General features: G+C 55.0%; 11 protein-coding genes and 1 long non-coding RNA gene across 12 annotated transcripts; 1 reads left to right on the forward strand and 11 right to left on the reverse strand.

The window, feature by feature from the left end:
* Window positions 1-9041: 9041 nt before the first annotated feature.
* On the reverse strand, window positions 9042-14161 carry LOC145533843 (uncharacterized). Its single transcript, XM_081561184.1, has 3 exons — window positions 12491-14161; window positions 11779-12091; window positions 9042-11526 (listed from the first exon to the last, which is right to left on the reverse strand). Exons 1-3 carry the CDS (start codon window positions 12725-12727, stop codon window positions 10895-10897), a joined length of 1182 nt encoding a protein of 393 aa, XP_081417310.1. The 5' UTR covers window positions 12728-14161; the 3' UTR covers window positions 9042-10894.
* Window positions 14162-16374: 2213 nt separating this feature from the next.
* LOC145533851 (uncharacterized) lies at window positions 16375-21808 on the reverse strand. The gene is made up of 3 exons (XM_081561194.1): window positions 20118-21808; window positions 19406-19718; window positions 16375-19153 (listed from the first exon to the last, which is right to left on the reverse strand). The coding sequence occupies exons 1-3, from the start codon at window positions 20352-20354 to the stop codon at window positions 18522-18524; spliced, it is 1182 nt and encodes a 393-aa protein (XP_081417320.1). The 5' UTR covers window positions 20355-21808; the 3' UTR covers window positions 16375-18521.
* A 2168-nt stretch (window positions 21809-23976) lies between these two features.
* Window positions 23977-29438, reverse strand: LOC145533867 (uncharacterized). Its single transcript, XM_081561212.1, has 3 exons — window positions 27746-29438; window positions 27034-27346; window positions 23977-26781 (listed from the first exon to the last, which is right to left on the reverse strand). Exons 1-3 carry the CDS (start codon window positions 27980-27982, stop codon window positions 26150-26152), a joined length of 1182 nt encoding a protein of 393 aa, XP_081417338.1. The 5' UTR covers window positions 27983-29438; the 3' UTR covers window positions 23977-26149.
* Window positions 29439-31568: 2130 nt separating this feature from the next.
* LOC145534155 (uncharacterized) lies at window positions 31569-71972 on the forward strand. Its single transcript, XR_014074283.1, has 6 exons — window positions 31569-31737; window positions 39255-39366; window positions 46882-46993; window positions 54511-54622; window positions 62139-62250; window positions 69766-71972. It is a non-coding gene; the product is annotated as an uncharacterized LOC145534155 (long non-coding RNA).
* On the reverse strand, window positions 39261-44690 carry LOC145533874 (uncharacterized). The gene is made up of 3 exons (XM_081561218.1): window positions 43004-44690; window positions 42292-42604; window positions 39261-42039 (listed from the first exon to the last, which is right to left on the reverse strand). The coding sequence occupies exons 1-3, from the start codon at window positions 43238-43240 to the stop codon at window positions 41408-41410; spliced, it is 1182 nt and encodes a 393-aa protein (XP_081417344.1). The 5' UTR covers window positions 43241-44690; the 3' UTR covers window positions 39261-41407.
* Window positions 46888-51064, reverse strand: LOC145533852 (uncharacterized). The gene is made up of 3 exons (XM_081561195.1): window positions 50631-51064; window positions 49919-50231; window positions 46888-49666 (listed from the first exon to the last, which is right to left on the reverse strand). The coding sequence occupies exons 1-3, from the start codon at window positions 50865-50867 to the stop codon at window positions 49035-49037; spliced, it is 1182 nt and encodes a 393-aa protein (XP_081417321.1). The 5' UTR covers window positions 50868-51064; the 3' UTR covers window positions 46888-49034.
* Window positions 54517-59954, reverse strand: LOC145533854 (uncharacterized). Its single transcript, XM_081561198.1, has 3 exons — window positions 58260-59954; window positions 57548-57860; window positions 54517-57295 (listed from the first exon to the last, which is right to left on the reverse strand). Exons 1-3 carry the CDS (start codon window positions 58494-58496, stop codon window positions 56664-56666), a joined length of 1182 nt encoding a protein of 393 aa, XP_081417324.1. The 5' UTR covers window positions 58497-59954; the 3' UTR covers window positions 54517-56663.
* Window positions 62153-68753, reverse strand: LOC145533861 (uncharacterized). Its single transcript, XM_081561206.1, has 3 exons — window positions 65888-68753; window positions 65176-65488; window positions 62153-64923 (listed from the first exon to the last, which is right to left on the reverse strand). The coding sequence occupies exons 1-3, from the start codon at window positions 66122-66124 to the stop codon at window positions 64292-64294; spliced, it is 1182 nt and encodes a 393-aa protein (XP_081417332.1). The 5' UTR covers window positions 66125-68753; the 3' UTR covers window positions 62153-64291.
* On the reverse strand, window positions 70069-76965 carry LOC145533862 (uncharacterized). The gene is made up of 3 exons (XM_081561207.1): window positions 73515-76965; window positions 72803-73115; window positions 70069-72550 (listed from the first exon to the last, which is right to left on the reverse strand). The coding sequence occupies exons 1-3, from the start codon at window positions 73749-73751 to the stop codon at window positions 71919-71921; spliced, it is 1182 nt and encodes a 393-aa protein (XP_081417333.1). The 5' UTR covers window positions 73752-76965; the 3' UTR covers window positions 70069-71918.
* A 64-nt stretch (window positions 76966-77029) lies between these two features.
* On the reverse strand, window positions 77030-81311 carry LOC145534039 (uncharacterized). Its single transcript, XM_081561405.1, has 3 exons — window positions 81142-81311; window positions 80430-80742; window positions 77030-80177 (listed from the first exon to the last, which is right to left on the reverse strand). Exons 1-3 carry the CDS (start codon window positions 81274-81276, stop codon window positions 79546-79548), a joined length of 1080 nt encoding a protein of 359 aa, XP_081417531.1. The 5' UTR covers window positions 81277-81311; the 3' UTR covers window positions 77030-79545.
* Window positions 81312-85318: 4007 nt separating this feature from the next.
* Window positions 85319-88937, reverse strand: LOC145534042 (uncharacterized). The gene is made up of 3 exons (XM_081561408.1): window positions 88768-88937; window positions 88056-88368; window positions 85319-87803 (listed from the first exon to the last, which is right to left on the reverse strand). Exons 1-3 carry the CDS (start codon window positions 88900-88902, stop codon window positions 87172-87174), a joined length of 1080 nt encoding a protein of 359 aa, XP_081417534.1. The 5' UTR covers window positions 88903-88937; the 3' UTR covers window positions 85319-87171.
* Window positions 88938-92946: 4009 nt separating this feature from the next.
* Window positions 92947-98088, reverse strand: LOC145533875 (uncharacterized). Its single transcript, XM_081561219.1, has 3 exons — window positions 96395-98088; window positions 95683-95995; window positions 92947-95430 (listed from the first exon to the last, which is right to left on the reverse strand). Exons 1-3 carry the CDS (start codon window positions 96629-96631, stop codon window positions 94799-94801), a joined length of 1182 nt encoding a protein of 393 aa, XP_081417345.1. The 5' UTR covers window positions 96632-98088; the 3' UTR covers window positions 92947-94798.
* Between the last annotated feature and the right edge of the window lie 3590 nt (window positions 98089-101678).

Consider the following 101678-nt stretch of genomic DNA (forward strand, 5'->3'; position numbering starts at 1 on the left):
CGGTTTCTGCTCATTGTTCTTCTAGATTGGTGACAAGTTTTCACGGAAAGTTTGTCTAGGGATAAGTGGAAGTGAACTCGGTGTAAGGTGTCAAGTCTCCATCTCCATTCATGTCATCCCCTGCAGTTTCCAATTCCCTGTTCCTGAGTGGTTTTGGAGACCTTGTGGGGAGTTTGGTTGCATTGGAGTTTGCATTACCACCTTGATTCGATTCACACTGTTCTGCCGTCAGGGACACTGTCAAGGGGGAGTGAGGAGCAGCCTGCACTTCCAGCAGTGACCACACGGTGGGGCGAGTGCTGCTCTCCCCTCTGGGAGCCCCAGGCCACAGGCATCCCAGTGAGGAGCCAGCTCTGTGCTCAGCTGAAAGGAGTTAGTCTCTCAGGGGCCTCTGAGCCCTTGCCTTTGGATCACCCAGGGTGGGCATTGACTGGGACAGAAAAAATTGCCCTGAATTCCATGGACGGAAGAGCCTGGCTGTGTAGAGTTCGTGGGTTGCCGTGAATCAGACACAACTGAGGACAGAAAAATTCAATACATTAAAACACTTTTGGGGGGTGGGGGTGAGTGAAAGGGGGTGATGTGGGTTTTTTTGTCTTATATAATAGCCAAGGGAAATCTAGTTTAAACCTAAATTCACATAGACGGGAAAGGTATAGCTCTCCGTCACCCTATTAAAAAAAAAAAAAAAACTACTAAACTTTTCTGAAAGTTTATTTACTAGCTTCCTTGAGCAGTTCATGGTGAAGCATTTTTTTTTTTTTTCTGTGACATTGGCCTCATTAAAAAGTACGGTTTGCCTTTACTGGATAATTTTGTTCATTGGTTTCTTAGGGAACCTTGGTAATATTTGAGTTTCCTGGGGAGTATGGTCACATGACCTGGCCCTGGCCAATCGGTGCGTTCCACCTCCCTGGCCACTGTGATTGGCTCCGGGCTGGGGCAGTGCCCAATCGGGGCCCAGGGCCGGGCCTGACGTTGGAAGCCAGGGGAAGACGAGCTGTCGTCCTGCTGGGGTAGGGGAAGGGGTGGGGCCGGGGGAGGTCAGGCTCCAGCAGTGGGAGGGGCGTGAGGTCCGCCTGCGGCAGTTGGTGACCTTCCCGCTCCCCTCAGGGCAGAGCCGCCGGCCTGAGAATGAGGGCACTGCTGAGCCCAGGGGCTGGGATGGCCCGTTGCTGCTGTGGTCCCAGAGCTCCCCCCGAGACCTGAGGGAAACCTTCTGCCCGTGAGTCCTCTCCCGCTTGTCTGTCAGCTTGTTTGAAGCATGCTGGGTTTTCTGCCCAGCTGGCTAAGGGGAGTCCCTGGAAATGCAAGGGTGTGGGTTTTGGCAGACTTCAGGGAAGACATGCCAGATGAGCCTGGGAGACTCCAGCTTAATCTGGATTCAGGAGATATCTCTTCGGGCCAGCTAGTAATTGTAGGATAAGCCTAATGAGTCTTCACAGGATGAAGAGAGTAACGTGCCAAGGTAGCATTCGATGTCCTCATTCGAGAGGATGAAGCTGGTGCTCAGAGAAGGGGGGAACTTGGCCACAGCAAGGAGGTGTGCACCCAGACAGAACCCCCAGATCCGGCCATTGGAGCTCAGGGAGGCCACTGGTGTGGCTTGTCCCTGTGGCAGGGGCCGAGGCACGCAGCCCACCCTGATTCCTGTGGGGGCCTGACTTGGGAAGTGCCATCTGGTAGCTTTGAGACTCACCAAACCAAATTGCACTGGAGAGAGGAGGGACACCTTCCTTCATCCACCCCCCACCCCCGCCGGCTTCCCACATACCCTGACCCCTTTCTCTCGATTTCGGAGCCATTTCCAGAGTCCCGCTCATATGACCTCATTCGAAGTGCACTGTGGACGAGCTGCCATCTGCAGCTGCTACCACAGCAGCCAAGGGCTTTAGCTCCCGAGTACCTCCCTTCCTTTGGAACTTGGGGGCCCTCTACTCCCCACTTGCACACCACAGACCTTTGCTGAGGATTGTGGGGACCCTCACTCAGTTTGCAGCACGTTGTAGCCATCCCTGTCCTCCCTTGAAACTCAGCTTGTGAGCTCCTTTGGAGCAGCGTGGCCCACCTGGCTGCAACGGAAGAGACACAGCTGACAGTGAAACAACAGCTTAGATCTGAGAGCCGGAAAGCTCTGTCAAAAGGGACCTCCCTCTTCACGCCGTAGAGGCTGTAGGAGCCGCCAGGGTTTCGGAACCAGTGCTGGGGCCAAAATGACTCCACAGCTGTTTTCCTTCCTGGGGAGGGTTCTGGCTTGAGTGGGAATGGCTCAAGTCTAAGGTTCTGAAAGCCCACTGTGTGCAGATGCACGGTACACAGAGAGGAGAAGGTGGAGTCCTGCCCTGGAGGTGGTCACAGCTCACGGATGAGCCAGGCAGGCAGGCAGGCAGGGCATGAGAACACCTGAGCTGCCTTCATGAGTGAATGGTGTGGGGGCAGAGGAAGAGAAGCCGGTCTGCTCCCTCATGTGGTGCCCAGGGCAGGTTGTCCCCAGAGGAAACCCTTACGACGGTGAGGAGAATCCCTGCTGTTTCCCAAGGGGTTCCGTCGGTGCGTGTCTTCCCCGGAGCGCTCAGGCCGTCTCTAAAGTACACTGGCCATGGGCATTGCCTCTCCTTGGAACTTCCCATGTGTTTCTCTTTTTTATGGAACAGTGATTTTCTAGAGGGGTTCTGGGCCACAAGGATGTTGGGTCATTTTCTAGCCTTCTGTCATGAAGAACGCTTTCCTGGGCGTTGGGGTGGTTTGTTGTTCCAGCTCCCTTTCTTGGCTTCTTTTGGGAGCTGGTGCAACAAGACGAGCTCAGCCTCTGCCTTCTGGCTGAGATGTCACCCTTGAAACAGCAATGCCTGCCTGGAGATAATGATGGCAGTGGCCAAAAGGGCTTCGTTTGGCACATGGTATCTTGAAAGGACGTACACCGTCCTTTCAGATATCAAAGGCTAGTTCAAATGACATAAAAATGAGAACTCTCCAATGGAGTCTTACAGTAGGTGGAGAGTCCGAAAAACACTGCTTCAGTCATTTCACGGAGAGTCATTGATTGGGGACACCAAGAATATAGGAAGGAATGCACAAAGAAAAGATGAAATTGTGTTCAGGATCGGGGGAAGGGATGAACAGGGCGTGCTTGCCTTGAATCCAGGCTTTGTTGGGGGGTGGGGCATAAAGATCAAACGGGTCTGAAACTACCAAGTGGTGATGGTAACACAGTATCACCAGAGTTACACAACAGTGTTCCCAAATTGCAACAATGATGAGAAAGTTTACGAATCCCAACTTAACCAACAAAAATACAGGAAACCATACAAAAAAGAAAACATCACCAGAAAGGTGGAAACAAACCAAATGCAAAGCAGTTCAGGGGAAAGGAACTCCATGTCCCCTGGGGGCAGACCGAGTTGCCGGCGTCCACGGTGAGCAGACAGGGATGGAGGCTGCAGAGCCGACCGCTCCCCTGGACGTGGTGTTTCCGGCAAGGGCTCTGGGTGTCTGTCCAGAGCGGGGGCTCGTTCTCCCTGCAGGGGTGGGTGAGTCATCGTGGGCGTCTGGGTGTTGCGCGGGAGCCAGGGCAGGCTCTCCCTGCCGAGGCGGTGACTCCTCCTCTGCCTCGGGTTCTCCTGCCAGAGCCCGAGCAGGTACAGGTGCACGTGGAGGTGGAGGTTCTGGCTGAGGGGGTGGGACATCAGTGCCTGGGGCTGGGGGTCCTGCAGGCACGGAGATCCGATCTGCCCAGTGTGCTGGCCAGTACCCAGCTGGCCTGGTGTCTCTGCGAGGGCAAGTCTCGGTTCTCCATCTGCCCTCGGTGGATCCCTGGGTCCTGCACCTGGAGCCACCACCTCTGTAGGGACAGGTCTGGGAAGTGGAGCCTGGTTCCAGTTGGAGGTCAGTGCTAGAGCTGGGGGAGAAGCAAAGTTTGCCCACAGGCCAGCCTTGGCATGTGCGTATCCCGGGACAGAAAGCTTCCAAGAGATTCCCAAAGAATACCCAGCGTCGGATGTCTTTTGGGACTGAAGTGTGCAAGACGGGGGGCGGGGGGTGTGAGGCCAGTGCTTGCTGCAGGCCCAGCAGCAGCTTTCGGGGACTCGTCCCTGTGTAGCTCAGCACCCCGTCCCCACACACTCCCGTGCAGCAGCCCCAGCGTCCTCACCTCTGTGCTCTGGCGTGCTGGGCTCCAGGTCCTCCTGCTGCCTCAGAGGCCGGGGTTCTCGGGACTCTGGGTCGGAGCCGGGTGTGCTGAGCTCCGTGGCAGCCTCAGACTGGGCCGGCGGGTGTATCCTAGGCGGTGTCTCTGCAGCAGGCCTTCCCCGCCTCCTCTTCTCCCCCGGTGGGGCTGATGCCTCCGTGGGCACGCTCACCTGGAGCCTGCACTGGGCCTCACGGGCGGGGGGGTGGTGCTCCGACCCCTCCCTCCGGGAGGTGGATGGGGTGTCCCCGTCCTCGGCCTCATCACGTGGGAAGCTCTGCAACGACAGTGACCGTCAGCCAGCCATGCTGGGAGTTTTCCAAGCTGGGCCTGGCCAGTGGAACCGCTGCTTCTGCCTGCTCGAACTTCTCTTCCCAGAAGGGTCAGAGACGTGTGTCTGCTCAGATCCCCACCCGGGAGGAAAGAGACCCACCTGTGGGTGTGAGGTCAGCCTGGGCGGCCGCCGCTGCCCGCACACTCCCCATCGGGCCCAGCCTGCTCTCCCCTGGGGTGTGGACACAACTTGTCCGCAGGCTTCTGACCCCACATCCGCCTGGGCTTCCTTGAGGGAGACACACCCCGAGAAACCCGCATCCACACACACAGGCAAAGGACCCGGTGTTTCCGGGTGGCATGGGCGAGGTGGCCTGGCCCGGCCTGGGGCTCCCCGTGTTACCTTTCTGTTTCTCCGGGCAAACGGCCAGAGGCCTCTCGGGGGTGTCCTGAGCCAACGTCGACAGGGTGCCCACGCACACTGCCTGTGAGCTCTCCTGAGGCCCCGGCCTCTGGGCATGGGCAAACAGCAGAACATCCTGGCAGCAAGTGATCTGGCTGGGGGCTCCTCTCCGCTCTGGAGGCCTGGATACCCGGGTTGCGGGTTCTGTTGGGTTCTGTTGCCGGCAGGTGACATCATCGCCTGGGGTTCGTGCTGAGGTCCCTTCCCCAAAACTTCCCAAGGGAATCTCTGGGTTTCTGACTGCTCGACCACCCCCCTTAGGCCATGTGCAGGCACAGAGACGCCCACACAGCCCAGCCCACAGCCCTGGGGAGGCCTGGGTGCAGCCAGGGCCTGAGCTCCGAGGGCCCTGCTGCTCTCAGACCAGGCTCCTTCTTCTCATAAGTGGTGTGGCCCTGGACAAGCATATGCCCCTCAGGGTTTCCCCAGTCTCTCCATCTGCAGAGTGGGGGTCATTCTCCCATCTGCTTCCTAGGTCTGTCGGCCTACGAGCAGCTCCATGCCTTTCCACCTGGGGCCGATATCACGTGGAGCTCGTGCGCTGAGACTTCAGAAAGAAAGATTCCATCCAGGGCTGACATAGCACAGAATGGGGCAGAACGAGGCCTGGATGTGCCGTGGTACCCAGGAAAAGGCACTCCCCCTCCTGACTGTTTTGAGACCCCGCATCCAAGTTGGAGGACCGAAAGGAAGACTCGAAGGTCTCCCTCTCTTGTAGAAAAGAGTAGCCAACTTTCTGGTCCTGTTTCCATTGAGATTCTGTTCAAGTGTCCCAGCTCGGCTTCTGCGGGTGGCTGAGCTTCTAATGGCTCCCTGCGTTCTTGTCTTTTCCTCTGCAAACCTTCCGTCCTTTTCCCCCTTCTGGGGTGGATGGGCGCTGTCATTGCTTCTACCTTCGAGACAGATTGAGGAAAAGTCTGGACCATCGACTCCTTTCCTCTCTTTGGTTCCGTGTCTCTCTCTGGCTGTGTCCCTCTCTTTTCCTTTCTCAATTCCCTCTGTGTCTTCCTCTTTCTCTCTCGTGTGTGAATGGATGGATGCTAGGAATTCCACATGTATATGATTAGATGAGGGTTATGTTTTAGGGATAGGTTAGAGGGAGAGAAAGGCTTCAGGTCGGAGTTGGTCATAGGGGAAGGGTCAAGGGTGGTGGTGGTGTTTCTTGGAATCTGAGTGCTGTGCATTCTTCGTCTCTTTCCATATGAACCCCTTCTCAGATACACCACTTGGAAGGAGTCTCTCGTGTTCCGTTTCCTATCTTTTGCATTTGTGAATGCTTAGCTTCTCTGTTGTGAAGAGGTTCCATTGGATGGAAACCCATTGGTGTACTTCGTGTACCTCTTTCCCTTAATTGAAGAGACCCATTTCTACCTCCGCCCAGCAAATGGCAAGGAGACTCTGATGTTAAGGAGCCTTTGACCTACGCTTCTTTCTAGCTATCTCATGACATCAGTCTTTAGGGTGAGGTTTTTCCCCAATATTGAGGTGGTCTGAGATCCAAACCAATAGCGTTCTTCAGATGTAGCTGTCTGGGTTTCCCATGGACATTGATTGAAGAGGCTTTCTTGTTCCCATTTGGATAATCTCCCCTTCTGTGTCAGAGATGAGTTGACGATGGATGCTGGGGTTTGTTTCTGGACCCTCAACTTTATTCCATCGATCTGGATCTGTGTGTGTTGTTGTATTCCCAATAGCATACTGTCCTGCCGCTGCTGCTGCTGCTGCTAAGTCACTTCAGTCGTGTCAGACTCTGCGCGACCCCATGGCCTGAAGCCTACCAGGCTCCTCCGTCCAGGGCATTTTCCAGGCAAGAGTACTGGAGTGGGTCGCCATTGCCTTCTCCGATACTCTCCTGAGGATCCTAGTTTGGTCGTCTAATTTCCTTTCACACAACCTTGGATGTCCGTATCGGGGCCTTTTCGTCGGATTGTATTGACAATTTAGGCTCTTTTCTGTTTCCGTAACCCCTTTTGCAATTCTTTGTTCGGTGCGAAAATGCATTGGCATTTTGGGAGGAATAGCATCGAAGCTGTGGATTGCCTTGTGGGGCTGTGACATCATTTTACCAATAGGAATTTTTCAAGCCCTGAGCACAGCTTCTCTCTCCAGTGATTGGTGTGGGCTTGATCTTCCTTCTTCCATCTCTCGCCGTTTTGTGAGAACAGGTGCATCCTTCCCTTCTGGGTTAGATGGACTCGTGGATATCACTTCAGTGCATGGCATTGTCAGTGGGGGTGATAATTCCCTTCTCGTTGGAAGACTTTGCTGTGAGTATTAGAAATGCAAGTGACTTCTCTTCCCCTTCCTCCCTGTCCATCTCTCAGAGCCACCGGGAAACAGAGGCCTCATCCACGGTCACACAGGCCTGAGGGGGTGCAACTAGACTGTTGTTTCTTCAGGCCCTCAGTGCTGGACATCATCCGGGATCCTCTGTGTGTGTCTTCCTCAGTCTGGTGTCCCTTCAGACCTTTCCCTAGTTTTCACAGGCTTGTTGTGTTGGTGTTCTTTGTCTGTTTGGAGACACATCCTTGATAAGCTTTGTGTTTCCACTCATTCGTCTGGCGATGTATGACCTGTCTTTTGCTTTTGTCATGAGGTCTTTCCCACAGTAGATATCTTTGATTTTGCCAAGTCCACTGTATTCTCTGGTTTTTTTTGTGGACTGCCTTTTAGTTTTGTGTGTGAAGACTCAAAGCACGTGTCCGGTTTCTGCTCATTGTTCTTCTAGATTGGTGACAAGTTTTCACGGAAAGTTTGTCTAGGGATAAGTGGAAGTGAACTCGGTGTAAGGTGTCAAGTCTCCATCTCCATTCATGTCATCCCCTGCAGTTTCCAATTCCCTGTTCCTGAGTGGTTTTGGAGACCTTGTGGGGAGTTTGGTTGCATTGGAGTTTGCATTACCACCTTGATTCGATTCACACTGTTCTGCCGTCAGGGACACTGTCAAGGGGGAGTGAGGAGCAGCCTGCACTTCCAGCAGTGACCACACGGTGGGGCGAGTGCTGCTCTCCCCTCTGGGAGCCCCAGGCCACAGGCATCCCAGTGAGGAGCCAGCTCTGTGCTCAGCTGAAAGGAGTTAGTCTCTCAGGGGCCTCTGAGCCCTTGCCTTTGGATCACCCAGGGTGGGCATTGACTGGGACAGAAAAAATTGCCCTGAATTCCATGGACGGAAGAGCCTGGCTGTGTAGAGTTCGTGGGTTGCCGTGAATCAGACACAACTGAGGACAGAAAAATTCAATACATTAAAACACTTTTGGGGGGTGGGGGTGAGTGAAAGGGGGTGATGTGGGTTTTTTTGTCTTATATAACAGCCAAGGGAAATCTAGTTTAAACCTAAATTCACATAGACGGGAAAGGTATAGCTCTCCGTCACCCTATTAAAAAAAAAAAAAAAACTACTAAACTTTTCTGAAAGTTTATTTACTAGCTTCCTTGAGCAGTTCATGGTGAAGCTTTTTTTTTTTTTTTTTTCTGTGACATTGGCCTCATTAAAAAGTACGGTTTGCCTTTACTGGATAATTTTGTTCATTGGTTTCTTAGGGAACCTTGGTAATATTTGAGTTTCCTGGGGAGTATGGTCACATGACCTGGCCCTGGCCAATCGGTGCGTTCCACCTCCCTGGCCACTGTGATTGGCTCCGGGCTGGGGCAGTGCCCAATCGGGGCCCAGGGCCGGGCCTGACGTTGGAAGCCAGGGGAAGACGAGCTGTCGTCCTGCTGGGGTAGGGGAAGGGGTGGGGCCGGGGGAGGTCAGGCTCCAGCAGTGGGAGGGGCGTGAGGTCCGCCTGCGGCAGTTGGTGACCTTCCCGCTCCCCTCAGGGCAGAGCCGCCGGCCTGAGAATGAGGGCGCTGCTGAGCCCAGGGGCTGGGATGGCCCGTTGCTGCTGTGGTCCCAGAGCTCCACCCGAGACCTGAGGGAAACCTTCTGCCCGTGAGTCCTCTCCCGCTTGTCTGTCAGCTTGTTTGAAGCATGCTGGGTTTTCTGCCCAGCTGGCTAAGGGGAGTCCCTGGAAATGCAATGGTGTGGGTTTTGGCAGACTTCAGGGAAGACATGCCAGATGAGCCTGGGAGACTCCAGCTTAATCTGGATTCAGGAGATATCTCTTCGGGCCAGCTAGTAATTGTAGGATAAGCCTAATGAGTCTTCACAGGATGAAGAGAGTAACGTGCCAAGGTAGCATTCGATGTCCTCATTCGAGAGGATGAAGCTGGTGCTCAGAGAAGGGGGGAACTTGGCCACAGCAAGGAGGTGTGCACCCAGACAGAACCCCCAGATCCGGCCATTGGAGCTCAGGGAGGCCACTGGTGTGGCTTGTCCCTGTGGCAGGGGCCGAGGCACGCAGCCCACCCTGATTCCTGTGGGGGCCTGACTTGGGAAGTGCCATCTGGTAGCTTTGAGACTCACCAAACCAAATTGCACTGGAGAGAGGAGGGACACCTTCCTTCATCCACCCCCCACCCCCGCCGGCTTCCCACATACCCTGACCCCTTTCTCTCGATTTCGGAGCCATTTCCAGAGTCCCGCTCATATGACCTCATTTGAAGTGCACTGTGGACGAGCTGCCATCTGCAGCTGCTACCACAGCAGCCAAGGGCTTTAGCTCCCGAGTACCTCCCTTCCTTTGGAACTTGGGGGCCCTCTACTCCCCACTTGCACACCACAGACCTTTGCTGAGGATTGTGGGGACCCTCACTCAGTTTGCAGCACGTTGTAGCCATCCCTGTCCTCCCTTGAAACTCAGCTTGTGAGCTCCTTTGGAGCAGCGTGGCCCACCTGGCTGCAACGGAAGAGACACAGCTGACAGTGAAACAACAGCTTAGATCTGAGAGCCGGAAAGCTCTGTCAAAAGGGACCTCCCTCTTCACGCCGTAGAGGCTGTAGGAGCCGCCAGGGTTTCGGAACCAGTGCTGGGGCCAAAATGACTCCACAGCTGTTTTCCTTCCTGGGGAGGGTTCTGGCTTGAGTGGGAATGGCTCAAGTCTAAGGTTCTGAAAGCCCACTGTGTGCAGATGCACGGTACACAGAGAGGAGAAGGTGGAGTCCTGCTCTGGAGGTGGTCACAGCTCACGGATGAGCCAGGCAGGCAGGCAGGCAGGGCATGAGAACACCTGAGCTGCCTTCATGAGTGAATGGTGTGGGGGCAGAGGAAGAGAAGCCGGTCTGCTCCCTCATGTGGTGCCCAGGGCAGGTTGTCCCCAGAGGAAACCCTTACGACGGTGAGGAGAATCCCTGCTGTTTCCCAAGGGGTTCCGTCGGTGCGTGTCTTCCCCGGAGCGCTCAGGCCGTCTCTAAAGTACACTGGCCATGGGCATTGCCTCTCCTTGGAACTTCCCATGTGTTTCTCTTTTTTATGGAACAGTGATTTTCTAGAGGGGTTCTGGGCCACAAGGATGTTGGGTCATTTTCTAGCCTTCTGTCATGAAGAACGCTTTCCTGGGCGTTGGGGTGGTTTGTTGTTCCAGCTCCCTTTCTTGGCTTCTTTTGGGAGCTGGTGCAACAAGACGAGCTCAGCCTCTGCCTTCTGGCTGAGATGTCACCCTTGAAACAGCAATGCCTGCCTGGAGATAATGATGGCAGTGGCCAAAAGGGCTTCGTTTGGCACATGGTATCTTGAAAGGACGTACACCGTCCTTTCAGATATCAAAGGCTAGTTCAAATGACATAAAAATGAGAACTCTCCAATGGAGTCTTACAGTAGGTGGAGAGTCCGAAAAACACTGCTTCAGTCATTTCACGGAGAGTCATTGATTGGGGACACCAAGAATATAGGAAGGAATGCACAAAGAAAAGATGAAATTGTGTTCAGGATCGGGGGAAGGGATGAACAGGGCGTGCTTGCCTTGAATCCAGGCTTTGTTGGGGGGTGGGGCATAAAGATCAAACGGGTCTGAAACTACCAAGTGGTGATGGTAACACAGTATCACCAGAGTTACACAACAGTGTTCCCAAATTGCAACAATGATGAGAAAGTTTACGAATCCCAACTTAACCAACAAAAATACAGGAAACCATACAAAAAAGAAAACATCACCAGAAAGGTGGAAACAAACCAAATGCAAAGCAGTTCAGGGGAAAGGAACTCCATGTCCCCTGGGGGCAGACCGAGTTGCCGGCGTCCACGGTGAGCAGACAGGGATGGAGGCTGCAGAGCCGACCGCTCCCCTGGACGTGGTGTTTCCGGCAAGGGCTCTGGGTGTCTGTCCAGAGCGGGGGCTCGTTCTCCCTGCAGGGGTGGGTGAGTCATCGTGGGCGTCTGGGTGTTGCGCGGGAGCCAGGGCAGGCTCTCCCTGCCGAGGCGGTGACTCCTCCTCTGCCTCGGGTTGTCCTGCCAGAGCCCGAGCAGGTACAGGTGCACGTGGAGGTGGAGGTTCTGGCTGAGGGGGTGGGACATCAGTGCCTGGGGCTGGGGGTCCTGCAGGCACGGAGATCCGATCTGCCCAGTGTGCTGGCCAGTACCCAGCTGGCCTGGTGTCTCTGCGAGGGCAAGTCTCGGTTCTCCATCTGCCCTCGGTGGATCCCTGGGTCCTGCACCTGGAGCCACCACCTCTGTAGGGACAGGTCTGGGAAGTGGAGCCTGGTTCCAGTTGGAGGTCAGTGCTAGAGCTGGGGGAGAAGCAAAGTTTGCCCACAGGCCAGCCTTGGCATGTGCGTATCCCGGGACAGAAAGCTTCCAAGAGATTCCCAAAGAATACCCAGCGTCGGATGTCTTTTGGGACTGAAGTGTGCAAGACGGGGGGCGGGGGGTGTGAGGCCAGTGCTTGCTGCAGGCCCAGCAGCAGCTTTCGGGGACTCGTCCCTGTGTAGCTCAGCACCCCGTCCCCACACACTCCCGTGCAGCAGCCCCAGCGTCCTCACCTCTGTGCTCTGGCGTGCTGGGCTCCAGGTCCTCCTGCTGCCTCAGAGGCCGGGGTTCTCGGGACTCTGGGTCGGAGCCGGGTGTGCTGAGCTCCGTGGCAGCCTCAGACTGGGCCGGCGGGTGTATCCTAGGCGGTGTCTCTGCAGCAGGCCTTCCCCGCCTCCTCTTCTCCCCCGGTGGGGCTGATGCCTCCGTGGGCACGCTCACCTGGAGCCTGCACTGGGCCTCACGGGCGGGGGGGTGGTGCTCCGACCCCTCCCTCCGGGAGGTGGATGGGGTGTCCCCGTCCTCGGCCTCATCACGTGGGAAGCTCTGCAACGACAGTGACCGTCAGCCAGCCATGCTGGGAGTTTTCCAAGCTGGGCCTGGCCAGTGGAACCGCTGCTTCTGCCTGCTCGAACTTCTCTTCCCAGAAGGGTCAGAGACGTGTGTCTGCTCAGATCCCCACCCGGGAGGAAAGAGACCCACCTGTGGGTGTGAGGTCAGCCTGGGCGGCCGCCGCTGCCCGCACACTCCCCATCGGGCCCAGCCTGCTCTCCCCTGGGGTGTGGACACAACTTGTCCGCAGGCTTCTGACCCCACATCCGCCTGGGCTTCCTTGAGGGAGACACACCCCGAGAAACCCGCATCCACACACACAGGCAAAGGACCCGGTGTTTCCGGGTGGCATGGGCGAGGTGGCCTGGCCCGGCCTGGGGCTCCCCGTGTTACCTTTCTGTTTCTCCGGGCAAACGGCCAGAGGCCTCTCGGGGGTGTCCTGAGCCAACGTCGACAGGGTGCCCACGCACACTGCCTGTGAGCTCTCCTGAGGCCCCGGCCTCTGGGCATGGGCAAACAGCAGAACATCCTGGCAGCAAGTGATCTGGCTGGGGGCTCCTCTCCGCTCTGGAGGCCTGGATACCCGGGTTGCGGGTTCTGTTGGGTTCTGTTGCCGGCAGGTGACATCATCGCCTGGGGTTCGTGCTGAGGTCCCTTCCCCAAAACTTCCCAAGGGAATCTCTGGGTTTCTGACTGCTCGACCACCCCCCTTAGGCCATGTGCAGGCACAGAGACGCCCACACAGCCCAGCCCACAGCCCTGGGGAGGCCTGGGTGCAGCCAGGGCCTGAGCTCCGAGGGCCCTGCTGCTCTCAGACCAGGCTCCTTCTTCTCATAAGTGGTGTGGCCCTGGACAAGCATATGCCCCTCAGGGTTTCCCCAGTCTCTCCATCTGCAGAGTGGGGGTCATTCTCCCATCTGCTTCCTAGGTCTGTCGGCCTACGAGCAGCTCCATGCCTTTCCACCTGGGGCCGATATCACGTGGAGCTCGTGCGCTGAGACTTCAGAAAGAAAGATTCCATCCAGGGCTGACATAGCACAGAATGGGGCAGAACGAGGCCTGGATGTGCCGTGGTACCCAGGAAAAGGCACTCCCCCTCCTGACTGTTTTGAGACCCCGCATCCAAGTTGGAGGACCGAAAGGAAGACTCGAAGGTCTCCCTCTCTTGTAGAAAAGAGTAGCCAACTTTCTGGTCCTGTTTCCATTGAGATTCTGTTCAAGTGTCCCAGCTCGGCTTCTGCGGGTGGCTGAGCTTCTAATGGCTCCCTGCGTTCTTGTCTTTTCCTCTGCAAACCTTCCGTCCTTTTCCCCCTTCTGGGGTGGATGGGCGCTGTCATTGCTTCTACCTTCGAGACAGATTGAGGAAAAGTCTGGACCATCGACTCCTTTCCTCTCTTTGGTTCCGTGTCTCTCTCTGGCTGTGTCCCTCTCTTTTCCGTTCTCAATTCCCTCTGTGTCTTCCTCTTTCTCTCTCGTGTGTGAATGGATGGATGCTAGGAATTCCACATGTATATGATTAGATGAGGGTTATGTTTTAGGGATAGGTTAGAGGGAGAGAAAGGCTTCAGGTCGGAGTTGGTCATAGGGGAAGGGTCAAGGGTGGTGGTGGTGTTTCTTGGAATCTGAGTGCTGTGCATTCTTCGTCTCTTTCCATATGAACCCCTTCTCAGATACACCACTTGGAAGGAGTCTCTCGTGTTCCGTTTCCTATCTTTTGCATTTGTGAATGCTTAGCTTCTCTGTTGTGAAGAGGTTCCATTGGATGGAAACCCATTGGTGTACTTCGTGTACCTCTTTCCCTTAATTGAAGAGACCCATTTCTACCTCCGCCCAGCAAATGGCAAGGAGACTCTTATGTTAAGGAGCCTTTGACCTACGCTTCTTTCTAGCTATCTCATGACATCAGTCTTTAGGGTGAGGTTTTTCCCCAATATTGAGGTGGTCTGAGATCCAAACCAATAGCGTTCTTCAGATGTAGCTGTCTGGGTTTCCCATGGACATTGATTGAAGAGGCTTTCTTGTTCCCATTTGGATAATCTCCCCTTCTGTGTCAGAGATGAGTTGACGATGGATGCTGGGGTTTGTTTCTGGACCCTCAACTTTATTCCATCGATCTGGATCTGTGTGTGTTGTTGTATTCCCAATAGCATACTGTCCTGCCGCTGCTGCTGCTGCTGCTAAGTCACTTCAGTCGTGTCAGCCTCTGCGCGACCCCATGGCCTGCAGCCTACCAGGCTCCTCCGTCCAGGGCATTTTCCAGGCAAGAGTACTGGAGTGGGTCGCCATTGCCTTCTCCGATACTCTCCTGAGGATCCTAGTTTGGTCGTCTAATTTCCTTTCACACAACCTTGGATGTCCGTATCGGGGCCTTTTCGTCGGATTGTATTGACAATTTAGGCTCTTTTCTGTTTCCGTAACCCCTTTTGCAATTCTTTGTTCGGTGCGAAAATGCATTGGCATTTTGGGAGGAATAGCATCGAAGCTGTGGATTGCCTTGTGGGGCTGTGACATCATTTTACCAATAGGAATTTTTCAAGCCCTGAGCACAGCTTCTCTCTCCAGTGATTGGTGTGGGCTTGATCTTCCTTCTTCCATCTCTCGCCGTTTTGTGAGAACAGGTGCATCCTTCCCTTCTGGGTTAGATGGACTCGTGGATATCACTTCAGTGCATGGCATTGTCAGTGGGGGTGATAATTCCCTTCTCATTGGAAGACTTTGCTGTGAGTATTAGAAATGCAAGTGACTTCTCTTCCCCTTCCTCCCTGTCCATCTCTCAGAGCCACCGGGAAACAGAGGCCTCATCCACGGTCACACAGGCCTGAGGGGGTGCAACTAGACTGTTGTTTCTTCAGGCCCTCAGTGCTGGACATCATCCGGGATCCTCTGTGTGTGTCTTCCTCAGTCTGGTGTCCCTTCAGACCTTTCCCTAGTTTTCACAGGCTTGTTGTGTTGGTGTTCTTTGTCTGTTTGGAGACACATCCTTGATAAGCTTTGTGTTTCCACTCATTCGTCTGGCGATGTATGACCTGTCTTTTGCTTTTGTCATGAGGTCTTTCCCACAGTAGATATCTTTGATTTTGCCAAGTCCACTGTATTCTCTGGGTTTTTTTGTGGACTGCCTTTTAGTTTTGTGTGTGAAGACTCAAAGCACGTGTCCGGTTTCTGCTCATTGTTCTTCTAGATTGGTGACAAGTTTTCACGGAAAGTTTGTCTAGGGATAAGTGGAAGTGAACTCGGTGTAAGGTGTCAAGTCTCCATCTCCATTCATGTCATCCCCTGCAGTTTCCAATTCCCTGTTCCTGAGTGGTTTTGGAGACCTTGTGGGGAGTTTGGTTGCATTGGAGTTTGCATTACCACCTTGATTCGATTCACACTGTTCTGCCGTCAGGGACACTGTCAAGGGGGAGTGAGGAGCAGCCTGCACTTCCAGCAGTGACCACACGGTGGGGCGAGTGCTGCTCTCCCCTCTGGGAGCCCCAGGCCACAGGCATCCCAGTGAGGAGCCAGCTCTGTGCTCAGCTGAAAGGAGTTAGTCTCTCAGGGGCCTCTGAGCCCTTGCCTTTGGATCACCCAGGGTGGGCATTGACTGGGACAGAAAAAATTGCCCTGAATTCCATGGACGGAAGAGCCTGGCTGTGTAGAGTTCGTGGGTTGCCGTGAATCAGACACAACTGAGGACAGAAAAATTCAATACATTAAAACACTTTTGGGGGGTGGGGGTGAGTGAAATGGGGTGATGTGGGTTTTTTTGTCTTATATAACAGCCAAGGGAAATCTAGTTTAAACCTAAATTCACATAGACGGGAAAGGTATAGCTCTCCGTCACCCTATTAAAAAAAAAAAAAACTACTAAACTTTTCTGAAAAGTTTTTTACTAGCTTCCTTGAGCAGTTCATGGTGAAGCTTTTTTTTTTTTTTTTTTTCTGTGACATTGGCCTCATTAAAAAGTACGGTTTGCCTTTACTGGATAATTTTGTTCATTGGTTTCTTAGGGAACCTTGGTAATATTTGAGTTTCCTGGGGAGTATGGTCACATGACCTGGCCCTGGCCAATCGGTGCGTTCCACCTCCCTGGCCACTGTGATTGGCTCCGGGCTGGGGCAGTGCCCAATCGGGGCCCAGGGCCGGGCCTGACGTTGGAAGCCAGGGGAAGACGAGCTGTCGTCCTGCTGGGGTAGGGGAAGGGGTGGGGCCGGGGGAGGTCAGGCTCCAGCAGTGGGAGGGGCGTGAGGTCCGCCTGCGGCAGTTGGTGACCTTCCCGCTCCCCTCAGGGCAGAGCCGCCGGCCTGAGAATGAGGGCGCTGCTGAGCCCAGGGGCTGGGATGGCCCGTTGCTGCTGTGGTCCCAGAGCTCCACCCGAGACCTGAGGGAAACCTTCTGCCCGTGAGTCCTCTCCCGCTTGTCTGTCAGCTTGTTTGAAGCATGCTGGGTTTTCTGCCCAGCTGGCTAAGGGGAGTCCCTGGAAATGCAATGGTGTGGGTTTTGGCAGACTTCAGGGAAGACATGCCAGATGAGCCTGGGAGACTCCAGCTTAATCTGGATTCAGGAGATATCTCTTCGGGCCAGCTAGTAATTGTAGGATAAGCCTAATGAGTCTTCACAGGATGAAGAGAGTAACGTGCCAAGGTAGCATTCGATGTCCTCATTCGAGAGGATGAAGCTGGTGCTCAGAGAAGGGGGGAACTTGGCCACAGCAAGGAGGTGTGCACCCAGACAGAACCCCCAGATCCGGCCATTGGAGCTCAGGGAGGCCACTGGTGTGGCTTGTCCCTGTGGCAGGGGCCGAGGCACGCAGCCCACCCTGATTCCTGTGGGGGCCTGACTTGGGAAGTGCCATCTGGTAGCTTTGAGACTCACCAAACCAAATTGCACTGGAGAGAGGAGGGACACCTTCCTTCATCCACCCCCCACCCCCGCCGGCTTCCCACATACCCTGACCCCTTTCTCTCGATTTTGGAGCCATTTCCAGAGTCCCGCTCATATGACCTCATTCGAAGTGCACTGTGGACGAGCTGCCATCTGCAGCTGCTACCACAGCAGCCAAGGGCTTTAGCTCCCGAGTACCTCCCTTCCTTTGGAACTTGGGGGCCCTCTACTCCCCACTTGCACACCACAGACCTTTGCTGAGGATTGTGGGGACCGTCACTCAGTTTGCAGCACGTTGTAGCCATCCCTGTCCTCCCTTGAAACTCAGCTTGTGAGCTCCTTTGGAGCAGCGTGGCCCACCTGGCTGCAACGGAAGAGACACAGCTGACAGTGAAACAACAGCTTAGATCTGAGAGCCGGAAAGCTCTGTCAAAAGGGACCTCCCTCTTCACGCCGTAGAGGCTGTAGGAGCCGCCAGGGTTTCGGAACCAGTGCTGGGGCCAAAATGACTCCACAGCTGTTTTCCTTCCTGGGGAGGGTTCTGGCTTGAGTGGGAATGGCTCAAGTCTAAGGTTCTGAAAGCCCACTGTGTGCAGATGCACGGTACACAGAGAGGAGAAGGTGGAGTCCTGCCCTGGAGGTGGTCACAGCTCACGGATGAGCCAGGCAGGCAGGCAGGCAGGGCATGAGAACACCTGAGCTGCCTTCATGAGTGAATGGTGTGGGGGCAGAGGAAGAGAAGCCGGTCTGCTCCCTCATGTGGTGCCCAGGGCAGGTTGTCCCCAGAGGAAACCCTTACGACGGTGAGGAGAATCCCTGCTGTTTCCCAAGGGGTTCCGTCGGTGCGTGTCTTCCCCGGAGCGCTCAGGCCGTCTCTAAAGTACACTGGCCATGGGCATTGCCTCTCCTTGGAACTTCCCATGTGTTTCTCTTTTTTATGGAACAGTGATTTTCTAGAGGGGTTCTGGGCCACAAGGATGTTGGGTCATTTTCTAGCCTTCTGTCATGAAGAACGCTTTCCTGGGCGTTGGGGTGGTTTGTTGTTCCAGCTCCCTTTCTTGGCTTCTTTTGGGAGCTGGTGCAACAAGACGAGCTCAGCCTCTGCCTTCTGGCGGAGATGTCACCCTTGAAACAGCAATGCCTGCCTGGAGATAATGATGGCAGTGGCCAAAAGGGCTTCGTTTGGCACATGGTATCTTGAAAGGACGTACACCGTCCTTTCAGATATCAAAGGCTAGTTCAAATGACATAAAAATGAGAACTCTCCAATGGAGTCTTACAGTAGGTGGAGAGTCCGAAAAACACTGCTTCAGTCATTTCACGGAGAGTCATTGATTGGGGACACCAAGAATATAGGAAGGAATGCACAAAGAAAAGATGAAATTGTGTTCAGGATCGGGGGAAGGGATGAACAGGGCGTGCTTGCCTTGAATCCAGGCTTTGTTGGGGGGTGGGGCATAAAGATCAAACGGGTCTGAAACTACCAAGTGGTGATGGTAACACAGTATCACCAGAGTTACACAACAGTGTTCCCAAATTGCAACAATGATGAGAAAGTTTACGAATCCCAACTTAACCAACAAAAATACAGGAAACCATACAAAAAAGAAAACATCACCAGAAAGGTGGAAACAAACCAAATGCAAAGCAGTTCAGGGGAAAGGAACTCCATGTCCCCTGGGGGCAGACCGAGTTGCCGGCGTCCACGGTGAGCAGACAGGGATGGAGGCTGCAGAGCCGACCGCTCCCCTGGACGTGGTGTTTCCGGCAAGGGCTCTGGGTGTCTGTCCAGAGCGGGGGCTCGTTCTCCCTGCAGGGGTGGGTGAGTCATCGTGGGCGTCTGGGTGTTGCGCGGGAGCCAGGGCAGGCTCTCCCTGCCGAGGCGGTGACTCCTCCTCTGCCTCGGGTTGTCCTGCCAGAGCCCGAGCAGGTACAGGTGCACGTGGAGGTGGAGGTTCTGGCTGAGGGGGTGGGACATCAGTGCCTGGGGCTGGGGGTCCTGCAGGCACGGAGATCCGATCTGCCCAGTGTGCTGGCCAGTACCCAGCTGGCCTGGTGTCTCTGCGAGGGCAAGTCTCGGTTCTCCATCTGCCCTCGGTGGATCCCTGGGTCCTGCACCTGGAGCCACCACCTCTGTAGGGACAGGTCTGGGAAGTGGAGCCTGGTTCCAGTTGGAGGTCAGTGCTAGAGCTGGGGGAGAAGCAAAGTTTGCCCACAGGCCAGCCTTGGCATGTGCGTATCCCGGGACAGAAAGCTTCCAAGAGATTCCCAAAGAATACCCAGCGTCGGATGTCTTTTGGGACTGAAGTGTGCAAGACGGGGGGCGGGGGGTGTGAGGCCAGTGCTTGCTGCAGGCCCAGCAGCAGCTTTCGGGGACTCGTCCCTGTGTAGCTCAGCACCCCGTCCCCACACACTCCCGTGCAGCAGCCCCAGCGTCCTCACCTCTGTGCTCTGGCGTGCTGGGCTCCAGGTCCTCCTGCTGCCTCAGAGGCCGGGGTTCTCGGGACTCTGGGTCGGAGCCGGGTGTGCTGAGCTCCGTGGCAGCCTCAGACTGGGCCGGCGGGTGTATCCTAGGCGGTGTCTCTGCAGCAGGCCTTCCCCGCCTCCTCTTCTCCCCCGGTGGGGCTGATGCCTCCGTGGGCACGCTCACCTGGAGCCTGCACTGGGCCTCACGGGCGGGGGGGTGGTGCTCCGACCCCTCCCTCCGGGAGGTGGATGGGGTGTCCCCGTCCTCGGCCTCATCACGTGGGAAGCTCTGCAACGACAGTGACCGTCAGCCAGCCATGCTGGGAGTTTTCCAAGCTGGGCCTGGCCAGTGGAACCGCTGCTTCTGCCTGCTCGAACTTCTCTTCCCAGAAGGGTCAGAGACGTGTGTCTGCTCAGATCCCCACCCGGGAGGAAAGAGACCCACCTGTGGGTGTGAGGTCAGCCTGGGCGGCCGCCGCTGCCCGCACACTCCCCATCGGGCCCAGCCTGCTCTCCCCTGGGGTGTGGACACAACTTGTCCGCAGGCTTCTGACCCCACATCCGCCTGGGCTTCCTTGAGGGAGACACACCCCGAGAAACCCGCATCCACACACACAGGCAAAGGACCCGGTGTTTCCGGGTGGCATGGGCGAGGTGGCCTGGCCCGGCCTGGGGCTCCCCGTGTTACCTTTCTGTTTCTCCGGGCAAACGGCCAGAGGCCTCTCGGGGGTGTCCTGAGCCAACGTCGACAGGGTGCCCACGCACACTGCCTGTGAGCTCTCCTGAGGCCCCGGCCTCTGGGCATGGGCAAACAGCAGAACATCCTGGCAGCAAGTGATCTGGCTGGGGGCTCCTCTCCGCTCTGGAGGCCTGGATACCCGGGTTGCGGGTTCTGTTGGGTTCTGTTGCCGGCAGGTGACATCATCGCCTGGGGTTCGTGCTGAGGTCCCTTCCCCAAAACTTCCCAAGGGAATCTCTGGGTTTCTGACTGCTCGACCACCCCCCTTAGGCCATGTGCAGGCACAGAGACGCCCACACAGCCCAGCCCACAGCCCTGGGGAGGCCTGGGTGCAGCCAGGGCCTGAGCTCCGAGGGCCCTGCTGCTCTCAGACCAGGCTCCTTCTTCTCATAAGTGGTGTGGCCCTGGACAAGCATATGCCCCTCAGGGTTTCCCCAGTCTCTCCATCTGCAGAGTGGGGGTCATTCTCCCATCTGCTTCCTAGGTCTGTCGGCCTACGAGCAGCTCCATGCCTTTCCACCTGGGGCCGATATCACGTGGAGCTCGTGCGCTGAGACTTCAGAAAGAAAGATTCCATCCAGGGCTGACATAGCACAGAATGGGGCAGAACGAGGCCTGGATGTGCCGTGGTACCCAGGAAAAGGCACTCCCCCTCCTGACTGTTTTGAGACCCCGCATCCAAGTTGGAGGACCGAAAGGAAGACTCGAAGGTCTCCCTCTCTTGTAGAAAAGAGTAGCCAACTTTCTGGTCCTGTTTCCATTGAGATTCTGTTCAAGTGTCCCAGCTCGGCTTCTGCGGGTGGCTGAGCTTCTAATGGCTCCCTGCGTTCTTGTCTTTTCCTCTGCAAACCTTCCGTCCTTTTCCCCCTTCTGGGGTGGATGGGCGCTGTCATTGCTTCTACCTTCGAGACAGATTGAGGAAAAGTCTGGACCATCGACTCCTTTCCTCTCTTTGGTTCCGTGTCTCTCTCTGGCTGTGTCCCTCTCTTTTCCTTTCTCAATTCCCTCTGTGTCTTCCTCTTTCTCTCTCGTGTGTGAATGGATGGATGCTAGGAATTCCACATGTATATGATTAGATGAGGGTTATGTTTTAGGGATAGGTTAGAGGGAGAGAAAGGCTTCAGGTCGGAGTTGGTCATAGGGGAAGGGTCAAGGGTGGTGGTGGTGTTTCTTGGAATCTGAGTGCTGTGCATTCTTCGTCTCTTTCCATATGAACCCCTTCTCAGATACACCACTTGGAAGGAGTCTCTCGTGTTCCGTTTCCTATCTTTTGCATTTGTGAATGCTTAGCTTCTCTGTTGTGAAGAGGTTCCATTGGATGGAAACCCATTGGTGTACTTCGTGTACCTCTTTCCCTTAATTGAAGAGACCCATTTCTACCTCCGCCCAGCAAATGGCAAGGAGACTCTGATGTTAAGGAGCCTTTGACCTACGCTTCTTTCTAGCTATCTCATGACATCAGTCTTTAGGGTGAGGTTTTTCCCCAATATTGAGGTGGTCTGAGATCCAAACCAATAGCGTTCTTCAGATGTAGCTGTCTGGGTTTCCCATGGACATTGATTGAAGAGGCTTTCTTGTTCCCATTTGGATAATCTCCCCTTCTGTGTCAGAGATGAGTTGACGATGGATGCTGGGGTTTGTTTCTGGACCCTCAACTTTATTCCATCGATCTGGATCTGTGTGTGTTGTTGTATTCCCAATAGCATACTGTCCTGCCGCTGCTGCTGCTGCTGCTAAGTCACTTCAGTCGTGTCAGACTCTGCGCGACCCCATGGCCTGCAGCCTACCAGGCTCCTCCGTCCAGGGCATTTTCCAGGCAAGAGTACTGGAGTGGGTCGCCATTGCCTTCTCCGATACTCTCCTGAGGATCCTAGTTTGGTCGTCTAATTTCCTTTCGCACAACCTTGGATGTCCGTATCGGGGCCTTTTCGTCGGATTGTATTGACAATTTAGGCTCCTTTCTGTTTCCGTAACCCCTTTTGCAATTCTTTGTTCGGTGCGAAAATGCATTGGCATTTTGGGAGGAATAGCATCGAAGCTGTGGATTGCCTTGTGGGGCTGTGACATCATTTTACCAATAGGAATTCTTTCAAGCCCTGAGCACAGCTTCTCTCTCCAGTGATTGGTGTGGGCTTGATCTTCCTTCTTCCATCTCTCGCCGTTTTGTGAGAACAGGTGCATCCTTCCCTTCTGGGTTAGATGGACTCGTGGATATCACTTCAGTGCATGGCATTGTCAGTGGGGGTGATAATTCCCTTCTCATTGGAAGACTTTGCTGTGAGTATTAGAAATGCAAGTGACTTCTCTTCCCCTTCCTCCCTGTCCATCTCTCAGAGCCACCGGGAAACAGAGGCCTCATCCACGGTCACACAGGCCTGAGGGGGTGCAACTAGACTGTTGTTTCTTCAGGCCCTCAGTGCTGGACATCATCCGGGATCCTCTGTGTGTGTCTTCCTCAGTCTGGTGTCCCTTCAGACCTTTCCCTAGTTTTCACAGGCTTGTTGTGTTGGTGTTCTTTGTCTGTTTGGAGACACATCCTTGATAAGCTTTGTGTTTCCACTCATTCGTCTGGCGATGTATGACCTGTCTTTTGCTTTTGTCATGAGGTCTTTCCCACAGTAGATATCTTTGATTTTGCCAAGTCCACTGTATTCTCTGGGTTTTTTTGTGGACTGCCTTTTAGTTTTGTGTGTGAAGACTCAAAGCACGTGTCCGGTTTCTGCTCATTGTTCTTCTAGATTGGTGACAAGTTTTCACGGAAAGTTTGTCTAGGGATAAGTGGAAGTGAACTCGGTGTAAGGTGTCAAGTCTCCATCTCCATTCATGTCATCCCCTGCAGTTTCCAATTCCCTGTTCCTGAGTGGTTTTGGAGACCTTGTGGGGAGTTTGGTTGCATTGGAGTTTGCATTACCACCTTGATTCGATTCACACTGTTCTGCCGTCAGGGACACTGTCAAGGGGGAGTGAGGAGCAGCCTGCACTTCCAGCAGTGACCACACGGTGGGGCGAGTGCTGCTCTCCCCTCTGGGAGCCCCAGGCCACAGGCATCCCAGTGAGGAGCCAGCTCTGTGCTCAGCTGAAAGGAGTTAGTCTCTCAGGGGCCTCTGAGCCCTTGCCTTTGGATCACCCAGGGTGGGCATTGACTGGGACAGAAAAAATTGCCCTGAATTCCATGGACGGAAGAGCCTGGCTGTGTAGAGTTCGTGGGTTGCCGTGAATCAGACACAACTGAGGACAGAAAAATTCAATACATTAAAACACTTTTGGGGGGTGGGGGTGAGTGAAAGGGGGTGATGTGGGTTTTTTTGTCTTATATAACAGCCAAGGGAAATCTAGTTTAAACCTAAATTCACATAGACGGGAAAGGTATAGCTCTCCGTCACCCTATTAAAAAAAAAAAAAAACTACTAAACTTTTCTGAAAGTTTATTTACTAGCTTCCTTGAGCAGTTCATGGTGAAGCTTTTTTTTTTTTTTTTTTCTGTGACATTGGCCTCATTAAAAAGTACGGTTTGCCTTTACTGGATAATTTTGTTCATTGGTTTCTTAGGGAACCTTGGTAATATTTGAGTTTCCTGGGGAGTATGGTCACATGACCTGGCCCTGGCCAATCGGTGCGTTCCACCTCCCTGGCCACTGTGATTGGCTCCGGGCTGGGGCAGTGCCCAATCGGGGCCCAGGGCCGGGCCTGACGTTGGAAGCCAGGGGAAGACGAGCTGTCGTCCTGCTGGGGTAGGGGAAGGGGTGGGGCCGGGGGAGGTCAGGCTCCAGCAGTGGGAGGGGCGTGAGGTCCGCCTGCGGCAGTTGGTGACCTTCCCGCTCCCCTCAGGGCAGAGCCGCCGGCCTGAGAATGAGGGCGCTGCTGAGCCCAGGGGCTGGGATGGCCCGTTGCTGCTGTGGTCCCAGAGCTCCACCCGAGACCTGAGGGAAACCTTCTGCCCGTGAGTCCTCTCCCGCTTGTCTGTCAGCTTGTTTGAAGCATGCTGGGTTTTCTGCCCAGCTGGCTAAGGGGAGTCCCTGGAAATGCAATGGTGTGGGTTTTGGCAGACTTCAGGGAAGACATGCCAGATGAGCCTGGGAGACTCCAGCTTAATCTGGATTCAGGAGATATCTCTTCGGGCCAGCTAGTAATTGTAGGATAAGCCTAATGAGTCTTCACAGGATGAAGAGAGTAACGTGCCAAGGTAGCATTCGATGTCCTCATTCGAGAGGATGAAGCTGGTGCTCAGAGAAGGGGGGGACTTGGCCACAGCAAGGAGGTGTGCACCCAGACAGAACCCCCAGATCCGGCCATTGGAGCTCAGGGAGGCCACTGGTGTGGCTTGTCCCTGTGGCAGGGGCCGAGGCACGCAGCCCACCCTGATTCCTGTGGGGGCCTGACTTGGGAAGTGCCATCTGGTAGCTTTGAGACTCACCAAACCAAATTGCACTGGAGAGAGGAGGGACACCTTCCTTCATCCACCCCCCACCCCCGCCGGCTTCCCACATACCCTGACCCCTTTCTCTCGATTTCGGAGCCATTTCCAGAGTCCCGCTCATATGACCTCATTCGAAGTGCACTGTGGACGAGCTGCCATCTGCAGCTGCTACCACAGCAGCCAAGGGCTTTAGCTCCCGAGTACCTCCCTTCCTTTGGAACTTGGGGGCCCTCTACTCCCCACTTGCACACCACAGACCTTTGCTGAGGATTGTGGGGACCCTCACTCAGTTTGCAGCACATTGTAGCCATCCCTGTCCTCCCTTGAAACTCAGCTTGTGAGCTCCTTTGGAGCAGCGTGGCCCACCTGGCTGCAACGGAAGAGACACAGCTGACAGTGAAACAACAGCTTAGATCTGAGAGCCGGAAAGCTCTGTCAAAAGGGACCTCCCTCTTCACGCCGTAGAGGCTGTAGGAGCCGCCAGGGTTTCGGAACCAGTGCTGGGGCCAAAATGACTCCACAGCTGTTTTCCTTCCTGGGGAGGGTTCTGGCTTGAGTGGGAATGGCTCAAGTCTAAGGTTCTGAAAGCCCACTGTGTGCAGATGCACGGTACACAGAGAGGAGAAGGTGGAGTCCTGCCCTGGAGGTGGTCACAGCTCACGGATGAGCCAGGCAGGCAGGCAGGCAGGGCATGAGAACACCTGAGCTGCCTTCATGAGTGAATGGTGTGGGGGCAGAGGAAGAGAAGCCGGTCTGCTCCCTCATGTGGTGCCCAGGGCAGGTTGTCCCCAGAGGAAACCCTTACGACGGTGAGGAGAATCCCTGCTGTTTCCCAAGGGGTTCCGTCGGTGCGTGTCTTCCCCGGAGCGCTCAGGCCGTCTCTAAAGTACACTGGCCATGGGCATTGCCTCTCCTTGGAACTTCCCATGTGTTTCTCTTTTTTATGGAACAGTGATTTTCTAGAGGGGTTCTGGGCCACAAGGATGTTGGGTCATTTTCTAGCCTTCTGTCATGAAGAACGCTTTCCTGGGCGTTGGGGTGGTTTGTTGTTCCAGCTCCCTTTCTTGGCTTCTTTTGGGAGCTGGTGCAACAAGACGAGCTCAGCCTCTGCCTTCTGGCTGAGATGTCACCCTTGAAACAGCAATGCCTGCCTGGAGATAATGATGGCAGTGGCCAAAAGGGCTTCGTTTGGCACATGGTATCTTGAAAGGACGTACACCGTCCTTTCAGATATCAAAGGCTAGTTCAAATGACATAAAAATGAGAACTCTCCAATGGAGTCTTACAGTAGGTGGAGAGTCCGAAAAACACTGCTTCAGTCATTTCACGGAGAGTCATTGATTGGGGACACCAAGAATATAGGAAGGAATGCACAAAGAAAAGATGAAATTGTGTTCAGGATCGGGGGAAGGGATGAACAGGGCGTGCTTGCCTTGAATCCAGGCTTTGTTGGGGGGTGGGGCATAAAGATCAAACGGGTCTGAAACTACCAAGTGGTGATGGTAACACAGTATCACCAGAGTTACACAACAGTGTTCCCAAATTGCAACAATGATGAGAAAGTTTACGAATCCCAACTTAACCAACAAAAATACAGGAAACCATACAAAAAAGAAAACATCACCAGAAAGGTGGAAACAAACCAAATGCAAAGCAGTTCAGGGGAAAGGAACTCCATGTCCCCTGGGGGCAGACCGAGTTGCCGGCGTCCACGGTGAGCAGACAGGGATGGAGGCTGCAGAGCCGACCGCTCCCCTGGACGTGGTGTTTCCGGCAAGGGCTCTGGGTGTCTGTCCAGAGCGGGGGCTCGTTCTCCCTGCAGGGGTGGGTGAGTCATCGTGGGCGTCTGGGTGTTGCGCGGGAGCCAGGGCAGGCTCTCCCTGCCGAGGCGGTGACTCCTCCTCTGCCTCGGGTTGTCCTGCCAGAGCCCGAGCAGGTACAGGTGCACGTGGAGGTGGAGGTTCTGGCTGAGGGGGTGGGACATCAGTGCCTGGGGCTGGGGGTCCTGCAGGCACGGAGATCCGATCTGCCCAGTGTGCTGGCCAGTACCCAGCTGGCCTGGTGTCTCTGCGAGGGCAAGTCTCGGTTCTCCATCTGCCCTCGGTGGATCCCTGGGTCCTGCACCTGGAGCCACCACCTCTGTAGGGACAGGTCTGGGAAGTGGAGCCTGGTTCCAGTTGGAGGTCAGTGCTAGAGCTGGGGGAGAAGCAAAGTTTGCCCACAGGCCAGCCTTGGCATGTGCGTATCCCGGGACAGAAAGCTTCCAAGAGATTCCCAAAGAATACCCAGCGTCGGATGTCTTTTGGGACTGAAGTGTGCAAGACGGGGGGCGGGGGGTGTGAGGCCAGTGCTTGCTGCAGGCCCAGCAGCAGCTTTCGGGGACTCGTCCCTGTGTAGCTCAGCACCCCGTCCCCACACACTCCCGTGCAGCAGCCCCAGCGTCCTCACCTCTGTGCTCTGGCGTGCTGGGCTCCAGGTCCTCCTGCTGCCTCAGAGGCCGGGGTTCTCGGGACTCTGGGTCGGAGCCGGGTGTGCTGAGCTCCGTGGCAGCCTCAGACTGGGCCGGCGGGTGTATCCTAGGCGGTGTCTCTGCAGCAGGCCTTCCCCGCCTCCTCTTCTCCCCCGGTGGGGCTGATGCCTCCGTGGGCACGCTCACCTGGAGCCTGCACTGGGCCTCACGGGCGGGGGGGTGGTGCTCCGACCCCTCCCTCCGGGAGGTGGATGGGGTGTCCCCGTCCTCGGCCTCATCACGTGGGAAGCTCTGCAACGACAGTGACCGTCAGCCAGCCATGCTGGGAGTTTTCCAAGCTGGGCCTGGCCAGTGGAACCGCTGCTTCTGCCTGCTCGAACTTCTCTTCCCAGAAGGGTCAGAGACGTGTGTCTGCTCAGATCCCCACCCGGGAGGAAAGAGACCCACCTGTGGGTGTGAGGTCAGCCTGGGCGGCCGCCGCTGCCCGCACACTCCCCATCGGGCCCAGCCTGCTCTCCCCTGGGGTGTGGACACAACTTGTCCGCAGGCTTCTGACCCCACATCCGCCTGGGCTTCCTTGAGGGAGACACACCCCGAGAAACCCGCATCCACACACACAGGCAAAGGACCCGGTGTTTCCGGGTGGCATGGGCGAGGTGGCCTGGCCCGGCCTGGGGCTCCCCGTGTTACCTTTCTGTTTCTCCGGGCAAACGGCCAGAGGCCTCTCGGGGGTGTCCTGAGCCAACGTCGACAGGGTGCCCACGCACACTGCCTGTGAGCTCTCCTGAGGCCCCGGCCTCTGGGCATGGGCAAACAGCAGAACATCCTGGCAGCAAGTGATCTGGCTGGGGGCTCCTCTCCGCTCTGGAGGCCTGGATACCCGGGTTGCGGGTTCTGTTGGGTTCTGTTGCCGGCAGGTGACATCATCGCCTGGGGTTCGTGCTGAGGTCCCTTCCCCAAAACTTCCCAAGGGAATCTCTGGGTTTCTGACTGCTCGACCACCCCCCTTAGGCCATGTGCAGGCACAGAGACGCCCACACAGCCCAGCCCACAGCCCTGGGGAGGCCTGGGTGCAGCCAGGGCCTGAGCTCCGAGGGCCCTGCTGCTCTCAGACCAGGCTCCTTCTTCTCATAAGTGGTGTGGCCCTGGACAAGCATATGCCCCTCAGGGTTTCCCCAGTCTCTCCATCTGCAGAGTGGGGGTCATTCTCCCATCTGCTTCCTAGGTCTGTCGGCCTACGAGCAGCTCCATGCCTTTCCACCTGGGGCCGATATCACGTGGAGCTCGTGCGCTGAGACTTCAGAAAGAAAGATTCCATCCAGGGCTGACATAGCACAGAATGGGGCAGAACGAGGCCTGGATGTGCCGTGGTACCCAGGAAAAGGCACTCCCCCTCCTGACTGTTTTGAGACCCCGCATCCAAGTTGGAGGACCGAAAGGAAGACTCGAAGGTCTCCCTCTCTTGTAGAAAAGAGTAGCCAACTTTCTGGTCCTGTTTCCATTGAGATTCTGTTCAAGTGTCCCAGCTCGGCTTCTGCGGGTGGCTGAGCTTCTAATGGCTCCCTGCGTTCTTGTCTTTTCCTCTGCAAACCTTCCGTCCTTTTCCCCCTTCTGGGGTGGATGGGCGCTGTCATTGCTTCTACCTTCGAGACAGATTGAGGAAAAGTCTGGACCATCGACTCCTTTCCTCTCTTTGGTTCCGTGTCTCTCTCTGGCTGTGTCCCTCTCTTTTCCTTTCTCAATTCCCTCTGTGTCTTCCTCTTTCTCTCTCGTGTGTGAATGGATGGATGCTAGGAATTCCACATGTATATGATTAGATGAGGGTTATGTTTTAGGGATAGGTTAGAGGGAGAGAAAGGCTTCAGGTCGGAGTTGGTCATAGGGGAAGGGTCAAGGGTGGTGGTGGTGTTTCTTGGAATCTGAGTGCTGTGCATTCTTCGTCTCTTTCCATATGAACCCCTTCTCAGATACACCACTTGGAAGGAGTCTCTCGTGTTCCGTTTCCTATCTTTTGCATTTGTGAATGCTTAGCTTCTCTGTTGTGAAGAGGTTCCATTGGATGGAAACCCATTGGTGTACTTCGTGTACCTCTTTCCCTTAATTGAAGAGACCCATTTCTACCTCCGCCCAGCAAATGGCAAGGAGACTCTGATGTTAAGGAGCCTTTGACCTACGCTTCTTTCTAGCTATCTCATGACATCAGTCTTTAGGGTGAGGTTTTTCCCCAATATTGAGGTGGTCTGAGATCCAAACCAATAGCGTTCTTCAGATGTAGCTGTCTGGGTTTCCCATGGACATTGATTGAAGAGGCTTTCTTGTTCCCATTTGGATAATCTCCCCTTCTGTGTCAGAGATGAGTTGACGATGGATGCTGGGGTTTGTTTCTGGACCCTCAACTTTATTCCATCGATCTGGATCTGTGTGTGTTGTTGTATTCCCAATAGCATACTGTCCTGCCGCTGCTGCTGCTGCTGCTAAGTCACTTCAGTCGTGTCAGACTCTGCGCGACCCCATGGCCTGCAGCCTACCAGGCTCCTCCGTCCAGGGCATTTTCCAGGCAAGAGTACTGGAGTGGGTCGCCATTGCCTTCTCCGATACTCTCCTGAGGATCCTAGTTTGGTCGTCTAATTTCCTTTCACACAACCTTGGATGTCCGTATCGGGGCCTTTTCGTCGGATTGTATTGACAATTTAGGCTCCTTTCTGTTTCCGTAACCCCTTTTGCAATTCTTTGTTCGGTGCGAAAATGCATTGGCATTTTGGGAGGAATAGCATCGAAGCTGTGGATTGCCTTGTGGGGCTGTGACATCATTTTACCAATAGGAATTCTTTCAAGCCCTGAGCACAGCTTCTCTCTCCAGTGATTGGTGTGGGCTTGATCTTCCTTCTTCCATCTCTCGCCGTTTTGTGAGAACAGGTGCATCCTTCCCTTCTGGGTTAGATGGACTCGTGGATATCACTTCAGTGCATGGCATTGTCAGTGGGGGTGATAATTCCCTTCTCATTGGAAGACTTTGCTGTGAGTATTAGAAATGCAAGTGACTTCTCTTCCCCTTCCTCCCTGTCCATCTCTCAGAGCCACCGGGAAACAGAGGCCTCATCCACGGTCACACAGGCCTGAGGGGGTGCAACTAGACTGTTGTTTCTTCAGGCCCTCAGTGCTGGACATCATCCGGGATCCTCTGTGTGTGTCTTCCTCAGTCTGGTGTCCCTTCAGACCTTTCCCTAGTTTTCACAGGCTTGTTGTGTTGGTGTTCTTTGTCTGTTTGGAGACACATCCTTGATAAGCTTTGTGTTTCCACTCATTCGTCTGGCGATGTATGACCTGTCTTTTGCTTTTGTCATGAGGTCTTTCCCACAGTAGATATCTTTGATTTTGCCAAGTCCACTGTATTCTCTGGGTTTTTTTGTGGACTGCCTTTTAGTTTTGTGTGTGAAGACTCAAAGCACGTGTCCGGTTTCTGCTCATTGTTCTTCTAGATTGGTGACAAGTTTTCACGGAAAGTTTGTCTAGGGATAAGTGGAAGTGAACTCGGTGTAAGGTGTCAAGTCTCCATCTCCATTCATGTCATCCCCTGCAGTTTCCAATTCCCTGTTCCTGAGTGGTTTTGGAGACCTTGTGGGGAGTTTGGTTGCATTGGAGTTTGCATTACCACCTTGATTCGATTCACACTGTTCTGCCGTCAGGGACACTGTCAAGGGGGAGTGAGGAGCAGCCTGCACTTCCAGCAGTGACCACACGGTGGGGCGAGTGCTGCTCTCCCCTCTGGGAGCCCCAGGCCACAGGCATCCCAGTGAGGAGCCAGCTCTGTGCTCAGCTGAAAGGAGTTAGTCTCTCAGGGGCCTCTGAGCCCTTGCCTTTGGATCACCCAGGGTGGGCATTGACTGGGACAGAAAAAATTGCCCTGAATTCCATGGACGGAAGAGCCTGGCTGTGTAGAGTTCGTGGGTTGCCGTGAATCAGACACAACTGAGGACAGAAAAATTCAATACATTAAAACACTTTTGGGGGGTGGGGGTGAGTGAAAGGGGGTGATGTGGGTTTTTTTGTCTTATATAACAGCCAAGGGAAATCTAGTTTAAACCTAAATTCACATAGACGGGAAAGGTATAGCTCTCCGTCACCCTATTAAAAAAAAAAAAAAACTACTAAACTTTTCTGAAAGTTTATTTACTAGCTTCCTTGAGCAGTTCATGGTGAAGCTTTTTTTTTTTTTTTTTTTCTGTGACATTGGCCTCATTAAAAAGTACGGTTTGCCTTTACTGGATAATTTTGTTCATTGGTTTCTTAGGGAACCTTGGTAATATTTGAGTTTCCTGGGGAGTATGGTCACATGACCTGGCCCTGGCCAATCGGTGCGTTCCACCTCCCTGGCCACTGTGATTGGCTCCGGGCTGGGGCAGTGCCCAATCGGGGCCCAGGGCCGGGCCTGACGTTGGAAGCCAGGGGAAGACGAGCTGTCGTCCTGCTGGGGTAGGGGAAGGGGTGGGGCCGGGGGAGGTCAGGCTCCAGCAGTGGGAGGGGCGTGAGGTCCGCCTGCGGCAGTTGGTGACCTTCCCGCTCCCCTCAGGGCAGAGCCGCCGGCCTGAGAATGAGGGCGCTGCTGAGCCCAGGGGCTGGGATGGCCCGTTGCTGCTGTGGTCCCAGAGCTCCACCCGAGACCTGAGGGAAACCTTCTGCCCGTGAGTCCTCTCCCGCTTGTCTGTCAGCTTGTTTGAAGCATGCTGGGTTTTCTGCCCAGCTGGCTAAGGGGAGTCCCTGGAAATGCAATGGTGTGGGTTTTGGCAGACTTCAGGGAAGACATGCCAGATGAGCCTGGGAGACTCCAGCTTAATCTGGATTCAGGAGATATCTCTTCGGGCCAGCTAGTAATTGTAGGATAAGCCTAATGAGTCTTCACAGGATGAAGAGAGTAACGTGCCAAGGTAGCATTCGATGTCCTCATTCGAGAGGATGAAGCTGGTGCTCAGAGAAGGGGGGGACTTGGCCACAGCAAGGAGGTGTGCACCCAGACAGAACCCCCAGATCCAGCCATTGGAGCTCAGGGAGGCCACTGGTGTGGCTTGTCCCTGTGGCAGGGGCCGAGGCACGCAGCCCACCCTGATTCCTGTGGGGGCCTGACTTGGGAAGTGCCATCTGGTAGCTTTGAGACTCACCAAACCAAATTGCACTGGAGAGAGGAGGGACACCTTCCTTCATCCACCCCCCACCCCCGCCGGCTTCCCACATACCCTGACCCCTTTCTCTCGATTTCGGAGCCATTTCCAGAGTCCCGCTCATATGACCTCATTCGAAGTGCACTGTGGACGAGCTGCCATCTGCAGCTGCTACCACAGCAGCCAAGGGCTTTAGCTCCCGAGTACCTCCCTTCCTTTGGAACTTGGGGGCCCTCTACTCCCCACTTGCACACCACAGACCTTTGCTGAGGATTGTGGGGACCCTCACTCAGTTTGCAGCACATTGTAGCCATCCCTGTCCTCCCTTGAAACTCAGCTTGTGAGCTCCTTTGGAGCAGCGTGGCCCACCTGGCTGCAACGGAAGAGACACAGCTGACAGTGAAACAACAGCTTAGATCTGAGAGCCGGAAAGCTCTGTCAAAAGGGACCTCCCTCTTCACGCCGTAGAGGCTGTAGGAGCCGCCAGGGTTTCGGAACCAGTGCTGGGGCCAAAATGACTCCACAGCTGTTTTCCTTCCTGGGGAGGGTTCTGGCTTGAGTGGGAATGGCTCAAGTCTAAGGTTCTGAAAGCCCACTGTGTGCAGATGCACGGTACACAGAGAGGAGAAGGTGGAGTCCTGCCCTGGAGGTGGTCACAGCTCACGGATGAGCCAGGCAGGCAGGCAGGCAGGGCATGAGAACACCTGAGCTGCCTTCATGAGTGAATGGTGTGGGGGCAGAGGAAGAGAAGCCGGTCTGCTCCCTCATGTGGTGCCCAGGGCAGGTTGTCCCCAGAGGAAACCCTTACGACGGTGAGGAGAATCCCTGCTGTTTCCCAAGGGGTTCCGTCGGTGCGTGTCTTCCCCGGAGCGCTCAGGCCGTCTCTAAAGTACACTGGCCATGGGCATTGCCTCTCCTTGGAACTTCCCATGTGTTTCTCTTTTTTATGGAACAGTGATTTTCTAGAGGGGTTCTGGGCCACAAGGATGTTGGGTCATTTTCTAGCCTTCTGTCATGAAGAACGCTTTCCTGGGCGTTGGGGTGGTTTGTTGTTCCAGCTCCCTTTCTTGGCTTCTTTTGGGAGCTGGTGCAACAAGACGAGCTCAGCCTCTGCCTTCTGGCTGAGATGTCACCCTTGAAACAGCAATGCCTGCCTGGAGATAATGATGGCAGTGGCCAAAAGGGCTTCGTTTGGCACATGGTATCTTGAAAGGACGTACACCGTCCTTTCAGATATCAAAGGCTAGTTCAAATGACATAAAAATGAGAACTCTCCAATGGAGTCTTACAGTAGGTGGAGAGTCCGAAAAACACTGCTTCAGTCATTTCACGGAGAGTCATTGATTGGGGACACCAAGAATATAGGAAGGAATGCACAAAGAAAAGATGAAATTGTGTTCAGGATCGGGGGAAGGGATGAACAGGGCGTGCTTGCCTTGAATCCAGGCTTTGTTGGGGGGTGGGGCATAAAGATCAAACGGGTCTGAAACTACCAAGTGGTGATGGTAACACAGTATCACCAGAGTTACACAACAGTGTTCCCAAATTGCAACAATGATGAGAAAGTTTACGAATCCCAACTTAACCAACAAAAATACAGGAAACCATACAAAAAAGAAAACATCACCAGAAAGGTGGAAACAAACCAAATGCAAAGCAGTTCAGGGGAAAGGAACTCCATGTCCCCTGGGGGCAGACCGAGTTGCCGGCGTCCACGGTGAGCAGACAGGGATGGAGGCTGCAGAGCCGACCGCTCCCCTGGACGTGGTGTTTCCGGCAAGGGCTCTGGGTGTCTGTCCAGAGCGGGGGCTCGTTCTCCCTGCAGGGGTGGGTGAGTCATCGTGGGCGTCTGGGTGTTGCGCGGGAGCCAGGGCAGGCTCTCCCTGCCGAGGCGGTGACTCCTCCTCTGCCTCGGGTTCTCCTGCCAGAGCCCGAGCAGGTACAGGTGCACGTGGAGGTGGAGGTTCTGGCTGAGGGGGTGGGACATCAGTGCCTGGGGCTGGGGGTCCTGCAGGCACGGAGATCCGATCTGCCCAGTGTGCTGGCCAGTACCCAGCTGGCCTGGTGTCTCTGCGAGGGCAAGTCTCGGTTCTCCATCTGCCCTCGGTGGATCCCTGGGTCCTGCACCTGGAGCCACCACCTCTGTAGGGACAGGTCTGGGAAGTGGAGCCTGGTTCCAGTTGGAGGTCAGTGCTAGAGCTGGGGGAGAAGCAAAGTTTGCCCACAGGCCAGCCTTGGCATGTGCGTATCCCGGGACAGAAAGCTTCCAAGAGATTCCCAAAGAATACCCAGCGTCGGATGTCTTTTGGGACTGAAGTGTGCAAGACGGGGGGCGGGGGGTGTGAGGCCAGTGCTTGCTGCAGGCCCAGCAGCAGCTTTCGGGGACTCGTCCCTGTGTAGCTCAGCACCCCGTCCCCACACACTCCCGTGCAGCAGCCCCAGCGTCCTCACCTCTGTGCTCTGGCGTGCTGGGCTCCAGGTCCTCCTGCTGCCTCAGAGGCCGGGGTTCTCGGGACTCTGGGTCGGAGCCGGGTGTGCTGAGCTCCGTGGCAGCCTCAGACTGGGCCGGCGGGTGTATCCTAGGCGGTGTCTCTGCAGCAGGCCTTCCCCGCCTCCTCTTCTCCCCCGGTGGGGCTGATGCCTCCGTGGGCACGCTCACCTGGAGCCTGCACTGGGCCTCACGGGCGGGGGGGTGGTGCTCCGACCCCTCCCTCCGGGAGGTGGATGGGGTGTCCCCGTCCTCGGCCTCATCACGTGGGAAGCTCTGCAACGACAGTGACCGTCAGCCAGCCATGCTGGGAGTTTTCCAAGCTGGGCCTGGCCAGTGGAACCGCTGCTTCTGCCTGCTCGAACTTCTCTTCCCAGAAGGGTCAGAGACGTGTGTCTGCTCAGATCCCCACCCGGGAGGAAAGAGACCCACCTGTGGGTGTGAGGTCAGCCTGGGCGGCCGCCGCTGCCCGCACACTCCCCATCGGGCCCAGCCTGCTCTCCCCTGGGGTGTGGACACAACTTGTCCGCAGGCTTCTGACCCCACATCCGCCTGGGCTTCCTTGAGGGAGACACACCCCGAGAAACCCGCATCCACACACACAGGCAAAGGACCCGGTGTTTCCGGGTGGCATGGGCGAGGTGGCCTGGCCCGGCCTGGGGCTCCCCGTGTTACCTTTCTGTTTCTCCGGGCAAACGGCCAGAGGCCTCTCGGGGGTGTCCTGAGCCAACGTCGACAGGGTGCCCACGCACACTGCCTGTGAGCTCTCCTGAGGCCCCGGCCTCTGGGCATGGGCAAACAGCAGAACATCCTGGCAGCAAGTGATCTGGCTGGGGGCTCCTCTCCGCTCTGGAGGCCTGGATACCCGGGTTGCGGGTTCTGTTGGGTTCTGTTGCCGGCAGGTGACATCATCGCCTGGGGTTCGTGCTGAGGTCCCTTCCCCAAAACTTCCCAAGGGAATCTCTGGGTTTCTGACTGCTCGACCACCCCCCTTAGGCCATGTGCAGGCACAGAGACGCCCACACAGCCCAGCCCACAGCCCTGGGGAGGCCTGGGTGCAGCCAGGGCCTGAGCTCCGAGGGCCCTGCTGCTCTCAGACCAGGCTCCTTCTTCTCATAAGTGGTGTGGCCCTGGACAAGCATATGCCCCTCAGGGTTTCCCCAGTCTCTCCATCTGCAGAGTGGGGGTCATTCTCCCATCTGCTTCCTAGGTCTGTCGGCCTACGAGCAGCTCCATGCCTTTCCACCTGGGGCCGATATCACGTGGAGCTCGTGCGCTGAGACTTCAGAAAGAAAGATTCCATCCAGGGCTGACATAGCACAGAATGGGGCAGAACGAGGCCTGGATGTGCCGTGGTACCCAGGAAAAGGCACTCCCCCTCCTGACTGTTTTGAGACCCCGCATCCAAGTTGGAGGACCGAAAGGAAGACTCGAAGGTCTCCCTCTCTTGTAGAAAAGAGTAGCCAACTTTCTGGTCCTGTTTCCATTGAGATTCTGTTCAAGTGTCCCAGCTCGGCTTCTGCGGGTGGCTGAGCTTCTAATGGCTCCCTGCGTTCTTGTCTTTTCCTCTGCAAACCTTCCGTCCTTTTCCCCCTTCTGGGGTGGATGGGCGCTGTCATTGCTTCTACCTTCGAGACAGATTGAGGAAAAGTCTGGACCATCGACTCCTTTCCTCTCTTTGGTTCCGTGTCTCTCTCTGGCTGTGTCCCTCTCTTTTCCTTTCTCAATTCCCTCTGTGTCTTCCTCTTTCTCTCTCGTGTGTGAATGGATGGATGCTAGGAATTCCACATGTATATGATTAGATGAGGGTTATGTTTTAGGGATAGGTTAGAGGGAGAGAAAGGCTTCAGGTCGGAGTTGGTCATAGGGGAAGGGTCAAGGGTGGTGGTGGTGTTTCTTGGAATCTGAGTGCTGTGCATTCTTCGTCTCTTTCCATATGAACCCCTTCTCAGATACACCACTTGGAAGGAGTCTCTCGTGTTCCGTTTCCTATCTTTTGCATTTGTGAATGCTTAGCTTCTCTGTTGTGAAGAGGTTCCATTGGATGGAAACCCATTGGTGTACTTCGTGTACCTCTTTCCCTTAATTGAAGAGACCCATTTCTACCTCCGCCCAGCAAATGGCAAGGAGACTCTGATGTTAAGGAGCCTTTGACCTACGCTTCTTTCTAGCTATCTCATGACATCAGTCTTTAGGGTGAGGTTTTTCCCCAATATTGAGGTGGTCTGAGATCCAAACCAATAGCGTTCTTCAGATGTAGCTGTCTGGGTTTCCCATGGACATTGATTGAAGAGGCTTTCTTGTTCCCATTTGGATAATCTCCCCTTCTGTGTCAGAGATGAGTTGACGATGGATGCTGGGGTTTGTTTCTGGACCCTCAACTTTATTCCATCGATCTGGATCTGTGTGTGTTGTTGTATTCCCAATAGCATACTGTCCTGCCGCTGCTGCTGCTGCTGCTAAGTCACTTCAGTCGTGTCAGACTCTGCGCGACCCCATGGCCTGCAGCCTACCAGGCTCCTCCGTCCAGGGCATTTTCCAGGCAAGAGTACTGGAGTGGGTCGCCATTGCCTTCTCCGATACTCTCCTGAGGATCCTAGTTTGGTCGTCTAATTTCCTTTCGCACAACCTTGGATGTCCGTATCGGGGCCTTTTCGTCGGATTGTATTGACAATTTAGGCTCCTTTCTGTTTCCGTAACCCCTTTTGCAATTCTTTGTTCGGTGCGAAAATGCATTGGCATTTTGGGAGGAATAGCATCGAAGCTGTGGATTGCCTTGTGGGGCTGTGACATCATTTTACCAATAGGAATTCTTTCAAGCCCTGAGCACAGCTTCTCTCTCCAGTGATTGGTGTGGGCTTGATCTTCCTTCTTCCATCTCTCGCCGTTTTGTGAGAACAGGTGCATCCTTCCCTTCTGGGTTAGATGGACTCGTGGATATCACTTCAGTGCATGGCATTGTCAGTGGGGGTGATAATTCCCTTCTCATTGGAAGACTTTGCTGTGAGTATTAGAAATGCAAGTGACTTCTCTTCCCCTTCCTCCCTGTCCATCTCTCAGAGCCACCGGGAAACAGAGGCCTCATCCACGGTCACACAGGCCTGAGGGGGTGCAACTAGACTGTTGTTTCTTCAGGCCCTCAGTGCTGGACATCATCCAGGATCCTCTGTGTGTGTCTTCCTCAGTCTGGTGTCCCTTCAGACCTTTCCCTAGTTTTCACAGGCTTGTTGTGTTGGTGTTCTTTGTCTGTTTGGAGACACATCCTTGATAAGCTTTGTGTTTCCACTCATTCGTCTGGCGATGTATGACCTGTCTTTTGCTTTTGTCATGAGGTCTTTCCCACAGTAGATATCTTTGATTTTGCCAAGTCCACTGTATTCTCTGGGTTTTTTTGTGGACTGCCTTTTAGTTTTGTGTGTGAAGACTCAAAGCACGTGTCCGGTTTCTGCTCATTGTTCTTCTAGATTGGTGACAAGTTTTCACGGAAAGTTTGTCTAGGGATAAGTGGAAGTGAACTCGGTGTAAGGTGTCAAGTCTCCATCTCCATTCATGTCATCCCCTGCAGTTTCCAATTCCCTGTTCCTGAGTGGTTTTGGAGACCTTGTGGGGAGTTTGGTTGCATTGGAGTTTGCATTACCACCTTGATTCGATTCACACTGTTCTGCCGTCAGGGACACTGTCAAGGGGGAGTGAGGAGCAGCCTGCACTTCCAGCAGTGACCACACGGTGGGGCGAGTGCTGCTCTCCCCTCTGGGAGCCCCAGGCCACAGGCATCCCAGTGAGGAGCCAGCTCTGTGCTCAGCTGAAAGGAGTTAGTCTCTCAGGGGCCTCTGAGCCCTTGCCTTTGGATCACCCAGGGTGGGCATTGACTGGGACAGAAAAAATTGCCCTGAATTCCATGGGCGGAAGAGCCTGGCTGTGTAGAGTTCGTGGGTTGCCGTGAATCAGACACAACTGAGGACAGAAAAATTCAATACATTAAAACACTTTTGGGGGGTGGGGGTGAGTGAAAGGGGGTGATGTGGGTTTTTTTGTCTTATATAACAGCCAAGGGAAATCTAGTTTAAACCTAAATTCACATAGACGGGAAAGGTATAGCTCTCCGTCACCCTATTAAAAAAAAAAAAAAACTACTAAACTTTTCTGAAAGTTTATTTACTAGCTTCCTTGAGCAGTTCATGGTGAAGCTTTTTTTTTTTTTTTTTTTCTGTGACATTGGCCTCATTAAAAAGTACGGTTTGCCTTTACTGGATAATTTTGTTCATTGGTTTCTTAGGGAACCTTGGTAATATTTGAGTTTCCTGGGGAGTATGGTCACATGACCTGGCCCTGGCCAATCGGTGCGTTCCACCTCCCTGGCCACTGTGATTGGCTCCGGGCTGGGGCAGTGCCCAATCGGGGCCCAGGGCCGGGCCTGACGTTGGAAGCCAGGGGAAGACGAGCTGTCGTCCTGCTGGGGTAGGGGAAGGGGTGGGGCCGGGGGAGGTCAGGCTCCAGCAGTGGGAGGGGCGTGAGGTCCGCCTGCGGCAGTTGGTGACCTTCCCGCTCCCCTCAGGGCAGAGCCGCCGGCCTGAGAATGAGGGCGCTGCTGAGCCCAGGGGCTGGGATGGCCCGTTGCTGCTGTGGTCCCAGAGCTCCACCCGAGACCTGAGGGAAACCTTCTGCCCGTGAGTCCTCTCCCGCTTGTCTGTCAGCTTGTTTGAAGCATGCTGGGTTTTCTGCCCAGCTGGCTAAGGGGAGTCCCTGGAAATGCAATGGTGTGGGTTTTGGCAGACTTCAGGGAAGACATGCCAGATGAGCCTGGGAGACTCCAGCTTAATCTGGATTCAGGAGATATCTCTTCGGGCCAGCTAGTAATTGTAGGATAAGCCTAATGAGTCTTCACAGGATGAAGAGAGTAACGTGCCAAGGTAGCATTCGATGTCCTCATTCGAGAGGATGAAGCTGGTGCTCAGAGAAGGGGGGAACTTGGCCACAGCAAGGAGGTGTGCACCCAGACAGAACCCCCAGATCCGGCCATTGGAGCTCAGGGAGGCCACTGGTGTGGCTTGTCCCTGTGGCAGGGGCCGAGGCACGCAGCCCACCCTGATTCCTGTGGGGGCCTGACTTGGGAAGTGCCATCTGGTAGCTTTGAGACTCACCAAACCAAATTGCACTGGAGAGAGGAGGGACACCTTCCTTCATCCACCCCCCACCCCCGCCGGCTTCCCACATACCCTGACCCCTTTCTCTCGATTTCGGAGCCATTTCCAGAGTCCCGCTCATATGACCTCATTCGAAGTGCACTGTGGACGAGCTGCCATCTGCAGCTGCTACCACAGCAGCCAAGGGCTTTAGCTCCCGAGTACCTCCCTTCCTTTGGAACTTGGGGGCCCTCTACTCCCCACTTGCACACCACAGACCTTTGCTGAGGATTGTGGGGACCCTCACTCAGTTTGCAGCACGTTGTAGCCATCCCTGTCCTCCCTTGAAACTCAGCTTGTGAGCTCCTTTGGAGCAGCGTGGCCCACCTGGCTGCAACGGAAGAGACACAGCTGACAGTGAAACAACAGCTTAGATCTGAGAGCCGGAAAGCTCTGTCAAAAGGGACCTCCCTCTTCACGCCGTAGAGGCTGTAGGAGCCGCCAGGGTTTCGGAACCAGTGCTGGGGCCAAAATGACTCCACAGCTGTTTTCCTTCCTGGGGAGGGTTCTGGCTTGAGTGGGAATGGCTCAAGTCTAAGGTTCTGAAAGCCCACTGTGTGCAGATGCACGGTACACAGAGAGGAGAAGGTGGAGTCCTGCCCTGGAGGTGGTCACAGCTCACGGATGAGCCAGGCAGGCAGGCAGGCAGGGCATGAGAACACCTGAGCTGCCTTCATGAGTGAATGGTGTGGGGGCAGAGGAAGAGAAGCCGGTCTGCTCCCTCATGTGGTGCCCAGGGCAGGTTGTCCCCAGAGGAAACCCTTACGACGGTGAGGAGAATCCCTGCTGTTTCCCAAGGGGTTCCGTCGGTGCGTGTCTTCCCCGGAGCGCTCAGGCCGTCTCTAAAGTACACTGGCCATGGGCATTGCCTCTCCTTGGAACTTCCCATGTGTTTCTCTTTTTTATGGAACAGTGATTTTCTAGAGGGGTTCTGGGCCACAAGGATGTTGGGTCATTTTCTAGCCTTCTGTCATGAAGAACGCTTTCCTGGGCGTTGGGGTGGTTTGTTGTTCCAGCTCCCTTTCTTGGCTTCTTTTGGGAGCTGGTGCAACAAGACGAGCTCAGCCTCTGCCTTCTGGCGGAGATGTCACCCTTGAAACAGCAATGCCTGCCTGGAGATAATGATGGCAGTGGCCAAAAGGGCTTCGTTTGGCACATGGTATCTTGAAAGGACGTACACCGTCCTTTCAGATATCAAAGGCTAGTTCAAATGACATAAAAATGAGAACTCTCCAATGGAGTCTTACAGTAGGTGGAGAGTCCGAAAAACACTGCTTCAGTCATTTCACGGAGAGTCATTGATTGGGGACACCAAGAATATAGGAAGGAATGCACAAAGAAAAGATGAAATTGTGTTCAGGATCGGGGGAAGGGATGAACAGGGCGTGCTTGCCTTGAATCCAGGCTTTGTTGGGGGGTGGGGCATAAAGATCAAACGGGTCTGAAACTACCAAGTGGTGATGGTAACACAGTATCACCAGAGTTACACAACAGTGTTCCCAAATTGCAACAATGATGAGAAAGTTTACGAATCCCAACTTAACCAACAAAAATACAGGAAACCATACAAAAAAGAAAACATCACCAGAAAGGTGGAAACAAACCAAATGCAAAGCAGTTCAGGGGAAAGGAACTCCATGTCCCCTGGGGGCAGACCGAGTTGCCGGCGTCCACGGTGAGCAGACAGGGATGGAGGCTGCAGAGCCGACCGCTCCCCTGGACGTGGTGTTTCCGGCAAGGGCTCTGGGTGTCTGTCCAGAGCGGGGGCTCGTTCTCCCTGCAGGGGTGGGTGAGTCATCGTGGGCGTCTGGGTGTTGCGCGGGAGCCAGGGCAGGCTCTCCCTGCCGAGGCGGTGACTCCTCCTCTGCCTCGGGTTGTCCTGCCAGAGCCCGAGCAGGTACAGGTGCACGTGGAGGTGGAGGTTCTGGCTGAGGGGGTGGGACATCAGTGCCTGGGGCTGGGGGTCCTGCAGGCACGGAGATCCGATCTGCCCAGTGTGCTGGCCAGTACCCAGCTGGCCTGGTGTCTCTGCGAGGGCAAGTCTCGGTTCTCCATCTGCCCTCGGTGGATCCCTGGGTCCTGCACCTGGAGCCACCACCTCTGTAGGGACAGGTCTGGGAAGTGGAGCCTGGTTCCAGTTGGAGGTCAGTGCTAGAGCTGGGGGAGAAGCAAAGTTTGCCCACAGGCCAGCCTTGGCATGTGCGTATCCCGGGACAGAAAGCTTCCAAGAGATTCCCAAAGAATACCCAGCGTCGGATGTCTTTTGGGACTGAAGTGTGCAAGACGGGGGGCGGGGGGTGTGAGGCCAGTGCTTGCTGCAGGCCCAGCAGCAGCTTTCGGGGACTCGTCCCTGTGTAGCTCAGCACCCCGTCCCCACACACTCCCGTGCAGCAGCCCCAGCGTCCTCACCTCTGTGCTCTGGCGTGCTGGGCTCCAGGTCCTCCTGCTGCCTCAGAGGCCGGGGTTCTCGGGACTCTGGGTCGGAGCCGGGTGTGCTGAGCTCCGTGGCAGCCTCAGACTGGGCCGGCGGGTGTATCCTAGGCGGTGTCTCTGCAGCAGGCCTTCCCCGCCTCCTCTTCTCCCCCGGTGGGGCTGATGCCTCCGTGGGCACGCTCACCTGGAGCCTGCACTGGGCCTCACGGGCGGGGGGGTGGTGCTCCGACCCCTCCCTCCGGGAGGTGGATGGGGTGTCCCCGTCCTCGGCCTCATCACGTGGGAAGCTCTGCAACGACAGTGACCGTCAGCCAGCCATGCTGGGAGTTTTCCAAGCTGGGCCTGGCCAGTGGAACCGCTGCTTCTGCCTGCTCGAACTTCTCTTCCCAGAAGGGTCAGAGACGTGTGTCTGCTCAGATCCCCACCCGGGAGGAAAGAGACCCACCTGTGGGTGTGAGGTCAGCCTGGGCGGCCGCCGCTGCCCGCACACTCCCCATCGGGCCCAGCCTGCTCTCCCCTGGGGTGTGGACACAACTTGTCCGCAGGCTTCTGACCCCACATCCGCCTGGGCTTCCTTGAGGGAGACACACCCCGAGAAACCCGCATCCACACACACAGGCAAAGGACCCGGTGTTTCCGGGTGGCATGGGCGAGGTGGCCTGGCCCGGCCTGGGGCTCCCCGTGTTACCTTTCTGTTTCTCCGGGCAAACGGCCAGAGGCCTCTCGGGGGTGTCCTGAGCCAACGTCGACAGGGTGCCCACGCACACTGCCTGTGAGCTCTCCTGAGGCCCCGGCCTCTGGGCATGGGCAAACAGCAGAACATCCTGGCAGCAAGTGATCTGGCTGGGGGCTCCTCTCCGCTCTGGAGGCCTGGATACCCGGGTTGCGGGTTCTGTTGGGTTCTGTTGCCGGCAGGTGACATCATCGCCTGGGGTTCGTGCTGAGGTCCCTTCCCCAAAACTTCCCAAGGGAATCTCTGGGTTTCTGACTGCTCGACCACCCCCCTTAGGCCATGTGCAGGCACAGAGACGCCCACACAGCCCAGCCCACAGCCCTGGGGAGGCCTGGGTGCAGCCAGGGCCTGAGCTCCGAGGGCCCTGCTGCTCTCAGACCAGGCTCCTTCTTCTCATAAGTGGTGTGGCCCTGGACAAGCATATGCCCCTCAGGGTTTCCCCAGTCTCTCCATCTGCAGAGTGGGGGTCATTCTCCCATCTGCTTCCTAGGTCTGTCGGCCTACGAGCAGCTCCATGCCTTTCCACCTGGGGCCGATATCACGTGGAGCTCGTGCGCTGAGACTTCAGAAAGAAAGATTCCATCCAGGGCTGACATAGCACAGAATGGGGCAGAACGAGGCCTGGATGTGCCGTGGTACCCAGGAAAAGGCACTCCCCCTCCTGACTGTTTTGAGACCCCGCATCCAAGTTGGAGGACCGAAAGGAAGACTCGAAGGTATCCCTCTCTTGTAGAAAAGAGTAGCCAACTTTCTGGTCCTGTTTCCATTGAGATTCTGTTCAAGTGTCCCAGCTCGGCTTCTGCGGGTGGCTGAGCTTCTAATGGCTCCCTGCGTTCTTGTCTTTTCCTCTGCAAACCTTCCGTCCTTTTCCCCCTTCTGGGGTGGATGGGCGCTGTCATTGCTTCTACCTTCGAGACAGATTGAGGAAAAGTCTGGACCATCGACTCCTTTCCTCTCTTTGGTTCCGTGTCTCTCTCTGGCTGTGTCCCTCTCTTTTCCTTTCTCAATTCCCTCTGTGTCTTCCTCTTTCTCTCTCGTGTGTGAATGGATGGATGCTAGGAATTCCACATGTATATGATTAGATGAGGGTTATGTTTTAGGGATAGGTTAGAGGGAGAGAAAGGCTTCAGGTCGGAGTTGGTCATAGGGGAAGGGTCAAGGGTGGTGGTGGTGTTTCTTGGAATCTGAGTGCTGTGCATTCTTCGTCTCTTTCCATATGAACCCCTTCTCAGATACACCACTTGGAAGGAGTCTCTCGTGTTCCGTTTCCTATCTTTTGCATTTGTGAATGCTTAGCTTCTCTGTTGTGAAGAGGTTCCATTGGATGGAAACCCATTGGTGTACTTCGTGTACCTCTTTCCCTTAATTGAAGAGACCCATTTCTACCTCCGCCCAGCAAATGGCAAGGAGACTCTGATGTTAAGGAGCCTTTGACCTACGCTTCTTTCTAGCTATCTCATGACATCAGTCTTTAGGGTGAGGTTTTTCCCCAATATTGAGGTGGTCTGAGATCCAAACCAATAGCGTTCTTCAGATGTAGCTGTCTGGGTTTCCCATGGACATTGATTGAAGAGGCTTTCTTGTTCCCATTTGGATAATCTCCCCTTCTGTGTCAGAGATGAGTTGACGATGGATGCTGGGGTTTGTTTCTGGACCCTCAACTTTATTCCATCGATCTGGATCTGTGTGTGTTGTTGTATTCCCAATAGCATACTGTCCTGCCGCTGCTGCTGCTGCTGCTAAGTCACTTCAGTCGTGTCAGACTCTGTGCGACCCCATGGCCTGAAGCCTACCAGGCTCCTCCGTCCAGGGCATTTTCCAGGCAAGAGTACTGGAGTGGGTCGCCATTGCCTTCTCCGATACTCTCCTGAGGATCCTAGTTTGGTCGTCTAATTTCCTTTCACACAACCTTGGATGTCCGTATCAGGGCCTTTTCGTCGGATTGTATTGACAATTTAGGCTCTTTTCTGTTTCCGTAACCCCTTTTGCAATTCTTTGTTCAGTGCGAAAATGCATTGGCATTTTGGGAGGAATAGCATCGAAGCTGTGGATTGCCTTGTGGGGCTGTGACATCATTTTACCAATAGGAATTTTTCAAGCCCTGAGCACAGCTTCTCTCTCCAGTGATTGGTGTGGGCTTGATCTTCCTTCTTCCATCTCTCGCCGTTTTGTGAGAACAGGTGCATCCTTCCCTTCTGGGTTAGATGGACTCGTGGATATCACTTCAGTGCATGGCATTGTCAGTGGGGGTGATAATTCCTTTCTCATTGGAAGACTTTGCTGTGAGTATTAGAAATGCAAGTGACTTCTCTTCCCCTTCCTCCCTGTCCATCTCTCAGAGCCACCGGGAAACAGAGGCCTCATCCACGGTCACACAGGCCTGAGGGGGTGCAACTAGACTGTTGTTTCTTCAGGCCCTCAGTGCTGGACATCATCCGGGATCCTCTGTGTGTGTCTTCCTCAGTCTGGTGTCCCTTCAGACCTTTCCCTAGTTTTCACAGGCTTGTTGTGTTGGTGTTCTTTGTCTGTTTGGAGACACATCCTTGATAAGCTTTGTATTTCCACTCATTCGTCTGGCGATGTATGACCTGTCTTTTGCTTTTGTCATGAGGTCTTTCCCACAGTAGATATCTTTGATTTTGCCAAGTCCACTGTATTCTCTGGGATTTTTTGTGGACTGCCTTTTAGTTTTGTGTGTGAAGACTCAAAGCACGTGTCCGGTTTCTGCTCATTGTTCTTCTAGATTGGTGACAAGTTTTCACGGAAAGTTTGTCTAGGGATAAGTGGAAGTGAACTCGGTGTAAGGTGTCAAGTCTCCATCTCCATTCATGTCATCCCCTGCAGTTTCCAATTCCCTGTTCCTGAGTGGTTTTGGAGACCTTGTGGGGAGTTTGGTTGCATTGGAGTTTGCATTACCACCTTGATTCGATTCACACTGTTCTGCCGTCAGGGACACTGTCAAGGGGGAGTGAGGAGCAGCCTGCACTTCCAGCAGTGACCACACGGTGGGGCGAGTGCTGCTCTCCCCTCTGGGAGCCCCAGGCCACAGGCATCCCAGTGAGGAGCCAGCTCTGTGCTCAGCTGAAAGGAGTTAGTCTCTCAGGGGCCTCTGAGCCCTTGCCTTTGGATCACCCAGGGTGGGCATTGACTGGGACAGAAAAAATTGCCCTGAATTCCATGGACGGAAGAGCCTGGCTGTGTAGAGTTCGTGGGTTGCCGTGAATCAGACACAACTGAGGACAGAAAAATTCAATACATTAAAACACTTTTGGGGGGTGGGGGTGAGTGAAAGGGGGTGATGTGGGTTTTTTTGTCTTATATAACAGCCAAGGGAAATCTAGTTTAAACCTAAATTCACATAGACGGGAAAGGTATAGCTCTCCGTCACCCTATTAAAAAAAAAAAAAAACTACTAAACTTTTCTGAAAGTTTATTTACTAGCTTCCTTGAGCAGTTCATGGTGAAGCTTTTTTTTTTTTTTTTTTCTGTGACATTGGCCTCATTAAAAAGTACGGTTTGCCTTTACTGGATAATTTTGTTCATTGGTTTCTTAGGGAACCTTGGTAATATTTGAGTTTCCTGGGGAGTATGGTCACATGACCTGGCCCTGGCCAATCGGTGCGTTCCACCTCCCTGGCCACTGTGATTGGCTCCGGGCTGGGGCAGTGCCCAATCGGGGCCCAGGGCCGGGCCTGACGTTGGAAGCCAGGGGAAGACGAGCTGTCGTCCTGCTGGGGTAGGGGAAGGGGTGGGGCCGGGGGAGGTCAGGCTCCAGCAGTGGGAGGGGCGTGAGGTCCGCCTGCGGCAGTTGGTGACCTTCCCGCTCCCCTCAGGGCAGAGCCGCCGGCCTGAGAATGAGGGCGCTGCTGAGCCCAGGGGCTGGGATGGCCCGTTGCTGCTGTGGTCCCAGAGCTCCACCCGAGACCTGAGGGAAACCTTCTGCCCGTGAGTCCTCTCCCGCTTGTCTGTCAGCTTGTTTGAAGCATGCTGGGTTTTCTGCCCAGCTGGCTAAGGGGAGTCCCTGGAAATGCAATGGTGTGGGTTTTGGCAGACTTCAGGGAAGACATGCCAGATGAGCCTGGGAGACTCCAGCTTAATCTGGATTCAGGAGATATCTCTTCGGGCCAGCTAGTAATTGTAGGATAAGCCTAATGAGTCTTCACAGGATGAAGAGAGTAACGTGCCAAGGTAGCATTCGATGTCCTCATTCGAGAGGATGAAGCTGGTGCTCAGAGAAGGGGGGAACTTGGCCACAGCAAGGAGGTGTGCACCCAGACAGAACCCCCAGATCCGGCCATTGGAGCTCAGGGAGGCCACTGGTGTGGCTTGTCCCTGTGGCAGGGGCCGAGGCACGCAGCCCACCCTGATTCCTGTGGGGGCCTGACTTGGGAAGTGCCATCTGGTAGCTTTGAGACTCACCAAACCAAATTGCACTGGAGAGAGGAGGGACACCTTCCTTCATCCACCCCCCACCCCCGCCGGCTTCCCACATACCCTGACCCCTTTCTCTCGATTTCGGAGCCATTTCCAGAGTCCCGCTCATATGACCTCATTCGAAGTGCACTGTGGACGAGCTGCCATCTGCAGCTGCTACCACAGCAGCCAAGGGCTTTAGCTCCCGAGTACCTCCCTTCCTTTGGAACTTGGGGGCCCTCTACTCCCCACTTGCACACCACAGACCTTTGCTGAGGATTGTGGGGACCCTCACTCAGTTTGCAGCACGTTGTAGCCATCCCTGTCCTCCCTTGAAACTCAGCTTGTGAGCTCCTTTGGAGCAGCGTGGCCCACCTGGCTGCAACGGAAGAGACACAGCTGACAGTGAAACAACAGCTTAGATCTGAGAGCCGGAAAGCTCTGTCAAAAGGGACCTCCCTCTTCACGCCGTAGAGGCTGTAGGAGCCGCCAGGGTTTCGGAACCAGTGCTGGGGCCAAAATGACTCCACAGCTGTTTTCCTTCCTGGGGAGGGTTCTGGCTTGAGTGGGAATGGCTCAAGTCTAAGGTTCTGAAAGCCCACTGTGTGCAGATGCACGGTACACAGAGAGGAGAAGGTGGAGTCCTGCCCTGGAGGTGGTCACAGCTCACGGATGAGCCAGGCAGGCAGGCAGGCAGGGCATGAGAACACCTGAGCTGCCTTCATGAGTGAATGGTGTGGGGGCAGAGGAAGAGAAGCCGGTCTGCTCCCTCATGTGGTGCCCAGGGCAGGTTGTCCCCAGAGGAAACCCTTACGACGGTGAGGAGAATCCCTGCTGTTTCCCAAGGGGTTCCGTCGGTGCGTGTCTTCCCCGGAGCGCTCAGGCCGTCTCTAAAGTACACTGGCCATGGGCATTGCCTCTCCTTGGAACTTCCCATGTGTTTCTCTTTTTTATGGAACAGTGATTTTCTAGAGGGGTTCTGGGCCACAAGGATGTTGGGTCATTTTCTAGCCTTCTGTCATGAAGAACGCTTTCCTGGGCGTTGGGGTGGTTTGTTGTTCCAGCTCCCTTTCTTGGCTTCTTTTGGGAGCTGGTGCAACAAGACGAGCTCAGCCTCTGCCTTCTGGCTGAGATGTCACCCTTGAAACAGCAATGCCTGCCTGGAGATAATGATGGCAGTTGCCAAAAGGGCTTCGTTTGGCACATGGTATCTTGAAAGGACGTACACCGTCCTTTCAGATATCAAAGGCTAGTTCAAATGACATAAAAATGAGAACTCTCCAATGGAGTCTTACAGTAGGTGGAGAGTCCGAAAAACACTGCTTCAGTCATTTCACGGAGAGTCATTGATTGGGGACACCAAGAATATAGGAAGGAATGCACAAAGAAAAGATGAAATTGTGTTCAGGATCGGGGGAAGGGATGAACAGGGCGTGCTTGCCTTGAATCCAGGCTTTGTTGGGGGGTGGGGCATAAAGATCAAACGGGTCTGAAACTACCAAGTGGTGATGGTAACACAGTATCACCAGAGTTACACAACAGTGTTCCCAAATTGCAACAATGATGAGAAAGTTTACGAATCCCAACTTAACCAACAAAAATACAGGAAACCATACAAAAAAGAAAACATCACCAGAAAGGTGGAAACAAACCAAATGCAAAGCAGTTCAGGGGAAAGGAACTCCATGTCCCCTGGGGGCAGACCGAGTTGCCGGCGTCCACGGTGAGCAGACAGGGATGGAGGCTGCAGAGCCGACCGCTCCCCTGGACGTGGTGTTTCCGGCAAGGGCTCTGGGTGTCTGTCCAGAGCGGGGGCTCGTTCTCCCTGCAGGGGTGGGTGAGTCATCGTGGGCGTCTGGGTGTTGCGCGGGAGCCAGGGCAGGCTCTCCCTGCCGAGGCGGTGACTCCTCCTCTGCCTCGGGTTGTCCTGCCAGAGCCCGAGCAGGTACAGGTGCACGTGGAGGTGGAGGTTCTGGCTGAGGGGGTGGGACATCAGTGCCTGGGGCTGGGGGTCCTGCAGGCACGGAGATCCGATCTGCCCAGTGTGCTGGCCAGTACCCAGCTGGCCTGGTGTCTCTGCGAGGGCAAGTCTCGGTTCTCCATCTGCCCTCGGTGGATCCCTGGGTCCTGCACCTGGAGCCACCACCTCTGTAGGGACAGGTCTGGGAAGTGGAGCCTGGTTCCAGTTGGAGGTCAGTGCTAGAGCTGGGGGAGAAGCAAAGTTTGCCCACAGGCCAGCCTTGGCATGTGCGTATCCCGGGACAGAAAGCTTCCAAGAGATTCCCAAAGAATACCCAGCGTCGGATGTCTTTTGGGACTGAAGTGTGCAAGACGGGGGGCGGGGGGTGTGAGGCCAGTGCTTGCTGCAGGCCCAGCAGCAGCTTTCGGGGACTCGTCCCTGTGTAGCTCAGCACCCCGTCCCCACACACTCCCGTGCAGCAGCCCCAGCGTCCTCACCTCTGTGCTCTGGCGTGCTGGGCTCCAGGTCCTCCTGCTGCCTCAGAGGCCGGGGTTCTCGGGACTCTGGGTCGGAGCCGGGTGTGCTGAGCTCCGTGGCAGCCTCAGACTGGGCCGGCGGGTGTATCCTAGGCGGTGTCTCTGCAGCAGGCCTTCCCCGCCTCCTCTTCTCCCCCGGTGGGGCTGATGCCTCCGTGGGCACGCTCACCTGGAGCCTGCACTGGGCCTCACGGGCGGGGGGGTGGTGCTCCGACCCCTCCCTCCGGGAGGTGGATGGGGTGTCCCCGTCCTCGGCCTCATCACGTGGGAAGCTCTGCAACGACAGTGACCGTCAGCCAGCCATGCTGGGAGTTTTCCAAGCTGGGCCTGGCCAGTGGAACCGCTGCTTCTGCCTGCTCGAACTTCTCTTCCCAGAAGGGTCAGAGACGTGTGTCTGCTCAGATCCCCACCCGGGAGGAAAGAGACCCACCTGTGGGTGTGAGGTCAGCCTGGGCGGCCGCCGCTGCCCGCACACTCCCCATCGGGCCCAGCCTGCTCTCCCCTGGGGTGTGGACACAACTTGTCCGCAGGCTTCTGACCCCACATCCGCCTGGGCTTCCTTGAGGGAGACACACCCCGAGAAACCCGCATCCACACACACAGGCAAAGGACCCGGTGTTTCCGGGTGGCATGGGCGAGGTGGCCTGGCCCGGCCTGGGGCTCCCCGTGTTACCTTTCTGTTTCTCCGGGCAAACGGCCAGAGGCCTCTCGGGGGTGTCCTGAGCCAACGTCGACAGGGTGCCCACGCACACTGCCTGTGAGCTCTCCTGAGGCCCCGGCCTCTGGGCATGGGCAAACAGCAGAACATCCTGGCAGCAAGTGATCTGGCTGGGGGCTCCTCTCCGCTCTGGAGGCCTGGATACCCGGGTTGCGGGTTCTGTTGGGTTCTGTTGCCGGCAGGTGACATCATCGCCTGGGGTTCGTGCTGAGGTCCCTTCCCCAAAACTTCCCAAGGGAATCTCTGGGTTTCTGACTGCTCGACCACCCCCCTTAGGCCATGTGCAGGCACAGAGACGCCCACACAGCCCAGCCCACAGCCCTGGGGAGGCCTGGGTGCAGCCAGGGCCTGAGCTCCGAGGGCCCTGCTGCTCTCAGACCAGGCTCCTTCTTCTCATAAGTGGTGTGGCCCTGGACAAGCATATGCCCCTCAGGGTTTCCCCAGTCTCTCCATCTGCAGAGTGGGGGTCATTCTCCCATCTGCTTCCTAGGTCTGTCGGCCTACGAGCAGCTCCATGCCTTTCCACCTGGGGCCGATATCACGTGGAGCTCGTGCGCTGAGACTTCAGAAAGAAAGATTCCATCCAGGGCTGACATAGCACAGAATGGGGCAGAACGAGGCCTGGATGTGCCGTGGTACCCAGGAAAAGGCACTCCCCCTCCTGACTGTTTTGAGACCCCGCATCCAAGTTGGAGGACCGAAAGGAAGACTCGAAGGTCTCCCTCTCTTGTAGAAAAGAGTAGCCAACTTTCTGGTCCTCTGTTTCCATTGAGATTCTGTTCAAGTGTCCCAGCTCGGCTTCTGCGGGTGGCTGAGCTTCTAATGGCTCCCTGCGTTCTTGTCTTTTCCTCTGCAAACCTTCCGTCCTTTTCCCCCTTCTGGGGTGGATGGGCGCTGTCATTGCTTCTACCTTCGAGACAGATTGAGGAAAAGTCTGGACCATCGACTCCTTTCCTCTCTTTGGTTCCGTGTCTCTCTCTGGCTGTGTCCCTCTCTTTTCCTTTCTCAATTCCCTCTGTGTCTTCCTCTTTCTCTCTCGTGTGTGGATGGATGGATGCTAGGAATTCCACATGTATATGATTAGATGAGGGTTATGTTTTAGGGATAGGTTAGAGGGAGAGAAAGGCTTCAGGTCGGAGTTGGTCATAGGGGAAGGGTCAAGGGTGGTGGTGGTGTTTCTTGGAATCTGAGTGCTGTGCATTCTTCGTCTCTTTCCATATGAACCCCTTCTCAGATACACCACTTGGAAGGAGTCTCTCGTGTTCCGTTTCCTATCTTTTGCATTTGTGAATGCTTAGCTTCTCTGTTGTGAAGAGGTTCCATTGGATGGAAACCCATTGGTGTACTTCGTGTACCTCTTTCCCTTAATTGAAGAGACCCATTTCTACCTCCGCCCAGCAAATGGCAAGGAGACTCTGATGTTAAGGAGCCTTTGACCTACGCTTCTTTCTAGCTATCTCATGACATCAGTCTTTAGGGTGAGGTTTTTCCCCAATATTGAGGTGGTCTGAGATCCAAACCAATAGCGTTCTTCAGATGTAGCTGTCTGGGTTTCCCATGGACATTGATTGAAGAGGCTTTCTTGTTCCCATTTGGATAATCTCCCCTTCTGTGTCAGAGATGAGTTGACGATGGATGCTGGGGTTTGTTTCTGGACCCTCAACTTTATTCCATCGATCTGGATCTGTGTGTGTTGTTGTATTCCCAATAGCATACTGTCCTGCCGCTGCTGCTGCTGCTGCTAAGTCACTTCAGTCGTGTCAGACTCTGCGCGACCCCATGGCCTGCAGCCTACCAGGCTCCTCCGTCCAGGGCATTTTCCAGGCAAGAGTACTGGAGTGGGTCGCCATTGCCTTCTCCGATACTCTCCTGAGGATCCTAGTTTGGTCGTCTAATTTCCTTTCACACAACCTTGGATGTCCGTATCGGGGCCTTTTCGTCGGATTGTATTGACAATTTAGGCTCTTTTCTGTTTCCGTAACCCCTTTTGCAATTCTTTGTTCGGTGCGAAAATGCATTGGCATTTTGGGAGGAATAGCATCGAAGCTGTGGATTGCCTTGTGGGGCTGTGACATCATTTTACCAATAGGAATTTTTCAAGCCCTGAGCACAGCTTCTCTCTCCAGTGATTGGTGTGGGCTTGATCTTCCTTCTTCCATCTCTCGCCGTTTTGTGAGAACAGGTGCATCCTTCCCTTCTGGGTTAGATGGACTCGTGGATATCACTTCAGTGCATGGCATTGTCAGTGGGGGTGATAATTCCCTTCTCATTGGAAGACTTTGCTGTGAGTATTAGAAATGCAAGTGACTTCTCTTCCCCTTCCTCCCTGTCCATCTCTCAGAGCCACCGGGAAACAGAGGCCTCATCCACGGTCACACAGGCCTGAGGGGGTGCAACTAGACTGTTGTTTCTTCAGGCCCTCAGTGCTGGACATCATCCGGGATCCTCTGTGTGTGTCTTCCTCAGTCTGGTGTCCCTTCAGACCTTTCCCTAGTTTTCACAGGCTTGTTGTGTTGGTGTTCTTTGTCTGTTTGGAGACACATCCTTGATAAGCTTTGTGTTTCCACTCATTCGTCTGGCGATGTATGACCTGTCTTTTGCTTTTGTCATGAGGTCTTTCCCACAGTAGATATCTTTGATTTTGCCAAGTCCACTGTATTCTCTGGGTTTTTTTGTGGACTGCCTTTTAGTTTTGTGTGTGAAGACTCAAAGCACGTGTCCGGTTTCTGCTCATTGTTCTTCTAGATTGGTGACAAGTTTTCACGGAAAGTTTGTCTAGGGATAAGTGGAAGTGAACTCGGTGTAAGGTGTCAAGTCTCCATCTCCATTCATGTCATCCCCTGCAGTTTCCAATTCCCTGTTCCTGAGTGGTTTTGGAGACCTTGTGGGGAGTTTGGTTGCATTGGAGTTTGCATTACCACCTTGATTCGATTCACACTGTTCTGCCGTCAGGGACACTGTCAAGGGGGAGTGAGGAGCAGCCTGCACTTCCAGCAGTGACCACACGGTGGGGCGAGTGCTGCTCTCCCCTCTGGGAGCCCCAGGCCACAGGCATCCCAGTGAGGAGCCAGCTCTGTGCTCAGCTGAAAGGAGTTAGTCTCTCAGGGGCCTCTGAGCCCTTGCCTTTGGATCACCCAGGGTGGGCATTGACTGGGACAGAAAAAATTGCCCTGAATTCCATGGACGGAAGAGCCTGGCTGTGTAGAGTTCGTGGGTTGCCGTGAATCAGACACAACTGAGGACAGAAAAATTCAATACATTAAAACACTTTTGGGGGGTGGGGGTGAGTGAAAGGGGGTGATGTGGGTTTTTTTGTCTTATATAACAGCCAAGGGAAATCTAGTTTAAACCTAAATTCACATAGACGGGAAAGGTATAGCTCTCCGTCACCCTATTAAAAAAAAAAAAAAACTACTAAACTTTTCTGAAAGTTTATTTACTAGCTTCCTTGAGCAGTTCATGGTGAAGCTTTTTTTTTTTTTTTTTTCTGTGACATTGGCCTCATTAAAAAGTACGGTTTGCCTTTACTGGATAATTTTGTTCATTGGTTTCTTAGGGAACCTTGGTAATATTTGAGTTTCCTGGGGAGTATGGTCACATGACCTGGCCCTGGCCAATCGGTGCGTTCCACCTCCCTGGCCACTGTGATTGGCTCCGGGCTGGGGCAGTGCCCAATCGGGGCCCAGGGCCGGGCCTGACGTTGGAAGCCAGGGGAAGACGAGCTGTCGTCCTGCTGGGGTAGGGGAAGGGGTGGGGCCGGGGGAGGTCAGGCTCCAGCAGTGGGAGGGGCGTGAGGTCCGCCTGCGGCAGTTGGTGACCTTCCCGCTCCCCTCAGGGCAGAGCCGCCGGCCTGAGAATGAGGGCGCTGCTGAGCCCAGGGGCTGGGATGGCCCGTTGCTGCTGTGGTCCCAGAGCTCCACCCGAGACCTGAGGGAAACCTTCTGCCCGTGAGTCCTCTCCCGCTTGTCTGTCAGCTTGTTTGAAGCATGCTGGGTTTTCTGCCCAGCTGGCTAAGGGGAGTCCCTGGAAATGCAATGGTGTGGGTTTTGGCAGACTTCAGGGAAGACATGCCAGATGAGCCTGGGAGACTCCAGCTTAATCTGGATTCAGGAGATATCTCTTCGGGCCAGCTAGTAATTGTAGGATAAGCCTAATGAGTCTTCACAGGATGAAGAGAGTAACGTGCCAAGGTAGCATTCGATGTCCTCATTCGAGAGGATGAAGCTGGTGCTCAGAGAAGGGGGGAACTTGGCCACAGCAAGGAGGTGTGCACCCAGACAGAACCCCCAGATCCGGCCATTGGAGCTCAGGGAGGCCACTGGTGTGGCTTGTCCCTGTGGCAGGGGCCGAGGCACGCAGCCCACCCTGATTCCTGTGGGGGCCTGACTTGGGAAGTGCCATCTGGTAGCTTTGAGACTCACCAAACCAAATTGCACTGGAGAGAGGAGGGACACCTTCCTTCATCCACCCCCCACCCCCGCCGGCTTCCCACATACCCTGACCCCTTTCTCTCGATTTCGGAGCCATTTCCAGAGTCCCGCTCATATGACCTCATTCGAAGTGCACTGTGGACGAGCTGCCATCTGCAGCTGCTACCACAGCAGCCAAGGGCTTTAGCTCCCGAGTACCTCCCTTCCTTTGGAACTTGGGGGCCCTCTACTCCCCACTTGCACACCACAGACCTTTGCTGAGGATTGTGGGGACCCTCACTCAGTTTGCAGCACGTTGTAGCCATCCCTGTCCTCCCTTGAAACTCAGCTTGTGAGCTCCTTTGGAGCAGCGTGGCCCACCTGGCTGCAACGGAAGAGACACAGCTGACAGTGAAACAACAGCTTAGATCTGAGAGCCGGAAAGCTCTGTCAAAAGGGACCTCCCTCTTCACGCCGTAGAGGCTGTAGGAGCCGCCAGGGTTTCGGAACCAGTGCTGGGGCCAAAATGACTCCACAGCTGTTTTCCTTCCTGGGGAGGGTTCTGGCTTGAGTGGGAATGGCTCAAGTCTAAGGTTCTGAAAGCCCACTGTGTGCAGATGCACGGTACACAGAGAGGAGAAGGTGGAGTCCTGCCCTGGAGGTGGTCACAGCTCACGGATGAGCCAGGCAGGCAGGCAGGCAGGGCATGAGAACACCTGAGCTGCCTTCATGAGTGAATGGTGTGGGGGCAGAGGAAGAGAAGCCGGTCTGCTCCCTCATGTGGTGCCCAGGGCAGGTTGTCCCCAGAGGAAACCCTTACGACGGTGAGGAGAATCCCTGCTGTTTCCCAAGGGGTTCCGTCGGTGCGTGTCTTCCCCGGAGCGCTCAGGCCGTCTCTAAAGTACACTGGCCATGGGCATTGCCTCTCCTTGGAACTTCCCATGTGTTTCTCTTTTTTATGGAACAGTGATTTTCTAGAGGGGTTCTGGGCCACAAGGATGTTGGGTCATTTTCTAGCCTTCTGTCATGAAGAACGCTTTCCTGGGCGTTGGGGTGGTTTGTTGTTCCAGCTCCCTTTCTTGGCTTCTTTTGGGAGCTGGTGCAACAAGACGAGCTCAGCCTCTGCCTTCTGGCTGAGATGTCACCCTTGAAACAGCAATGCCTGCCTGGAGATAATGATGGCAGTGGCCAAAAGGGCTTCGTTTGGCACATGGTATCTTGAAAGGACGTACACCGTCCTTTCAGATATCAAAGGCTAGTTCAAATGACATAAAAATGAGAACTCTCCAATGGAGTCTTACAGTAGGTGGAGAGTCCGAAAAACACTGCTTCAGTCATTTCACGGAGAGTCATTGATTGGGGACACCAAGAATATAGGAAGGAATGCACAAAGAAAAGATGAAATTGTGTTCAGGATCGGGGGAAGGGATGAACAGGGCGTGCTTGCCTTGAATCCAGGCTTTGTTGGGGGGTGGGGCATAAAGATCAAACGGGTCTGAAACTACCAAGTGGTGATGGTAACACAGTATCACCAGAGTTACACAACAGTGTTCCCAAATTGCAACAATGATGAGAAAGTTTACGAATCCCAACTTAACCAACAAAAATACAGGAAACCATACAAAAAAGAAAACATCACCAGAAAGGTGGAAACAAACCAAATGCAAAGCAGTTCAGGGGAAAGGAACTCCATGTCCCCTGGGGGCAGACCGAGTTGCCGGCGTCCACGGTGAGCAGACAGGGATGGAGGCTGCAGAGCCGACCGCTCCCCTGGACGTGGTGTTTCCGGCAAGGGCTCTGGGTGTCTGTCCAGAGCGGGGGCTCGTTCTCCCTGCAGGGGTGGGTGAGTCATCGTGGGCGTCTGGGTGTTGCGCGGGAGCCAGGGCAGGCTCTCCCTGCCGAGGCGGTGACTCCTCCTCTGCCTCGGGTTGTCCTGCCAGAGCCCGAGCAGGTACAGGTGCACGTGGAGGTGGAGGTTCTGGCTGAGGGGGTGGGACATCAGTGCCTGGGGCTGGGGGTCCTGCAGGCACGGAGATCCGATCTGCCCAGTGTGCTGGCCAGTACCCAGCTGGCCTGGTGTCTCTGCGAGGGCAAGTCTCGGTTCTCCATCTGCCCTCGGTGGATCCCTGGGTCCTGCACCTGGAGCCACCACCTCTGTAGGGACAGGTCTGGGAAGTGGAGCCTGGTTCCAGTTGGAGGTCAGTGCTAGAGCTGGGGGAGAAGCAAAGTTTGCCCACAGGCCAGCCTTGGCATGTGCGTATCCCGGGACAGAAAGCTTCCAAGAGATTCCCAAAGAATACCCAGCGTCGGATGTCTTTTGGGACTGAAGTGTGCAAGACGGGGGGCGGGGGGTGTGAGGCCAGTGCTTGCTGCAGGCCCAGCAGCAGCTTTCGGGGACTCGTCCCTGTGTAGCTCAGCACCCCGTCCCCACACACTCCCGTGCAGCAGCCCCAGCGTCCTCACCTCTGTGCTCTGGCGTGCTGGGCTCCAGGTCCTCCTGCTGCCTCAGAGGCCGGGGTTCTCGGGACTCTGGGTCGGAGCCGGGTGTGCTGAGCTCCGTGGCAGCCTCAGACTGGGCCGGCGGGTGTATCCTAGGCGGTGTCTCTGCAGCAGGCCTTCCCCGCCTCCTCTTCTCCCCCGGTGGGGCTGATGCCTCCGTGGGCACGCTCACCTGGAGCCTGCACTGGGCCTCACGGGCGGGGGGGTGGTGCTCCGACCCCTCCCTCCGGGAGGTGGATGGGGTGTCCCCGTCCTCGGCCTCATCACGTGGGAAGCTCTGCAACGACAGTGACCGTCAGCCAGCCATGCTGGGAGTTTTCCAAGCTGGGCCTGGCCAGTGGAACCGCTGCTTCTGCCTGCTCGAACTTCTCTTCCCAGAAGGGTCAGAGACGTGTGTCTGCTCAGATCCCCACCCGGGAGGAAAGAGACCCACCTGTGGGTGTGAGGTCAGCCTGGGCGGCCGCCGCTGCCCGCACACTCCCCATCGGGCCCAGCCTGCTCTCCCCTGGGGTGTGGACACAACTTGTCCGCAGGCTTCTGACCCCACATCCGCCTGGGCTTCCTTGAGGGAGACACACCCCGAGAAACCCGCATCCACACACACAGGCAAAGGACCCGGTGTTTCCGGGTGGCATGGGCGAGGTGGCCTGGCCCGGCCTGGGGCTCCCCGTGTTACCTTTCTGTTTCTCCGGGCAAACGGCCAGAGGCCTCTCGGGGGTGTCCTGAGCCAACGTCGACAGGGTGCCCACGCACACTGCCTGTGAGCTCTCCTGAGGCCCCGGCCTCTGGGCATGGGCAAACAGCAGAACATCCTGGCAGCAAGTGATCTGGCTGGGGGCTCCTCTCCGCTCTGGAGGCCTGGATACCCGGGTTGCGGGTTCTGTTGGGTTCTGTTGCCGGCAGGTGACATCATCGCCTGGGGTTCGTGCTGAGGTCCCTTCCCCAAAACTTCCCAAGGGAATCTCTGGGTTTCTGACTGCTCGACCACCCCCCTTAGGCCATGTGCAGGCACAGAGACGCCCACACAGCCCAGCCCACAGCCCTGGGGAGGCCTGGGTGCAGCCAGGGCCTGAGCTCCGAGGGCCCTGCTGCTCTCAGACCAGGCTCCTTCTTCTCATAAGTGGTGTGGCCCTGGACAAGCATATGCCCCTCAGGGTTTCCCCAGTCTCTCCATCTGCAGAGTGGGGGTCATTCTCCCATCTGCTTCCTAGGTCTGTCGGCCTACGAGCAGCTCCATGCCTTTCCACCTGGGGCCGATATCACGTGGAGCTCGTGCGCTGAGACTTCAGAAAGAAAGATTCCATCCAGGGCTGACATAGCACAGAATGGGGCAGAACGAGGCCTGGATGTGCCGTGGTACCCAGGAAAAGGCACTCCCCCTCCTGACTGTTTTGAGACCCCGCATCCAAGTTGGAGGACCGAAAGGAAGACTCGAAGGTCTCCCTCTCTTGTAGAAAAGAGTAGCCAACTTTCTGGTCCTGTTTCCATTGAGATTCTGTTCAAGTGTCCCAGCTCGGCTTCTGCGGGTGGCTGAGCTTCTAATGGCTCCCTGCGTTCTTGTCTTTTCCTCTGCAAACCTTCCGTCCTTTTCCCCCTTCTGGGGTGGATGGGCGCTGTCATTGCTTCTACCTTCGAGACAGATTGAGGAAAAGTCTGGACCATCGACTCCTTTCCTCTCTTTGGTTCCGTGTCTCTCTCTGGCTGTGTCCCTCTCTTTTCCTTTCTCAATTCCCTCTGTGTCTTCCTCTTTCTCTCTCGTGTGTGAATGGATGGATGCTAGGAATTCCACATGTATATGATTAGATGAGGGTTATGTTTTAGGGATAGGTTAGAGGGAGAGAAAGGCTTCAGGTCGGAGTTGGTCATAGGGGAAGGGTCAAGGGTGGTGGTGGTGTTTCTTGGAATCTGAGTGCTGTGCATTCTTCGTCTCTTTCCATATGAACCCCTTCTCAGATACACCACTTGGAAGGAGTCTCTCGTGTTCCGTTTCCTATCTTTTGCATTTGTGAATGCTTAGCTTCTCTGTTGTGAAGAGGTTCCATTGGATGGAAACCCATTGGTGTACTTCGTGTACCTCTTTCCCTTAATTGAAGAGACCCATTTCTACCTCCGCCCAGCAAATGGCAAGGAGACTCTGATGTTAAGGAGCCTTTGACCTACGCTTCTTTCTAGCTATCTCATGACATCAGTCTTTAGGGTGAGGTTTTTCCCCAATATTGAGGTGGTCTGAGATCCAAACCAATAGCGTTCTTCAGATGTAGCTGTCTGGGTTTCCCATGGACATTGATTGAAGAGGCTTTCTTGTTCCCATTTGGATAATCTCCCCTTCTGTGTCAGAGATGAGTTGACGATGGATGCTGGGGTTTGTTTCTGGACCCTCAACTTTATTCCATCGATCTGGATCTGTGTGTGTTGTTGTATTCCCAATAGCATACTGTCCTGCCGCTGCTGCTGCTGCTGCTAAGTCACTTCAGTCGTGTCAGACTCTGTGCGACCCCATGGCCTGAAGCCTACCAGGCTCCTCCGTCCAGGGCATTTTCCAGGCAAGAGTACTGGAGTGGGTCGCCATTGCCTTCTCCGATACTCTCCTGAGGATCCTAGTTTGGTCGTCTAATTTCCTTTCACACAACCTTGGATGTCCGTATCAGGGCCTTTTCGTCGGATTGTATTGACAATTTAGGCTCTTTTCTGTTTCCGTAACCCCTTTTGCAATTCTTTGTTCAGTGCGAAAATGCATTGGCATTTTGGGAGGAATAGCATCGAAGCTGTGGATTGCCTTGTGGGGCTGTGACATCATTTTACCAATAGGAATTTTTCAAGCCCTGAGCACAGCTTCTCTCTCCAGTGATTGGTGTGGGCTTGATCTTCCTTCTTCCATCTCTCGCCGTTTTGTGAGAACAGGTGCATCCTTCCCTTCTGGGTTAGATGGACTCGTGGATATCACTTCAGTGCATGGCATTGTCAGTGGGGGTGATAATTCCTTTCTCATTGGAAGACTTTGCTGTGAGTATTAGAAATGCAAGTGACTTCTCTTCCCCTTCCTCCCTGTCCATCTCTCAGAGCCACCGGGAAACAGAGGCCTCATCCACGGTCACACAGGCCTGAGGGGGTGCAACTAGACTGTTGTTTCTTCAGGCCCTCAGTGCTGGACATCATCCGGGATCCTCTGTGTGTGTCTTCCTCAGTCTGGTGTCCCTTCAGACCTTTCCCTAGTTTTCACAGGCTTGTTGTGTTGGTGTTCTTTGTCTGTTTGGAGACACATCCTTGATAAGCTTTGTATTTCCACTCATTCGTCTGGCGATGTATGACCTGTCTTTTGCTTTTGTCATGAGGTCTTTCCCACAGTAGATATCTTTGATTTTGCCAAGTCCACTGTATTCTCTGGGATTTTTTGTGGACTGCCTTTTAGTTTTGTGTGTGAAGACTCAAAGCACGTGTCCGGTTTCTGCTCATTGTTCTTCTAGATTGGTGACAAGTTTTCACGGAAAGTTTGTCTAGGGATAAGTGGAAGTGAACTCGGTGTAAGGTGTCAAGTCTCCATCTCCATTCATGTCATCCCCTGCAGTTTCCAATTCCCTGTTCCTGAGTGGTTTTGGAGACCTTGTGGGGAGTTTGGTTGCATTGGAGTTTGCATTACCACCTTGATTCGATTCACACTGTTCTGCCGTCAGGGACACTGTCAAGGGGGAGTGAGGAGCAGCCTGCACTTCCAGCAGTGACCACACGGTGGGGCGAGTGCTGCTCTCCCCTCTGGGAGCCCCAGGCCACAGGCATCCCAGTGAGGAGCCAGCTCTGTGCTCAGCTGAAAGGAGTTAGTCTCTCAGGGGCCTCTGAGCCCTTGCCTTTGGATCACCCAGGGTGGGCATTGACTGGGACAGAAAAAATTGCCCTGAATTCCATGGACGGAAGAGCCTGGCTGTGTAGAGTTCGTGGGTTGCCGTGAATCAGACACAACTGAGGACAGAAAAATTCAATACATTAAAACACTTTTGGGGGGTGGGGGTGAGTGAAAGGGGGTGATGTGGGTTTTTTTGTCTTATATAACAGCCAAGGGAAATCTAGTTTAAACCTAAATTCACATAGACGGGAAAGGTATAGCTCTCCGTCACCCTATTAAAAAAAAAAAAAAAACTACTAAACTTTTCTGAAAGTTTATTTACTAGCTTCCTTGAGCAGTTCATGGTGAAGCTTTTTTTTTTTTTTTTTTCTGTGACATTGGCCTCATTAAAAAGTACGGTTTGCCTTTACTGGATAATTTTGTTCATTGGTTTCTTAGGGAACCTTGGTAATATTTGAGTTTCCTGGGGAGTATGGTCACATGACCTGGCCCTGGCCAATCGGTGCGTTCCACCTCCCTGGCCACTGTGATTGGCTCCGGGCTGGGGCAGTGCCCAATCGGGGCCCAGGGCCGGGCCTGACGTTGGAAGCCAGGGGAAGACGAGCTGTCGTCCTGCTGGGGTAGGGGAAGGGGTGGGGCCGGGGGAGGTCAGGCTCCAGCAGTGGGAGGGGCGTGAGGTCCGCCTGCGGCAGTTGGTGACCTTCCCGCTCCCCTCAGGGCAGAGCCGCCGGCCTGAGAATGAGGGCGCTGCTGAGCCCAGGGGCTGGGATGGCCCGTTGCTGCTGTGGTTCCAGAGCTCCACCCGAGACCTGAGGGAAACCTTCTGCCCGTGAGTCCTCTCCCGCTTGTCTGTCAGCTTGTTTGAAGCATGCTGGGTTTTCTGCCCAGCTGGCTAAGGGGAGTCCCTGGAAATGCAATGGTGTGGGTTTTGGCAGACTTCAGGGAAGACATGCCAGATGAGCCTGGGAGACTCCAGCTTAATCTGGATTCAGGAGATATCTCTTCGGGCCAGCTAGTAATTGTAGGATAAGCCTAATGAGTCTTCACAGGATGAAGAGAGTAACGTGCCAAGGTAGCATTCGATGTCCTCATTCGAGAGGATGAAGCTGGTGCTCAGAGAAGGGGGGAACTTGGCCACAGCAAGGAGGTGTGCACCCAGACAGAACCCCCAGATCCGGCCATTGGAGCTCAGGGAGGCCACTGGTGTGGCTTGTCCCTGTGGCAGGGGCCGAGGCACGCAGCCCACCCTGATTCCTGTGGGGGCCTGACTTGGGAAGTGCCATCTGGTAGCTTTGAGACTCACCAAACCAAATTGCACTGGAGAGAGGAGGGACACCTTCCTTCATCCACCCCCCACCCCCGCCGGCTTCCCACATACCCTGACCCCTTTCTCTCGATTTCGGAGCCATTTCCAGAGTCCCGCTCATATGACCTCATTCGAAGTGCACTGTGGACGAGCTGCCATCTGCAGCTGCTACCACAGCAGCCAAGGGCTTTAGCTCCCGAGTACCTCCCTTCCTTTGGAACTTGGGGGCCCTCTACTCCCCACTTGCACACCACAGACCTTTGCTGAGGATTGTGGGGACCCTCACTCAGTTTGCAGCACGTTGTAGCCATCCCTGTCCTCCCTTGAAACTCAGCTTGTGAGCTCCTTTGGAGCAGCGTGGCCCACCTGGCTGCAACGGAAGAGACACAGCTGACAGTGAAACAACAGCTTAGATCTGAGAGCCGGAAAGCTCTGTCAAAAGGGACCTCCCTCTTCACGCCGTAGAGGCTGTAGGAGCCGCCAGGGTTTCGGAACCAGTGCTGGGGCCAAAATGACTCCACAGCTGTTTTCCTTCCTGGGGAGGGTTCTGGCTTGAGTGGGAATGGCTCAAGTCTAAGGTTCTGAAAGCCCACTGTGTGCAGATGCACGGTACACAGAGAGGAGAAGGTGGAGTCCTGCCCTGGAGGTGGTCACAGCTCACGGATGAGCCAGGCAGGCAGGCAGGCAGGGCATGAGAACACCTGAGCTGCCTTCATGAGTGAATGGTGTGGGGGCAGAGGAAGAGAAGCCGGTCTGCTCCCTCATGTGGTGCCCAGGGCAGGTTGTCCCCAGAGGAAACCCTTACGACGGTGAGGAGAATCCCTGCTGTTTCCCAAGGGGTTCCGTCGGTGCGTGTCTTCCCCGGAGCGCTCAGGCCGTCTCTAAAGTACACTGGCCATGGGCATTGCCTCTCCTTGGAACTTCCCATGTGTTTCTCTTTTTTATGGAACAGTGATTTTCTAGAGGGGTTCTGGGCCACAAGGATGTTGGGTCATTTTCTAGCCTTCTGTCATGAAGAACGCTTTCCTGGGCGTTGGGGTGGTTTGTTGTTCCAGCTCCCTTTCTTGGCTTCTTTTGGGAGCTGGTGCAACAAGACGAGCTCAGCCTCTGCCTTCTGGCTGAGATGTCACCCTTGAAACAGCAATGCCTGCCTGGAGATAATGATGGCAGTTGCCAAAAGGGCTTCGTTTGGCACATGGTATCTTGAAAGGACGTACACCGTCCTTTCAGATATCAAAGGCTAGTTCAAATGACATAAAAATGAGAACTCTCCAATGGAGTCTTACAGTAGGTGGAGAGTCCGAAAAACACTGCTTCAGTCATTTCACGGAGAGTCATTGATTGGGGACACCAAGAATATAGGAAGGAATGCACAAAGAAAAGATGAAATTGTGTTCAGGATCGGGGGAAGGGATGAACAGGGCGTGCTTGCCTTGAATCCAGGCTTTGTTGGGGGGTGGGGCATAAAGATCAAACGGGTCTGAAACTACCAAGTGGTGATGGTAACACAGTATCACCAGAGTTACACAACAGTGTTCCCAAATTGCAACAATGATGAGAAAGTTTACGAATCCCAACTTAACCAACAAAAATACAGGAAACCATACAAAAAAGAAAACATCACCAGAAAGGTGGAAACAAACCAAATGCAAAGCAGTTCAGGGGAAAGGAACTCCATGTCCCCTGGGGGCAGACCGAGTTGCCGGCGTCCACGGTGAGCAGACAGGGATGGAGGCTGCAGAGCCGACCGCTCCCCTGGACGTGGTGTTTCCGGCAAGGGCTCTGGGTGTCTGTCCAGAGCGGGGGCTCGTTCTCCCTGCAGGGGTGGGTGAGTCATCGTGGGCGTCTGGGTGTTGCGCGGGAGCCAGGGCAGGCTCTCCCTGCCGAGGCGGTGACTCCTCCTCTGCCTCGGGTTGTCCTGCCAGAGCCCGAGCAGGTACAGGTGCACGTGGAGGTGGAGGTTCTGGCTGAGGGGGTGGGACATCAGTGCCTGGGGCTGGGGGTCCTGCAGGCACGGAGATCCGATCTGCCCAGTGTGCTGGCCAGTACCCAGCTGGCCTGGTGTCTCTGCGAGGGCAAGTCTCGGTTCTCCATCTGCCCTCGGTGGATCCCTGGGTCCTGCACCTGGAGCCACCACCTCTGTAGGGACAGGTCTGGGAAGTGGAGCCTGGTTCCAGTTGGAGGTCAGTGCTAGAGCTGGGGGAGAAGCAAAGTTTGCCCACAGGCCAGCCTTGGCATGTGCGTATCCCGGGACAGAAAGCTTCCAAGAGATTCCCAAAGAATACCCAGCGTCGGATGTCTTTTGGGACTGAAGTGTGCAAGACGGGGGGCGGGGGGTGTGAGGCCAGTGCTTGCTGCAGGCCCAGCAGCAGCTTTCGGGGACTCGTCCCTGTGTAGCTCAGCACCCCGTCCCCACACACTCCCGTGCAGCAGCCCCAGCGTCCTCACCTCTGTGCTCTGGCGTGCTGGGCTCCAGGTCCTCCTGCTGCCTCAGAGGCCGGGGTTCTCGGGACTCTGGGTCGGAGCCGGGTGTGCTGAGCTCCGTGGCAGCCTCAGACTGGGCCGGCGGGTGTATCCTAGGCGGTGTCTCTGCAGCAGGCCTTCCCCGCCTCCTCTTCTCCCCCGGTGGGGCTGATGCCTCCGTGGGCACGCTCACCTGGAGCCTGCACTGGGCCTCACGGGCGGGGGGGTGGTGCTCCGACCCCTCCCTCCGGGAGGTGGATGGGGTGTCCCCGTCCTCGGCCTCATCACGTGGGAAGCTCTGCAACGACAGTGACCGTCAGCCAGCCATGCTGGGAGTTTTCCAAGCTGGGCCTGGCCAGTGGAACCGCTGCTTCTGCCTGCTCGAACTTCTCTTCCCAGAAGGGTCAGAGACGTGTGTCTGCTCAGATCCCCACCCGGGAGGAAAGAGACCCACCTGTGGGTGTGAGGTCAGCCTGGGCGGCCGCCGCTGCCCGCACACTCCCCATCGGGCCCAGCCTGCTCTCCCCTGGGGTGTGGACACAACTTGTCCGCAGGCTTCTGACCCCACATCCGCCTGGGCTTCCTTGAGGGAGACACACCCCGAGAAACCCGCATCCACACACACAGGCAAAGGACCCGGTGTTTCCGGGTGGCATGGGCGAGGTGGCCTGGCCCGGCCTGGGGCTCCCCGTGTTACCTTTCTGTTTCTCCGGGCAAACGGCCAGAGGCCTCTCGGGGGTGTCCTGAGCCAACGTCGACAGGGTGCCCACGCACACTGCCTGTGAGCTCTCCTGAGGCCCCGGCCTCTGGGCATGGGCAAACAGCAGAACATCCTGGCAGCAAGTGATCTGGCTGGGGGCTCCTCTCCGCTCTGGAGGCCTGGATACCCGGGTTGCGGGTTCTGTTGGGTTCTGTTGCCGGCAGGTGACATCATCGCCTGGGGTTCGTGCTGAGGTCCCTTCCCCAAAACTTCCCAAGGGAATCTCTGGGTTTCTGACTGCTCGACCACCCCCCTTAGGCCATGTGCAGGCACAGAGACGCCCACACAGCCCAGCCCACAGCCCTGGGGAGGCCTGGGTGCAGCCAGGGCCTGAGCTCCGAGGGCCCTGCTGCTCTCAGACCAGGCTCCTTCTTCTCATAAGTGGTGTGGCCCTGGACAAGCATATGCCCCTCAGGGTTTCCCCAGTCTCTCCATCTGCAGAGTGGGGGTCATTCTCCCATCTGCTTCCTAGGTCTGTCGGCCTACGAGCAGCTCCATGCCTTTCCACCTGGGGCCGATATCACGTGGAGCTCGTGCGCTGAGACTTCAGAAAGAAAGATTCCATCCAGGGCTGACATAGCACAGAATGGGGCAGAACGAGGCCTGGATGTGCCGTGGTACCCAGGAAAAGGCACTCCCCCTCCTGACTGTTTTGAGACCCCGCATCCAAGTTGGAGGACCGAAAGGAAGACTCGAAGGTCTCCCTCTCTTGTAGAAAAGAGTAGCCAACTTTCTGGTCCTCTGTTTCCATTGAGATTCTGTTCAAGTGTCCCAGCTCGGCTTCTGCGGGTGGCTGAGCTTCTAATGGCTCCCTGCGTTCTTGTCTTTTCCTCTGCAAACCTTCCGTCCTTTTCCCCCTTCTGGGGTGGATGGGCGCTGTCATTGCTTCTACCTTCGAGACAGATTGAGGAAAAGTCTGGACCATCGACTCCTTTCCTCTCTTTGGTTCCGTGTCTCTCTCTGGCTGTGTCCCTCTCTTTTCCTTTCTCAATTCCCTCTGTGTCTTCCTCTTTCTCTCTCGTGTGTGGATGGATGGATGCTAGGAATTCCACATGTATATGATTAGATGAGGGTTATGTTTTAGGGATAGGTTAGAGGGAGAGAAAGGCTTCAGGTCGGAGTTGGTCATAGGGGAAGGGTCAAGGGTGGTGGTGGTGTTTCTTGGAATCTGAGTGCTGTGCATTCTTCGTCTCTTTCCATATGAACCCCTTCTCAGATACACCACTTGGAAGGAGTCTCTCGTGTTCCGTTTCCTATCTTTTGCATTTGTGAATGCTTAGCTTCTCTGTTGTGAAGAGGTTCCATTGGATGGAAACCCATTGGTGTACTTCGTGTACCTCTTTCCCTTAATTGAAGAGACCCATTTCTACCTCCGCCCAGCAAATGGCAAGGAGACTCTGATGTTAAGGAGCCTTTGACCTACGCTTCTTTCTAGCTATCTCATGACATCAGTCTTTAGGGTGAGGTTTTTCCCCAATATTGAGGTGGTCTGAGATCCAAACCAATAGCGTTCTTCAGATGTAGCTGTCTGGGTTTCCCATGGACATTGATTGAAGAGGCTTTCTTGTTCCCATTTGGATAATCTCCCCTTCTGTGTCAGAGATGAGTTGACGATGGATGCTGGGGTTTGTTTCTGGACCCTCAACTTTATTCCATCGATCTGGATCTGTGTGTGTTGTTGTATTCCCAATAGCATACTGTCCTGCCGCTGCTGCTGCTGCTGCTAAGTCACTTCAGTCGTGTCAGACTCTGCGCGACCCCATGGCCTGCAGCCTACCAGGCTCCTCCGTCCAGGGCATTTTCCAGGCAAGAGTACTGGAGTGGGTCGCCATTGCCTTCTCCGATACTCTCCTGAGGATCCTAGTTTGGTCGTCTAATTTCCTTTCACACAACCTTGGATGTCCGTATCGGGGCCTTTTCGTCGGATTGTATTGACAATTTAGGCTCTTTTCTGTTTCCGTAACCCCTTTTGCAATTCTTTGTTCGGTGCGAAAATGCATTGGCATTTTGGGAGGAATAGCATCGAAGCTGTGGATTGCCTTGTGGGGCTGTGACATCATTTTACCAATAGGAATTTTTCAAGCCCTGAGCACAGCTTCTCTCTCCAGTGATTGGTGTGGGCTTGATCTTCCTTCTTCCATCTCTCGCCGTTTTGTGAGAACAGGTGCATCCTTCCTTTCTGGGTTAGATGGACTCGTGGATATCACTTCAGTGCATGGCATTGTCAGTGGGGGTGATAATTCCCTTCTCATTGGAAGACTTTGCTGTGAGTATTAGAAATGCAAGTGACTTCTCTTCCCCTTCCTCCCTGTCCATCTCTCAGAGCCACCGGGAAACAGAGGCCTCATCCACGGTCACACAGGCCTGAGGGGGTGCAACTAGACTGTTGTTTCTTCAGGCCCTCAGTGCTGGACATCATCCGGGATCCTCTGTGTGTGTCTTCCTCAGTCTGGTATCCCTTCAGACCTTTCCCTAGTTTTCACAGGCTTGTTGTGTTGGTGTTCTTTGTCTGTTTGGAGACACATCCTTGATAAGCTTTGTGTTTCCACTCATTCGTCTGGCGATGTATGACCTGTCTTTTGCTTTTGTCATGAGGTCTTTCCCACAGTAGATATCTTTGATTTTGCCAAGTCCACTGTATTCTCTGGGTTTTTTTGTGGACTGCCTTTTAGTTTTGTGTGTGAAGACTCAAAGCACGTGTCCGGTTTCTGCTCATTGTTCTTCTAGATTGGTGACAAGTTTTCACGGAAAGTTTGTCTAGGGATAAGTGGAAGTGAACTCGGTGTAAGGTGTCAAGTCTCCATCTCCATTCATGTCATCCCCTGCAGTTTCCAATTCCCTGTTCCTGAGTGGTTTTGGAGACCTTGTGGGGAGTTTGGTTGCATTGGAGTTTGCATTACCACCTTGATTCGATTCACACTGTTCTGCCGTCAGGGACACTGTCAAGGGGGAGTGAGGAGCAGCCTGCACTTCCAGCAGTGACCACACGGTGGGGCGAGTGCTGCTCTCCCCTCTGGGAGCCCCAGGCCACAGGCATCCCAGTGAGGAGCCAGCTCTGTGCTCAGCTGAAAGGAGTTAGTCTCTCAGGGGCCTCTGAGCCCTTGCCTTTGGATCACCCAGGGTGGGCATTGACTGGGACAGAAAAAATTGCCCTGAATTCCATGGACGGAAGAGCCTGGCTGTGTAGAGTTCGTGGGTTGCCGTGAATCAGACACAACTGAGGACAGAAAAATTCAATACATTAAAACACTTTTGGGGGGTGGGGGTGAGTGAAAGGGGGTGATGTGGGTTTTTTTGTCTTATATAACAGCCAAGGGAAATCTAGTTTAAACCTAAATTCACATAGACGGGAAAGGTATAGCTCTCCGTCACCCTATTAAAAAAAAAAAAAACTACTAAACTTTTCTGAAAGTTTATTTACTAGCTTCCTTGAGCAGTTCATGGTGAAGCTTTTTTTTTTTTTTTTTCTGTGACATTGGCCTCATTAAAAAGTACGGTTTGCCTTTACTGGATAATTTTGTTCATTGGTTTCTTAGGGAACCTTGGTAATATTTGAGTTTCCTGGGGAGTATGGTCACATGACCTGGCCCTGGCCAATCGGTGCGTTCCACCTCCCTGGCCACTGTGATTGGCTCCGGGCTGGGGCAGTGCCCAATCGGGGCCCAGGGCCGGGCCTGACGTTGGAAGCCAGGGGAAGACGAGCTGTCGTCCTGCTGGGGTAGGGGAAGGGGTGGGGCCGGGGGAGGTCAGGCTCCAGCAGTGGGAGGGGCGTGAGGTCCGCCTGCGGCAGTTGGTGACCTTCCCGCTCCCCTCAGGGCAGAGCCGCCGGCCTGAGAATGAGGGCGCTGCTGAGCCCAGGGGCTGGGATGGCCCGTTGCTGCTGTGGTTCCAGAGCTCCACCCGAGACCTGAGGGAAACCTTCTGCCCGTGAGTCCTCTCCCGCTTGTCTGTCAGCTTGTTTGAAGCATGCTGGGTTTTCTGCCCAGCTGGCTAAGGGGAGTCCCTGGAAATGCAATGGTGTGGGTTTTGGCAGACTTCAGGGAAGACATGCCAGATGAGCCTGGGAGACTCCAGCTTAATCTGGATTCAGGAGATATCTCTTCGGGCCAGCTAGTAATTGTAGGATAAGCCTAATGAGTCTTCACAGGATGAAGAGAGTAACGTGCCAAGGTAGCATTCGATGTCCTCATTCGAGAGGATGAAGCTGGTGCTCAGAGAAGGGGGGAACTTGGCCACAGCAAGGAGGTGTGCACCCAGACAGAACCCCCAGATCCGGCCATTGGAGCTCAGGGAGGCCACTGGTGTGGCTTGTCCCTGTGGCAGGGGCCGAGGCACGCAGCCCACCCTGATTCCTGTGGGGGCCTGACTTGGGAAGTGCCATCTGGTAGCTTTGAGACTCACCAAACCAAATTGCACTGGAGAGAGGAGGGACACCTTCCTTCATCCACCCCCCACCCCCGCCGGCTTCCCACATACCCTGACCCCTTTCTCTCGATTTCGGAGCCATTTCCAGAGTCCCGCTCATATGACCTCATTCGAAGTGCACTGTGGACGAGCTGCCATCTGCAGCTGCTACCACAGCAGCCAAGGGCTTTAGCTCCCGAGTACCTCCCTTCCTTTGGAACTTGGGGGCCCTCTACTCCCCACTTGCACACCACAGACCTTTGCTGAGGATTGTGGGGACCCTCACTCAGTTTGCAGCACGTTGTAGCCATCCCTGTCCTCCCTTGAAACTCAGCTTGTGAGCTCCTTTGGAGCAGCGTGGCCCACCTGGCTGCAACGGAAGAGACACAGCTGACAGTGAAACAACAGCTTAGATCTGAGAGCCGGAAAGCTCTGTCAAAAGGGACCTCCCTCTTCACGCCGTAGAGGCTGTAGGAGCCGCCAGGGTTTCGGAACCAGTGCTGGGGCCAAAATGACTCCACAGCTGTTTTCCTTCCTGGGGAGGGTTCTGGCTTGAGTGGGAATGGCTCAAGTCTAAGGTTCTGAAAGCCCACTGTGTGCAGATGCACGGTACACAGAGAGGAGAAGGTGGAGTCCTGCCCTGGAGGTGGTCACAGCTCACGGATGAGCCAGGCAGGCAGGCAGGCAGGGCATGAGAACACCTGAGCTGCCTTCATGAGTGAATGGTGTGGGGGCAGAGGAAGAGAAGCCGGTCTGCTCCCTCATGTGGTGCCCAGGGCAGGTTGTCCCCAGAGGAAACCCTTACGACGGTGAGGAGAATCCCTGCTGTTTCCCAAGGGGTTCCGTCGGTGCGTGTCTTCCCCGGAGCGCTCAGGCCGTCTCTAAAGTACACTGGCCATGGGCATTGCCTCTCCTTGGAACTTCCCATGTGTTTCTCTTTTTTATGGAACAGTGATTTTCTAGAGGGGTTCTGGGCCACAAGGATGTTGGGTCATTTTCTAGCCTTCTGTCATGAAGAACGCTTTCCTGGGCGTTGGGGTGGTTTGTTGTTCCAGCTCCCTTTCTTGGCTTCTTTTGGGAGCTGGTGCAACAAGACGAGCTCAGCCTCTGCCTTCTGGCTGAGATGTCACCCTTGAAACAGCAATGCCTGCCTGGAGATAATGATGGCAGTGGCCAAAAGGGCTTCGTTTGGCACATGGTATCTTGAAAGGACGTACACCGTCCTTTCAGATATCAAAGGCTAGTTCAAATGACATAAAAATGAGAACTCTCCAATGGAGTCTTACAGTAGGTGGAGAGTCCGAAAAACACTGCTTCAGTCATTTCACGGAGAGTCATTGATTGGGGACACCAAGAATATAGGAAGGAATGCACAAAGAAAAGATGAAATTGTGTTCAGGATCGGGGGAAGGGATGAACAGGGCGTGCTTGCCTTGAATCCAGGCTTTGTTGGGGGGTGGGGCATAAAGATCAAACGGGTCTGAAACTACCAAGTGGTGATGGTAACACAGTATCACCAGAGTTACACAACAGTGTTCCCAAATTGCAACAATGATGAGAAAGTTTACGAATCCCAACTTAACCAACAAAAATACAGGAAACCATACAAAAAAGAAAACATCACCAGAAAGGTGGAAACAAACCAAATGCAAAGCAGTTCAGGGGAAAGGAACTCCATGTCCCCTGGGGGCAGACCGAGTTGCCGGCGTCCACGGTGAGCAGACAGGGATGGAGGCTGCAGAGCCGACCGCTCCCCTGGACGTGGTGTTTCCGGCAAGGGCTCTGGGTGTCTGTCCAGAGCGGGGGCTCGTTCTCCCTGCAGGGGTGGGTGAGTCATCGTGGGCGTCTGGGTGTTGCGCGGGAGCCAGGGCAGGCTCTCCCTGCCGAGGCGGTGACTCCTCCTCTGCCTCGGGTTGTCCTGCCAGAGCCCGAGCAGGTACAGGTGCACGTGGAGGTGGAGGTTCTGGCTGAGGGGGTGGGACATCAGTGCCTGGGGCTGGGGGTCCTGCAGGCACGGAGATCCGATCTGCCCAGTGTGCTGGCCAGTACCCAGCTGGCCTGGTGTCTCTGCGAGGGCAAGTCTCGGTTCTCCATCTGCCCTCGGTGGATCCCTGGGTCCTGCACCTGGAGCCACCACCTCTGTAGGGACAGGTCTGGGAAGTGGAGCCTGGTTCCAGTTGGAGGTCAGTGCTAGAGCTGGGGGAGAAGCAAAGTTTGCCCACAGGCCAGCCTTGGCATGTGCGTATCCCGGGACAGAAAGCTTCCAAGAGATTCCCAAAGAATACCCAGCGTCGGATGTCTTTTGGGACTGAAGTGTGCAAGACGGGGGGCGGGGGGTGTGAGGCCAGTGCTTGCTGCAGGCCCAGCAGCAGCTTTCGGGGACTCGTCCCTGTGTAGCTCAGCACCCCGTCCCCACACACTCCCGTGCAGCAGCCCCAGCGTCCTCACCTCTGTGCTCTGGCGTGCTGGGCTCCAGGTCCTCCTGCTGCCTCAGAGGCCGGGGTTCTCGGGACTCTGGGTCGGAGCCGGGTGTGCTGAGCTCCGTGGCAGCCTCAGACTGGGCCGGCGGGTGTATCCTAGGCGGTGTCTCTGCAGCAGGCCTTCCCCGCCTCCTCTTCTCCCCCGGTGGGGCTGATGCCTCCGTGGGCACGCTCACCTGGAGCCTGCACTGGGCCTCACGGGCGGGGGGGTGGTGCTCCGACCCCTCCCTCCGGGAGGTGGATGGGGTGTCCCCGTCCTCGGCCTCATCACGTGGGAAGCTCTGCAACGACAGTGACCGTCAGCCAGCCATGCTGGGAGTTTTCCAAGCTGGGCCTGGCCAGTGGAACCGCTGCTTCTGCCTGCTCGAACTTCTCTTCCCAGAAGGGTCAGAGACGTGTGTCTGCTCAGATCCCCACCCGGGAGGAAAGAGACCCACCTGTGGGTGTGAGGTCAGCCTGGGCGGCCGCCGCTGCCCGCACACTCCCCATCGGGCCCAGCCTGCTCTCCCCTGGGGTGTGGACACAACTTGTCCGCAGGCTTCTGACCCCACATCCGCCTGGGCTTCCTTGAGGGAGACACACCCCGAGAAACCCGCATCCACACACACAGGCAAAGGACCCGGTGTTTCCGGGTGGCATGGGCGAGGTGGCCTGGCCCGGCCTGGGGCTCCCCGTGTTACCTTTCTGTTTCTCCGGGCAAACGGCCAGAGGCCTCTCGGGGGTGTCCTGAGCCAACGTCGACAGGGTGCCCACGCACACTGCCTGTGAGCTCTCCTGAGGCCCCGGCCTCTGGGCATGGGCAAACAGCAGAACATCCTGGCAGCAAGTGATCTGGCTGGGGGCTCCTCTCCGCTCTGGAGGCCTGGATACCCGGGTTGCGGGTTCTGTTGGGTTCTGTTGCCGGCAGGTGACATCATCGCCTGGGGTTCGTGCTGAGGTCCCTTCCCCAAAACTTCCCAAGGGAATCTCTGGGTTTCTGACTGCTCGACCACCCCCCTTAGGCCATGTGCAGGCACAGAGACGCCCACACAGCCCAGCCCACAGCCCTGGGGAGGCCTGGGTGCAGCCAGGGCCTGAGCTCCGAGGGCCCTGCTGCTCTCAGACCAGGCTCCTTCTTCTCATAAGTGGTGTGGCCCTGGACAAGCATATGCCCCTCAGGGTTTCCCCAGTCTCTCCATCTGCAGAGTGGGGGTCATTCTCCCATCTGCTTCCTAGGTCTGTCGGCCTACGAGCAGCTCCATGCCTTTCCACCTGGGGCCGATATCACGTGGAGCTCGTGCGCTGAGACTTCAGAAAGAAAGATTCCATCCAGGGCTGACATAGCACAGAATGGGGCAGAACGAGGCCTGGATGTGCCGTGGTACCCAGGAAAAGGCACTCCCCCTCCTGACTGTTTTGAGACCCCGCATCCAAGTTGGAGGACCGAAAGGAAGACTCGAAGGTCTCCCTCTCTTGTAGAAAAGAGTAGCCAACTTTCTGGTCCTCTGTTTCCATTGAGATTCTGTTCAAGTGTCCCAGCTCGGCTTCTGCGGGTGGCTGAGCTTCTAATGGCTCCCTGCGTTCTTGTCTTTTCCTCTGCAAACCTTCCGTCCTTTTCCCCCTTCTGGGGTGGATGGGCGCTGTCATTGCTTCTACCTTCGAGACAGATTGAGGAAAAGTCTGGACCATCGACTCCTTTCCTCTCTTTGGTTCCGTGTCTCTCTCTGGCTGTGTCCCTCTCTTTTCCTTTCTCAATTCCCTCTGTGTCTTCCTCTTTCTCTCTCGTGTGTGAATGGATGGATGCTAGGAATTCCACATGTATATGATTAGATGAGGGTTATGTTTTAGGGATAGGTTAGAGGGAGAGAAAGGCTTCAGGTCGGAGTTGGTCATAGGGGAAGGGTCAAGGGTGGTGGTGGTGTTTCTTGGAATCTGAGTGCTGTGCATTCTTCGTCTCTTTCCATATGAACCCCTTCTCAGATACACCACTTGGAAGGAGTCTCTCGTGTTCCGTTTCCTATCTTTTGCATTTGTGAATGCTTAGCTTCTCTGTTGTGAAGAGGTTCCATTGGATGGAAACCCATTGGTGTACTTCGTGTACCTCTTTCCCTTAATTGAAGAGACCCATTTCTACCTCCGCCCAGCAAATGGCAAGGAGACTCTGATGTTAAGGAGCCTTTGACCTACGCTTCTTTCTAGCTATCTCATGACATCAGTCTTTAGGGTGAGGTTTTTCCCCAATATTGAGGTGGTCTGAGATCCAAACCAATAGCGTTCTTCAGATGTAGCTGTCTGGGTTTCCCATGGACATTGATTGAAGAGGCTTTCTTGTTCCCATTTGGATAATCTCCCCTTCTGTGTCAGAGATGAGTTGACGATGGATGCTGGGGTTTGTTTCTGGACCCTCAACTTTATTCCATCGATCTGGATCTGTGTGTGTTGTTGTATTCCCAATAGCATACTGTCCTGCCGCTGCTGCTGCTGCTGCTAAGTCACTTCAGTCGTGTCAGACTCTGCGCGACCCCATGGCCTGCAGCCTACCAGGCTCCTCCGTCCAGGGCATTTTCCAGGCAAGAGTACTGGAGTGGGTCGCCATTGCCTTCTCCGATACTCTCCTGAGGATCCTAGTTTGGTCGTCTAATTTCCTTTCACACAACCTTGGATGTCCGTATCGGGGCCTTTTCGTCGGATTGTATTGACAATTTAGGCTCTTTTCTGTTTCCGTAACCCCTTTTGCAATTCTTTGTTCGGTGCGAAAATGCATTGGCATTTTGGGAGGAATAGCATCGAAGCTGTGGATTGCCTTGTGGGGCTGTGACATCATTTTACCAATAGGAATTTTTCAAGCCCTGAGCACAGCTTCTCTCTCCAGTGATTGGTGTGGGCTTGATCTTCCTTCTTCCATCTCTCGCCGTTTTGTGAGAACAGGTGCATCCTTCCCTTCTGGGTTAGATGGACTCGTGGATATCACTTCAGTGCATGGCATTGTCAGTGGGGGTGATAATTCCCTTCTCATTGGAAGACTTTGCTGTGAGTATTAGAAATGCAAGTGACTTCTCTTCCCCTTCCTCCCTGTCCATCTCTCAGAGCCACCGGGAAACAGAGGCCTCATCCACGGTCACACAGGCCTGAGGGGGTGCAACTAGACTGTTGTTTCTTCAGGCCCTCAGTGCTGGACATCATCCGGGATCCTCTGTGTGTGTCTTCCTCAGTCTGGTGTCCCTTCAGACCTTTCCCTAGTTTTCACAGGCTTGTTGTGTTGGTGTTCTTTGTCTGTTTGGAGACACATCCTTGATAAGCTTTGTGTTTCCACTCATTCGTCTGGCGATGTATGACCTGTCTTTTGCTTTTGTCATGAGGTCTTTCCCACAGTAGATATCTTTGATTTTGCCAAGTCCACTGTATTCTCTGGGTTTTTTTGTGGACTGCCTTTTAGTTTTGTGTGTGAAGACTCAAAGCACGTGTCCGGTTTCTGCTCATTGTTCTTCTAGATTGGTGACAAGTTTTCACGGAAAGTTTGTCTAGGGATAAGTGGAAGTGAACTCGGTGTAAGGTGTCAAGTCTCCATCTCCATTCATGTCATCCCCTGCAGTTTCCAATTCCCTGTTCCTGAGTGGTTTTGGAGACCTTGTGGGGAGTTTGGTTGCATTGGAGTTTGCATTACCACCTTGATTCGATTCACACTGTTCTGCCGTCAGGGACACTGTCAAGGGGGAGTGAGGAGCAGCCTGCACTTCCAGCAGTGACCACACGGTGGGGCGAGTGCTGCTCTCCCCTCTGGGAGCCCCAGGCCACAGGCATCCCAGTGAGGAGCCAGCTCTGTGCTCAGCTGAAAGGAGTTAGTCTCTCAGGGGCCTCTGAGCCCTTGCCTTTGGATCACCCAGGGTGGGCATTGACTGGGACAGAAAAAATTGCCCTGAATTCCATGGACGGAAGAGCCTGGCTGTGTAGAGTTCGTGGGTTGCCGTGAATCAGACACAACTGAGGACAGAAAAATTCAATACATTAAAACACTTTTGGGGGGTGGGGGTGAGTGAAAGGGGGTGATGTGGGTTTTTTTGTCTTATATAACAGCCAAGGGAAATCTAGTTTAAACCTAAATTCACATAGACGGGAAAGGTATAGCTCTCCGTCACCCTATTAAAAAAAAAAAAAAAACTACTAAACTTTTCTGAAAGTTTATTTACTAGCTTCCTTGAGCAGTTCATGGTGAAGGTTTTTTTTTTTTTTTCTGTGACATTGGCCTCATTAAAAAGTACGGTTTGCCTTTACTGGATAATTTTGTTCATTGGTTTCTTAGGGAACCTTGGTAATATTTGAGTTTCCTGGGGAGTATGGTCACATGACCTGGCCCTGGCCAATCGGTGCGTTCCACCTCCCTGGCCACTGTGATTGGCTCTGGGCTGGGGCAGTGCCCAATCGGGGCCCAGGGCCGGGCCTGACGTTGGAAGCCAGGGGAAGACGAGCTGTCGTCCTGCTGGGGTAGGGGAAGGGGTGGGGCCGGGGGAGGTCAGGCTCCAGCAGTGGGAGGGGCGTGAGGTCCGCCTGCGGCAGTTGGTGACCTTCCCGCTCCCCTCAGGGCAGAGCCGCCGGCCTGAGAATGAGGGCGCTGCTGAGCCCAGGGGCTGGGATGGCCCGTTGCTGCTGTGGTCCCAGAGCTCCACCCGAGACCTGAGGGAAACCTTCTGCCCGTGAGTCCTCTCCCGCTTGTCTGTCAGCTTGTTTGAAGCATGCTGGGTTTTCTGCCCAGCTGGCTAAGGGGAGTCCCTGGAAATGCAATGGTGTGGGTTTTGGCAGACTTCAGGGAAGACATGCCAGATGAGCCTGGGAGACTCCAGCTTAATCTGGATTCAGGAGATATCTCTTCGGGCCAGCTAGTAATTGTAGGATAAGCCTAATGAGTCTTCACAGGATGAAGAGAGTAACGTGCCAAGGTAGCATTCGATGTCCTCATTCGAGAGGATGAAGCTGGTGCTCAGAGAAGGGGGGAACTTGGCCACAGCAAGGAGGTGTGCACCCAGACAGAACCCCCAGATCCGGCCATTGGAGCTCAGGGAGGCCACTGGTGTGGCTTGTCCCTGTGGCAGGGGCCGAGGCACGCAGCCCACCCTGATTCCTGTGGGGGCCTGACTTGGGAAGTGCCATCTGGTAGCTTTGAGACTCACCAAACCAAATTGCACTGGAGAGAGGAGGGACACCTTCCTTCATCCACCCCCCACCCCCGCCGGCTTCCCACATACCCTGACCCCTTTCTCTCGATTTCGGAGCCATTTCCAGAGTCCCGCTCATATGACCTCATTCGAAGTGCACTGTGGACGAGCTGCCATCTGCAGCTGCTACCACAGCGGCCAAGGGCTTTAGCTCCCGAGTACCTCCCTTCCTTTGGAACTTGGGGGCCCTCTACTCCCCACTTGCACACCACAGACCTTTGCTGAGGATTGTGGGGACCCTCACTCAGTTTGCAGCACGTTGTAGCCATCCCTGTCCTCCCTTGAAACTCAGCTTGTGAGCTCCTTTGGAGCAGCGTGGCCCACCTGGCTGCAACGGAAGAGACACAGCTGACAGTGAAACAACAGCTTAGATCTGAGAGCCGGAAAGCTCTGTCAAAAGGGACCTCCCTCTTCACGCCGTAGAGGCTGTAGGAGCCGCCAGGGTTTCGGAACCAGTGCTGGGGCCAAAATGACTCCACAGCTGTTTTCCTTCCTGGGGAGGGTTCTGGCTTGAGTGGGAATGGCTCAAGTCTAAGGTTCTGAAAGCCCACTGTGTGCAGATGCACGGTACACAGAGAGGAGAAGGTGGAGTCCTGCCCTGGAGGTGCTCACAGCTCACGGATGAGCCAGGCAGGCAGGCAGGCAGGGCATGAGAACACCTGAGCTGCCTTCATGAGTGAATGGTGTGGGGGCAGAGGAAGAGAAGCCGGTCTGCTCCCTCATGTGGTGCCCAGGGCAGGTTGTCCCCAGAGGAAACCCTTACGACGGTGAGGAGAATCCCTGCTGTTTCCCAAGGGGTTCCGTCGGTGCGTGTCTTCCCCGGAGCGCTCAGGCCGTCTCTAAAGTACACTGGCCATGGGCATTGCCTCTCCTTGGAACTTCCCATGTGTTTCTCTTTTTTATGGAACAGTGATTTTCTAGAGGGGTTCTGGGCCACAAGGATGTTGGGTCATTTTCTAGCCTTCTGTCATGAAGAACGCTTTCCTGGGCGTTGGGGTGGTTTGTTGTTCCAGCTCCCTTTCTTGGCTTCTTTTGGGAGCTGGTGCAACAAGACGAGCTCAGCCTCTGCATTCTGGCGGAGATGTCACCCTTGAAACAGCAATGCCTGCCTGGAGATAATGATGGCAGTGGCCAAAAGGGCTTCGTTTGGCACATGGTATCTTGAAAGGACGTACACCGTCCTTTCAGATATCAAAGGCTAGTTCAAATGACATAAAAATGAGAACTCTCCAATGGAGTCTTACAGTAGGTGGAGAGTCCGAAAAACACTGCTTCAGTCATTTCACGGAGAGTCATTGATTGGGGACACCAAGAATATAGGAAGGAATGCACAAAGAAAAGATGAAATTGTGTTCAGGATCGGGGGAAGGGATGAACAGGGCGTGCTTGCCTTGAATCCAGGCTTTGTTGGGGGGTGGGGCATAAAGATCAAACGGGTCTGAAACTACCAAGTGGTGATGGTAACACAGTATCACCAGAGTTACACAACAGTGTTCCCAAATTGCAACAATGATGAGAAAGTTTACGAATCCCAACTTAACCAACAAAAATACAGGAAACCATACAAAAAAGAAAACATCACCAGAAAGGTGGAAACAAACCAAATGCAAAGCAGTTCAGGGGAAAGGAACTCCATGTCCCCTGGGGGCAGACCGAGTTGCCGGCGTCCACGGTGAGCAGACAGGGATGGAGGCTGCAGAGCCGACCGCTCCCCTGGACGTGGTGTTTCCGGCAAGGGCTCTGGGTGTCTGTCCAGAGCGGGGGCTCGTTCTCCCTGCAGGGGTGGGTGAGTCATCGTGGGCGTCTGGGTGTTGCGCGGGAGCCAGGGCAGGCTCTCCCTGCCGAGGCGGTGACTCCTCCTCTGCCTCGGGTTGTCCTGCCAGAGCCCGAGCAGGTACAGGTGCACGTGGAGGTGGAGGTTCTGGCTGAGGGGGTGGGACATCAGTGCCTGGGGCTGGGGGTCCTGCAGGCACGGAGATCCGATCTGCCCAGTGTGCTGGCCAGTACCCAGCTGGCCTGGTGTCTCTGCGAGGGCAAGTCTCGGTTCTCCATCTGCCCTCGGTGGATCCCTGGGTCCTGCACCTGGAGCCACCACCTCTGTAGGGACAGGTCTGGGAAGTGGAGCCTGGTTCCAGTTGGAGGTCAGTGCTAGAGCTGGGGGAGAAGCAAAGTTTGCCCACAGGCCAGCCTTGGCATGTGCGTATCCCGGGACAGAAAGCTTCCAAGAGATTCCCAAAGAATACCCAGCGTCGGATGTCTTTTGGGACTGAAGTGTGCAAGACGGGGGGCGGGGGGTGTGAGGCCAGTGCTTGCTGCAGGCCCAGCAGCAGCTTTCGGGGACTCGTCCCTGTGTAGCTCAGCACCCCGTCCCCACACACTCCCGTGCAGCAGCCCCAGCGTCCTCACCTCTGTGCTCTGGCGTGCTGGGCTCCAGGTCCTCCTGCTGCCTCAGAGGCCGGGGTTCTCGGGACTCTGGGTCGGAGCCGGGTGTGCTGAGCTCCGTGGCAGCCTCAGACTGGGCCGGCGGGTGTATCCTAGGCGGTGTCTCTGCAGCAGGCCTTCCCCGCCTCCTCTTCTCCCCCGGTGGGGCTGATGCCTCCGTGGGCACGCTCACCTGGAGCCTGCACTGGGCCTCACGGGCGGGGGGGTGGTGCTCCGACCCCTCCCTCCGGGAGGTGGATGGGGTGTCCCCGTCCTCGGCCTCATCACGTGGGAAGCTCTGCAACGACAGTGACCGTCAGCCAGCCATGCTGGGAGTTTTCCAAGCTGGGCCTGGCCAGTGGAACCGCTGCTTCTGCCTGCTCGAACTTCTCTTCCCAGAAGGGTCAGAGACGTGTGTCTGCTCAGATCCCCACCCGGGAGGAAAGAGACCCACCTGTGGGTGTGAGGTCAGCCTGGGCGGCCGCCGCTGCCCGCACACTCCCCATCGGGCCCAGCCTGCTCTCCCCTGGGGTGTGGACACAACTTGTCCGCAGGCTTCTGACCCCACATCCGCCTGGGCTTCCTTGAGGGAGACACACCCCGAGAAACCCGCATCCACACACACAGGCAAAGGACCCGGTGTTTCCGGGTGGCATGGGCGAGGTGGCCTGGCCCGGCCTGGGGCTCCCCGTGTTACCTTTCTGTTTCTCCGGGCAAACGGCCAGAGGCCTCTCGGGGGTGTCCTGAGCCAACGTCGACAGGGTGCCCACGCACACTGCCTGTGAGCTCTCCTGAGGCCCCGGCCTCTGGGCATGGGCAAACAGCAGAACATCCTGGCAGCAAGTGATCTGGCTGGGGGCTCCTCTCCGCTCTGGAGGCCTGGATACCCGGGTTGCGGGTTCTGTTGGGTTCTGTTGCCGGCAGGTGACATCATCGCCTGGGGTTCGTGCTGAGGTCCCTTCCCCAAAACTTCCCAAGGGAATCTCTGGGTTTCTGACTGCTCGACCACCCCCCTTAGGCCATGTGCAGGCACAGAGACGCCCACACAGCCCAGCCCACAGCCCTGGGGAGGCCTGGGTGCAGCCAGGGCCTGAGCTCCGAGGGCCCTGCTGCTCTCAGACCAGGCTCCTTCTTCTCATAAGTGGTGTGGCCCTGGACAAGCATATGCCCCTCAGGGTTTCCCCAGTCTCTCCATCTGCAGAGTGGGGGTCATTCTCCCATCTGCTTCCTAGGTCTGTCGGCCTACGAGCAGCTCCATGCCTTTCCACCTGGGGCCGATATCACGTGGAGCTCGTGCGCTGAGACTTCAGAAAGAAAGATTCCATCCAGGGCTGACATAGCACAGAATGGGGCAGAACGAGGCCTGGATGTGCCGTGGTACCCAGGAAAAGGCACTCCCCCTCCTGACTGTTTTGAGACCCCGCATCCAAGTTGGAGGACCGAAAGGAAGACTCGAAGGTCTCCCTCTCTTGTAGAAAAGAGTAGCCAACTTTCTGGTCCTGTTTCCATTGAGATTCTGTTCAAGTGTCCCAGCTCGGCTTCTGTGGGTGGCTGAGCTTCTAGTGGCTCCCTGCGTTCTTGTCTTTTCCTCTGCAAACCTTCCGTCCTTTTCTCCCTTCTGGGGTGGATGGGCGCTGTCATTGCTTCTACCTTCGAGACAGATTGAGGAAAAGTCTGGACCATCGACTCCTTTCCTCTCTTTGGTTCCGTGTCTCTCTCTGGCTGTGTCCCTCTCTTTTCCTTTCTCAATTCCCTCTGTGTCTTCCTCTTTCTCTCTCGTGTGTGAATGGATGGATGCTAGGAATTCCACATGTATATGATTAGATGAGGGTTATGTTTTAGGGATAGGTTAGAGGGAGAGAAAGGCTTCAGGTCGGAGTTGGTCATAGGGGAAGGGTCAAGGGTGGTGGTGGTGTTTCTTGGAATCTGAGTGCTGTGCATTCTTCGTCTCTTTCCATATGAACCCCTTCTCAGATACACCACTTGGAAGGAGTCTCTCGTGTTCCGTTTCCTATCTTTTGCATTTGTGAATGCTTAGCTTCTCTGTTGTGAAGAGGTTCCATTGGATGGAAACCCATTGGTGTACTTCGTGTACCTCTTTCCCTTAATTGAAGAGACCCATTTCTACCTCCGCCCAGCAAATGGCAAGGAGACTCTGATGTTAAGGAGCCTTTGACCTACGCTTCTTTCTAGCTATCTCATGACATCAGTCTTTAGGGTGAGGTTTTTCCCCAATATTGAGGTGGTCTGAGATCCAAACCAATAGCGTTCTTCAGATGTAGCTGTCTGGGTTTCCCATGGACATTGATTGAAGAGGCTTTCTTGTTCCCATTTGGATAATCTCCCCTTCTGTGTCAGAGATGAGTTGACGATGGATGCTGGGGTTTGTTTCTGGACCCTCAACTTTATTCCATCGATCTGGATCTGTGTGTGTTGTTGTATTCCCAATAGCATACTGTCCTGCCGCTGCTGCTGCTGCTGCTAAGTCACTTCAGTCGTGTCAGACTCTGCGCGACCCCATGGCCTGCAGCCTACCAGGCTCCTCCGTCCAGGGCATTTTCCAGGCAAGAGTACTGGAGTGGGTCGCCATTGCCTTCTCCGATACTCTCCTGAGGATCCTAGTTTGGTCGTCTAATTTCCTTTCACACAACCTTGGATGTCCGTATCGGGGCCTTTTCGTCGGATTGTATTGACAATTTAGGCTCTTTTCTGTTTCCGTAACCCCTTTTGCAATTCTTTGTTCGGTGCGAAAATGCATTGGCATTTTGGGAGGAATAGCATCGAAGCTGTGGATTGCCTTGTGGGGCTGTGACATCATTTTACCAATAGGAATTTTTCAAGCCCTGAGCACAGCTTCTCTCTCCAGTGATTGGTGTGGGCTTGATCTTCCTTCTTCCATCTCTCGCCGTTTTGTGAGAACAGGTGCATCCTTCCCTTCTGGGTTAGATGGACTCGTGGATATCACTTCAGTGCATGGCATTGTCAGTGGGGGTGATAATTCCCTTCTCATTGGAAGACTTTGCTGTGAGTATTAGAAATGCAAGTGACTTCTCTTCCCCTTCCTCCCTGTCCATCTCTCAGAGCCACCGGGAAACAGAGGCCTCATCCACGGTCACACAGGCCTGAGGGGGTGCAACTAGACTGTTGTTTCTTCAGGCCCTCAGTGCTGGACATCATCCGGGATCCTCTGTGTGTGTCTTCCTCAGTCTGGTGTCCCTTCAGACCTTTCCCTAGTTTTCACAGGCTTGTTGTGTTGGTGTTCTTTGTCTGTTTGGAGACACATCCTTGATAAGCTTTGTGTTTCCACTCATTCGTCTGGCGATGTATGACCTGTCTTTTGCTTTTGTCATGAGGTCTTTCCCACAGTAGATATCTTTGATTTTGCCAAGTCCACTGTATTCTCTGGGTTTTTTTGTGGACTGCCTTTTAGTTTTGTGTGTGAAGACTCAAAGCACGTGTCCGGTTTCTGCTCATTGTTCTTCTAGATTGGTGACAAGTTTTCACGGAAAGTTTGTCTAGGGATAAGTGGAAGTGAACTCGGTGTAAGGTGTCAAGTCTCCATCTCCATTCATGTCATCCCCTGCAGTTTCCAATTCCCTGTTCCTGAGTGGTTTTGGAGACCTTGTGGGGAGTTTGGTTGCATTGGAGTTTGCATTACCACCTTGATTCGATTCACACTGTTCTGCCGTCAGGGACACTGTCAAGGGGGAGTGAGGAGCAGCCTGCACTTCCAGCAGTGACCACACGGTGGGGCGAGTGCTGCTCTCCCCTCTGGGAGCCCCAGGCCACAGGCATCCCAGTGAGGAGCCAGCTCTGTGCTCAGCTGAAAGGAGTTAGTCTCTCAGGGGCCTCTGAGCCCTTGCCTTTGGATCACCCAGGGTGGGCATTGACTGGGACAGAAAAAATTGCCCTGAATTCCATGGACGGAAGAGCCTGGCTGTGTAGAGTTCGTGGGTTGCCGTGAATCAGACACAACTGAGGACAGAAAAATTCAATACATTAAAACACTTTTGGGGGGTGGGGGTGAGTGAAAGGGGGTGATGTGGGTTTTTTTGTCTTATATAACAGCCAAGGGAAATCTAGTTTAAACCTAAATTCACATAGACGGGAAAGGTATAGCTCTCCGTCACCCTATTAAAAAAAAAAAAAAACTACTAAACTTTTCTGAAAGTTTATTTACTAGCTTCCTTGAGCAGTTCATGGTGAAGCTTTTTTTTTTTTTTTTTCTGTGACATTGGCCTCATTAAAAAGTACGGTTTGCCTTTACTGGATAATTTTGTTCATTGGTTTCTTAGGGAACCTTGGTAATATTTGAGTTTCCTGGGGAGTATGGTCACATGACCTGGCCCTGGCCAATCGGTGCGTTCCACCTCCCTGGCCACTGTGATTGGCTCCGGGCTGGGGCAGTGCCCAATCGGGGCCCAGGGCCGGGCCTGACGTTGGAAGCCAGGGGAAGACGAGCTGTCGTCCTGCTGGGGTAGGGGAAGGGGTGGGGCCGGGGGAGGTCAGGCTCCAGCAGTGGGAGGGGCGTGAGGTCCGCCTGCGGCAGTTGGTGACCTTCCCGCTCCCCTCAGGGCAGAGCCGCCGGCCTGAGAATGAGGGCGCTGCTGAGCCCAGGGGCTGGGATGGCCCGTTGCTGCTGTGGTCCCAGAGCTCCACCCGAGACCTGAGGGAAACCTTCTGCCCGTGAGTCCTCTCCCGCTTGTCTGTCAGCTTGTTTGAAGCATGCTGGGTTTTCTGCCCAGCTGGCTAAGGGGAGTCCCTGGAAATGCAATGGTGTGGGTTTTGGCAGACTTCAGGGAAGACATGCCAGATGAGCCTGGGAGACTCCAGCTTAATCTGGATTCAGGAGATATCTCTTCGGGCCAGCTAGTAATTGTAGGATAAGCCTAATGAGTCTTCACAGGATGAAGAGAGTAACGTGCCAAGGTAGCATTCGATGTCCTCATTCGAGAGGATGAAGCTGGTGCTCAGAGAAGGGGGGAACTTGGCCACAGCAAGGAGGTGTGCACCCAGACAGAACCCCCAGATCCGGCCATTGGAGCTCAGGGAGGCCACTGGTGTGGCTTGTCCCTGTGGCAGGGGCCGAGGCACGCAGCCCACCCTGATTCCTGTGGGGGCCTGACTTGGGAAGTGCCATCTGGTAGCTTTGAGACTCACCAAACCAAATTGCACTGGAGAGAGGAGGGACACCTTCCTTCATCCACCCCCCACCCCCGCCGGCTTCCCACATACCCTGACCCCTTTCTCTCGATTTCGGAGCCATTTCCAGAGTCCCGCTCATATGACCTCATTCGAAGTGCACTGTGGACGAGCTGCCATCTGCAGCTGCTACCACAGCAGCCAAGGGCTTTAGCTCCCGAGTACCTCCCTTCCTTTGGAACTTGGGGGCCCTCTACTCCCCACTTGCACACCACAGACCTTTGCTGAGGATTGTGGGGACCCTCACTCAGTTTGCAGCACGTTGTAGCCATCCCTGTCCTCCCTTGAAACTCAGCTTGTGAGCTCCTTTGGAGCAGCGTGGCCCACCTGGCTGCAACGGAAGAGACACAGCTGACAGTGAAACAACAGCTTAGATCTGAGAGCCGGAAAGCTCTGTCAAAAGGGACCTCCCTCTTCACGCCGTAGAGGCTGTAGGAGCCGCCAGGGTTTCGGAACCAGTGCTGGGGCCAAAATGACTCCACAGCTGTTTTCCTTCCTGGGGAGGGTTCTGGCTTGAGTGGGAATGGCTCAAGTCTAAGGTTCTGAAAGCCCACTGTGTGCAGATGCACGGTACACAGAGAGGAGAAGGTGGAGTCCTGCCCTGGAGGTGGTCACAGCTCACGGATGAGCCAGGCAGGCAGGCAGGCAGGGCATGAGAACACCTGAGCTGCCTTCATGAGTGAATGGTGTGGGGGCAGAGGAAGAGAAGCCGGTCTGCTCCCTCATGTGGTGCCCAGGGCAGGTTGTCCCCAGAGGAAACCCTTACGACGGTGAGGAGAATCCCTGCTGTTTCCCAAGGGGTTCCGTCGGTGCGTGTCTTCCCCGGAGCGCTCAGGCCGTCTCTAAAGTACACTGGCCATGGGCATTGCCTCTCCTTGGAACTTCCCATGTGTTTCTCTTTTTTATGGAACAGTGATTTTCTAGAGGGGTTCTGGGCCACAAGGATGTTGGGTCATTTTCTAGCCTTCTGTCATGAAGAACGCTTTCCTGGGCGTTGGGGTGGTTTGTTGTTCCAGCTCCCTTTCTTGGCTTCTTTTGGGAGCTGGTGCAACAAGACGAGCTCAGCCTCTGCCTTCTGGCTGAGATGTCACCCTTGAAACAGCAATGCCTGCCTGGAGATAATGATGGCAGTGGCCAAAAGGGCTTCGTTTGGCACATGGTATCTTGAAAGGACGTACACCGTCCTTTCAGATATCAAAGGCTAGTTCAAATGACATAAAAATGAGAACTCTCCAATGGAGTCTTACAGTAGGTGGAGAGTCCGAAAAACACTGCTTCAGTCATTTCACGGAGAGTCATTGATTGGGGACACCAAGAATATAGGAAGGAATGCACAAAGAAAAGATGAAATTGTGTTCAGGATCGGGGGAAGGGATGAACAGGGCGTGCTTGCCTTGAATCCAGGCTTTGTTGGGGGGTGGGGCATAAAGATCAAACGGGTCTGAAACTACCAAGTGGTGATGGTAACACAGTATCACCAGAGTTACACAACAGTGTTCCCAAATTGCAACAATGATGAGAAAGTTTACGAATCCCAACTTAACCAACAAAAATACAGGAAACCATACAAAAAAGAAAACATCACCAGAAAGGTGGAAACAAACCAAATGCAAAGCAGTTCAGGGGAAAGGAACTCCATGTCCCCTGGGGGCAGACCGAGTTGCCGGCGTCCACGGTGAGCAGACAGGGATGGAGGCTGCAGAGCCGACCGCTCCCCTGGACGTGGTGTTTCCGGCAAGGGCTCTGGGTGTCTGTCCAGAGCGGGGGCTCGTTCTCCCTGCAGGGGTGGGTGAGTCATCGTGGGCGTCTGGGTGTTGCGCGGGAGCCAGGGCAGGCTCTCCCTGCCGAGGCGGTGACTCCTCCTCTGCCTCGGGTTGTCCTGCCAGAGCCCGAGCAGGTACAGGTGCACGTGGAGGTGGAGGTTCTGGCTGAGGGGGTGGGACATCAGTGCCTGGGGCTGGGGGTCCTGCAGGCACGGAGATCCGATCTGCCCAGTGTGCTGGCCAGTACCCAGCTGGCCTGGTGTCTCTGCGAGGGCAAGTCTCGGTTCTCCATCTGCCCTCGGTGGATCCCTGGGTCCTGCACCTGGAGCCACCACCTCTGTAGGGACAGGTCTGGGAAGTGGAGCCTGGTTCCAGTTGGAGGTCAGTGCTAGAGCTGGGGGAGAAGCAAAGTTTGCCCACAGGCCAGCCTTGGCATGTGCGTATCCCGGGACAGAAAGCTTCCAAGAGATTCCCAAAGAATACCCAGCGTCGGATGTCTTTTGGGACTGAAGTGTGCAAGACGGGGGGCGGGGGGTGTGAGGCCAGTGCTTGCTGCAGGCCCAGCAGCAGCTTTCGGGGACTCGTCCCTGTGTAGCTCAGCACCCCGTCCCCACACACTCCCGTGCAGCAGCCCCAGCGTCCTCACCTCTGTGCTCTGGCGTGCTGGGCTCCAGGTCCTCCTGCTGCCTCAGAGGCCGGGGTTCTCGGGACTCTGGGTCGGAGCCGGGTGTGCTGAGCTCCGTGGCAGCCTCAGACTGGGCCGGCGGGTGTATCCTAGGCGGTGTCTCTGCAGCAGGCCTTCCCCGCCTCCTCTTCTCCCCCGGTGGGGCTGATGCCTCCGTGGGCACGCTCACCTGGAGCCTGCACTGGGCCTCACGGGCGGGGGGGTGGTGCTCCGACCCCTCCCTCCGGGAGGTGGATGGGGTGTCCCCGTCCTCGGCCTCATCACGTGGGAAGCTCTGCAACGACAGTGACCGTCAGCCAGCCATGCTGGGAGTTTTCCAAGCTGGGCCTGGCCAGTGGAACCGCTGCTTCTGCCTGCTCGAACTTCTCTTCCCAGAAGGGTCAGAGACGTGTGTCTGCTCAGATCCCCACCCGGGAGGAAAGAGACCCACCTGTGGGTGTGAGGTCAGCCTGGGCGGCCGCCGCTGCCCGCACACTCCCCATCGGGCCCAGCCTGCTCTCCCCTGGGGTGTGGACACAACTTGTCCGCAGGCTTCTGACCCCACATCCGCCTGGGCTTCCTTGAGGGAGACACACCCCGAGAAACCCGCATCCACACACACAGGCAAAGGACCCGGTGTTTCCGGGTGGCATGGGCGAGGTGGCCTGGCCCGGCCTGGGGCTCCCCGTGTTACCTTTCTGTTTCTCCGGGCAAACGGCCAGAGGCCTCTCGGGGGTGTCCTGAGCCAACGTCGACAGGGTGCCCACGCACACTGCCTGTGAGCTCTCCTGAGGCCCCGGCCTCTGGGCATGGGCAAACAGCAGAACATCCTGGCAGCAAGTGATCTGGCTGGGGGCTCCTCTCCGCTCTGGAGGCCTGGATACCCGGGTTGCGGGTTCTGTTGGGTTCTGTTGCCGGCAGGTGACATCATCGCCTGGGGTTCGTGCTGAGGTCCCTTCCCCAAAACTTCCCAAGGGAATCTCTGGGTTTCTGACTGCTCGACCACCCCCCTTAGGCCATGTGCAGGCACAGAGACGCCCACACAGCCCAGCCCACAGCCCTGGGGAGGCCTGGGTGCAGCCAGGGCCTGAGCTCCGAGGGCCCTGCTGCTCTCAGACCAGGCTCCTTCTTCTCATAAGTGGTGTGGCCCTGGACAAGCATATGCCCCTCAGGGTTTCCCCAGTCTCTCCATCTGCAGAGTGGGGGTCATTCTCCCATCTGCTTCCTAGGTCTGTCGGCCTACGAGCAGCTCCATGCCTTTCCACCTGGGGCCGATATCACGTGGAGCTCGTGCGCTGAGACTTCAGAAAGAAAGATTCCATCCAGGGCTGACATAGCACAGAATGGGGCAGAACGAGGCCTGGATGTGCCGTGGTACCCAGGAAAAGGCACTCCCCCTCCTGACTGTTTTGAGACCCCGCATCCAAGTTGGAGGACCGAAAGGAAGACTCGAAGGTCTCCCTCTCTTGTAGAAAAGAGTAGCCAACTTTCTGGTCCTGTTTCCATTGAGATTCTGTTCAAGTGTCCCAGCTCGGCTTCTGTGGGTGGCTGAGCTTCTAGTGGCTCCCTGCGTTCTTGTCTTTTCCTCTGCAAACCTTCCGTCCTTTTCTCCCTTCTGGGGTGGATGGGCGCTGTCATTGCTTCTACCTTCGAGACAGATTGAGGAAAAGTCTGGACCATCGACTCCTTTCCTCTCTTTGGTTCCGTGTCTCTCTCTGGCTGTGTCCCTCTCTTTTCCTTTCTCAATTCCCTCTGTGTCTTCCTCTTTCTCTCTCGTGTGTGAATGGATGGATGCTAGGAATTCCACATGTATATGATTAGATGAGGGTTATGTTTTAGGGATAGGTTAGAGGGAGAGAAAGGCTTCAGGTCGGAGTTGGTCATAGGGGAAGGGTCAAGGGTGGTGGTGGTGTTTCTTGGAATCTGAGTGCTGTGCATTCTTCGTCTCTTTCCATATGAACCCCTTCTCAGATACACCACTTGGAAGGAGTCTCTCGTGTTCCGTTTCCTATCTTTTGCATTTGTGAATGCTTAGCTTCTCTGTTGTGAAGAGGTTCCATTGGATGGAAACCCATTGGTGTACTTCGTGTACCTCTTTCCCTTAATTGAAGAGACCCATTTCTACCTCCGCCCAGCAAATGGCAAGGAGACTCTGATGTTAAGGAGCCTTTGACCTACGCTTCTTTCTAGCTATCTCATGACATCAGTCTTTAGGGTGAGGTTTTTCCCCAATATTGAGGTGGTCTGAGATCCAAACCAATAGCGTTCTTCAGATGTAGCTGTCTGGGTTTCCCATGGACATTGATTGAAGAGGCTTTCTTGTTCCCATTTGGATAATCTCCCCTTCTGTGTCAGAGATGAGTTGACGATGGATGCTGGGGTTTGTTTCTGGACCCTCAACTTTATTCCATCGATCTGGATCTGTGTGTGTTGTTGTATTCCCAATAGCATACTGTCCTGCCGCTGCTGCTGCTGCTGCTAAGTCACTTCAGTCGTGTCAGACTCTGCGCGACCCCATGGCCTGCAGCCTACCAGGCTCCTCCGTCCAGGGCATTTTCCAGGCAAGAGTACTGGAGTGGGTCGCCATTGCCTTCTCCGATACTCTCCTGAGGATCCTAGTTTGGTCGTCTAATTTCCTTTCACACAACCTTGGATGTCCGTATCGGGGCCTTTTCGTCGGATTGTATTGACAATTTAGGCTCTTTTCTGTTTCCGTAACCCCTTTTGCAATTCTTTGTTCGGTGCGAAAATGCATTGGCATTTTGGGAGGAATAGCATCGAAGCTGTGGATTGCCTTGTGGGGCTGTGACATCATTTTACCAATAGGAATTTTTCAAGCCCTGAGCACAGCTTCTCTCTCCAGTGATTGGTGTGGGCTTGATCTTCCTTCTTCCATCTCTCGCCGTTTTGTGAGAACAGGTGCATCCTTCCCTTCTGGGTTAGATGGACTCGTGGATATCACTTCAGTGCATGGCATTGTCAGTGGGGGTGATAATTCCCTTCTCATTGGAAGACTTTGCTGTGAGTATTAGAAATGCAAGTGACTTCTCTTCCCCTTCCTCCCTGTCCATCTCTCAGAGCCACCGGGAAACAGAGGCCTCATCCACGGTCACACAGGCCTGAGGGGGTGCAACTAGACTGTTGTTTCTTCAGGCCCTCAGTGCTGGACATCATCCGGGATCCTCTGTGTGTGTCTTCCTCAGTCTGGTGTCCCTTCAGACCTTTCCCTAGTTTTCACAGGCTTGTTGTGTTGGTGTTCTTTGTCTGTTTGGAGACACATCCTTGATAAGCTTTGTGTTTCCACTCATTCGTCTGGCGATGTATGACCTGTCTTTTGCTTTTGTCATGAGGTCTTTCCCACAGTAGATATCTTTGATTTTGCCAAGTCCACTGTATTCTCTGGGTTTTTTTGTGGACTGCCTTTTAGTTTTGTGTGTGAAGACTCAAAGCACGTGTCCGGTTTCTGCTCATTGTTCTTCTAGATTGGTGACAAGTTTTCACGGAAAGTTTGTCTAGGGATAAGTGGAAGTGAACTCGGTGTAAGGTGTCAAGTCTCCATCTCCATTCATGTCATCCCCTGCAGTTTCCAATTCCCTGTTCCTGAGTGGTTTTGGAGACCTTGTGGGGAGTTTGGTTGCATTGGAGTTTGCATTACCACCTTGATTCGATTCACACTGTTCTGCCGTCAGGGACACTGTCAAGGGGGAGTGAGGAGCAGCCTGCACTTCCAGCAGTGACCACACGGTGGGGCGAGTGCTGCTCTCCCCTCTGGGAGCCCCAGGCCACAGGCATCCCAGTGAGGAGCCAGCTCTGTGCTCAGCTGAAAGGAGTTAGTCTCTCAGGGGCCTCTGAGCCCTTGCCTTTGGATCACCCAGGGTGGGCATTGACTGGGACAGAAAAAATTGCCCTGAATTCCATGGACGGAAGAGCCTGGCTGTGTAGAGTTCGTGGGTTGCCGTGAATCAGACACAACTGAGGACAGAAAAATTCAATACATTAAAACACTTTTGGGGGGTGGGGGTGAGTGAAAGGGGGTGATGTGGGTTTTTTTGTCTTATATAACAGCCAAGGGAAATCTAGTTTAAACCTAAATTCACATAGACGGGAAAGGTATAGCTCTCCGTCACCCTATTAAAAAAAAAAAAAAACTACTAAACTTTTCTGAAAGTTTATTTACTAGCTTCCTTGAGCAGTTCATGGTGAAGCTTTTTTTTTTTTTTTTTTCTGTGACATTGGCCTCATTAAAAAGTACGGTTTGCCTTTACTGGATAATTTTGTTCATTGGTTTCTTAGGGAACCTTGGTAATATTTGAGTTTCCTGGGGAGTATGGTCACATGACCTGGCCCTGGCCAATCGGTGCGTTCCACCTCCCTGGCCACTGTGATTGGCTCCGGGCTGGGGCAGTGCCCAATCGGGGCCCAGGGCCGGGCCTGACGTTGGAAGCCAGGGGAAGACGAGCTGTCGTCCTGCTGGGGTAGGGGAAGGGGTGGGGCCGGGGGAGGTCAGGCTCCAGCAGTGGGAGGGGCGTGAGGTCCGCCTGCGGCAGTTGGTGACCTTCCCGCTCCCCTCAGGGCAGAGCCGCCGGCCTGAGAATGAGGGCGCTGCTGAGCCCAGGGGCTGGGATGGCCCGTTGCTGCTGTGGTCCCAGAGCTCCACCCGAGACCTGAGGGAAACCTTCTGCCCGTGAGTCCTCTCCCGCTTGTCTGTCAGCTTGTTTGAAGCATGCTGGGTTTTCTGCCCAGCTGGCTAAGGGGAGTCCCTGGAAATGCAATGGTGTGGGTTTTGGCAGACTTCAGGGAAGACATGCCAGATGAGCCTGGGAGACTCCAGCTTAATCTGGATTCAGGAGATATCTCTTCGGGCCAGCTAGTAATTGTAGGATAAGCCTAATGAGTCTTCACAGGATGAAGAGAGTAACGTGCCAAGGTAGCATTCGATGTCCTCATTCGAGAGGATGAAGCTGGTGCTCAGAGAAGGGGGGAACTTGGCCACAGCAAGGAGGTGTGCACCCAGACAGAACCCCCAGATCCGGCCATTGGAGCTCAGGGAGGCCACTGGTGTGGCTTGTCCCTGTGGCAGGGGCCGAGGCACGCAGCCCACCCTGATTCCTGTGGGGGCCTGACTTGGGAAGTGCCATCTGGTAGCTTTGAGACTCACCAAACCAAATTGCACTGGAGAGAGGAGGGACACCTTCCTTCATCCACCCCCCACCCCCGCCGGCTTCCCACATACCCTGACCCCTTTCTCTCGATTTCGGAGCCATTTCCAGAGTCCCGCTCATATGACCTCATTCGAAGTGCACTGTGGACGAGCTGCCATCTGCAGCTGCTACCACAGCAGCCAAGGGCTTTAGCTCCCGAGTACCTCCCTTCCTTTGGAACTTGGGGGCCCTCTACTCCCCACTTGCACACCACAGACCTTTGCTGAGGATTGTGGGGACCCTCACTCAGTTTGCAGCACGTTGTAGCCATCCCTGTCCTCCCTTGAAACTCAGCTTGTGAGCTCCTTTGGAGCAGCGTGGCCCACCTGGCTGCAACGGAAGAGACACAGCTGACAGTGAAACAACAGCTTAGATCTGAGAGCCGGAAAGCTCTGTCAAAAGGGACCTCCCTCTTCACGCCGTAGAGGCTGTAGGAGCCGCCAGGGTTTCGGAACCAGTGCTGGGGCCAAAATGACTCCACAGCTGTTTTCCTTCCTGGGGAGGGTTCTGGCTTGAGTGGGAATGGCTCAAGTCTAAGGTTCTGAAAGCCCACTGTGTGCAGATGCACGGTACACAGAGAGGAGAAGGTGGAGTCCTGCCCTGGAGGTGGTCACAGCTCACGGATGAGCCAGGCAGGCAGGCAGGCAGGGCATGAGAACACCTGAGCTGCCTTCATGAGTGAATGGTGTGGGGGCAGAGGAAGAGAAGCCGGTCTGCTCCCTCATGTGGTGCCCAGGGCAGGTTGTCCCCAGAGGAAACCCTTACGACGGTGAGGAGAATCCCTGCTGTTTCCCAAGGGGTTCCGTCGGTGCGTGTCTTCCCCGGAGCGCTCAGGCCGTCTCTAAAGTACACTGGCCATGGGCATTGCCTCTCCTTGGAACTTCCCATGTGTTTCTCTTTTTTATGGAACAGTGATTTTCTAGAGGGGTTCTGGGCCACAAGGATGTTGGGTCATTTTCTAGCCTTCTGTCATGAAGAACGCTTTCCTGGGCGTTGGGGTGGTTTGTTGTTCCAGCTCCCTTTCTTGGCTTCTTTTGGGAGCTGGTGCAACAAGACGAGCTCAGCCTCTGCCTTCTGGCTGAGATGTCACCCTTGAAACAGCAATGCCTGCCTGGAGATAATGATGGCAGTGGCCAAAAGGGCTTCGTTTGGCACATGGTATCTTGAAAGGACGTACACCGTCCTTTCAGATATCAAAGGCTAGTTCAAATGACATAAAAATGAGAACTCTCCAATGGAGTCTTACAGTAGGTGGAGAGTCCGAAAAACACTGCTTCAGTCATTTCACGGAGAGTCATTGATTGGGGACACCAAGAATATAGGAAGGAATGCACAAAGAAAAGATGAAATTGTGTTCAGGATCGGGGGAAGGGATGAACAGGGCGTGCTTGCCTTGAATCCAGGCTTTGTTGGGGGGTGGGGCATAAAGATCAAACGGGTCTGAAACTACCAAGTGGTGATGGTAACACAGTATCACCAGAGTTACACAACAGTGTTCCCAAATTGCAACAATGATGAGAAAGTTTACGAATCCCAACTTAACCAACAAAAATACAGGAAACCATACAAAAAAGAAAACATCACCAGAAAGGTGGAAACAAACCAAATGCAAAGCAGTTCAGGGGAAAGGAACTCCATGTCCCCTGGGGGCAGACCGAGTTGCCGGCGTCCACGGTGAGCAGACAGGGATGGAGGCTGCAGAGCCGACCGCTCCCCTGGACGTGGTGTTTCCGGCAAGGGCTCTGGGTGTCTGTCCAGAGCGGGGGCTCGTTCTCCCTGCAGGGGTGGGTGAGTCATCGTGGGCGTCTGGGTGTTGCGCGGGAGCCAGGGCAGGCTCTCCCTGCCGAGGCGGTGACTCCTCCTCTGCCTCGGGTTGTCCTGCCAGAGCCCGAGCAGGTACAGGTGCACGTGGAGGTGGAGGTTCTGGCTGAGGGGGTGGGACATCAGTGCCTGGGGCTGGGGGTCCTGCAGGCACGGAGATCCGATCTGCCCAGTGTGCTGGCCAGTACCCAGCTGGCCTGGTGTCTCTGCGAGGGCAAGTCTCGGTTCTCCATCTGCCCTCGGTGGATCCCTGGGTCCTGCACCTGGAGCCACCACCTCTGTAGGGACAGGTCTGGGAAGTGGAGCCTGGTTCCAGTTGGAGGTCAGTGCTAGAGCTGGGGGAGAAGCAAAGTTTGCCCACAGGCCAGCCTTGGCATGTGCGTATCCCGGGACAGAAAGCTTCCAAGAGATTCCCAAAGAATACCCAGCGTCGGATGTCTTTTGGGACTGAAGTGTGCAAGACGGGGGGCGGGGGGTGTGAGGCCAGTGCTTGCTGCAGGCCCAGCAGCAGCTTTCGGGGACTCGTCCCTGTGTAGCTCAGCACCCCGTCCCCACACACTCCCGTGCAGCAGCCCCAGCGTCCTCACCTCTGTGCTCTGGCGTGCTGGGCTCCAGGTCCTCCTGCTGCCTCAGAGGCCGGGGTTCTCGGGACTCTGGGTCGGAGCCGGGTGTGCTGAGCTCCGTGGCAGCCTCAGACTGGGCCGGCGGGTGTATCCTAGGCGGTGTCTCTGCAGCAGGCCTTCCCCGCCTCCTCTTCTCCCCCGGTGGGGCTGATGCCTCCGTGGGCACGCTCACCTGGAGCCTGCACTGGGCCTCACGGGCGGGGGGGTGGTGCTCCGACCCCTCCCTCCGGGAGGTGGATGGGGTGTCCCCGTCCTCGGCCTCATCACGTGGGAAGCTCTGCAACGACAGTGACCGTCAGCCAGCCATGCTGGGAGTTTTCCAAGCTGGGCCTGGCCAGTGGAACCGCTGCTTCTGCCTGCTCGAACTTCTCTTCCCAGAAGGGTCAGAGACGTGTGTCTGCTCAGATCCCCACCCGGGAGGAAAGAGACCCACCTGTGGGTGTGAGGTCAGCCTGGGCGGCCGCCGCTGCCCGCACACTCCCCATCGGGCCCAGCCTGCTCTCCCCTGGGGTGTGGACACAACTTGTCCGCAGGCTTCTGACCCCACATCCGCCTGGGCTTCCTTGAGGGAGACACACCCCGAGAAACCCGCATCCACACACACAGGCAAAGGACCCGGTGTTTCCGGGTGGCATGGGCGAGGTGGCCTGGCCCGGCCTGGGGCTCCCCGTGTTACCTTTCTGTTTCTCCGGGCAAACGGCCAGAGGCCTCTCGGGGGTGTCCTGAGCCAACGTCGACAGGGTGCCCACGCACACTGCCTGTGAGCTCTCCTGAGGCCCCGGCCTCTGGGCATGGGCAAACAGCAGAACATCCTGGCAGCAAGTGATCTGGCTGGGGGCTCCTCTCCGCTCTGGAGGCCTGGATACCCGGGTTGCGGGTTCTGTTGGGTTCTGTTGCCGGCAGGTGACATCATCGCCTGGGGTTCGTGCTGAGGTCCCTTCCCCAAAACTTCCCAAGGGAATCTCTGGGTTTCTGACTGCTCGACCACCCCCCTTAGGCCATGTGCAGGCACAGAGACGCCCACACAGCCCAGCCCACAGCCCTGGGGAGGCCTGGGTGCAGCCAGGGCCTGAGCTCCGAGGGCCCTGCTGCTCTCAGACCAGGCTCCTTCTTCTCATAAGTGGTGTGGCCCTGGACAAGCATATGCCCCTCAGGGTTTCCCCAGTCTCTCCATCTGCAGAGTGGGGGTCATTCTCCCATCTGCTTCCTAGGTCTGTCGGCCTACGAGCAGCTCCATGCCTTTCCACCTGGGGCCGATATCACGTGGAGCTCGTGCGCTGAGACTTCAGAAAGAAAGATTCCATCCAGGGCTGACATAGCACAGAATGGGGCAGAACGAGGCCTGGATGTGCCGTGGTACCCAGGAAAAGGCACTCCCCCTCCTGACTGTTTTGAGACCCCGCATCCAAGTTGGAGGACCGAAAGGAAGACTCGAAGGTCTCCCTCTCTTGTAGAAAAGAGTAGCCAACTTTCTGGTCCTGTTTCCATTGAGATTCTGTTCAAGTGTCCCAGCTCGGCTTCTGCGGGTGGCTGAGCTTCTAATGGCTCCCTGCGTTCTTGTCTTTTCCTCTGCAAACCTTCCGTCCTTTTCCCCCTTCTGGGGTGGATGGGCGCTGTCATTGCTTCTACCTTCGAGACAGATTGAGGAAAAGTCTGGACCATCGACTCCTTTCCTCTCTTTGGTTCCGTGTCTCTCTCTGGCTGTGTCCCTCTCTTTTCCTTTCTCAATTCCCTCTGTGTCTTCCTCTTTCTCTCTCGTGTGTGAATGGATGGATGCTAGGAATTCCACATGTATATGATTAGATGAGGGTTATGTTTTAGGGATAGGTTAGAGGGAGAGAAAGGCTTCAGGTCGGAGTTGGTCATAGGGGAAGGGTCAAGGGTGGTGGTGGTGTTTCTTGGAATCTGAGTGCTGTGCATTCTTCGTCTCTTTCCATATGAACCCCTTCTCAGATACACCACTTGGAAGGAGTCTCTCGTGTTCCGTTTCCTATCTTTTGCATTTGTGAATGCTTAGCTTCTCTGTTGTGAAGAGGTTCCATTGGATGGAAACCCATTGGTGTACTTCGTGTACCTCTTTCCCTTAATTGAAGAGACCCATTTCTACCTCCGCCCAGCAAATGGCAAGGAGACTCTGATGTTAAGGAGCCTTTGACCTACGCTTCTTTCTAGCTATCTCATGACATCAGTCTTTAGGGTGAGGTTTTTCCCCAATATTGAGGTGGTCTGAGATCCAAACCAATAGCGTTCTTCAGATGTAGCTGTCTGGGTTTCCCATGGACATTGATTGAAGAGGCTTTCTTGTTCCCATTTGGATAATCTCCCCTTCTGTGTCAGAGATGAGTTGACGATGGATGCTGGGGTTTGTTTCTGGACCCTCAACTTTATTCCATCGATCTGGATCTGTGTGTGTTGTTGTATTCCCAATAGCATACTGTCCTGCCGCTGCTGCTGCTGCTGCTAAGTCACTTCAGTCGTGTCAGACTCTGCGCGACCCCATGGCCTGCAGCCTACCAGGCTCCTCCGTCCAGGGCATTTTCCAGGCAAGAGTACTGGAGTGGGTCGCCATTGCCTTCTCCGATACTCTCCTGAGGATCCTAGTTTGGTCGTCTAATTTCCTTTCACACAACCTTGGATGTCCGTATCAGGGCCTTTTCGTCGGATTGTATTGACAATTTAGGCTCTTTTCTGTTTCCGTAACCCCTTTTGCAATTCTTTGTTCGGTGCGAAAATGCATTGGCATTTTGGGAGGAATAGCATCGAAGCTGTGGATTGCCTTGTGGGGCTGTGACATCATTTTACCAATAGGAATTTTTCAAGCCCTGAGCACAGCTTCTCTCTCCAGTGATTGGTGTGGGCTTGATCTTCCTTCTTCCATCTCTCGCCGTTTTGTGAGAACAGGTGCATCCTTCCCTTCTGGGTTAGATGGACTCGTGGATATCACTTCAGTGCATGGCATTGTCAGTGGGGGTGATAATTCCCTTCTCATTGGAAGACTTTGCTGTGAGTATTAGAAATGCAAGTGACTTCTCTTCCCCTTCCTCCCTGTCCATCTCTCAGAGCCACCGGGAAACAGAGGCCTCATCCACGGTCACACAGGCCTGAGGGGGTGCAACTAGACTGTTGTTTCTTCAGGCCCTCAGTGCTGGACATCATCCGGGATCCTCTGTGTGTGTCTTCCTCAGTCTGGTGTCCCTTCAGACCTTTCCCTAGTTTTCACAGGCTTGTTGTGTTGGTGTTCTTTGTCTGTTTGGAGACACATCCTTGATAAGCTTTGTGTTTCCACTCATTCGTCTGGCGATGTATGACCTGTCTTTTGCTTTTGTCATGAGGTCTTTCCCACAGTAGATATCTTTGATTTTGCCAAGTCCACTGTATTCTCTGGGTTTTTTTGTGGACTGCCTTTTAGTTTTGTGTGTGAAGACTCAAAGCACGTGTCCGGTTTCTGCTCATTGTTCTTCTAGATTGGTGACAAGTTTTCACGGAAAGTTTGTCTAGGGATAAGTGGAAGTGAACTCGGTGTAAGGTGTCAAGTCTCCATCTCCATTCATGTCATCCCCTGCAGTTTCCAATTCCCTGTTCCTGAGTGGTTTTGGAGACCTTGTGGGGAGTTTGGTTGCATTGGAGTTTGCATTACCACCTTGATTCGATTCACACTGTTCTGCCGTCAGGGACACTGTCAAGGGGGAGTGAGGAGCAGCCTGCACTTCCAGCAGTGACCACACGGTGGGGCGAGTGCTGCTCTCCCCTCTGGGAGCCCCAGGCCACAGGCATCCCAGTGAGGAGCCAGCTCTGTGCTCAGCTGAAAGGAGTTAGTCTCTCAGGGGCCTCTGAGCCCTTGCCTTTGGATCACCCAGGGTGGGCATTGACTGGGACAGAAAAAATTGCCCTGAATTCCATGGACGGAAGAGCCTGGCTGTGTAGAGTTCGTGGGTTGCCGTGAATCAGACACAACTGAGGACAGAAAAATTCAATACATTAAAACACTTTTGGGGGGTGGGGGTGAGTGAAAGGGGGTGATGTGGGTTTTTTTGTCTTATATAACAGCCAAGGGAAATCTAGTTTAAACCTAAATTCACATAGACGGGAAAGGTATAGCTCTCCGTCACCCTATTAAAAAAAAAAAAAAAACTACTAAACTTTTCTGAAAGTTTATTTACTAGCTTCCTTGAGCAGTTCATGGTGAAGGTTTTTTTTTTTTTTTCTGTGACATTGGCCTCATTAAAAAGTACGGTTTGCCTTTACTGGATAATTTTGTTCATTGGTTTCTTAGGGAACCTTGGTAATATTTGAGTTTCCTGGGGAGTATGGTCACATGACCTGGCCCTGGCCAATCGGTGCGTTCCACCTCCCTGGCCACTGTGATTGGCTCTGGGCTGGGGCAGTGCCCAATCGGGGCCCAGGGCCGGGCCTGACGTTGGAAGCCAGGGGAAGACGAGCTGTCGTCCTGCTGGGGTAGGGGAAGGGGTGGGGCCGGGGGAGGTCAGGCTCCAGCAGTGGGAGGGGCGTGAGGTCCGCCTGCGGCAGTTGGTGACCTTCCCGCTCCCCTCAGGGCAGAGCCGCCGGCCTGAGAATGAGGGCGCTGCTGAGCCCAGGGGCTGGGATGGCCCGTTGCTGCTGTGGTCCCAGAGCTCCACCCGAGACCTGAGGGAAACCTTCTGCCCGTGAGTCCTCTCCCGCTTGTCTGTCAGCTTGTTTGAAGCATGCTGGGTTTTCTGCCCAGCTGGCTAAGGGGAGTCCCTGGAAATGCAATGGTGTGGGTTTTGGCAGACTTCAGGGAAGACATGCCAGATGAGCCTGGGAGACTCCAGCTTAATCTGGATTCAGGAGATATCTCTTCGGGCCAGCTAGTAATTGTAGGATAAGCCTAATGAGTCTTCACAGGATGAAGAGAGTAACGTGCCAAGGTAGCATTCGATGTCCTCATTCGAGAGGATGAAGCTGGTGCTCAGAGAAGGGGGGAACTTGGCCACAGCAAGGAGGTGTGCACCCAGACAGAACCCCCAGATCCGGCCATTGGAGCTCAGGGAGGCCACTGGTGTGGCTTGTCCCTGTGGCAGGGGCCGAGGCACGCAGCCCACCCTGATTCCTGTGGGGGCCTGACTTGGGAAGTGCCATCTGGTAGCTTTGAGACTCACCAAACCAAATTGCACTGGAGAGAGGAGGGACACCTTCCTTCATCCACCCCCCACCCCCGCCGGCTTCCCACATACCCTGACCCCTTTCTCTCGATTTCGGAGCCATTTCCAGAGTCCCGCTCATATGACCTCATTCGAAGTGCACTGTGGACGAGCTGCCATCTGCAGCTGCTACCACAGCGGCCAAGGGCTTTAGCTCCCGAGTACCTCCCTTCCTTTGGAACTTGGGGGCCCTCTACTCCCCACTTGCACACCACAGACCTTTGCTGAGGATTGTGGGGACCCTCACTCAGTTTGCAGCACGTTGTAGCCATCCCTGTCCTCCCTTGAAACTCAGCTTGTGAGCTCCTTTGGAGCAGCGTGGCCCACCTGGCTGCAACGGAAGAGACACAGCTGACAGTGAAACAACAGCTTAGATCTGAGAGCCGGAAAGCTCTGTCAAAAGGGACCTCCCTCTTCACGCCGTAGAGGCTGTAGGAGCCGCCAGGGTTTCGGAACCAGTGCTGGGGCCAAAATGACTCCACAGCTGTTTTCCTTCCTGGGGAGGGTTCTGGCTTGAGTGGGAATGGCTCAAGTCTAAGGTTCTGAAAGCCCACTGTGTGCAGATGCACGGTACACAGAGAGGAGAAGGTGGAGTCCTGCCCTGGAGGTGCTCACAGCTCACGGATGAGCCAGGCAGGCAGGCAGGCAGGGCATGAGAACACCTGAGCTGCCTTCATGAGTGAATGGTGTGGGGGCAGAGGAAGAGAAGCCGGTCTGCTCCCTCATGTGGTGCCCAGGGCAGGTTGTCCCCAGAGGAAACCCTTACGACGGTGAGGAGAA

Source organism: Giraffa tippelskirchi, chromosome 14 (genome assembly GCF_054371585.1).
Source record: "Giraffa tippelskirchi isolate mGirTip1 chromosome 14, T2T-mGirTip1v1.2.pri, whole genome shotgun sequence".
Taxonomy (NCBI): Eukaryota; Metazoa; Chordata; class Mammalia; order Artiodactyla; family Giraffidae; genus Giraffa; species Giraffa tippelskirchi.

Bases quoted from the DNA above. Each gene is read 5' to 3' on its own strand.
- LOC145533862 (XM_081561207.1), bottom strand. From the start codon at position 73,751: ATGATGTCACCTGCCGGCAACAGAACCCAACAGAACCCGCAACCCGGG. The intron at 73,116-73,514 runs GTAACACGGGGA...CTGTCGTTGCAG, and splicing joins TTGCCCGGAGAAACAGAAAG to AGCTTCCCACGTGATGAGGC. The intron at 72,551-72,802 runs GTGAGGACGCTG...CTTCTCCCCCAG, and splicing joins CAGCACGCCAGAGCACAGAG to CTCTAGCACTGACCTCCAAC.
- LOC145533861 (XM_081561206.1), bottom strand. From the start codon at position 66,124: ATGATGTCACCTGCCGGCAACAGAACCCAACAGAACCCGCAACCCGGG. The intron at 65,489-65,887 runs GTAACACGGGGA...CTGTCGTTGCAG, and splicing joins TTGCCCGGAGAAACAGAAAG to AGCTTCCCACGTGATGAGGC. The intron at 64,924-65,175 runs GTGAGGACGCTG...CTTCTCCCCCAG, and splicing joins CAGCACGCCAGAGCACAGAG to CTCTAGCACTGACCTCCAAC.
- LOC145533854 (XM_081561198.1), bottom strand. From the start codon at position 58,496: ATGATGTCACCTGCCGGCAACAGAACCCAACAGAACCCGCAACCCGGG. The intron at 57,861-58,259 runs GTAACACGGGGA...CTGTCGTTGCAG, and splicing joins TTGCCCGGAGAAACAGAAAG to AGCTTCCCACGTGATGAGGC. The intron at 57,296-57,547 runs GTGAGGACGCTG...CTTCTCCCCCAG, and splicing joins CAGCACGCCAGAGCACAGAG to CTCTAGCACTGACCTCCAAC.
- LOC145533843 (XM_081561184.1), bottom strand. From the start codon at position 12,727: ATGATGTCACCTGCCGGCAACAGAACCCAACAGAACCCGCAACCCGGG. The intron at 12,092-12,490 runs GTAACACGGGGA...CTGTCGTTGCAG, and splicing joins TTGCCCGGAGAAACAGAAAG to AGCTTCCCACGTGATGAGGC. The intron at 11,527-11,778 runs GTGAGGACGCTG...CTTCTCCCCCAG, and splicing joins CAGCACGCCAGAGCACAGAG to CTCTAGCACTGACCTCCAAC.
- LOC145533851 (XM_081561194.1), bottom strand. From the start codon at position 20,354: ATGATGTCACCTGCCGGCAACAGAACCCAACAGAACCCGCAACCCGGG. The intron at 19,719-20,117 runs GTAACACGGGGA...CTGTCGTTGCAG, and splicing joins TTGCCCGGAGAAACAGAAAG to AGCTTCCCACGTGATGAGGC. The intron at 19,154-19,405 runs GTGAGGACGCTG...CTTCTCCCCCAG, and splicing joins CAGCACGCCAGAGCACAGAG to CTCTAGCACTGACCTCCAAC.
- LOC145533852 (XM_081561195.1), bottom strand. From the start codon at position 50,867: ATGATGTCACCTGCCGGCAACAGAACCCAACAGAACCCGCAACCCGGG. The intron at 50,232-50,630 runs GTAACACGGGGA...CTGTCGTTGCAG, and splicing joins TTGCCCGGAGAAACAGAAAG to AGCTTCCCACGTGATGAGGC. The intron at 49,667-49,918 runs GTGAGGACGCTG...CTTCTCCCCCAG, and splicing joins CAGCACGCCAGAGCACAGAG to CTCTAGCACTGACCTCCAAC.
- LOC145533874 (XM_081561218.1), bottom strand. From the start codon at position 43,240: ATGATGTCACCTGCCGGCAACAGAACCCAACAGAACCCGCAACCCGGG. The intron at 42,605-43,003 runs GTAACACGGGGA...CTGTCGTTGCAG, and splicing joins TTGCCCGGAGAAACAGAAAG to AGCTTCCCACGTGATGAGGC. The intron at 42,040-42,291 runs GTGAGGACGCTG...CTTCTCCCCCAG, and splicing joins CAGCACGCCAGAGCACAGAG to CTCTAGCACTGACCTCCAAC.
- LOC145534039 (XM_081561405.1), bottom strand. From the start codon at position 81,276: ATGTTCTGCTGTTTGCCCATGCCCAGAGGCCGGGGCCTCAGGAGAGCT. The intron at 80,743-81,141 runs GTAACACGGGGA...CTGTCGTTGCAG, and splicing joins TTGCCCGGAGAAACAGAAAG to AGCTTCCCACGTGATGAGGC. The intron at 80,178-80,429 runs GTGAGGACGCTG...CTTCTCCCCCAG, and splicing joins CAGCACGCCAGAGCACAGAG to CTCTAGCACTGACCTCCAAC.
- LOC145533867 (XM_081561212.1), bottom strand. From the start codon at position 27,982: ATGATGTCACCTGCCGGCAACAGAACCCAACAGAACCCGCAACCCGGG. The intron at 27,347-27,745 runs GTAACACGGGGA...CTGTCGTTGCAG, and splicing joins TTGCCCGGAGAAACAGAAAG to AGCTTCCCACGTGATGAGGC. The intron at 26,782-27,033 runs GTGAGGACGCTG...CTTCTCCCCCAG, and splicing joins CAGCACGCCAGAGCACAGAG to CTCTAGCACTGACCTCCAAC.
- LOC145534042 (XM_081561408.1), bottom strand. From the start codon at position 88,902: ATGTTCTGCTGTTTGCCCATGCCCAGAGGCCGGGGCCTCAGGAGAGCT. The intron at 88,369-88,767 runs GTAACACGGGGA...CTGTCGTTGCAG, and splicing joins TTGCCCGGAGAAACAGAAAG to AGCTTCCCACGTGATGAGGC. The intron at 87,804-88,055 runs GTGAGGACGCTG...CTTCTCCCCCAG, and splicing joins CAGCACGCCAGAGCACAGAG to CTCTAGCACTGACCTCCAAC.
- LOC145533875 (XM_081561219.1), bottom strand. From the start codon at position 96,631: ATGATGTCACCTGCCGGCAACAGAACCCAACAGAACCCGCAACCCGGG. The intron at 95,996-96,394 runs GTAACACGGGGA...CTGTCGTTGCAG, and splicing joins TTGCCCGGAGAAACAGAAAG to AGCTTCCCACGTGATGAGGC. The intron at 95,431-95,682 runs GTGAGGACGCTG...CTTCTCCCCCAG, and splicing joins CAGCACGCCAGAGCACAGAG to CTCTAGCACTGACCTCCAAC.